At 45.1% G+C, this 130,929-nt stretch overlaps 2 protein-coding genes across 4 annotated transcripts; one reads left to right on the top strand and one right to left on the bottom strand.

Annotated features, from left to right (window-relative positions):
• Nucleotides 1-15,040: 15,040 nt before the first annotated feature.
• SYTL4 (synaptotagmin like 4) lies at nt 15,041-68,497 on the top strand. 3 transcript variants are annotated; one of them, XM_031944918.1, is made up of 19 exons: nt 15,041-15,230; nt 15,929-16,036; nt 18,819-18,960; nt 30,654-30,827; nt 31,151-31,366; nt 31,516-31,625; nt 34,835-34,937; nt 38,425-38,529; nt 39,089-39,209; nt 42,048-42,138; nt 42,319-42,422; nt 44,805-44,903; nt 51,107-51,285; nt 51,520-51,622; nt 52,167-52,328; nt 64,623-64,731; nt 65,104-65,203; nt 65,582-65,790; nt 66,513-68,497. In XM_031944918.1, the coding sequence occupies exons 4-19, from the start codon at nt 30,718-30,720 to the stop codon at nt 66,659-66,661; spliced, it is 2,070 nt and encodes a 689-aa protein (XP_031800778.1). In that variant the 5' UTR covers nt 15,041-15,230; nt 15,929-16,036; nt 18,819-18,960; nt 30,654-30,717; the 3' UTR covers nt 66,662-68,497. The 3 variants fall into 3 exon arrangements, with proteins under 3 accessions (XP_031800778.1, XP_031800779.1, XP_031800780.1); XM_031944919.1 differs by lacking the exon at nt 18,819-18,960; XM_031944920.1 differs by lacking the exon at nt 38,425-38,529.
• Nucleotides 68,498-71,105: 2,608 nt separating this feature from the next.
• Nucleotides 71,106-107,897, bottom strand: SRPX2 (sushi repeat containing protein X-linked 2). The gene is made up of 11 exons (XM_023507273.2): nt 107,699-107,897; nt 105,591-105,782; nt 94,426-94,506; nt 88,354-88,545; nt 83,709-83,885; nt 83,317-83,443; nt 83,053-83,174; nt 81,662-81,841; nt 80,761-80,894; nt 76,468-76,589; nt 71,106-71,828 (listed from the first exon to the last, which is right to left on the bottom strand). Exons 2-11 carry the CDS (start codon nt 105,670-105,672, stop codon nt 71,648-71,650), a joined length of 1,398 nt encoding a protein of 465 aa, XP_023363041.1. The 5' UTR covers nt 105,673-105,782; nt 107,699-107,897; the 3' UTR covers nt 71,106-71,647.
• Between the last annotated feature and the right edge of the window lie 23,032 nt (nt 107,898-130,929).

Raw genomic sequence — 130,929 nt, 5'->3', positions numbered from 1 at the left:
TGTTAGAAACTCATCTGCTTGTTGCTGTCTTCCCATTCGTGTCCTTAAATTTCCTCCAGGAAAATCAAGAAGCATTAGTTTACTCCAGTCTCAGAGGACTTTGCTTAGGTGGATGTCATGTCAAGCTTTCTCTTAGACTGGTTTTTCCCTCTAGTGTTTCTTGCTGCCCAGTCAGGCAGTATTCATCATAGTCTTCCATAGGATTCAGTTATACTTGTGTGTAAAGATCTATTTGAAATCTCCATCCATTTCCCACTTGGGGGCGTCAGTAACTTGGTTATATAGTTCAGATTAGAGCTGTTTTCACTGTGTAGCATATCTTTTTTTTTTTTTTTTTTTTTTAACCTTCTACCTTTGTGCTAATTTTGCTCTTGCTTCTGGCGAATCAGTGGTCTGCCTATGCGCAGACAGCAGATTTCAGGGATGACTCCCATTTCCCATCCCGTTGCTACTGATTGCTCTCGTTTTGTCGTGTGATTTGCTGCATGCTGCCTCAGAATCTTGCTGCTCGTGTCACTTTGTGGAAGGCACTCCAACTCCCCAGTTCTCCGGACCACTGGCATTAGTAGAAAAGGGGAGTCCCTTGGGCTACATATTGACTTAGAAAATCACAAATTCACATTATCTTTGTTGTATTCATTTAAAAAACAATTTCTCAAGGATGTTTTAATCTGGTTCAGTCTCTACATGGGAATTTTGCAGACTCCGAGATGCTTGTGACCCAGAGATTGGAAACTGGTGCTCTAGGCCAAGGCTTCTTAAACTTTTTCCACTTCCGACCCCAATTCACCCAAGACATTTTATAGATTCGTATCTAGGCATCCAAATCAAACAATTACCAGTAATAATTTCATGACTCTGGCATTCAGTTATGAGACTCTACACGAGGGCATGACCCACGGTTTAAGAAGCCGGGCTCTAGGATACTCTCTCAGACTTTGAGTTGCAGAGAAAGTATTTTGGTAGATGGAGTTTCCTCACTTGGGGGTTTTCTCTTATGGAACAAACACAGGCCAGTCTTTTCTCCCTATTCAGTCTATGCCATTTCCAGCCTCTTTCAAGACTTCTTTCCTCAAAGTATCTGTCATCTGTCTAGGTGGGCTTCTTCTGCGTCCTCCCTCAGCTTTTTGAATCCCCATTCCTGAATCACATTGCTCATCCCCCTTACCCTCACGTTTTGGCAGCCCTTGTCCTGGGCTGCCGTACCTTGGGAAAACCCCCCTGGTACGTTGTGCGTGTACACTCCGCTTTCTCCTATTCCTAGACAGCATCGTACCCCAAACATTTTCATAGGAATACAGAATGAGTTCGATTATAGGAATTGGTGGAGAAATAGGATTCAGTGTGTAGAGGATCACTGGGCAGCCAGTGTTGACTCTGCACACGGGCGCTCTAGGTCATCCCCAGGCTGCTGCACGCTAGCTCGGAGTCCAAAATGCCGTTTAGCGGGATTCGGATGAGAAGCTGACTTGGGAGTGCATTGAGCGCTGCCTCTGAATCTGTTCCTATCTTCTTCCTTTGCCTTATCTCCCTGCTTTTGAAGAAGAATTGGAATGGCCCACTAGGGTGTTTTCCCGTGCACTTTCTGGATTGTCCTGGATGGGGGGTGCTAGAGCCCACAGGGAAATGAGAAGCAATTCACTTCTCAGGATTATAGTACCACCTGAGAATCCACAGGGGCTCCAGTATATCCTAATCCTCCTCATCTGTCCCTGGAGTGTAACCAGGCCCCTGTGGTCATAGGGAGCACACATTTGGAGGAGGGAGTGAGTCAGCTGAGGTGGGGAGGAGGGAATTCTGTGTGGGGACTCTTGGCCCCTCCCCTTCTGCCCTTAAGCCCCCAGGTAGTTGCTGTCTTCCCTGGTTTTCATGCATGCTCAGGAAGTTCCAAGTCTTAAACCTGGGAAGATAAAGGCCCCCTGGCTAGCTGACCATCTTTCCCAGCACTCTTTGGAAATACACATATAAGGCCCTAGGGGGCCCCAGGGCCTGGGCTTCCCAAAGAGCTCATTAGCACCATGGTGCTACAGATGTGTTCTCTGATCATATCACCCGTAACAACGGCCATCTCAAGCTGGAGCTCATTTCCCAGATGCCAAGGTTGCTCTGTCTTCCCTTAGAATCTGAAGAGCCAGACGCACCTGCTATTTGACTCCTCTGTGTCCCTTTGAAAAAAACAGGCCCATTGTTTCTGCTGAGAACATCCTGTCCCTGTCCCCGTCCCTGTCTCTGTAGCCCCTCTGCCCTGCCCGGTGTTTTGCTAACCTGCAATAATTGACCCTTCTGGCGTCCAAAAGAGAGATTAGATTGGGAGAAAGCAGATCCTAATGGACCAGAGTCTCAAATGGAGCCATTACAGAGCTCAGCTGCTCCAGATTTCCACCATCGTCCATGGCCCCACCACTGCCTATCTGTACCTGGTTTCTTTTGCCTGCCTTTGGGGCAGTTAGCAGGGAAGGGGGTGGGGTTGGGGTGTCTTTTGGGAGCTTTCTTTATTCTCTTGAATCTTGAGGATAATAGTGACCAGCCTTTTCTAGAATCTCTTTTGTAGGAAGGACAATTTTGTGGATACCCCTCCCCTCCTGCCTCCAAAGAGAGTCATAGTCTATCTTTGTATACTTGAAGACAAAGATAGAGTCAGTTTCTTTAAAACACTATCGCGATGCTCTTAAATGGATTTTGTATTCTCTTCATTGCAGTGGCACCTAGGAACCTTTGAAAAAGAGGACTCTTATTTGTGCAAGATGTTATTTCTTCATTCTGTAGGAAGTGTGTTTGTTGATTATGCTGGAACCGTGTAGTGTGAGATGAACCCTTGCAATAACTCAGAGGAAAATCTGAAGTTTAGGAACTTCTAGCATGTGGGGAGAGCCAGGAGCCCCAGGTACAGAGCCTGTCCTGGAGCAGCGAGCCAGCTGGCTTTTCCCTATCTGTGACATGGGACCAGAATCATTACTGACTTCACAGCCCGTTGTAAAGAGCAGACATGAACAGAGGTCTTTGGAAACCTTCAAGTGCCCAGAGAAATGCAGCTACCTTGACCTCTAATGGGGCGATGCTGTGTGCGCTCTCTACCTCGCAGGGCGTGGGGAGGGCAGTGCTTTGTAGAAATGTGACTTGTCTTTACTGACTGTGTGTGCTTTACCTTGAAAATACTCTCTGTTTGGGGACTTGGGGACCACTAAGGAAAGCAATAGCCGAAGATTTCCGCACAGGCCGGACCTCCCGGATCCAGATCTTAGAGGAGGGAAGGCATGGTGGACTTCTTCATTTTTCCCCTGAGGCTCAGAGCTTGTCTTCCTTCCTAATCCACTCCCAGAAAGGCTCTCTGAAGCCTGCTCTGATTTCCGTGTGTGTGTGTGTGTGTACATGTACGTACACAGTGATCCAATCCCCATCTTTCTTTTTTCAGCATCTCCTTTGTCTTTTTGCTAGTCATGACCCCAGTTTGGACTTCTCCTCTGGATATCTCATCTCAGTCTCACCTCTCCCCAGAGGAGTGGTAGACTGGATCATGTGGGTTTATCACATGGTTCAAGGGGTGGGGGTGGGGGTGGCATGGGGTACTTATTGGGAAGCGACAGTAATGGGGGAGATTGTCATCTCAGTTCACGCTGAGACAGGACCGGCCCAGGTTTACTTAGTTTCAAATAGAAAGCCATATGGGCAGGGTGGACTCAATAAACCCGCTTGTTTATTTTAAATGAATGCCAAGGCTCAGTGAATTGGTTGCAGTTTATTAGCAACTGGTCTGCTCCGTTAGGGGCCAGTTGAATTTTGCAAAATCATAGGAATAAAGGCCCACAGGAGCCTCAGGAGGCAGCTATTCCAACCCCCTGTTTTCCAGAGGAGACATTGGGGGGGGGGGTCTTCATATGGGAAGGCCTTGAATCCAGGTTCCCGACTCCAAATCCAGCCCGTTTTCCACAATACATGTTTTCTATCAGTATTTTAATTGTGATTGAAAAGTCAAAATTGGCAAAAGTTGTCTGCACTCAGCTTCCTTTTGCCTACCCAGTGGGAGGCGAAGGGAATCTGCAGCAAGTACTCAACGGGTGTACGATCAGTGTGAACAAGTCCAGATGATCCGAGTGATCACCCTCTTCCCTCTGCCCTATGGCCCTGAGCACCTAGACTCTGAAGCATGCAAACGAGTCGAAAAGAAAATGCCAGTACTCCCTGGCTGAAATGGAACAAAAGCAAGGGACCTCAAATTAGCCAACGCTGCCAAGTCGAATTAACAGCTGTCCAAATAGCTCCCGCACCTAGTTAACTCTTTATCACCAAATGGACCAGATGGCTAGCCCAGCCAGACCCAGAGATGCAAGGCCGCTCGGGGCCTCTGTCTCTCTTGGTTCCTTGAGACTGCTGGAAGACTAATAGAATCTACCCAGGAGATAAAGTGTGCAGTAATTTCAATTGAATTACAGAGTAATGTATTTGACTAGTCTAAATAAAAGGAGAGAATATATACAGAGTGCTTAATGTAGTACCTGACATAGCAAGCACTCTCTGAATGCTGGCTGATTGGGATCATCAGGCTTTTTGACTCTTCTCGCAATCTGTCTCACTTCCCATTTCCCTGTTTTCTTCATAGGCCCATGGGAAGAGGCCTCAGAGCTCTAACCCTGTCATTTTATGGAGGAGGAAAGAGGTTCTCAGAGGGGAGGCGATTTACCCAATGTCCCATAGATAGGAAGCAGCACAGTTGGGATCCGAACCCAGGACCTCGTACTCTCCCCACAGAACCATACCTCCTCCCCTTCGACAATACCGCGTTCGGCTGTGTGCACTTGTATTTTTGTACCAACAAGGCCACAGAGCCTATCCATGGGGAATTCTCCAGTTTGTAGCTATTTTATGCTATTTTTTTTTCTTTAATAAGATAGCCAACATTTATATAGTTTCTGCTATGTGCCAGGAACTGTGTTAAGTGCTTTTTTACAATCGTTACCTCATTCGATCCTCACAACAACCCTGAGAGGGAGAGAGCTATAATTATCCCCATTTTACAGATGAGGAAATTAAGGCAAATGGGATAAAACCGACTTGTCCTGAATCACACAGCTAATACTTGTCAGTGGCTGGATTTGAACTCGGCTCTTCCTAGTGCACTGTGTATTGTGGGACCCCTAGCTGTCCCTTTAACTTTTTTCTTTGCTAATCCAATCTCTTTAAATTACCTGAAGCAAATGGGTAGAGAGTTACTTGTTGGCCAGGAAAGAGTTCGGAAACTGCAATTCCTGATTCCCCAGGCAAAGGTTGGAAAAAGTTGTACTAGGAAAAACAACCTAGATAGAGCCTGAGCCGGTTAACGGGTTTGGTTCCTAGGGCCGGCGGCAGCGCTGACCCTGGTGGTTGCTGAAAGGCTTCTCCATCTCCAGACTTGGGGTTGGAATAGAATGGAAGCCCTCTGAGGGCTGGAGCTGTTTGACTTTTGTGTTTAGACCTCTTCTGCCGGCTTGTAATAAATGCTTAATTGATGTTTGTGGAACAGAATTTGGAGTGTTTTTTTGGTGGGGGGGAAGTGACGGGCCAGGTTCCTTGTCGAAGCCCTTCTTGGGTAGCAGCTCTTCCCTCTCCCCACCCAGCGTGCCCCAGCACATCGCACTGGTACCTTGGGAGGATTGGAAGGAAGCCGATCTTTGGCCATTCTGAGCAGTCGGGTCTTCTACCCAAGTGAAGCAACAGCAAGCAGCCTTTTCTGCTTGTATACTAGAGGAATTCGTCCAGCAAGAGAGGGAGGGAGCAGTGAGCCTCAGAGGTTCTCAGGAGGATACTGGCTAAAGGCTCGAGGACCTTAAAGGCCCCCAAGTCCGAGAAGAGATTGGGGAAAGGGAGAAAGCGGCGCTGGATTGAGATAGTGGTCTGGTCTTCTCACATTCATCCTGGGCACCCTGGAGCCAGACTCTAGCACAATGGGGTGAGCAAGGAAGACAAAGATCATTCTAGAGTTAGAGAAAAGCAAGAAGTGAACCCCAAGGCAGTGGACTTCCTGGTCAGAAGTAGTGACAAAGTAGGGGAAAGCTTTGGACTGCTCATTTTGTACCCCGTGGACAGGGCTTCCAGGAACCTAGCTCTGCTTGGGAGTGGGTATGTTTGGGGGTGGAGCTCAAACTCCAGGGCCTTGATGGTGGAGGGATGGAGGGCCATGGATCCCTGGCATGAACTGCTCAGACGATGTATCCCAATATGAGAACACGTGGCATTTCCAATGAGAACGAGGGTGGGGGGTGGGGGAAGGACCTGCCCGCATCGTGTTCTGCTTCACATGGAGAAGGCTGTTTTTCTGAACCTTATGAATCTTCAATGTAATAAAATCGCGTAGCTCCTGCTTCCCAATAAATTCTTGAGCTTAAGGCTGTGTAAGTGTTTTCTTCTGGTCCCTTCCCACAAAATAATTACCCTATAAGCAAAGGCTCCTTTGCCTGATACACAAGGAGAGGGAGGATCGTCTGTTTGCCACTTCCTTACTTGTTCCCACTTTAGATGTCCTCCCTCACCATTATCTGCCCCAAACACACTGAAGTATCATTCATAAAAACATGCAAGATCTTAAGGAGGAAAGGGTTGGGGCACAACTGCTTTGTTCTCCTGCTGGGCCCAAAGCACCTCCTCATCCTGGTCCTCTGTCCAGAGGGGCCATAGGATGTTTGGTAATAAATTTGAATCTTCTACAAAAATTTAGCCATAGGGGTCACAAACATCGAAGTGGGCCATTTACTTATTGTAGGATAAAAAAGATTACTTGAATTGGACAGCTTGGCTGTTGAAAGTAGTTGACAGACTCCATTCAGTCCTTCCACCCTTCATATCACTTGTTAAAATGTATTTATGTACCTGTGGATGACCCTTTGCTCCAAACTGCGTGAATAAACTCAGATGGGAAGGCAGTGGCCGTTTCCATATAAGGTCACCAAATCATAGATTTTGGTTGAGAACATTACGGACGGCGCCAACAGAACTGTTTGCAGGGGTAGAAAAATCCTCCATGAAAGAGTCTTTTGCCAACGTTGCTAACGTTAGGTAGGTTTGGGGCTCATCTGTTATCCCTTGCCTTCAAGCCATGAGCATGGCTACTTCCTTTTCCCACCAGGTATATCCTGTTTGATCTCTTTTATGTGACTTTTGACAAAATATAACACCGATTTTCTTCTCTACCCCCTTCCAACTTCCCCACCCCCCTAGAAGAATGAATGAATGGGCCTTCCCATAATATGGCCAATACTTTCTAGCTAAAAAGAGCCAGCAGTAAATGTTAAGGGGGAGAGGGGAGGATAAACTAAGAAGCTTTTTCTGTAAGAACAGGAATAAAGCAAGGCTGTTGCTTATCATATTACTGCTCTTTGATGTAGTACTTGAATTGCTAGCAATAGCACTAAGAAAAGAAAAAGAAATTGAGGTAAAGAGGAAACAAAGTGATCGCTTTTTGTAGTTGATGCAATTTACCCCTAGAGAGTCATTTTTAGTTGAAAAAATAACTTCAGCAAAGTTTCAGGATATAAAAAGAACCTGCATAAATCGTTGGCACTTTTGTTCATTACTAGCAAAACCCAGCAGTGAGGGAAAGAGAAATTAGCTACAAACTCTTCCCAAGTTCAGACGTGGACCCCAAACAAGTCACTTAACCCTGTTTGCCTCAGCTACCTCTTGTGTCACGTGAGCTGGAGAAGGAAATGGCAAACCACTCCAGTGTCTTAGCCAAGAAAACCCCAAATGGAGCTCTGAAGGGTTGTTTTGGCTGAAAATGACTGAACAGCTACCATCAAACGAACATGGTACTAGTTAAAAGATAGTCTATCCACTCTGTGGAATAGATTAGTTGTACCACATGCAAGTGCATATTACCCAGTAGCCTAGCGTTTGAGACACCCAAAGGATTCAGCTACTCGAAGAAGACTTGGGTTTCAACAAAAACTGCTGGGAAAATTGGAAAGCTGTCTGGCAGAAATTAAATTTACACCAATTCCTCTCACCATATATCAGGATAAGTTTTAGATATCTTAGTTTTTAAAAGTCACATCATAAATCAGAGGAGCAAGGAAGAAATTCCCCTTTGGATATATGGATGGGGGAAGAGTTCACGAGCAAACAATGAATGAAGAAGATCACGGAAGATAAAATGGACCATTTCAATTATATAAAATTAAGTCTTTGAGCAAATGCAACCAAACACAGCTGAAGTTAGAAGGGAAATAACTAGGGGAAACGTCTTTGCAGGAAGTTTCTCTGATAAAAGTCTTTATAAGGATATAAGGAACTGATTCAGATTTATAAGAATAAAAGTCATTCTTTAATTGATAAATAGTTAAAGAATATGAATAGGCAGTTTTCAAAGGAAGACACCCAGTCTATCAAAAGCCATCTGAAAATCACTATAATTACTTCTAATTAGAAAAATGTAAATTAAAGCAATCCTGAGATTGAACAAGTTTGAAAAAAAGAAAAAGGAAAATATGAAATCTGGGACAGCTAGGTGGCGCAGTAGATACAGCACCAGCCCTGAAGTCAGGAGGACCTGAATTCAAAACTGATCTCAGACATTTAACACTTCCTAGCTGTGTGACCCTGGGCAAGTCACTTAATCCCAATTGCCTCAGCAAAAAAAAAAAAAGCGAACTGTGTGTGCCATGGGGAGACTAATACATTAGTTTTTTTTTTTTTTTTTTGGTTGTTGTCCTTCATTCTCTCTCTCTCTCTCTTTTTTTTTTTATTTTTATTTTTATTTAATAGCCTTTTATTTACAGGATATATGCATGGGTAACTTTACAGCATTAACAATTGCCAAACCTCTTGTTCCAATTTTTCACCTCTTACCCCCCCCACCCCCTCCCCTAGATGGCAGGATGACCAGTAGATGTTAAATATATTAAAATATAAATTAGATACACAATAAGTATACCTGACCAAAACGTTATTTTGCTGTAGAAAAAGAATCAGACTCTGAAATATTGTACAATTAGCTTGTGAAGGAAATCAAAAATGCAGGTGTGCATAAATATAGGGATTGGGAATTCAATGTAATGGTTTTTAGACTAATACATTAGTGCAAAAATGGTGACACTGAGTTGGCCCCGTCATTCTGGACTGCGATTTGGAGCTATGCCCCCCAAATTATTAAAACAATGTATAGTTTTTGACTCAGTGATAATGCTGTTAGGCCTATATCCCAAAGAAATCAGAGAAAAGAGAAAAAGATCCATCTGTACCAATATAACATCTCTTTATAGACACACACACAAAAAAACTGGAAATTAGGTCATGCCCATCAATTTGAGAATGACGGAATAAATTATGCTATATAATGAATTATCATTCAAAGAAGCCAAGGAAGATTTTATGGAATGATAGAGAGTGAATTGAGCAGAACCGACAGTATTGTTGTTTGTCCTTCTCTGAGAGGGACAATGACATCATCAGGGTGATAGCTTGACTTGCAAGTGAAATGAATTTAAGTGAGACAGAATTGCAAAAGATCATCAGCCTCACTCCTTCAGGGGCTTGGGATTCAGTGGCAAGACATAACTCAAGGCAACTGGTGATGGCCCCAGAAGGACAATATACAATAACAACAACATGTAAAATGAACTAACTTTGAAAGACGCAGAACTCTGACCAATTCAATGACCTACCATGATTCCAGAAGGCTGGTCATCAAGCATAGTATTCATCTCCTAAGAGAGAGATGGTAGGTCTGCATCAGATGCACAAAGCGAGAGATATTATATCAGGATGGGGATTTGTTTTGTGGGACAATGTATATCTGCTACAAGGATTCAGTTGTTTTTTTTTTTTTTTTTTTCCAGTTTTCCAGAGGAGGGGTTGGGAGGGAGAGAATAAATACTTGTTAAATGAAAAAAAATTAAATGCAAAAACCTTAAGTCTACGAATTCTACCATGTTAAATATATACTCTAATTTTGAAAGTGTAAAGGTACTGTTTTAAAATTTATTTCTACCTTGATTTATTCTCTAATACGTCAATTTTTTTTTAAAGTACATAACATGCCCCAGTCTATTTATGGCTCTCTCCATTGCCCTTTAAGCTATCCGCCATTTGCATTCTTCACTGAGAGAATATTGGTGGTTCAAATGGAACCTTTAAGGTTGCATTGTACTCTATTTAATCAAATGTTTTGTTATAATCAATACTAGAGATTTGATATTCTCCTTATGTTTCAAGCATTTGTCTGAATAGAGATGTGACCTGCTAGTCTAGGACAGCTTTTGTGAAAGTTTGTCTACTGTTTTTTTTTTTTTTTTTTTTTTTTGAGAAGATTCCCAGGATAGCTAGAGATTATTCTGTTGTTGTTTCTGACTCTCTGTGACCCCATTTGGGGTTTTCTTGGTGAAGATACTGGAGTGGTTTGCCATTTCCTTCTCTAGCTTATTTTACAGATGAGGAAACTGAGGCAAACAAGATTAAGTGATTTGCCCAAGGTCACACAACTAGGTAGCATCTGAGGCCAGATTTGAACTCAGATAAGTCTTCTGGCTCTATGCCCCACCCTCACAGCTTCAATGGCCCTATCTCTTTTGGGCTCAGAATCATTTGGGAAGTTGTGGGCAGAAGTGGACCAGCATCCTTGATTATGGCTATGTAAATTCGGCAACTAATTTTGCAGCAATTGTCATCGATGATTGTTGTACTTAACAAGAATATGAAGGAAAACGGACATTGGAAATCCATGTCGTGTTTCTGACCAAGAAGTAGATGCAATTCTTTTTTTAGATAATAAAGCCAAGGCACTTTTGTATATGGAAGTTAGTTCTGGAATAGCAACGATAAAAAAAAAAAAGTTCTATTATAACAAACAAACAAGTAAAACGAAACTCCACAGAACCCACTCTTGAAATTAAGCTAGGAAATCCAAAAAGTAACAATTTAGGTGAAATTTCAGAATGAGAAGATTTTGGAAGTTGTCTCCACTGGCTGACTCTATCGGTTTCTAGATCTTGGAACAAATCATTATAACTAATTGTAACTAGAGCACTGAAAGTGAAACGTGTTTCCTTCTCGGGAGAGATGGTATACTGTGTATGCACGGAATTCGACACAAATTATGTTTTACTTAATTATAATTCTTTGGTGCAGAGAATTTTTTCACTAAACAAATTCCGGGGCTGAGGAATGGAACTCAGACTCACTAGAAAGTGACAGAACAGGCAAGTATAAATTTTATTTTATTTATTTATTTGGGGTATTCTTTTTTTTAAACTTGCAGGTTCAAATTTTCTCCCCTCACCCATCGAGAAGGCAAGCAATATTATACATTGCACGTGTGAAGTCATGCAAGACGTTCTAATTGGAAAAAATTAATTCCCCATGAAATTTGAAAAGAAAGGGGGAAATGTTTGGAAGAAAATCAGTTTCTGCTCTCCATTTTAGTTCTTCACATGGGCCGGGCACCTTGCTCTTATTGCTGACTCTTCAGTCTCCTAAGGAATAACCATTTGGAATTAGGGAACATTTTTGGTTTCTGCTCACTCAGAAGTGGGCCCGGACGTTTGGGTGGGGGTGGGAGGGAAAGGGAATCTCTAAATCAGGGAACAGAAGCTCTAGGCTCCAATCTCAACTGGGTGAATAACTCATTGGGTGACCTTAGGCAGATGCCTGTAGACCTTTCAGTCTCTCCAACTCTTCAGTGGGTACATGGACACCACCCACTGAACAGGGTTTCTATGAGGCTGATGTTAACCTCTAGATGAGGGTGTACCCTTAAGAAAGGTAACAAGGGTGTAGTAACAGCGGAAGAAGGTGTCCTGTTTGTATCCGGTTCCCAGGTCTCCATCTAGGAGACAAAGCAGAATCTTTTGTATGGTTGTTGATGTTGGTAGGTGTGCAGACTCAGGGTCAGCATCCTAGTCTGCCACGAATGGGAGATACCTAACGCGGTTGGAAAACTCAATTTCCCCAAATATAACAGAAGACAGGAATGTTTGTATCAGTTTCTTTGATAGAGGAAAAGAAAGAGGATTTCTGGAGAGGGCAGGACTGGGCTGGGCACCCACAGTGTGGCATCTCTTTTTCTTTTTCTTTCTTTTTTTTTAATAGCCTTTTATTTACAGGTTATATGCATGGATAACTTTACAGCGTTAACAATTGCCAAACCTCTTGTTCCAATTTTTCACCTCTTACCCCCCACCCCCTCCCCTAGATGGCAGGATGAGCAGTAGATGTTAAATACATTAAAATATAAATTAGATACACAATAAGTATACATGACCAAAGCATTATTTTGCTGTATAAAAAGAATCAGACTCTGAAATATTGTACAATTAGCTTGTGAAGGAAATCCAAAATGCAGGTGGGCATAAATATAGGGATTGGGAATTCAATGTAATGGTTTTTAGTTATCTCCCAAAGTTCTTTCTCTGGGCATAGTTGGTTCAGTTCATTCCTGCTCCATTGGAAATGATTTGGTTGATCTCATTGCTGAGGATGGCCTGGTCCATCAGAACTGGTCATCATCTAGTATTGTTGTTGAAGTATATAATGATCTCCTGGTCCTGCTCATTTCACTTAGCATCAGTTCGTGTAAGTCTCTCCAGGCCTTTCTGAAATCATCCTGTTGGTCATTTCTTACAGAACAGTAATATTCCATAATATTCATATACCACAATTTATTCAGCCATTCTCCAACTGATGGACATCCACTCAGTTTCCAGCGCGAATTTAGGGTTAGAGTCGGGAGTCGGGAGTCGGGAGGCATTTAGGGTTAGAGTCGGGTTAGACTCATGTTTTCCCAGCCTGATTAATGGTTTTCTTACTTGTTAAGATGCATATGTGGAAACCTGCCCTTTTGTAGGTATAAGAAAGGGCCAGACAGAGTATTCATGGGGAGGGGGGGGCAGAGGAGGATCCCTTTTTTGTTTCTCTAAACCTGTGTTTGCTTCTGTGTAGGAAGCTCTCCGTCTCCATGCATCTCAGCCCTGTGTCTGTAACCAGGTCTTAATTAAGAGTTACCTGGGACACGGAGAGGCAGAGTAATGTGTTGCACCAGTGTGAGTCAGCCACTGAGCAGAACGTTCTTTTCTTAGGATTATTTCTTGTTCGGGTCTATTCAAAACCATGTTTTTCCTAGAGTGAGGGCTGATGGATACACAGATGTCCTTACCCGACATCCTGTTATCGTAATATGAGTATGAACACAGACGCATTATGAAGCCATTTGTAGGTAACTGTGAAACATTGGATTCTGAGGACTTTGTTTGGACAGATTTGATTGGCAAAGAAAGGGGGTTATCCATTTGCCTGATGGTTTTTGTTAGTGTGGGTGGGACGGCCCCGTTGGCCTTTTGCTCAGAGATACAACTCTCTGTAAATGAGTATCCCACCATATCTGGATTAACTTAAAAACGATTCTATATTGTGTGGACCTTAGCCAAAACAGGTCAATGAGTATATTCAAATCTTGCTTTGCCTACCTAGGGAGCCCAAAGTAGGGCCACAGGAACGCTCCATGGTTCCCCATTATCTTCACCGAGGCCCTCGTTTACTTCTCAGGAGAGAGTTACACAGGCTAACCCTATTTGAGGCTGGCAAATGAAACTTTGACGGAGGTAGAGCACTCAGTGTTACTGGTACAAATGGTTCCTCAATTCAGGAAAGGGCTAGTTTAGCAGGAAGTGCTTTGGGTACCACTGTGAGTTTCCATGTAGACTTTCAGGCCCTCTGTCCCTAGAACACCGAAAGCCATCTATGCTGCTCATGGTTGTAAATTCTAGCGGCAAAAAGTTCCATGGCCTCTCTAGCTCCCTTCCAAGCACCGAGGAGCCAGCACCCGGCATAGGCTGGCCAGAGAGGAAGCTCGGGGGAACGGATTGCCAAGGAGACGAGAGTTTCGGTTCCACCTTGTTTTGTGGCCCTGGGCAATCTATGTGACCACCTTTCCAAACCTTATTTCTTTGTTGTCAAGGGGAGATAGTAACCCTTCTGTAGTACCCTCCTCCCCAGATGGTGTTATGGGGATCTTGGGAGATAAGGGTAGCATAGAGCTTTGCTAACTCGAAAGAGCTAGGTCCGTACTTTGCTTGTTCCAGTGCATGGAGGCCTGCCTTTGTTTACCAGATATCCCAGTTCTGTTCCCAGAAAGAAGGCTGGCCCGCTGCCGCAGTTTGTCAAGGCTGAAGAACGAAGTGCTCCCGGCTCATTGGGAAGTTTTTAACCAGTGCTCTTACCCAGGCCTGCTACGGGATGCTCTCCCAGCATAGTCCGGTTGCTCCGAGGCCTCCGCTACTTTGCATTGAGGTATTCCACTTGGCTTTAGCCCCCGCCACCTGATGTGTTTGTGTAGGGGCCGAGGGGTGACATTCTGGTGAGCGGGCCTAGTCCTGGGCCTTTGGAGAACACAGCCAAGCCAAATCCTGCCCAGCAGGTGGTGTCGGAAATCCAGCCACATGGAAGTGAAGCAGGAAATAGGGTCCTGGAGGAGCAGGGCTGGACAGGCGTGTGTGGGGATGCTCTCTGGGTGCCAGGAGGAACAGAGCTAGGCGGGCATGTGTGAGGATGTTCTCGGGTGCCAGGAGGAGCGGGGCTGGGGGTGCATATATGGGGAGGCTCTCAGAGTACCAGGAGGAGCAGGGCTTGGAGAAAGGCTGAGGGCCGAGGGCCGGGATCCGGGGGAGCTGAGTGAGAGCCGGCACCCTAGCTTCGGTGTGAGTCTCGCACCTTGCGGGTAGGCAGGTGCTTGTTTTGGCAAACCCTGGGGGGGGAACTTCCCAAAAGGCTGTGTTGGATCCCCGTCGAAGCCCGGCAGAGCCTCCCACATCTATCCGAGCACCCACGGGCCACACTGGGGGGCGCGGGCACGCGCGCACACGGACAAGTGGGCATTTGAAATCCAGTGGGTCCCAGCCGTCGGGACGGGGCGGGGGTGGAGCCTGCCCGCAGCCGGGAGGGGGAGGAGGCCCGAGGCTCGTCCAATGGCGTGTGGGAGCGCGGTGAGGCGGGGGCGGGGCCTCTCCGCGCGTCAAGGGGCGGAGTCCCCGGGCTCTCCTTTAAAGGGGCCGCCCCGCCCCGCTCCTTGGAAAGTCGTGTCTCTTTCCGCCCGCCCGGTAGGAGCGAGAGGTTGGGACTCCAGCTACAGGCGGTCAGCCGCAGCCGGAGTTGGCCGAGAGACCCGACCCACCTGCCCGCGCCGGAGCCGAGAGAGGCAGAGAGGAGGCAGCCCTGCCCGCCGATCCCCGGCCCCTGGCGTCGTAGCCCCCGTGCCCCGCGTCCGCAGCCAGGTGATGCGGGCAGCCCCGATCTGGCGCCTCCTCCGCCCCGTCCCAGCCGCTCCATCCCCGCTTGGCCCCGGGCCGCTGCCCTGGCTGGCCCGCCCTCCCCTTCCGCTCCCGCTGCTCGGGCTCCGCTCTCCCTCCGCCCTTTTCCTCCGCTGCCCGTCGGACTTCTTCCCTCCCGCTCCCTCTTTCTCCGCTCTCCGTCCTTCCCTGTCCCCTCTTCCCGGAGCTTTGGAGTCCCGGGTTTCCCCACCCATGGCCGCCCCGAGCGTCGGGGTCAGTCGGAAGGAAGCCCGGCTGTGCCCCTGACCTGCTTCTGAAACTCGGGAGAAGTGGCTCCTCTGCCCAGGTCTCAGTTTCCTTTCCTGTACGAGGAGGGGCTTGGAGGAGGTTACCTCAAGGGGGCCCTTCCAGGTCTGGAGCTGGAGCCCTACTGTGCTGGGAGGGCGCACCCCCTCGCCCTTTTCCAGGTTCCGTTCCCAGCCTCCCCTGGCTCTTTTTCCTCTTTCTCTCCGTCCAGTCCCGTCCCTTGCAGGGCTCCCTGCTTTAGCTCATCTTTTCCCTCTTCCCCCTTCCGGGCTCTCCGGGCCGCTCCGGGCCCCACCCCTCAGCGCCGCCGTATGAATGTGCCCTTTGAGGGGAAGGGGAGCGTTGGCCGGCACCCACCTGGGCTGACTCGGCCGTTTCCTTCCCTTTCGGCACAGCTCGGCCCGGGGCCTGCCCGCGCCCGGCCCATCCCCTCCGGATCTCCGACCCTCGGGAGGACCTCAGCGGCTGACGGCATCTCCTCATCCTCCCCGCTCCCGGCCCAGGTAAAGTTGGGAGGCTTCCCGGGCAGCGGGATAGCGCGAGGCGCCTGCCTGCCTGCCTGCCTGCCTGAGCGCTGGTGCTGAGAAATAATACTTGGGGAGGGGCCGCAGGCTCTATCCCCTTTTGGCCCTCAGACCGACGGTCTTGGGGCGCGGAGCCTGCCAGCCGTGGCCGGGGGCCTTTTTAGCCCCGGGGCTGGCTTCCCGCCAGCTAGATCTCCGGGATTCCAGCCCCAGCCAGCCTGATCCGAGCACCCAGAGGTGCGGCGGGAGCTTCTTGGGGAAGAAGAAAATTTCCACTAGAAAAAGGCTCCTGCCTTTCTTGGCATCGAAGCCCTAGTTTAATAGATCTATGAGCTCTTTTTTGGGGGTATAAACCCCAGTGTAGTAGATGCGGATTTGGGATCCCGCAGATTTGGGGGAGAAGGACCAGAATATACCGAAGTCCTGGGGAGGGAACGCTGCCCAATGCAGATAGAGAACTGAAGGGTGGGAACCCTGAAGGGGGGAGAGGGAAAGAGAAGCTGAGCCAGGGAACCCAGGAAAGGAGGGGTAGGGGAGGAGAAAGGTGGGGGGAGCAAGTCTCCTGCTCTGCAAGTCACAATCGTGGAGAGCGGCTGCCCGGAGTCTCGGAGCTATTGTGTGTCCGAGGCAGAGTAGGGACCCCAGGCTGGACGTGGGGACCCCCCAGAGCCATCAGTCATGAAGAACAATTCGGGCTCCGCTTCCTCCCTGTCAGGAAAGAGGAGGGCACTGGGTCCCATGAACTGTTCTCCGCATCCATGTGTCCTTAATTTTGCTTTAACTGTTTTTATTTTGCGGCAAGTGAGTGCTCATGGGAGGTGGGAATGGAAGTGGGGCTTATATCCTGAAATGACTCCGTGGTGTACGCAGAGCATCCATCAGATGACAAAAGCAGAGACCAAAAACCCCAAGAAGGAGCCAAACCCGAATCAACCTAGTTCCTTTTTGAGGGTGTTGTTATGGTCCTAATGATACCTGTTAGACTAGTGGCAGCAGAATGTTTGCAGGACATTTGGAAGACTTGATGCTCTCTTGGTGAGTAAGACAGAAGAATAGGATTATTTAGCCCTCTGTTGATGGATGGATGGATAGGAAGCTACAGAGAAGTATAGTGGCGCGCGCCGTGGGGCTCTGCCCGCTGCTCATTTATATCCGAGTTTATTAAGGGCTTTGGGTGAAGAAGAAGAATCACCAAGTGCTTTGTATATGATCTTATTTGTTTCTCACAACAACCGGTGAAGGAAGGAAGGAAACAGAGATGTATTAAATGCCCGAGCTTTACAAATAGGATTTCGTTTCATCTTTACGATGACCTAGGGAATTAGGTGCTGTCATATTCCCAATTTACAGTTGAGGAAACCGAGGCAGACAGGGGAAGTGATTTGCCTAAGATCCCATAGCTAGGAAGAAGCTGAAGCTCAGGCTTCCTGACTCCAGTCTCCATTCACTTTTTCTCCTGTGCCACCTAGCTGTCTCTTCAAAAGTACTATTAGCATCCCCATTTTACAGATGAAGAGACGAGTGTTTAGAGACGTGAGGGGAACAGCTCAGAACCATGTTCTAATTGCCCTGGGTCCAGCCTTCCAACTGCTTCTTCTGAAAATAGGGAGTCTGGTGATAATAGTTTTTCATAAGCTCAAGTCTGCACCCGTCCACAAATGGAACGGGCTGCCTCCAGAGGTGGTTGTGAGTGCCCCTCCTTGAACACATCATGAAGAGCCCTTTTTGGGAGCCTCTGAAGGGCTGAGACTCTAGCATTTGGGATGGCGGGAGCCGAGTGCTCCGAGATGGTTCTGCCATTTGGCTTAGCCATCATTTCACGAGAGGGCCGTTGTGGAAGGAGCCTTGTCTCTGGGATCAGAAGCTCTGGACAGTCTCAGCTCTGCCACTTGCTGCCTGCATGGCCTTGAACACATTATTTCATGTCTGCAGGCCTTAGTTTCCTCATCTGCAAAGTGGGGAGGGAGGTAGTCTGAATGACCCCCAAAGTCCCTTGTAGTTCTACAATCCAAAGGTGGTTTTCCTCCCTGTCATCCGTAGAGGGGACAGGGCCGTCACCTCTTCTACTCTTTTAAGAGTCTCAGACCATAGTCTCAGGCACTGAGAGCTTGTGGCTTGTACAGAGCTGGTATGTGCCAGACAGAGGCCAGGCTAAAGCCATGGCTTCCTGACTCTGAGGCTTTTTCCAAGCAAGCTCTCAAACTGAAATTGAATTGGAATAGATCCTTGTCGTCATCTCATTGCTAGACTGAGAGCTGGGAAGAACCTTAGAGATCATCTCCTCCAAGCTCCCCATTCTACAAATGAGGAAACGGGCCTCAAAGAGTTGATAGAAAGCCCTGAACCCTTGGGTTCCAAGAAAAAAAACACCATAGGGTGACTTGTGCCTGAGCTTTAAAAGGAGATGTGGCCAGACCGGTTCTTGGGGAATGGCCCGGCATTTTAGCGCAAGGCCACATCACGATGTGGTCTTGAATTATATACATTGCGGGGCGTCCAGACAAAGGAAGGAAATGCTTTTTCTAGCCTCAGACCCAGTCGGAACATGTCCGGAGTGCTGGTTCAGTCCTGGATACCACACATTAGAACGGAACCAGAGAATCCAGGGTGGAGGGTTGGCTGAGGACCCCACATGTAAGCAGGAGAGGAGCATGGGAGAGAGAAAGGGAGGAGAAGACATTTCTGTCAGAATCAATGCCCTTTCAGCACCAGCGAGCCATTGTAGAGAAAAAACGTTACTTATGTTTGCTGTGATCCATAGGGCAGATCTGGCATCAGTGGGCATCGTTTCAAGGGAAGAGCATTTGGTTTCACTGGAGATCCCAAGACCTCCGATTTGGGGTCGGAAGACAGGATTTTCCAGGGTGTTTGGCCCACCCCCCTTCCTCACCCAAGACCCCCTAGTAAGTAAATGACTGCACCAGTACCCAAACCTATTGTTTCCGACCCCAAGTCCAGAGCCCTTCCCGCTGCCCCATGGGAGAAAGGCTTTCTTTTGGGCCACTTTTTGAAATGGCAGGTTTTCCATCATGGGATGTGTTCGGCCAGAGGCTAGATGATCACCTGTAACAATGGCCTAGAAGGGAATTGGGTAGAACTGGGGGCTTGGATTAGGTTCAGTCTGGCCTTGGAGTTCTCCTAGAACGTGGGGATCCAACACTTCTAAAGATCCCAGTTTTGTGAGTTTTTTAAAATTTGTTAAATTGTATTTTTTTCCCAATGAACAAGTCTTTTCTCCTTCCCCTTACAAACCCCTAGTAACAAATACTAGCTCGAATGAATAGAACAGCTTAGGTTTGCAAAATCCTTTACAGATAGCTCAGGATCCTCACACCCCTGGGATGTCGGTGCTGTTATCACCCCCATTTTCTAGGTGAGGAGCTCGGGTGACTCGGCCGGTGTCACACGGCACCCAAGGGTCTTGGGCTGGATTTGAGGTCAGGTCCTTCTGCGGGCTGCCTGTTCGTAGCCAAGCAAAGCAAATTCCCATATTCATCATGTCTCCAAACACATCTTGTTCCGAACACTGAGCTCAGCAGCGGGCAGGAGATGGGTAGCAGGTTTCATCACGTGAACCCAGATTCAAAAGGGCTCCTTTGGGTCGGGTGACCCCAGGCAAAATTATGGCCATGTCCTCCACTCCTTTTTCATTCTGGGTCCCTTCTTCGCCAACCTCCGCTTTCTCTTCCTGGACCCTCCCTTCAAGGAAGGCCAAAGAGATTCAATTCCTTTAGGTGAAGGTGTTAGTGATTTGAACGTTGGGAGGGAAGCGAATGCAGTGCCAGATATGGAATCAGGAAGAGCATGATTCAGATCTTGCCCCTGTCACCGATTATCCGTGCCTCAGTTTCCCCATTTGTAAAATAAAGGAGTTGGACTGGGAGGGTTCCTGCCAACTCGAACTCTTCCACTAGGAGGAGCTCCCCGGCTTGCCCCGCTCCCTTCTCTCTCCCCAGTTTTCTGAGAATAAAGAATAGAGATGGTGGGACAGACGCCAACTACAGAGCATCACGACTAGCAAGATTTGTGATGCTGTTAGGGAGGGGGAGATTGATAGTGCGCAGGCTTCCTCCCTGGGGTTATTAAGTGCATCTGGCAGCTCTTGGCAGGCGAGGTCCTGGGACAATTTTGCAGGCTTGGGAGTGGAGAGAACACGGTGAGGGACTGACAGTTACCACGGGCTATGGATGGGTATTCCTGGTCTAGTGGAAATTAATTAGATTGACTTTGGAGAGCTTTGAGATGGTAGATTAGAGCTGACAGGAAGGGACCCTGGGGGCCTTCCAGCCGGGCTGGCTCATTTTATGGAGGAGAAAAGTGAGTTCTGGGGAGACTGTGTTTCTCCTGGGTTGCTCAGGGTAGTGAGTGGCCAGGTCTAAATGTTTCTTGAATTATTCATGGCTGCTGGGGGTGGGGGATGCTCAGGGTTTTTTAGAACCAGAACCGGGGCAGTTCTGAAATGCATTGCTCATTCAGTCAACAAGCATTTAATTTGGCTAAGCACTGGCCAAAACACTTGCCCCTTGGCCTTGGCCAATCTGTCCTAGTTTTAAGCACTTATTAAGTGCTTATTGTGTGCCCTCACCGGGACTGTCAGACTGTCGTCGGCTCTTGAGCTGATATGTTGAGCCACACGCCTCAGGGTGGAGAGAAAAAAGTCAACAGCTTTCCCCTCCCAGGGCCATTGGTACTTTGCACCCAGTCTCTCTGGTTGTGACGTGTTGGCTGTGTCGCCTGTTCCAGGATTTGGAGGTGCTGTGACAGCCGAGAAGGTCTCTCTTGGGGGGGGGAACATCTCCAGCACTATAGGCAGGGACCTTGGGGCCCCTGAAACATCGCCCCCCTCCTGCCCAGTCTCCATTCTTTTGAGTCTCGGCTTGCCCCTGGGGACAATTCTGGGCTACGTGGGGCTGTCCTGCCCTCTCGGTAAGGTAGCATTAGCATTCTGGGTTTTCTCCACAAGCCCCCACTGGGCTGGTGCTGATTTAACGTCTGGGCACTCGTGTGATAACTCTGACCAGTGGGAAGCACACGCTTGTGTGGTGATGGTGTTTCTTTTTTCCTTAGAAAGTTAGTTTCTTCCTAGAAACTCTTCTGTGTAATTGAAGATTGGGCATTTTCCCAGAATACACCCAAGCCAGAACTTCTGTCCTCAGGGGCCTGGCAGTTGGCTTTAAAGGCTTTTCTCATGGGATAGAAACTCAAGATGATGTATGAGAAGGGACGGGAGCACCTTTGAGTGGTCTACAAACAGAGGGACACTGGAGAAAGGGCAGGATGTGGACTGAGGGCTTGATTTGGACTTCCTGATCTCCCATTTACTCCCCAGGGGGGAGCACAGTTCAACCTCTTTGAGACTTCCATTCCTCCCACATCTGCTAAATGAGGAAGGGGACTCGGACTAGATTTCTAAGGTTCTATTTGGCTGGAACTCGGAGCCTTTGGGAGCCTTCGATTCTTAGTGACAGGAAGGGTTTGAACTAGGAGATGTAGGGTCTCCCAAGGCTTGTTCTCTCTCTTCAGTGAGCATTTGGAAAATTAGGTAGAAGACTGGAAAAAGACACTGTTTCTGGTCTTTTCTTTCCAACCAGGTTTCTTGACCATTAAAAAAAGCAAGCAAACGACCAAAGAAACAAAATCAACAAAACCAAAAACCCAACAGAACTTTTGAACTGTCCACAAGCATTTTTTAATGCTTATTCTTCTGGGTGCCAGATACTGACTCTCTGAGCGACTCCAAAGGCAGCGAAAACCACAATGAATCAGTCTTCTGGCCACCCAAGCCACTTGCTTCTGATTATTTTGGCTTCGTGCAAGTATTTGGCTATGAGCTACATTTCCGAGCTGGGGGAAATAGTCTATTAAGAAAATGGCTTAATTACCAAAGGACCCATGATGAAAAAATACTATCCACTTCCAGAGAGAGAGAGAGAGAGAGAGAGAGAGAGAGAGAGAGAGAGAGTTTTGAGCTATGATGCTCAATACATTATTCACTTTTTGAATTTTTCTTGGATTTTTTTGTATGTGTTTTTTCTTGTGCAAAATGGCTAATATGGAAATATGTTTTGTGAGACTTCACATATATAGTCAATATCCTTTTGTTTGCCTTTTTAAAGGGCGGGAGAAGGTAAGGGAGAGAATTTGAAGCTTAAAATTTAAAAAAATGAATATTTTAAAAATTTAAATGTAATTGGGAAATATTTAATGAAATAAATAAAAATATGCTAAAATCCACTTCCCTCCCTCAAAACAAATCCAAAATAAAAATGGTGAGGGGAAAAAAAACTTAGGCTTTATTAGGTATCTGCTTAATGTGCTTGTTAGGACTGGTGATGTGTAGTCTCATTTAGTGCAAAGTTATTTGGACACAAGCTTGAACTTCCAAGGTGAGGAAAGATGAAAGGGGACTGAGTAACTTAGGAGGAGGATTGCAGGGACATTTCCCCCCACTTTTTAAAATAAGTTTTTCTTGATATCTTCTATTTCTTCCATCACCACTAGAATATCCCATGCCTCTTTCTTTCTCTCTCTCCCAGAGAGCCATCCCATTTGCCAAATAACAGTTTTTGGGAGAGAAAAGGAAAAAAAAAAAGGCACGTAACTGATTGAGACACTGAAAAGGTCCGAAAACATGGGACACCTTGTTCCTGATGAGAAAGAAATACCTGTGGCTGTAAATGGGCTCACAGAAAATGGTATTGTCTCATCTATTAGAGGTTTGAAGCTTCACTGATGCTAAGCTAGTAGGGAGATCCTCACTCTCCATCTAGGCCATCTCCCTCCCTCATTTTACAGATGGGGAAACTGAGTCTCAATGTGATGAAAGAAGTTGGCTAAGTCCACAGAGGTGCTAAGTGACAGAAGCAGATCTTCTGACTCTGAATCCAACTCCATTTTCCACTGTCTCCCAAGTCCTGAATGGACTTAAAAATCTTTTTTTTTTCAATAGAAATACTTTTCTGAAATGGTAGTTTGGTATATTGAAATAATATTAGTATTCTTGTTGAGCCATATTATGAGTTAGGTTTTTGTGGGTCAGCCTGGGACTTTTAAACGGCCTTTTATAATTTTGTTCTTATAGGAAAATGAGGTCCCAGTTCCAAGCAGTTGCCTTATAAAGTCCATTTTTGGAATATGATCTGGTAGTAAATTGGGAACTGCCTGTGCCATACAGACCAGTTACTCACAGACTTATCATGTTAAAGATGATTTAATGGCTTGATGAGGTACAGGAGTCTGCTTATTTTTCTTGTTCTGCATTGAAAATGTACAGTGACTTCAAGTCATATATTTGAGGAGGGGGGGAAATCTGTGGCAGCTCCACATTACTGTTTCTGCCCTGACACCCCGGGGCAGGAGTTGAGACTGCAGAGCTCCTCCAGAGTGGACAGATTCAAACTGGAAGCTTTTTGAGGGATTTCAGAGAGAGACAGAGACAGAGAAGAGAGACAGACACAGAGACAGAAAAAAAAAGAGAGAAGACAGACACAGACACAGACAGAGAGGGAGGGAAAAAATCCAAGCCATGGAATCAAGGCTTCCCTTTTCTTCCCTATCTGGAAAAGCTCCCCACCTCCTCACTCCTAGCCCCATCTTCTCCTTGTTTCATCTAAGATGAAGAGGTGGTCTTTTCTCTGTTTAGATTCTGCTTGGACCTTTGATCCATCCCACTTCCTCCCATTGTTTCCAGTATCTTGTGCCTTTGGATCTTTATTCTTCCTCTGACTTAGTTTCTCTTCTGTTCTCTCTCCTCCTCCTTCCCTTGCTCTCTCTGTTTTTCCCCTCTCCCTCTTTCCTTCCCCCCTGCCCCCTCAGTCTCTCTCTCTCTCTCTCTCCCTCGTCCCCCCTTTCCCCCCTGCATCCCTCCCTTCCTTCCTCCCCTTCCCCCCTCCCCCTCCATCCTTCCCTTCCTTCCCTCCCTGCCTTGTCTCTTATCTGCTGGCTTTTTCCCCACTGCCTATAAACATGGCCGCGTTTCTCCACCCCTTAAAAACAAAAGGGCTTTACTTGGCCCTGCCTTGTGCGTAGTAGGTGCTGAACCCAACAGTATTTGCAGACTTGTGTGCAAAAGCTGATGGAAGCAGAGGACAGAAAGTTAGTGAGCTAGGAATCAGACCTGCCATGTGTCAGCTTTGAAAGCAGGCAAATTTGGGAGCCCCTCTGAACCAAACGGCTCACTGTACAACAAAGGGCTTGGCCTACATGGCTTTCTGAGGCTCCTGCCAGCTTTCCTTGGGTGAGACCATGAGATAGTTGTGAGGATCCAATGAGATCTTGTATTTAAAGTACTTTCACACTCCAAGTAGCAGCTGTTATTTTCTAGGAGTCTCTGGCTGGCTGATTGTTTTGTTCATGTTGTTCTAAATTACTGATCTGTACTCTCTATTGTCCCCACTGCAAGAGCTCCCCCTTCATGGTTCTTGGGTACCATAAACGAATCTAAAAGGTGACAACTACCATAATTTTAACCAAATGGATGTTGTTGTCTTTTACTTTATGTCACTTATTTCCAGGTAGCACACTTCTCTCTCAGACCTTGCTTGTGTCAAAAGCATCCCATGTCTGTCAGTGTATACAATGGCCATATCCATACATTTCTTCTCCCCTTCTGCTGAAAGAGGGAGGTCCTTGTTTTTTTTTTTTTTTTTTTTTTTTTTGCAAAAATTTCATTTGAGTGCTCATTTTGTTTCCTTTACTATAATCTTGATTCTGCCTGTTTTTCTCTGCAATAGTTCATACAAATATTCCTATATTTCTTCAGGCTCTTCATATTGGTCATTTCTCATGGTTTCCATAAGCCACCCTTTTGTTCAGTCATTCTCCCATTGATGGGTACCACTTTATTACACACACACACACACACACACACACACACACATACTTTTGCCTTTTTTATTTTCTGCCTTTGACCTTTTTTAGGCAGGCTCAGTAGTGGGATCTTCTGGTCAAAAGGTAGAAACAATTTAGTGACTTTTCTCACATGATTCCAAATTAGTTTCCAGAATACTTGGAAGTCACTGAGTCACAGCCCCACCAATAATCATTTATTACTATACCTGTCTTTCCTCGATTCCTGCATAGGAGATAAAATTTTCATGAGATGAATTTTTAAGTAACCAAAAAAATTAAGGATCAAGCATGATTGTCCATCCAGCGCAGCAACTGTTTTGTCTGTGACTGCCGTATTCGAACCTCTGGATTCCATATTGGTCTTTGTATTTATTCTGATTTGAGAGTTGTTTTTGTGTTTCTGGCTTTGCTTACTTTGTAGCACTTTATACATGGTTTTTGGAATTCTTTCTAGTCGTTATTTTTTATGGCACATTAAAAATCAACTACATTCATTTACTGCAGTTTGTTCAGCCATTTCATAATGAATGGGCACTTGCTTTGTTTCCTTTTTTTTTAAACTACCATAAAAAGTGTGGCTATGAATAATTTGGTAGATATGGGGTCCTTTTATTTTTTTTTCTACCTTTGATGTCTTTGAGACATACCCAGGAATGAGACTTCTAGATCCCAGTATATAAATACTTCAGTCATTTTTCTTAAGTCATTAATTCCAATTTTTTTTTTTCAGAATGACTGGACTAGTTGGCTCCTCCAACAGTGTAGGGCCTGACTTCACAGCTTTTTTAAAGACCATTTGCATCTTTTGTCTTTGCTAACTCACTGGGTACAATGAGTAACCTCAGGATTGTTTTGACTTGTAGTTCTCTCGGTAAGGTTTTGGAGCATTTTTTCAGTGTGGTTGTTGATAGTTTGATTTTCTTCTTTTGAAAACTGTTTATGTCCTGACATATGCAGGATAGTTCATGCTCTTATATATTTGTGCTAATTCCCTGCATATTTTGGAATTAGACTTCCATCAGCTGGGTTTGATACCGAGATTCTTTTTTTCCTACTCTTCAGCTTCTCTTATTCTAACTTGATTTTATTCAGCCAAAACTGGTTTTGATTTGCAACTCTCTTATTAGTGATTTGGAGCAATCTTTCAAATAGCTCTCTTGATTGTCTGCGGTTCTTTGCTTGAGAACAATTTGTGGCCTTTAACCACTAAACTATTGGAGCAGGCCTCCTGGAGTGTCACATGTTTGTGTAAATATCCTTTAGGGCTCCTATGTCTGACTTTTGTGAAGAGATATTTTTTTCCCAATTGATGGTTTCCCCTCTTATCTCAATCATATTGATTTCGTTCCCGCAAAAACATTAAACTTCATATAGTTGAAATTGTCTATTTTCTCTTTTTTGATCTCCTCCGACCCTGTCTGAGGGGGACCCAGACAAAGGTTGTCCCTCCCATTCCCTAACACCACTGTGAGAAGTCCCTTCTTCCATTGCGCTCTCATTTGTTACTGTCACTTTTTTCTATTTCAGTTACGTAGCCATGATTTTCTGTCAAATCACTTTCCAATTTCCCCATTAGTTCTTGTTGCATATTGTGTCCTTCACCCCAGTGGTTATTGTTCTTGGATTTATCAGACCCTGAGTTCAGACGAACTGAGCGCGATTGTTTCTCATTCCTGCTTATGCGGAGAGTTCCACTCACTAGCATTTCTATTTTTGCCCCAGTAGCAAATCATTTTTATGATTTCTGCTTTATAACAAAGTCTGAAGGCCAAAACCATTATTTGTCCTCTGTTTGTCCTGATTTTCCTTGAGATTCTGGACCCTTGGTTCTTTTAGATGAATTTTCTTATTAGTTTTCCTAGTTCAATAAAGTAATTGCTTGGTCATTTGATTGGCATTGCACTAAGTCCATAAATTAATTTAGATTGTCTTGTTCTTTTATTGTTTGGGAGTGGCCCAACCCAGAGCTGTGAGTGCAGCCTTCCAGTTCTTCCTAGGCTTCCCTTGGATCCGTATGGAGTGTTTGGTAATTGCATTTCCTTAAGTCTTAAGTGTTGCCTGGTAGGCTGACTCCCAGATATTTCATTTGGTTTAGAGCTATTCTGAATTGGATTTCTCTCTAAAATCATTTCCTCCTGATTCTCGTCATGGCTCTGTGCAAATGCTGAGTTTTTTGGTGGATTTATTTTGCATTCTGATACTCAGATGAAGCTCTGCCTTCATCACTTTCTTTGTTGAGTGCCTAGGATTTTTTGAGCAAATCATCATCGGGCTATCTGCAAACAGGGAAGGGCTTCGTCTCCTCTCTGCTGAGGTGGATGCCTTTGCTTTCGTTCTCTGGTTTGATTTGCTAGGGTTAGCAAGTGACAGTGGGGAGATGGGCATCTGGGCTTCACCTCCATGTTGGGCCGGCCCCGTTGTAGGTCCACCGTACCCGTAACCTGTACTTATTCTCAGAATGCCTCTCTAAAGATCTCTTTCTCTCTTTGACGTGGAATAGTACCTGATTAGCTTTTTCAACAGCTGGTTTCTTTGAATGTGACCTAATGCCTAAAAGGAAATAAACAAGCTGCCTAGGGCTAGCCTTCCCCCAAGTCACCCCTCCAAGGTGGAGGTCTGTGTCACCCACTTGGACACAGCGACTGACCTCAGATTTTTCTGAGAACTCGGGAGTAACGAAATGCCAAAGCTCGAGGCAATGTGAATGGGCCAACAGTGACGGGAGGTAGGGTTGAGAGCAAAAAAAGAATCCCAACTCTATATACAGGAAGTTGGACTTCTAGCCAAGAGTTCTGGCTGATGCCAGGGGCTTGGAAGTCTCCTGAAGGTATCAGCGGGCTGTACTACCATTAACTAAGAAGCCCTTCCTCTACTTCACCCTTCCAAAAAAAATACTGGAACAGAGTTAGAGAAAGAGATCTAATCTAACAGGTATTTATGAAGCACCTACTATGTGTCAGGAACAGCTCTAGGTATTAGGGCTATAAAAACAAAAAGGAAAAAACCATTATTGCCCACCAGAAGTTTCCATTCTGTGGAAAAGGCATTGGAAATCAAATGGGGACTGCCATCACACCTGGTACAAAGGCATAGTGGGTGTCCTTGGGATACATTGTGTAGTTCTAGCTATTGTGCCTCCAAAAGCTCTATCGGAGCTAGAAAAGAGCCAAGGCAGACTCCAAACGAAACTGATGAAGGGAGGAGAGCAATGGTCTCTATCTTGGCCAGGCTGGATGTGCAGGGGCCATTGCTGGTCCCATCCCGTTGCTGATCAGCTTGGAAGCTTTAATCTGCTCCAATTCCAACCTGGGCCGGTTTGTCTTTCCTTAAGTCGACTGGTAACTTTCTGCTGCCAGGGACTCACCTATCAATGTTAAACTCAGTGAAGATGCTGGATCACCTTTAGCCTGATCACAGCTTAAAACTGCTGAGCCCAAGTGATGTACTGACCTCAGTTTCCCCATAGCAGGATTTGGAGGAGGGTGCCACTGGGCCCGGCCAAATGGAACCACGTATCTGACCGTGTCACTCTCTTGCTCAAAAATCTTTAGTATTCTCCTATTGTAATCCCAATATGTGACATTTAAAAGCCTTTCCAGTCTGATTCCCACCTATTTTTCTAGACAGATTTCACATTATTCCTCCTAATTCGCTCTGTGTTCCAGACAAACGGATTCCATGCTGTTCCTCATACATAACATTCATTACCCACCTCGGTGCCGAATACTCTGTGTAGGAGGCAGCACCTGAGCTGGCCTTGGGAGGAAAGGAGGGGGATTCTATGAGCTGGAAGTAAGAGGGGACAAATTTCAGATCTGGGAGACCGCGGGAATGAAGACATGGAGGTAGAGTATGGACTGTTATGGACCGGGAACAGTGAATAAGCCAATGTGACTGGAACTGAGAGTGTGAAATATAGAAACAGAAAATCCAGCTGGAAAGATAGCTGGGAGCCATGTCATGGAGGGCTTTCGGAACCAGCCTTAGGACTCTGCTGTCTTTTCTCTTAGAGGCCATCGAGTGACATTGTCAGATCTGTGTTTTAGGATCGGCGAGTTGGTGGCCACATGGAGGCTGAATTGGGAAGAGGAGAGACTGGAGGCCCAGAGACCAATTAGAAAGCTGATATCACAACAGGGTAGCCAAGAAGGGGTAAGGGCTGAACTGTGAGAGTGGATGGACTGGGTGGTTAGAAGGTGACATGTTGGAGAGATGATGTGAAGTGAACGAGGAAACTGGACAGGGGAACACATGTGTCAGGTGAGTTAGAGTAAGGGGACAAGGGTAACGCTTAGCTTTTGGGGTAAAAATAATGAGTTCTGTTTGGATATAGTACGTTTAAGATGCCCGCGGATCATCCAGTTCAAGGTGTCCAAAAGCCTTTGGTGGTGTGAATTTGGAACTCAGGAGAGAGACTGAGGGTGGATTTATAAACCTGGGAGCCATCTGTGTAGAGTTGATAGTCGAACAGGTCAGAGTGCTGGGGGGCACTCATGATTAGTAAGCGTGACATTAGTAAAGATCCAGCAGAGCGAGAGGGAGCAACCGGACTGGAAATGCGGATGTAGAATAGATAACTGATTGTATCTGGGCATTAAGGGAGAGGGAAGAGTCAAGGGTGACTCTGGGGCTCCAGAGCGAGTCGTGATTTGGGGTAGTGATGGTGCTATGAAGGAATAAGACAAATTCCATTTTGGACGTGTTCTGTTTGAGATGCCTCTGAGACAATCGGCGAAGATGTCCGGCAAACATTTGGTGATGTGGGACTGGAGTTTGGGAGAGAAATTGGGCCCGAATATAAACATTTGAGTGCCGAGATCAGCAAGGGAGAGAAGAGAGGGGATGTAGAAAAAAGAACAGAAAAGAGAAAGATTTGAGAAATTCTGGCACTTAGTGGATTAGAGGAGGATCACCCGATAAAGGAGATGGAGGAAGAATGGAGTCTTTGAAGCCTGGGGAGTAGCATATATTTATTTGTGTTCTTTAGGTATTTATTTAGATACGTATCAGTCTTTGCTGATTAATTAAAGTTTATTGATCGTTAGTTTAATAGCATTTTCTCTCTGGTAGAGGAAGACTCAGTGAGTAAAATTTATCGTTGAGTGTTCTTTGATTATTGTTTGTGCCTGGGAAAAGCCTACCCATTGGCCAACACGGCCACAGGCCAGACCTTTGGCTCACTGGTTGGCTCACCAGTTGTGTGAGTTATAGACCCAGGGCCTTTTTAGATGAAATCAACTCTTCCAAAATGGTAGTCTTATGAACCTAGTCCTGTTAAGGGGCAAGGCATAGCAGGGATCAAGCACAAGTCATATGGCTTAGTGGTTTGACTCTATAGCTAAGAGCTGAGCAAACGATTTTTGAAATGTTAGACTGCTGGCCACGTGTGAAGCCCTTCTTGTTTGGAGTGATCCAACTAGCCCCTGTTTTCTCTAAAGATACTGAGAGGCGGATTGCTCAAATCTCTAGGAGGGATGACTCTAGGAGAGCTTTGGGCTTGTCACTGTCACTTGAATCATAAGCTGGGTAGTGAGTAGTCTTAGAATGACTCCTCTCAAGGCTCTCAGGACAGAGTTCAGAAGGTGATGATTTGAGTGGCAAGCAGAAAGGACCCCTCTCTGTCAAGGAGGGAACTGGCCTCCCTGGCCTTCTTAGGGAGTCATCCACTCGACTGGGGAAAGCAACCTGGTGAAAGGGTCTGGTATTGTGGGCCTGATCTTTGATATGAGTCCTTGTCCTCCTTCAGGCAGCTCTGCTTGTTTGGACACTTTTTAAGCAAAAAAGAGCTGAGGATAAATTGAAGTTGAGTCATGTCGGAGGCGGTTGATCTCTCCTTTCTCTCTGAGACAGAGAGGGACTTGATCTTGAAAGTTCTCCAGCGAGACGAGGAGCTCCGAAAAGCCGAAGAGAAGCGGATCAGGTGAGCGTATCGGGAGAGGCCTCGGGGCGTCCTCAGGCCTGGCCTGGCGAGGTTTGGCGTTTTTGCTTGTGTTTCTTGCTTGAGAATTTAGAGAGATCTTGTCCTGGCTGCACGTGTGCTGTGTGCCTCCTGCATGTTTGCCACGTGGCGTCCTCGGGCCTTCACGTTGGCTCTGTGTCGTGGTGAACTTCGTAAAAAGCCAACGGCCTCACTCTCTTTTCACCTCACTACCCTGAAAAAACAAAAATCAGCACCAGCCAAAAATCCTGCTCAACCCACTGAGACCCTGACTCCAGGTGAACGACTCTCTCTGGTCTGAGCAGGAGACTAAAGAATGAGCTGCTGGAGATCCGGAGGAAAGGGGCCAAGCGGGGCAGCCAGCGGTATGGTGAGCGGACTTGTGCCCGGTGCCAGCAGAGCCTGGGGAGAGTATACCCCAAGAGCAGCACTTGCCGAGGCTGTAATCACCTGGTGTGTCGGGACTGCCGCACCCCTGGCGCCCATGGCACCTGGAGGTGCAAGGTGTGCGTCAAGGAAGCGTGAGTGTTGTTCCGGAACCAGGGGGAGGAGTGAGCAGAGAGGGAAGTGAGGCCTTGCATGTGGCAAAAGTGTCAACCTGCACGCCTGCCTGAAAAAAAAACCCAAAACTTCCTTTAGCCAAATGTTGCTTCCTCTGCTTCCATCCTAGAGAGCTGAAGAAGACAACCGGTGACTGGTTTTACGACCAGAAAGTGAATCGCTTTGCTAATCATCTGGCCAGTGACTTAGTGAGAATGTCACTGCGCAAGAAGCCAACAGGTACTGCATTTCTAGGGAGAGCGCATCCGGGGCAACCCCGTCCCGGCGTATCCAGGACCACTTGGGTTCTTGCCTGCTGTAGGAAATAGGGGGCTTTGTTCAACCACCAACTATTCGTTCATTCGGCAGATGTTTCTTGAGCGTTTATATCAGGGACTTCAACAAACACGTTGATACGCAGACACCTCAAAATCTCACAGTTCCTCAACTTATCGATTTCCCACGACCTACACGATCATACCCTTGATCTTGCCACAGCCCATCAATGTACCACCTCCATGTTCAAAAGCTCTGAAATCCCCTTATCTGAACCCAGCCTCTGCCCTGTTTTTCATCCCCACGATGACCTTCAGTCCCTCAACCTCTCAGAACCTTCCCAGGCAATGACCCTGACACTAACTATATTCTCTTCCCTTTCCTATCTTGACGTTCGAGTGAGCCAGCTCTGCTCTACATTTCTCTCTTCTCTTGAGCTCCTTGCCCTCTTAGAGTATCTCTACTCTTGCCCTGCCAAGCCTCTGCCTTGCATCCCTCCCACCATTTCTGCTTTCTCTTCTAAGCACACACTGCTTGAAAGAAGATTGAAAAAAAATCACTAAATAACACCAACGGGGACTGCTACGAATTGACGCTGCACATTCTCCACTGGGCTTCCCTGCTGGGATGAAGTCTTTTGGTAACTCTTTAATTAATGACACCACTCACCACAACTCTTCCAAATTTTTTCATTCTTCCTCCAGCTTCCCATGACTCCTCCTCCCTCTCCCCTCTCAGCTAAGAATCTCATGTCTTATTTTCCTGAAAGCATTGAGCCCCTCTTATCCCCTCCTCCTCATCCCATGTCACTCAGATGCCCTCTACCACTGTGTCCTCCCCCACCTCTGTGGGTCCTTCTCCTTGCTAAAGCAGACCTGGTCTGTATCTGTAGACTCATTCCATCCCATCTTCTCCACGAGACTGAATTTTTTCTGTCCCCACTCTCTCACCTTTCTTGAATCTTTCTTTGTGTACTGGCTGCTCCCTTATGGCCTACAAGCATACCCATACCTCTTCCACCCTAAAAATAACTACATTTGACCCATCTGTCCCTGTTGGCTGTCATCTCATATCTTAACTTCCTTTTGTGGCTAACCTCCAGGAGAAGGCTGTCTACAACTGCTACTCTACTACCTTTTATTTCACTCTTGTCTGGCCTCTGATCTCATTGTTCAACTTAAGCTGCTCTTTCCAATGTTATTGTTGCTATATATATATATATATATATATTTTTTACTGAGGCAGTTGGGGTTAAGTGACTTGCCCAGGGTCACACAGCTAGAAAGTGTTAAGTGTCTGAGACCAGATTTGAACTCAGGTCGTCCTGACTTCGGGGCTGGTGCTCTATCTACTGTGCCACCTAGTTGCCTCTATATCATTGGTCTTTTAATGGCCAAATCCAATGGCCTTCTTTTCAGTCTTCATCCTTCTTGGCCCCTCTGTAGCCTTTGACACTGCTGATCACCTTCTTCTCCTTAATACTCTCTTCGCTGTAGATTTTACACTACTATCTTCTGCTTCTCTTTCTACCTTATTTAACCGTTCCTTCTCCATCTCCTTTGCTAGATCTTCATCCAAGTCACCCTTTTAACCGTGACTGTCCCCCATGGCTCTGTTCCAGACTCTCTTCTCTTCTTCCTCCATACTGTTTCACTTGATAGTTTCATCAGCTCCCATGGATTCAATGACTGTCTCTATGCTGGTGATTCTCAAACCTCCTTGTCCAGCCCTGACTTCTCTGTTGACCTCCAGATTGGCATCTCCAACTATCTATTGAATATCTCAAACTAGATGTCCCGTAGACATCTTAAACTCCCCATGTCCCAAACTGAACTCCTCATCGTCTCCCACCCCCTCCGCTGCCCCCATCATCCCTCTTCCTAACTGGCGAGGGCGTGATCGTCATCCCAGTCACTCAGGCTCAAGACCCAGTCGTCATCCTCATCACCTCACTTCCTCTTACCACTTATATCCGATCTGTCACTGGCCTGTTGAACTGTCTTTTGCCTCTTTTTTTTTAAATATCACTTAGCATAGAGCCTAGCACATAGTAGGAACTTAATAAACATTTATTGACTAATTATTGATTTTGCCTTTATGATCTCTCTCACGTATATCCTCTTGCTTCCTCTAACATTACCATCGACCTGCTGCAAGTTCTCATCATTTCACGCCCAAACTATTGTAGTGGATTGCTAATGGATCCTTCTGCCTCAAGTCTTTTTCCAGGCCAGGCCATCCTCCGCTCAGCTATCAAAGTGATTTTCTTCAAATGCAATCGTGATCATATCACCCTCCTGCTCGATAAACCCTAATGACTTCCTATCACCTCCAAGATCAAAACCAAAATGCTCTATTTGGCAGGGCCCAGTCTCACACCTTTCCATTCTTTTTATACCTTACGTTCTACTCTGTCCCCTCCCTCCCATGTACTCTTCATTCCAGTAACACGGTGTCCTTGAACAAGACACTTTGACCCCTGACCCTGTGCCTTTTCAGTGGCCATCCCCCATAATTGAAATGTTTTCTCCTTTCATATATATCCTCTGGCTTCCTTCAAGTCTTTGTTAACCTGCCACCTTCTATAAAGAGCCCTTCCCAGTAGCCTACTGTCTTCCCTCTGTCGATTAGTTCCATTTTTCCCTGCTTATATCTTGTTTTCTCACCCATGAGACTATGAGTTCCTTAGAGCCGAGACCGGCTTTTGCATTTTTTTTTAATGTCTCCAGAACTTAAGACAGCATCTGGCACATAGGCACTCAGTAGATGTTTATTGACTGCCTGAGCACCTACTATGGGTCAGGCCTTGTGCTAAGTACTGGGGATACAGGACTAATTTCTACGAATGTAAAAGGTGGTCTCCAGGGAGACGTCATAAGAACAAGAAGATTGGTTGAAATGGAATGGTACCATCTGCATGTATCCTACATTTAGAACTAGAAAGGACTTGAAATGTCATCAAGTTCTAGAGGGGGAAACTGAGGCCCAGGGAGGTTGACTTTCCCAAATCCACTTTTCTAGTAAATGATGGGGCCAAGATTTGACCCATGATTCTCTGCCTTGGAATCAGTGTTTGTTCCATTCCACTGTATCATGCTGCCTCCTACTTCTTAGGATTAATTCTTCTTCTCTTCTCCCTTTTGGCCCTTCCCATTTGGGAATGACCCTTGAAGCTAGTAAAAGGGACACTGTGGGACAGTCTCTTCTCCAGCAGTCCCACCTAAGTGAGGCCCGGACTGGGATGAAGAGCACCCAGGAGCCACTAAAGGAGTTCAGGTAATACCCAGATCATTTCCAAGCTTTTGGTTTTTGAGGACAACTTCTTGTATATCACTCGAACCTCTCAGTGGCCTCGTGAAATAGACACATGTGACCTTGTGGCATTAGTCCACAAAAATGAGAGAAATTGAGTTCCTTGGCTAGGGTTTCATGGCTAACGAATAGAGAAACGAGCTTAGAACCCCAGGCCGTTGATTCTTTGGTTCGGGCCAAATGATTGATGATTGGTGAGTTTGTGTCCCATCCTTCCTTCCCGCCCCCGACCACTCACATCAATAAGAAACGTGGCCAGTCAAGTAATGAAAGCACCATTCAGGAGAAGGGATCTCACTCCCTCACAAAGAATTCTACAGAGAAAATAGCCCAAGATGCCACCCCAGGCCCTCAGCTCTGTGCCCAGCTTGTTACCTGAGCCTGCCAGGCCTGTGCTCCGAGCTCCACGCTGTGCTCCATCTGATTGGTGTGGCTGTTTGTAATTTCCTGGGCTCATAGTTTCAGAAACTGAAGAAGCTCTGAGAGGCCTTCAAGTCCAACCCCTGCGTTTTATAGTGGCAGAAATTGCCATCAAAGTCAACCCGTTCATTTTACAGAGAAGGAAACTTGAGGTCCAGAAGTGTCATATAGCTAGTGAGTGACTGAGATGGGATTAGAACTTGGGTCTTCCTGCCTCCAGGTCCAGTGCCTTGCCCACCGTGTCATGTTGTTTCCCTGGGCGGGACTTTAACTTCCTCTGCCCTGCTGATCTCCAGAGAGCGGGAAGCTGGAGGGAGAGGAAATGACCTCAAGAAAAGAAAACGTATTGATTCTGTGTTCAGTGTCATAGGTCAAAGCCTCCCAGAACCAGTTGTTTATGAGTGATTATTCAGAAGGCAGACATTGTGCTCCTTGGGAAAGAAATCCTCATACCCTTAGCATGTGTCCCCCACGAAATATTTTGGGAGTCCCATTTATAGGAATCTTGCACAAGGATCCCACGGTGATATACTGTGGCAAAACATAGTTATACAATCTGGTGGGGAATATAACAGCCACCTTCATCAGACAGTATCTGAAACCATTTAATCTGTTGGGTACACACTTGGATAATCATTTCCCTAAAACCCTTCATTCCCTCTGCGATCACTCCCATCGAGGGGTCTGGTGACCCCTCCTCCCTCGGATCAATATCTTAATACCCCCAGGAAGTGGGGAAAGAGAGGGGGACTCCTCTTGAATGAGCTTTGTTCTAACTTTCTGGGTCCTGGGAAAGAGGCCGCTATTCACCGAGTGGAGGTTCTTGGCCTGGGGTCTATGAACTTAGTTTTAAAATATTTTGATAACTCTATTGCAAAATAGTTGGTTTCCACCATAATCTTATATTTGTATTTTATGCATTTAAAACCACCTCTCTGGGCAAGAATCTATAGGTTTCCAGGGACTGCTGTCCCCAGGTGTCTGAGAAAGAACCCTTAGCTTAGGTGGAACCTTGGAAGACCCCTTGCCGTTGCCCAGCCATCGCTCTAATTACTTCAAGGGAGGAGTCCTTCCTGGACTGATTGGAGAGAGGGACTTTGGGGGGGGACAAAGAAATACTGAGAAGGTTTTTCTTTCAGATTAGTTCAGAGGCTGCAGACTAATCTCCAAAAGGTTTCTTAATATTTCTAAAAGAAGGGGTGTGTGTGTGTGTGTGTGTGTGTGTGTGTGTGTGTGTGTGTATGTGTGTGTAATGGTGGGAATGGGTAGAACTGGGACTTTGTCTACTCCCACAAAACACAGGAGGAGAATGGATGAGGCCTTCTAGCAGGATGCTTAGCTTTGATAGCTTTGACTAAGCTTGGCCCTCAGCTATCATTTGAAGGAGAGGAGATAGATCTAGTCCAGGGGCTCATAACATTTTTTTTCCCTGGGCCCCTGGGGTCATCATCTGGGGAAGCTAAGAGACCCCTTTGCAGAATTCTATTTTTAAATGCAAAAAAATAAAGTAGACTGAATTACAAAGGAAACCAGTTGGATTAAAGTAGTGATCAAAGTATAAAACCCCAAACTATAGAGATCCCAGGTTAGGAAGCTCTGGCCTGCACAATTTCTGATGCTCCTTCCAGGCCTAGCTCTGATGAGCCCGGTGACGAGTCTGGTTCCTTTATGGCTAGCATGCCCTGCTCCTTGCCGCCCTCCCTCATCTATCTTTCCCCACATGCCCCTTTGTGGCATGCGGAGAGCGATAAGAGGGGAGGTGAAGGGCTTCTCTCAGCTTTTCTCTGGCTTCGGGTGACCTGAGAATCAGAGGCCTAATGAACACGTCCAACATGAGCTGTTCTGAGTAGTTCCACTAATGTTCTGGCAAGTCTTCAAGCATACACAGATGGCCCTTTTCTTTTTAGCTGGGAAACAAAAGCAGATCATGGAGTTACAGCTGTTAAGGAACTAGGAAGTCATTGAACCCCTTCTCCATTTACTCCAGTCTCTTCATTTAACACATAAGGAGAGTATGGCCCAGAGAGGTAGCAGCTTAATTAGGGCCCCTGAGGACTAAGCAGCAGAACCACAACTGGAACCCAGGTCCATGTGATTGCAAGTCCATACTACTTCTCTGAGAATCCATAGAGTTATAGAATCACAGAATGTTAATTAGCCAAGAAGAAACTGATCTAGGGGCAGTTAGGGGCAGTCTGAGCGCTCAGTGGATAGAACGCTGAGCCTGGAGTCAGGAAGACCCGAATTCAGGCCCGTCCTTAGCCACTTACTAGCTGGGTGACTCTGGGCAAGTCACTTAAACAACTTAGCTTAATTCATCAGAGAAAGAAATGGCAAACTGCTCCAGTATCTTTGCCAAGAAAAAACCTCTTGGATGGTATTGGTGTGGTATGGTCTGTGGGATCATGAAGAGCCGGCCATGATTGAATGACAGGGCTGACTCCCTAATTGTGCAGAACAGGCTTCAGGCCTCATCAAGCTTATCTAACTAGCTCAGGGTAAAGCTGGCTCCGGTCTACAGGTCTCCAGATTTTCAGTTCGCTCCTCTCCACCGCACCACGCAGATAGTTGGACCTTTTTCTTTTTATAGGAGAGGGGAAGTTTGGGGGGACCACACTAGACCCAAGATGAAGGCCTTTGTCCTTTGTTGTCTACGAAGCAGATCACTGTCTCCCGGTGGCTACTGCTGCCCCCGGTGCCTGGGATTTCAGTTGCACCTTATCTGTGACTGGAGAATTTGCCCACACCTGAAACATGCCATTAAAAAGTCCTTGTTGAGTGATAGCTTTGAAACCACTTCCTCCCATGAGGGATTCTGAGATAATAGAAGAGTTTCTTTTCCGTCACCTGTCCCTTCACCCCGAGATGAGGGGCCCAAAGGAGCATAGGGAAGGATTCAAGAGAGATGCTAAGTGACTCGGCTTGTTGGCCAGTGAGCCCGTGCCCATCCTCGTCACGGAAGAGGAGACTTCGCCTGGGGTGGCCGGATTCCTGCCGAGCACTCATTTGTTTTGGGTTTTTCCCCCTGTAGCTTGTCATTTGCTGCTTCAGAGCCCAGAGATGGAAAGGATTCTCTGGAGCCCGAGAGCACGAGCCCGGACAATAGCCAAGTGGATGCCGTAGGCGACACTTGGAGGTGAGAGCGCTGCCTCCCTCCTGAGCATGCACGTATGCACTTGTGCATACCCACATGTATGTGTGTGCACGCACACACGCGCCCACTCCCCCCTCTGAATTCTCAGCAAGTTTCCTTTCTATCTCAGCATTAGGATGCAGGCTTCCTCTTCCTGTGGGGTGCCAGCCTCACTTACTAGATCTGTCCTGAAATCTCTGATTATTGGATCATTTGCTTTGACCCTTCTAATATCGCTTCTTTTCAGTAAGTGGCCCTGGAGCCCAGGGCAGCTGGAGTGTATTAGCTTTCTCAGGCTGGACTGCTCGAGGAGTGTGCTGCCCAGCCGCCCCTCGGCAAGGATGCTTACTTCTGGGTATTTGCGTGCTAGGGGCCCCAGCTTGTTTAGAAATTAGCTTTCTGCATTCCCTTACCTCAAATAGAGTTTGAAGCCTAGGGTCTGGGTTTGCTAACTAACTCTGACTCGAGGCCAGGGACTTTAGATTTTCCAGCACTGTGTTTCCTCTTGGGGTTGGCCAGGCTCTGCTTCTAACATGTGTATCTGTCTGTCTGTCTCCTGGAGAAACCCTCTGGAGAAAATTGGAACCTTGCGAGAAAGCAAGAAAAGCTCCGAGGGCCCAGAGTGCAGCACTTCTGTGGCCGTTGCCGGCAAGGCCGAAGCCGGCAAGGCCGAAGCGGATGATGTAAGTTGGGGTTTGACTCAGACAGACTAGGGTGGCCCACACAGTTCCAGTGAGGGATTTGGCTGAATGGAGTTTGGTTCGTGCCCTTGTGGGAAATCCAGTTGACAGTCTGGTCTAGTGAGTCTAGAAAACATGCAGGTTTCAAATTTTAGTTGAAAGTTCTACATATAATATGTGTTTCTGGGAATAAGTTCACACTTTGGTTCATGGTTCAGTCCAAAGCATTTTGGTGAAAATTATGATGCATCTATATTGTTGATCTTCACTTTTTTCCCCAAGGTATCTACATGTTATTTTGGTTTTTTTTTAATTGAAGCTTTTTATTTTCAAAACATATGCAAGGATAATTTCCCCACCATTGACTCTTGCAAAACCTTGGGTTCCAATTTTCCCCCCCCCTTTCCTCTACCCCCTCTCCTAGATGGCAAGTAGTCCAATATATGTTAAACATGGTAAAAATATAATATATAATAATAATATAAAATAAATCCAATTTATACATGTATATGTATACAATTATCTTGCTGCACAAGAATCCACAATCTTCTCTTCGAAAGGGCTGTATGTGATAACTGGTATCAGAACATCATTTAACTTCTATTTCTCTTTTTAAAAATTTAAATTTGTTTAGGATCTTATTTTTCCCCAGTTACATGGAAAAACAATTTTTAAAAAATTGTTTTTAAAAAATGTACATATATAACCAGAAAAAAATATTGTTTCTATGTGTAACTGTGGAAAATAAAAATTTTAAAATAAATAAACTTTGTTTTTAAAACTTGGAGTTCCAAATTCTCTCTCTTCTTCTTTTCCCACCTACACCTCCCCTTTGAGAAGGCATAACTATTTCTCTTAAGAAGGGTTTGAATCAGAGAACATTGTACACAACAATAAGATTTCAATATTGATGGATGTGGCTCTTTTCACCAGTGAGGTGACTCAGGTGGGTTCCATTGGTCTTGAGATGGAGAGAGCCATCTACCCAGAGAGAGGACTGTGAGGAGTGGGGATCACAACATAGCATTTTTGCTCCTTTTGTTGTTGTTTGCTTGCTTTTTTTCCCCTTTTTGATCTGATTTTCCTTGTGCTGCATGATAAATGTGCAAATATGTATAGAAGAATTACACATGCTTAACATATTTTGGATTACTTGTTGTCTAGTCAAGGAAGTGAGGGAAGGGAGGGAGAAAGATTTGGAACACAAGGTTTTAAAAGGATGAATGCTAAAAACTATGCATATATTTTGAAAATAAAAAAGCTAAAAAAAAAAAAAGAAAAGGAAAAAAGACTAAACCATATAAACAAATCTTGAAATAAAGGAAAATAAATTACTCATCAGAAACCTTTGATTTTGAGAGTGTGCATCTCAATTTGCTATTCCCTAAAGTGCCCTAACTCACTGTGCATTTAAGACGTTGTTTAATAAATTCATTGGGTTTGTATGTTAGGTAGGAAAAAAAAATCAATCCACAGGCACCATTTTATGAGAATCCAGTGGAAGAAATGTACTTGTTGTGGGTTTTCCTAATGGTCTCAGATATATTCTGGTCCAATGATTTTGATGGTTTCTTATTGTGATACTCATTTGATACTTATTTGACATAGAGATTGGTTTCTGAAGCAATAGGAAAAAAAAAGCAAAAACATTTCCTGTCATGTTTCAGCCCAGTAGTTGAGATAGGGTTTTTAGTGTACTTGGAAATGAACTAACTTCAGAGACTGTTTCCTAACTGCCTTGAGAGAAATCTGACACACCATGAAAAAAACCAAATCATTGTCCCATCCTCGGTCATCAAACTTAGGGATCCCAAATAAGCATTCCCCAAAATTTGGGATCTCTGCTCAGCAAAATTCTATTTAGAACAAATAGCCCCTCCAGAAAAGTTGTTAATATAGACTTCACCCATAGAACTGTGTAGACCTTAAGTCTTCCCCTAATGTTAGGTATTAAGATCAAGGCCAAAGTTTGCCAGAGATTCCACAATCAAGTTCTGAGGTCAAATGTGATCTAACCTTAAAAACCAAAATCGGTAAAATGGCTGCTGTAGTTTACTAAAATAAAAACTTAGAGCTACCACAAGTGATAACCTAAATCTAGTGCCACTTGACTCTTTAATCACATTTATTCTTGAGGAACTTTTTCTTTTAAAAACCTTATTCAGAACAACTTGTTTTGAGCACAACTTTAAACTTGTACATAAGTTCAGTATGCTAGTGTATGTACTTTGGTTTACTACTTTGTTACCTTTCAAAATTGAATGTTGATATGGAACTAATAGAGAAAGCGTGAAAATATATTTGCCTTATTTTGGAATAAATATGCAGGAAAAACAAAAAAATTTTTTAACATAGAATAAAATTAAATAACTGTTTAAAAAAGAAGGATTTGAATCAACTTGAATAAACGTATAGAATTTGTGTCTATATCATGGGGGTGAGCCGACAAAGAGAGTTCATTCAAATGGGGATTCATATACTGACTTTATACATTTCTCCTCCCTCCCAAGCTTCAATCTCCCTTTAAAATATATATATATATATATATATATATATATATATATGTATGTATGTATAGATGTATATATGTGTATATATATATACACATATATTACATTTATATTTGTTCATATTTACAATTAGATTTAAAAGATTTTTACATTAATTTTTTTAAAAATTTGAGTTCCAAATTCTCTTCCTCCCTCCCACCCTCCCCTACCCCTTGAGAACTTAAACAGGATACTTTTGATGATACATGTGAAACTGTGTGAAACATGTTTCCATATTGGCCATGTAGCTGTGTCCTTTCTTCATAAACTTTGTGCCTATTCCCCTCCTTAGGAAGTCCAGCCTTTGGGGCAGACTTTGGGGTTCGCAGAAGAGACTGAAATGATATTCAAGAAAAATCCCAGGAGAGCCCTGAGGCCTTCAGGTAGTCTCCTCCTCCTTCTCTTCTTCCTCCTCCTCCTTCTTCATCTCTTCCTCCTCCTCCTCTTCCTCTTTCTCCTCCTCCCCCCCCCCCCCCCCCCAAGGGTTGGGGGTGGGATGGGTCTGAGCAGCCTGGAGCACAGTAGGGCTTTTTAAAAATATGGATTTTTGATCTCTTCTTCAGAGTATACTAAGTCTGTCATGGATCTTCGCCCAGGAGAATTAAGCCCTGGTAATGGCTCCTTGGGAGATAGAAGCAGGTCCGTCCCGGGCCTCATCGCAGACATGGTAAGAGCCCTTCTGCACTAGGTCTGTCTGACAACTATGTGATGTTTTTCTTCTTGTTGTTGCTGTTCAGTCATTTCAGGCACCTTCGACTCTCTGTGACTCCATTTGGGGTTTTCTTGGTAGAGTTACTGGAGTGGTTGGTCATTTCTTTCTCTAGCTATTTTACAGATCAGGAAACTGAGGCAAACAGGGTGAAAGGACTTGCCTGGGAAATGTCTGAGGCCAGATTTGAACTCACAAAGCTGAGTCCTTCTGACTTCAGACTCAGTGCTCTGTGAATTGACTCTCCCTATCTGCCCATATATTAAAAAAAAAGTCGTCATTAGAACTCTTTGGTACTGTTTAAAAAATTGAATTAGTTCATGGAAAACAGCCTGGAAGCCATAGAACGTAGTGGCCCAGTATTCAAAAAACCCAAGAAGATTTTAATTAATTGTTGGAGAAACTAGGAAAACATTTAGCAGAAATGCCGTTTATCCCAGGGTCTCGCTTTGTACAGCGCAGTAAACATCAATCATATAAGCAGATGTGAATGGGATGGGGTAGAGTACATCTGAAAAAACTGGGGAGATGAGATAATATGAAGAGAAATCCCTACGTGGAGGGGGAAATCTGTATGCAACGTGATTGTTTAAGCTATCTGGGAAATTTATGAAAATATCTGACCTGAGGCAATTCTCCAATAATAATAATAGTCAGATTATGACGAAAGTCTCCAGAAGAATCGGAAACTCTCTCCAGCCTTGTAGAAATGATGGAAATCACCAATACAAATGCAAATTAAAAGAACTTTTAGGTTTCAACTCATACACAAAATCTTAGCCAAAATGACAGGGACAAAATTTTGATGGCTAAGCTGTGGGAAGGCAGGCACGCAGATACAATTCAACAAGCATTTATTAAGTGCCTCTGGCATACTAGGTGCCAAGCCTCATGGGAGGTGCTGGGGCTGTACAAAAACCCAACCCTGAGTTTTACTGCAGCCTCCGATCATCAACTCGGTCATTTCCAGATGTGTGCTCCTCAACCCACTAAGACTTTCACCACTGTGCTTCTCATCACATCTCACAACATGATGCTATTCCATTATATTAAGGTAGCACAGTGCATTCAGCCGTTCCCCAATCGATGGGCACCCGCTCGGTTTCCAGTTTTTTACTCCTGCTGGGTGACATTTGGGCTTTTGTTTTGTATGTGGAGTTGACCTTTAGCGATTAGTACTTTGTGAGCTCAGAGTTCTCAGATTTCCCAGACTTATTAATCCTCGATGAAAGACAAAACCCAGCTAGTTCTGTGTTCCTGCAAATCTCCTAAGTCCAGTTGCTGATTGGCATATGTGAGACAGCTTTGCATATGCTTGAGACAGCCCAGGGAAAGCTAGCTCCTAATTCCTATCGCTGCAGATGTACTAATCTCACAATGAATCATACATCATCTCAGATATTATTCTCATTTTGTATTCGAACATCTTGTCTCCTGCTTTTGTACCACCTGTTTTGGGGGCTTTGGAAACAACCACCTGTCCACCTACCTTCAGCTCCTGACCTTCCCAACTTCTTAGGCAACAGTAATCTTTGCCTCCTCTGGGCGTGTTTCTACATCAAGCCCCGTCTCTTCCATAAGACAGTGCACCTTTCTGAGCCTCAGTTTACTCATCTGTATAATAAGGAAAGGTGGACTAGTTGATCTCTCGATTTCATTTCAACTCTAAGTCTATGATTATGTGAACTACATTACAGTGTGTGTGTGTGTGTGTGTGTGTGTGTGTGAGAGAGAGAGAGAGAGATGTTGTCTTTCTAATACTTACCTCAGACAGATGTTGATTGATTGAAATTCCACCAATTGGGGAAAGAGATTTTCTTGTTCTATTGATGCCTTTTGATTTTTACAGTTATGGTCTTTTGGAGTATGGCATCCTTGCATAACAAAAATTAATTGTTTAATTACAATTGAATGTAATTCACTTAATATAGTTAATATAACTCTATTATACTAATTATTTATATATAAATAAATTTATAATATAACATATCTATAATTAGTTATATATTAAGTTAAATATAAACAATAAAATAAATCAAATAAAAAATAGAAATAGAAAACTAAAAATAAGTTTCCTGCATCTTCAAGGAAAGCAGAGAGGTGTACTTCAGAAGAAGGGATTTCTAGCTCATGGACACAGCTGGCCTATTGCCTTTTTGTTCTTTCCCTCAGAAGCCTGGAGAGGCGACCTCTTGGGTAACCTGCGATGTAGGTGAAGTGGCTACATGTGATCGTCACAGCTCTGTGATGACTGAGGTTTCTTTAGAGAAAAAACTTGACCCCTGGTATTTCAGAACCTTGCCATTGTCCCAGAGCATGATGGCCTTTTTATACTTCCAGGAGGAGGAAGAGGAGGAGGAGGAAGAAGACATCGATAGCCTGGTAGAGATCCACCGGCAGAAAACAGCAAGAAACAGTCTGCGTAGTGGCTCTTCCTTGGTGAGTCAGCTTGGTTTCATAACTGCACTTCAGGGAGAAAGAGATCTCCTTCCTAGGACTGAGGAGAGTTCCGGGGAACCCACCCTGTTCTGTGAAGGGAAGGCTGATGTATAAGCTCGCTGATACTTGGGGGTCACGTTTTATTGAAGGATGAGTTAAGAGAGCTTCCGAAGGAGGGTTGACCAGGTTGGTGAAGGGTCTCAGGCTCATGCAGGAAGAGAATTGGTTAGAGATAGTTGCCTGGAAAAGAGATGGCTTTGGGTCAGGGGAAGATAGGAAATGATAGCTGCGCTCAAGGATTAAAGGGCTGTCTTGCGGAAGAGGGATTAGCCATGTCTCTTGGGCCCCAAGGGACAGAGCTAGGAACAAAACATGAAGGCTACAGAGAGAGAAAGTCAGGCTTGAAACACAGCTGTTCAGCAATGACACGGTCTGCTTCAGACCATGGATTGTCTTTTTCCTCCTAGGAGGTCCTTAGGTAAAGGCTAAATGCCTACTTTTTAGGAGTCTGGTAGAGGGAATTTCCCGTTCAAGTACAGTTTGGATGATGTGGCTCCTGAAGCCATTGCCAACCCTGAGCTTGAGGGATTCTGGGATTTTAGCTTAGCTGCTTGGGATAGGCCTGGGCAGGTTCCTGAGCTTCTTTCTACTGTATCCCTGGGTGAGACTGGAAGGGAGCCTCTTATGTAATTGAGTCTGGTGCCATTTTGTATCATAGCCTAGAAAGCATTAACCAAATTCTCCATTCTGGTACAAATAAAAAAAAAAAAAACCAAAAACCCAAAACAAAACAAAACAAAACAAAAGACCCAAATATTTAGTCAGTGCTTGATCTCCCGTGTTTTCGGAAGGACTTGAGCTGTTCCCCAGAACTCTTCTTGAAGGTCAGTTGGCCTAGAAAAGACAGAAGAAAATGACATAAGCAAGGACTTGATTCCCAAGATCAGGAGAGTGATAATCAAACAAACCCTTAGCTTGCTCTTGGCAGATTGAAGCCCTCTAGTGCCGATGACTCCATCTTTGGGAATCTGAAGAACTGGCAGGTATTATTGCTGAGCCTCTGGCCATTGTTTTTAAAAGATCTGAGAGACAGTGGGAAAGGGCCCACGGGACTGGAGAAGGGGCCACTGCCTACCTGGAAACGCTCAACAAATGCTAGTCATTAATAATGATAATAGAAATAATAATAAATGTCCTGATTTTTAAAAAGGGAAGAGTCTGTAAACTATATAACCAAGGAGCCTGACTGAGATCGCTGATTAAAATTCTAGAGCAGCTTATGAAAGGGGTAGCTGGAGAACACCTAGAAGGAGAAGTTGTGACTGCCAAGAGCCAGCAAGACTTCATCAGAAACAGTTTACAGTTTGCCTCGATTTCAGCAAGGCATTTTAGTCAAATTTTCCATGTTGTTCTGTGGACAACTTGATGGTTCAGTGGTAAGGCTCTGGGCTCGGTGTCCAAACCCGAGTTCAAATTCTGTCTCAAGACACCTAATAGCACTTATTCTCTCTCAGCCTCAGTTTCTTTATAACATCTACCTCACAGAGAGCTATTGAAGCTATTACAAGATACAAATCTTAAAGCACTAGATAAAAGCTAGTTGTTATTAAGTATTATTAAACCTTTTTGACTGTGTGCTTTCTTAGGAAAACAATTCAAGGATGTCTCCCTAATGTGGGCCTAATTTACTTCTTTATCAATTACACGTACCCTCCTGTGCTGCTAATTATGTACATTATAGTTCATTTTCCCTCTGACTCTCTGCCAACCCCTCCCCTCCAATATCATCCTAATTTTCTCTCCTAAGATTAAATAGTAGAGTTTATGGAGAAGAGCAGAGGGCACCCCCAGGAGAAGGGAGACCGAAATCTGTATTGCCAGCCTGAGGGGCCTTCAGAATACTGACCCTTCCCTATCTGTCCCTTCTCTCAATTTTTTTCATATAATCTTGCTCATTTTTTATTTTCTAAATCATAACTAATATATGTGATGAATATATCAGTTCTCTCTCTCTCTCTCTCTCTCTCTCTCTCTCTCTCTCTCTCTCATACACACACACACACACAGCCTGTGGTGTGCTGCTGAGGTTATTGAGTATCTACCCTATATCAGGCTCTTGACTAACTCATTTTCTCTTTACCACTGATCCCACGCCATAGCCTCTATTTTATGTATTTTGTATCGGTGGTCCCCTCACTGTCCGGCAAAAGAAGGGAGGTGCATCTCTTTAGCTTTCCTCTAAGGCTAAACTTGGCTATCATTTCCATTTGTGGTATAAAGTCTTCTCTTGGTGTAAGTTATTTTCCTGGCTTTGCCACCTTTGCTCTGCTTCAGTTTAAGCACATCTTCTTGTGATTCTTTGACTTCCTTATAGCTGTTTTTTTAAAATAAGAAATCACATCTAAATTAAATTCACATATGTGGTTTGTTCAGTCATTCCCCAGTCAATAGACATTCACTGCCACGTTCGTTCTGTTTTGTTCGTACCCACACACAATGCTACTGTGAATATTTTGATGTATGTGGGCTCTTTTATTCTGTCTTTGATTTCCTTGGGAACGTATGGCCAGCACGGGATCTCTGGGTCAAAGGGCATAAATGATTTAGTGCCTTTTTTAAAAGCATGATGCCAGAACGTTTTCCTGAATAGTTAAATCAACCGATTCATAGCTCTCCCAACATTGTAGTAGTACGCTTGTCCTTCTGAATCCCCACCAACACTATTTCAATCTTTTGCGATGTTTGCCGTTTCTAGAGGTGTGCAATGAAACCTCAGAATTTTTAAATTTTACTTTTCTTATTAAGAAACTTACTTTTTCATTTATTCTTGTTATTTTCTTATTAGTGATTTGTAATGATCTTATGATTGTTGGTGTTTTGAAAGTCTTCTTTTGAAAAAGATACTTTTTTCCCCACTTGTCTGTTGGGGAATGTTTTATGGTATCTCTGTGAGTTTTCCCATCATATTGTTGGAAACAGATTTTTATCAGAAGTCTTTGACGAAAATATTTTCACCAAATGGGCAACTGCATTGATTTTATTTGTGCAAAAGATTTTTAGTTTTACAAAGTCATCTTTTTTCATTTTCTCTTTTGTGCTCATCTTCATTCCTAGGTTGATTTAGAATTCTCCCCCTAGCTGTCGTTGTGCAAGATGCCTCCTTCCATTATCTAACTTTATCATAATGTTGACCTTTTCTGTAAAGATCCATTGGGGGATTATTGTGGTATGTGGTATTCCATACTGGTTTAAAGCTAATTTCTGCCAAGGCACTTTCTGGTTTTCAACAATCACTTAATCAACAAGCGTACTTATTGTGTGCCTACTATACACCAGATAAGCATCGTGCTAGGCACTGAGACTACAAGTATAAAAAAAATGAAACAATTCCTACAGACGAGGACCTTAATGTTCTAATGAGAGGAATAAAAACTCAGCAAATTCAAATTTTTCTCTTTTTAAATTTAAATTAAATTTATTTTAATTTTTATATTTTATGGTGTTTTATATTTAATTTTAATTTTCAATGTTAATATTAAATTATTATTTAATATTAATTTCATTTTATTTATTTATTTAATATATTATTTAATAATAAAAATAATAAATCAATTTTACATTGTAACTTTAAAATTTACATATAAAGAAGAACAAGGGGAGAGCACATGCATTTCTATTAGATACAACTTGGATTAAAAACAAAAAGGACAGAATTCAACACCTTAGTTCCAAAGCTGCTCTGTTTGTTTGTCTGGCCTTCTGAACTTCCTTCTATATTCTCTTCCCTAAATGCTTTCTTTCAGTGATGTATTTTTCTAGTTTTTGGATGAGCCATTTTTCAATCATGTCTGACTCTCTGTGACCCCATTTGGGATTTTCTTGGCAATGATATTGGAGTATCATTTGCCTTTTCCTTCTCCGGCTCATTTTGCAGATGAAGAAACTGAGGCAAACAGAGTTAAGTTACAAGCCCAAGGTCACACAGCTAGGAAGTGTCTAAGACCAGATTTGAATTCATGAAGTTGAGTCTTTCTGACTTCAGGCTTAGCTCTCTATCCACTGCACCACCCAGCTGCCCTATTCTATTTTTTAACCTGAACCAAATGATTTTGGTACTTACTATTGTGTCATATATTTTCAAGTCTGGAAGGCTTATTCATCCCTTCCTTCCTACTTTTTTTTTCTCCTTTGCCAAATGAGTTCTATTATTTTATCTGGTTCTAAAATGTAAGCTTCTCATTAGTTTAGTGTAGCATTATCTCTGTCATATCATTTTTATTTTGGCAACCCTGAAAGAGTATTTTGTAATTTTATTTACCTAAGTCTTTCATGTATCTCTTAATTCTGAATGGGTTTATTAGCCCTTCCCCCCCCCCCCACTTAATAGTATTTTATTTTTTCCAATTACATGTAAAGATAATTTTTACCCTTCACTTTTATGAGATTTTGAGTTCCAAAATTTTTTTTTTTTTTGCCCATTTGCTTTTGAGAGGCAATGTGATATATAGTTGATAGAATGCCGGTCTTGGAGTTAGGTTGAAATTCATCATCTGCTAGTCATGTGATCCTGGGTGGCAAGTGCTTCAGTCATGGGATCAGCCGGCCTCCTTTTGGGGGCATACATCTTTTTAATCAAATCTCACGTGTTGCATTGGGAATATAGTTCTTTGCTCCCGATATGCTTAATTTTCTTTTTGCCTTTCGTGGGTCTTTCCCTTACTTTTTGGTGCCTTACAAGTTTGAGTCCTTGAAGAAAGTAGTGTTTTACGATTCCTAGTCATAGAGCCTTGCCAGAAGAACACTGAGGTTCAAAAGATGACCTTACAATTCCAATAGACGTGATGGAGAGTGCCAGCTGCACCCAGGGTGAGAACTTAGGGAGACTGAATGTGGATCAAAGCAGAGTTTTTTCACTTTTTTTGTTGTTTGTTTGCTTATTTTTTTTTATTTCTCATATTTTTTTTCACCTGATTTTTATTGCCAAGCATGATGAATATGGAAATTTGTTTAGAAGAATTGCATTTATTTAACGTATATTGGGTTTTTTGCTGCCTTGGGGAGAAGAGAGGGGAAAGAGAAGGAGACAAATTTGGAACTCAAGGTTTTACAAGGGTGAATGTTGAAAACTATCTTTGGGTGTATTTGGAAAAACAAAATGCCATAAAAAAACCCCAAAAGGATGGACTTAGGTTAAACAGAGTAGAAACTCCCAGAGCTCAGACCCCTGTGGCCTGGCCTTTGGGTTCTGTGAGTTCATATGGGATGTGCCAACAATGACCAACTCTTTCTACGAGGCGAGAATGTACAATCTAGATAGCGGGCTGTGTCTGCTCATGACTAGCTCATGCAAGCCCAGAGAGAGGCCCAGCAGCGGGAGGCTGCCACTTTGGCTGTGGTGACTCAGGAACGAGAGTCCAGCTCTTGGCATGTGGCACAAACAGGAGTTGGAACTTCTTTCCTTCTTTCTGCACCACCTCCCTCCCTTCTCCAGTCAAAGTGGAGGTAAGTAATGAAATGCGTAAAAGCCGACCAGGGAAAGGAAAGCCATGGATAGTGGCGTATGTCATGTGTTCCATAGTCTCTTCATAATGTCGAGATCTACAAAGACGTCTTCCGTATGTTGGATGGACCCCTCCTCAACCCCCCACTTTAGGAGGATCTCCCAGGAAGACAAGAGGTGCACAGGATGGCTAGATGTGGAGAATTCCTTGGTTCAAATTGGGATTTTGTCGTTTTCTCTCTGTGGACCCCACTTTCTTCATCTTTCAAAGGAGGGAACCGATACGGCCTCTGAGGTCTCTTTCATCTCAAAATCTGGGAATTCTCTAAAAAACAAAGTCCCTAAGTCATCTACAGAGTACATTGGCTTTTTCAAATGTTTTGAAGCAATCGAAAGAAATGCTTGGTTTTAGGGAGAATATAGTAAAACTCAAAATGTCGTTTTTTCCCCCATGCAAGTTTGACAACTTCCCCTCCTCCAATGGTTTTTTCCTGTGACTTTCAGGTCAAGAACCCATTTCAGAGAGAGCTGCCTGTAGCTTATGTACACCATTCCTTGTCTTGATTCAGAGGGCTAATGACGAGGTTGACTGCCAAGCTCTCTGGATAGTTCCTGTCGGCTTTGGTCTAGAAAGACCTGTAGGAGGGCATTGAGGCTCCCCCGACAGGAACTCCATGGCATATTTGGGCTTTATTCTCTCCAGAACACACTTGGCAGCATGATGAGCATCTACAGTGAGGCTGGTGAAGTCAGTAACATCTTGATAACGGGGGAGATTGCCGTCTCCTTGAAGTATGAGCAATCCTCCCAGACCCTGCTGGTCCGTGTGAAGGAGTGCCGCCAGCTGGCATTTGCCGATGACATCAAGAAGCGCTCAAACCCGTGAGTGCTGCCCAAACCTGACATTCTGAGAAGACAGACAGGGTACCTAGGCCTAGGGAGGGCTGAGGAGGGCCAGCTCAACAATGCTCAGGGGTAAAGGGTCAGCTGTGCCAGGAAGGGGACATTTCATGTTTGGAACATTTGTGCATTGGTGGGGGGGCAGAGTGGAAGACAGGATGTTATGGGGTTTGGAGGAGATCCTCTGAAGCAACTGGCATTTGCAATGTTCTCCAGGTATGTGAAGACTTACCTCTTGCCTGATAAATCCCGACAGGGGAAGCGTAAAACCAGTGTCAAACAAGGCACTATCAACCCAGTGTTTGATGAGGTTTTCCAAGTGAGTACCCTTTCCCCTTGGGCCAGATGGCAAGTCAGGCTCTTTTCTGTGGCAGCTCACTTGTAGCCGATGGGTCACCCCTGTACCTACACAGACACCGAGGGAGGCCACATACCTGCCCAGACCTTTGCCTGAGAGGGAGGAAAAAACACCTTCCAGATGCTTGGGGCTGTTGGGAAGTAATGACTTTCACTTGATCGGCCACTTGGGGGAATGGGCTCCTCACCATCCCTCTTGAAGGTCCAGAGACCTGCTTTCCAACTCGGAGAGAAAGAATCAATTCTGTTCTGGATCCTCTCTTGAGGATGTGGTAGCTTTGTGATGGCGGGGGGTGGGCCTTGGCATAAAGGAACTGAAAGGGTGGGCATGCACTTATAATTAGTGACCCAGGTCTGGGCGGAAAGGAGAGGCCGTTCATTGCCTTTTTTGGACTGTCCAGGACTGAGGCTCCCCGGGGTGACTGGTTCTAGAATCCTTGCCCTCTGGGCACAGGGCTCCATATTGTACCTCCCTTGATCCTTGACATCTATGCTGTTTTCCACAGTATGAGATCCCCAAATCCCTACTGTCTCAGAGGATTTTACAGTTTTCTGTGTGGCACCATGGCCGCTTGGGCCGCAACACTTTCCTGGGAGAGGCTGAAGTCAACATGAACTCCTGGAAACTTGACAAGCCTTTTGATCAGTGGCTCCCCTTGCACGGAAAGGTATGGCTTCTTCCCACTCTCAATAGCAGCTTTGCTTTTTGAGATGAAAATTTTCTTGAAACCTTTTCTTTCTATATCATGTTCATATACTCCTCCCACCTCCCATCCATCCCTCCATCCCTTGGAACCAAGAGAAATGTAAAACCAGCGGCCACAGCAGCCTTATGTAGAGCGGACACATCCCTTGCCCACAGCTTCTCTCCCCACCCATCCCACACCTCTCCACTCCAGGGTGCAAAGAGGAGCCCTTGCTCATGGCTTCTTCAGGGCCAGGCCTGAACATTCTAATTTCACGGTACAAAGATTCATCATCGTGTCCTTGTCATCTGCATTGCTGAAGGCACATGTGGAACCACTGTGCGGCCATCTTTCCGTTTCATGTTCCTTTTCCCACTGCCTTCCTTCTCTATCAGTTCATACTGGGCTTCTCTTTCCCTTCCTTCTGTATCAGTTCATAAGGGACTGTTCTTTCCTTTCCTTCTATATACATTTATATTGGGCTTCTCTTTTCCTTCCTTCTCTATCAGTTCATACGGGACTGTTCTTTCCCTTCCTTCTATATACATTTATATTGGGCTTCTCTTTCCCTCCCTTCTCTATCAGTTCCTACGGGCTTCTCTTTCCTTTCCTTCTTTATCAGTTCATACAGGACTGTTCTTTCCCTTCCTTCTATATACATTTATATTGGGCTCCTCTTTCCCTTCCTTCTGTATCAGTTCATACGGGACTTTTCTTTCCCTTCCTTCTATATATGTAAATACTGGGCTTCTCTTTCCCTTCCTTCTGTATCAGTTCATAAGGGACTGTTCTTTCCTTTCCTTCTATATACATTTATATTGGGCTCCTCTTTCCCTTCCTTCTGTATCAGTTCATACGGGACTGTTCTTTCCCTTCCTTCTATATACATTTATATTGGGCTCCTCTTTCCCTCCTTCTTATCAGTTCTACGGCTCTCTTTCCTTCCTTCTGTATCAGTTCATACAGGACTGTTCTTTCCCTTCCTTCTATATACATTTATATTGGGCTCCTCTTTCCCTTCCTTCTATATCAGTTCATACGGGACTGTTCTTTCCCTTCCTTCTATATACATTTATATTGGGCTCCTCTTTCCCTTCCTTCTGTATCAGTTCATATGGGACTGTTCTTTCCCTTCCTTCTATATACATTTATATTGGGCTCCTCTTTCCCTTCCTTCTGTATCAGTTCATACAGGACTGTTCTTTCCCTTCCTTCTATATACATTTATATTGGGCTCCTCTTTCCCTTCCTTCTCTATCAGTTCATACGGGACTGTTCTTTCCCTTCCTTCTATATACATTTATATTGGGCTCCTCTTTCCCTTCCTTCTGTATCAGTTCATACGGGACTGTTCTTTCCCTTCCTTCTATATACATTTATATTGGGCTCCTCTTTCCCTTCCTTCTGTATCAGTTCATACGGGCTGCTCTTTCCCTTCCTTCTGTATCAGTTCATACGGGACTGTTCTTTCCCTTCCTTCTATATACATTTATATTGGGCTCCTCTTTCCCTTCCTTCTTTATCAGTTCATACAGGACTGTTCTTTCCCTTCCTTCTATATACATTTATATTGGGCTCCTCTTTCCCTTCCTTCTATATCAGTTCATACGGGACTGCTCTTTCCCTTCCTTCTATATACATTTATATTGGGCTCCTCTTTCCCTTCCTTCTGTATCAGTTCATACGGGACTGTTCTTTCCCTTCCTTCTATATACATTTATATTGGGCTCCTCTTTCCCTTCCTTCTGTATCAGTTCATACGGGACTGTTCTTTCCCTTCCTTCTATATACATTTATATTGGGCTCCTCTTTCCCTTCCTTCTGTATCAGTTCATACGGGACTGTTCTTTCCCTTCCTTCTATATACATTTATATTGGGCTCCTCTTTCCCTTCCTTCTGTATCAGTTCATAAGGGACTGTTCTTTCCTTTCCTTCTATATACATTTATATTGGGCTCCTCTTTCCCTTCCTTCTGTATCAGTTCATACGGGCCTGTTCTTTCCCTTCCTTCTATATACATTTATATTGGGCTCCTCTTTCCCTTCCTTCTCTATCAGTTCATACGGGACTGTTCTTTCCCTTCCTTCTATATACATTTATATTGGGCTCCTCTTTCCCTTCCTTCTGTATCAGTTCATACGGGACTGTTCTTTCCCTTCCTTCTATATACATTTATATTGGGCTCCTCTTTCCCTTCTTCTGTATCAGTTCATACGGGACTTTTCTTTCCCTTCCTTCTGTATATGTAAATACTGGGCTTCTCTTTCCCTTCCTTCTGTATCAGTTCATAAGGGACTGTTCTTTCCTTTCCTTCTATATACATTTATATTGGGCTCCTCTTTCCCTCCCTTCTCTATCAGTTCCTATGGGCTTCTCTTTCCTTTCCTTCTTTATCAGTTCATACAGGACTGTTCTTTCCCTTCCTTCTATATACATTTATATTGGGCTCCTCTTTCCCTTCTTCTGTATCAGTTCATACGGGACTTTTCTTTCCCTTCCTTCTGTATACATTTATATTGGGCTCCTCTTTCCCTTCCTTCTGTATCAGTTCATACGGGACTGTTCTTTCCCTTCCTTCTATATACATTTATATTGGGCTCCTCTTTCCCTTCTTCTGTATCAGTTCATACGGGACTTTTCTTTCCCTTCCTTCTGTATATGTAAATACTGGGCTCCTCTTTCCCTTCCTTCTGAATCAATTCATAAGGGACTGTTCTTTCCCTTCCTTCTATATACATTTTTACTGGGCTCCTCTTTCCCTTCCTTTTGTATCAGTTCATACGGGGTTTCTCATTATTCTCTGATTTCCTTGGATTGGTCATTTCTTGCCACACATATTCCATGACATTCCGGGCCCACAATCCATTAGCTCTTTCCCAAGCAGTGGTTGCCCACTTGTTTTTCATCTGTGTGAAAATAAACTCAATAAACACTGCTTGTATCTCAAGTCACTTAGGTCTCCATTGGGAACTTCCGGGGGGGTGCCCACTTGTTGCTCATTATTTTGAATGCAGTTGGCAGGGTTCTACTGCCCCCTTCCGGTGTCTAGAAGTACTTGTGTTTGAGGTCCACTTACCTCTTAAGGCATGGAATTGGGCTTTGAAAAGCCTTAGAATTTGGCTTAAAATATTTGGTAGCAAAGACCTTGTTCTTAGTGACATTTTTTCTTGGGTTTATATTATACAAATTTGGTTTTCTGTTAGGCTATAATGGCAGACATTATTTAAGAAGGAAGAGAAGGAAGGAAAAAGCAAGGAATTAATTTTTTGGCTCAGATCCATGATGCCCTCTGCTTAGGCAGATTGGCTGTAATTTACAATCCTTTTTTTTTTTTTTTTTCAGTTTTTTTTAACATTTTAATTGAAAGTTTTAAGTTCTGAATTCTAAACCTCCCTCCTCCCCAAGGTAAGCAATCACATATAAGTTATACGTGTGAGAATATGTAAAACATTTCTAAATGAATCATTTTGTACAAAAAAAGACTTAAAAGAAAAATGAAAGAAAAAAGTGAAAAATGCTTCAGTCTGTATTCAAACAATATTAGTTCTTCTTCTGGAGGCAGATAGTATGCTTCCTCATTAGTCCTTTGGGATTATCTTGGATCATAATATTGCTGAGAATGGCCAAGTCACTCACAGTCCTCCATCAAACAATATTGCTGTTACAGTGTACGGTGTTCTCCCGATTCTGTTCACTTCCTTCTGCATCAGTTCGTATGATTCTTTCCAGGTTTTTCTGAAATCATCTTCTTTGTCATTTCTTATAGCACAGTAACATCCCATTACAATCAAATAGCTCATCTGTCCATTTCCTGATTGATAGACATCTCTTGGATTTATTTCTGTTTCTTAACCATTACAAAAAGAGCTGCTATAAATATTTTTGGTACAAATAGATCCTTTTTCCTTCTCTTGGATGGATTTGGGATATAGATCTCATAGTAGTGTTGCTGGGTATACACAGTTTGATTGCCCTTTGGGCATAGTTCCAGACTGCTCCGCAGAATGGTTGGATTAGTTCACAACTTTATCAACAATACATTAGTGCATAGATATGTATACATAGATTGGATTTAACATATAATTTCACATATTTAACGTGTATTGGACTACCTGCCAGCTAGGGGAGTGGATGGGGGGAACGAGGGGAAACTTTTCCCATGAAAAAGTACCCATGCAGATGGTTTTTAATTATTAAATTATTTATTATTATTATTATTAAATTAATTATTAAAGCTTTTTGTTTTTCTTTTTTATTATAGCTTTTTATTTACAAGTTATATGCATGGGTAATTTTACAGCATTGACAATTGTCAAATCTTTTGTTCCAACTTTTCCCCTCCTTCTCTTTACCCCCTCCCCTAGATGGCAGGATGACCAATACATGTTAAATATATTAAAGTATAAATTAAATACAAAATAAGTTTACATGTCCAAACCGTTATTTTTCTGTACAAAAAGAATCAGACTCTGAAATAGTGTACAATTAGCCTGTGAAGGAAATTAAAAAAAAATGCAGGCGGGCAAAAATAGAGGGATTGGGAATTCAATGTAATGGTTCTTAGTCATCTCCCAGAATTCTTTCTCTGGGCGTAGCTGGTTCAGTTCATTACTGCTCCATTGGAACTGATTTGGTTGATCTCGTTGCTGAGGATGGCCAGGTCCATCAGAATTGATCATCATATAGTATTGTTGCTAAGTATATAATGATCTCCTGGTCCTCATGCATATGTTTTGTAAATAAAAAGGTATATAAAAAAACCAATACACGAGTGTCCCAGTTTTCCCACATCTCCTCCAAAACTCAACATTTTCCTTTTTTTTGTCATCTTAGCCAATCTGATGGGTGTGAAGGAGTACCTCAGAGTTGTTTTAATTTGCATTTCTCTAATCAATAGTGATTTAGAATATTTTTTCTTATGACTATGGAGAGATTTGATTTCTTTGTCTAAAACTGCCCTTTCATATACTTTGCCCATTTGTCAGTTGGGGAATGACATATATAGAGAATTGAGCCAAATTTATAAAAATATATTTGAAAAATGAGGTCTTTACTGGAGATGCTTGCTGCAAAATTCCCCCCCCCCCCGCCAGTTTTCTGCTTTTTTGGTTGCATTGGTTTTCTTTGCATAAAACTTTTTTTATTTTATATGATCAAAATGATCTATTTTACATTTTATATTGCTCTCTATATTTTCTTTCATCTTAAAGTAACTTAGGGTCTTAAGAGAGCTATCTCAGGCTCAGAGAGCTTGTATGACTTGTTCAGAGACACACAGCCAGTATATTTCAAAGGTAGGACTTGAACTCAGGTTTTCCTTTCTCCAAGATTATAGTATATCATGATGCTTAATTTAATTATAAGAATATAAGTATCCGACTGATTGATGATGCTTTGGAAATCCAATTTTGGATTTATGACTATATTGATTTTTATCCAAAGAAGCTTTGCCAAGTTTACCTTGAATTGAGTTTTTCCTGATGGTGTAATTTACCTCTTTTTACAAAAAGCTTATTTTGGGTAGCTTTTTTGGGGAATCTTGATACGAGATTCCCATTTTCTTTTCCCCTTCATACCATCCCCATATTTCTACTATAAAATAATGAGGTTGGGATGAAGAGATGGGGAAGGGAATTGGCTGGTAGAGTTTTATCAGGCAGTGGGATCCAAGTCTGGGCAATTTTAAAAAACTTTCCACAGGTTAAAAATAATTTTCATTTCAGAATCATATCTCCATATATATATTTCCTTGTAATTTTTTTAAAGTATTTTTTTTTTTTTGCTGAGGCAATTGGGGTTAAGTAACTTGCCCAGGCTAATACAGCTAGGCAGTGTTAAGCGTCTGAGGCCAGATTTGAACTCAGGTCCTCCTGACTTAAGGGCTGATGCTCTATCCACCGTGCCACCGAGCTGCCCCTAAAGTACTATTTTTTAAAAATTTACAAACAGACCAAGTTTGCATTAATTGTAGGCAGCAATTCAGATTCCTCTGTAGATTATTAAAGATTCCAGGCATTTGAGTTTTCTCTTACTTTATTAGCTTTACTAAGTCTCTTGTCACAGTCTGTAATAGAACTCCAGAGCTGGCAGAAGCCTTCCATGTCATCTTGTTCCACCATTTTTTTTTTAACAAAGACAATCATTCTCCTGCTTCTATTCACTTCACTCTGCATTCTGTCATATAAATTTCCCCAGTTTTGCTCTGAAACTGTCCATATGGTCATTTCTTATTGCCCAGTAATATTCTATTATATTAATGAACCATAGTTTGCCTAGCCGTTTCCCAATAGGTGGGTACCTCTTTGTTTTCAGGGAGTTTTACCTCTTCAAAAAGGACCTCTGCATAAAAATATTTATAGATATGAGACATTTTCTTTTTTCTTTGATCATTTTGAGACATAAACCTAGTAGCAACATCATTGGGTCAAAGGGAATACACAGTTTAGTAATGATTTGGGGGACATGGCGCCAAATTGCTTTCTAGAATGATTAGAACAATTTGCAGCTCTACCCACAGTATCAGTGTACTTGTTTACCCACATCCCCTACAACATTTGTTGTTTTCTTTCTTTCTTTCTTTTTCTTCCTTCCTTCCTTCCTTCCTTCCTTCCTTTCTTTCTTTCTTGTCAGCTTTGTCAGTCTGATGGGTGTGTGCTGGAGCTTCAGAGTTGCTTTAATTTACATTTGACTAATTATTAGTGATTTGGAGTATTTTTCACATGGTTATAAAGAGCTTGGATTTTTTCCCTTGAGGTTTACCTGTTCAAATCCTTTGACCATTTATTGATTGGGGAACTTTATTCTTATAAAGTTTGAATCGATTTCTTATATTCTCCATGGAAATGAGACCTTTAAGAGAGAAACTTGATGGAATTCTCCCTGTGCTCCCTTCTCCCCCCCACCCCCCCAATCTGGGCCCAGGTAGCTGCTGTTTCCATTCCATTCTTAGCTGTACTGGATTTATTTATGGAAAACCTTTTTAATTTTATGTTATCAAAATTGTTGATTTTTTTCTTATGTGATCCTCTTTAACCCTTGATTAGTCGTGAACTCCTCCTCTCTCTATAAATTTTTTTGGGTAATTTTTTTCCCCTTGTCTCTCTATCTAGGCCTTTTGTTCATTTGGAGCTTATCTTGGTATATGGCATTAAATGTAGGTCTATCCCTCATTTCTGCCAAATTGCCTCTTAGTTTTTCCAGCAGTTTTTGTTAAACTGAATCTTTGTTCTAGTGGGTAGCATCTTTGCATTTAATCAAATTTGGCCGCTAGAGTTGTTTGCTTTTGTATCTTGTATAACTAATCTGCTCCATGGATTTAACTCTCTTCTATTTATTTATTTTTATTAAAGCTTTTTCTCTTTCAAAACATATGCATGGATAATTCTTCAACATTAGCCCTTGCAAAAACCTGTGTTCCAATTTCCACCTCCCTTCCCCCATGCTCTTCCCTAGATGGCAAGTAGTCCAATATATGTTAAACATGGTAGAAATATATATTAAATCCAATATATGTATACATATTTATAGAATTATCATACTGCACAAGAAAAAAAGAGAAGCAAAATAAAATGCAAGCAAACAACAACAAAAAGAGTGAGAATACTCTGTGGTGAACCACACTCATTTTCCATAATTTTCTCTCTGGGTGTAGCTGATTTTCTTCCTTACTGAATAATTGGGACTGATTTGAATCACCTCACTATTGAAAAGAGCCACGTCCATCAGAATTAATCATCATATAGTCTTGTTGTTGCCGTGTACAATGATCTCCTGGTTCTGCTCATTTTGCTTAGCATCAGTTCATTAAGTCCCCCCAGGCCTCTCTGAAATCATCCTGCCGGTCGTTTCTTACAGAACAATGATATTCCATCACGTTCATATACCATAACTTATTCAGCCATTCTCCAACTGATGGGCAGCCACTCAGTTTCCAGTTTCTAGCCACTATAAAGAGGGCTGCCACAAACATTTTGGCACATGTGGGTCCCTTTCCCTTCTTTAAAATCTCTTTGGGATATGAGCCCAATAGAAACACTGCTGGGTCAAAGGGTATTCACAGTTTGATAACTTTTTGAGCATAGTTCCAAATTGCTCTCCAGAATGCCTGGATCAGTTCACAACTCTGCCAATAATGTATTAGTGTCTCAATTTTCCCACATCCCCTCCAACATTCATCATTGTCTTTTCCTATCATCTTAGCCAATCTGACAGGTGTGTAGTGGTATCTCAGTGTTGTCTTAATTTGCATTTCTCTGATCAGAAGTGATTTGGAGCATCTTTTCATATGACTAGAAATAGTTTCAATTTCTTCATCTGAAAATTGTCTGTTCATATCCTTTGACCATTTATCAATTGGAGAATGGCTTGAATTTCTCCATATATTTTAGAAATGAGGCCTTTATCAGAAATTTTGAATGTAAAAATTTTCCAATTTATTGTTTCTCTTCTAATCTTGTCTGCATTGGTTTTGTTTGTACAAAAACTTTTTAACTTAATATAATCAAAATGATCTATTTTGTGATCAATAATGATCTCCAGTTTTTCTTTGATCGGAAATTCTTTCCGCCTCCACAGATCTGAACTCTCTCTTTTTCAACCAGTACCAAATTATTTTGATGATTATGGAATTTTTTAATGTACTGCTTTCATTAATTCCCTTGAGATTCTTAACTTTTAGTTCATCTAGATAAATTTCATGATTTTTTTCTAGTTCTATAAAAATCCTGTCTCTTCATTTTCCCCTTAAACCAAAAGTACTGTTATATCAGAATAGCCTATAAGCATAGATGGACAGTTGGTTAGAATACTAGGCTCAAATCAAGAAGACCTGAGTTTAAATCCAGCCTCAAATACTTACTAGCTGTGGGACCCTGAGCAAGTCACTTCACTCCATTCGTCTCCATTTCCTCATCTGTAAAATGATCTGGAGAAGGAAATGGCAAACCACTCCAGTATGTTTGCCAAAAAAAAAAATCCCCAAATGATTTCACAAAGAGTTGGACATGACTGAAAACACCACAGTAAAACAGTAAATATGTATTTACTATATCTGTTACATGTAATCCGCAAGTGCCACTTTAAATAAAACTCCTCCTATTTCCCCGTCCTCTTTCCGGTTTATTATAAACATAAGTATCAAAACAATCTTGAACATTTTTGGTACTATTAGCAGTTGGTGCCCGTATCTCTTCAAAACATAAACAAAGTTAGCAACAGTAAATATTGTAACTGTGTACTGCTCCGAATGAAACTGTAGCTCTTTCCCTAGGCATGATGGCTAGAGCGTGCCTTTTCCATCTTGGGAAATTGGATTTTCAAAATATATTTTCCTGGATAGTAACTGAATGCTTCTTGTCGTGTTTTGATTGTGTAAAGATCGAATCCTGCTCGGGATACTCCGGATAGTGCCTATAGTGCCTTGATAAGAGAAAGAAACTATTACGTTTAAAATAGTATGTTAATAAAACAAAGCAAATATATCCTTACCAATATCCACATCATGTATATCAGCTGGGAATCTTTTACTGTATCCATTTTGCATTGTGATATTTAATCAGCACATTAACCTTCGTACAAAGTTATTATTGATTTGAGGTGAGATTGAGCTCTCTTCAAAATGAATTGCTGTGCATTGTCTTCTGGAGGTTGGGAAAGCTTCTGCGGACATGATTTGATGTCTTAGGCCATGGAGTTCAGCTATAATGCTATCAGAATTTTGCCAGTTTGCTCCCTGCACAAGTCTTCAGTGTGCATCCATTGCTCAGTTGGGAGGAATCATATTATCTCCTTCATATTAATTGTTGTTTCGGATCTAGTTATTTGAAATGTTTTGGGGTATTTACATCCACGATATTTTCAGAGTCTGTTGTAGGCCTACTGATCACGCCTGTCTACTGTGCAAGGGTCATTTCACTGTCTTTAGGTCTCTAGCTAACCGTACCATTGACTACTCCTCTTTGGCTTTCTTCAGGGTCTTCTAATAATTAAAAATTATGCAGAACTTTAATTCCTAGAGAGACAATTAGATTCTCCCACTGCCTTGTATGATGTATCCCTAAGTGGTGTGCTGATAAGTGATTATCTAAAGGTCTTTCACTATTTTTCTTCCTCTTGGAGGCAGGGACTATTTGGCTTGTCTTTATATTCCTGACTTCTTACCCAGGATCTGGAATAGAGCTGCCACTTAACAAATAAAAGTTGGTTGCAATGAGTTGGCTACCGTTCCCTAGTAGATAAATGGTCAAAGGATACAAACGAGAAATGATCAAAGGAAGAAATATAAAGTCTGAACAACTATATTAAAACACATTCCAAATCACTAATCATTACAGAGATCAAGCTAAAGCAATTCTGAAATTCTAGCTCGTGCCCGCCACATGGGCAAAGATGAGGAAAATGACAAATGTTAGAGGGACTTCGGAAAGAAAGGTACGTGAATGTCGTGTTAGGAGAGATGCCGATTGGTCCAGTCAGTCTGAAAGTAGGCTATCCCATGTCCCTGAACTGTGCCTACCCTTTGACCCAGAGACACCTCTATTAAGCCTCTGCTCCAAAGAGATCCAAGAAAGAAGATTCATATATACAGAAATCTTTATAGCAGCTCACTTTGGTGCAGCAAAAACCTGAAAATTAAATAGACGTCATCCACCGGGGAATGGTGAATAAATTAGAAGTATATTGAATGTCTTGGACACCAGCTGTGTGATCTTGGCAAGTCGTTTAATCTCTTTCAGCCTCAGTTTCCTCATGAGTGGAATATAACACAAGACCGTTGTGAGGATCAGTACCTAAAACACTTTGCAAACCTTTAAACGCCTCATGATTCCTTGTAGTTACGATGATAATGCGAATGGATCATAAGAAATGATGGAAGGAAGGATGGTTTCAGAGAGACCATTGAGCAGAGTTGTATTTTGAAAGGTTTAATGAGGCAGTGAGCAACCTTGATTCCTGAGAATCCGTGACAGAGCAAGGTAGCCACCTCCCGACAGTGAGGTGATAGCGTCCAAATGCAGAATAAGCTTTATGTTTTTTGAACATCGCCAGTTGGAAATTTGTTCTGTGGGGCTATGGGGTGTGTGGCTCAAGGGTTTTGTTTTTCTTCTTTTTTTCCATAAGATGGGAGAAGTGGCGAGAGGGAGAAGGGAACAATAGATTGGCTGCCAAAAAGGGGAGGAAAGGTAGGAAACAAAAGAGAACCATTGAGTTACTTTGAAATACACAGAAAAGGACCCAAGGAATACCAGAAGAAATCACAGACAAATAGGATAGTTTTGAAAGTTGAATCGCGATTCGTAGTTTCATGTATGAGACTCTTTTTTTGTTCTCACATATAAGTGAAAATGACCATTTTCTTTGCTCTTAGTGATATTCAGAACACGAAACAAAAAGGAAACGAATTGGCAGCTAATCCTGTGCCATCCAAGAGATTCTGTCCCTTTGCCTCTTGAAGTCGCATTGGTGGGTGAATAGGAAGGAGAGCTGACAGAAAGCTCCTGCTGAAGTTTTCTCTCTAGCTCTGACCCTAGCCCCAAATTGAGTAGAAATGGGAAACAAATTTGGGTTTTTTTTTTTTTTTTTTTTTTTGGTGACTGTTGATGGCTGATGAGGTGGGGAGGGACACGGACCTCTAGCCAAGATGTAAATGACTGAAGGGTTTTTATTAAGTCTTTTCTGGTTTTTTAACAATCACCTTTCTTTTGGACTCCAAAGAGCTTCTTAAACAAGTAGCTTGTGCGGCAATCAACTCCTCGGGTGCCAACAGAAGCCTCAGCTTTTGGGGGCTTGGATATTGGCCCTCTCTGTTTGAGGATATTGGAGCACGGAGCAGGTGCCTTGGATCATATGGCCACAAATTCAGAGCTAAAAGCATTCTTAGAGGTCATCTAATCCACTTTTCTTTTTTCATAGATGAGTAAACTGAGGCCCGGAGGGGGAGGAAGGGACTTGGCCAAGAAGGTCACATGGGTAACAAGTAACAGAGCTGGTATACGATCTCCAGTTGTCCGATTTCCTTTCCACCATACTCCCTGAATGAATGTTGGTCGGATTAAACCAAATTGAACTGTTCAGAATCTGGCCCATGGCAGCATGGGTGGTGGGCAAAGTGGAAGGGCCCTTGCTTACTGTGACTGCTTTCTCTAAAGAACATTTGTGACCGCCGCCTAAAGCAGGTTGTTGAAGGATGTTCCCGTACAGCGATAAGTAGCTCCCGGCTGCACTGAAGCATCATCCGCTGAGTCCCGAGTGACTTGGGAGACTTCCTTGCATTTCAGATCAGTGCCGAGACCCTGGCTAGCATCCTGCCACAGAAGGGCGAGTTGGTGGTTTCACTCAAGTATATCCCGGCCTCCAAACTGCTTGTTGCTGGAGACCACAAAAAAGGTAAGTGTCCTCTGAAGCTGTTGTTCTCAGTCCGGGCCGGAACAACGAGTGCCTTGCTTGAGATTTGCCTGGCCTCTTGGAGGGGAGGTTCAGGGGAGGGATGATCCTGGTACAGGGGAGCTACTAGACCTCCCGGGAGAGACTAGGCTGGCAAGTGTTGGAGCATTTTGGTCATCTAAGCAGACTCCAGGCCTTATCTGCCTCGGTACCTTGGGCAGAGTTTCCTGGATCTTCTTCCTAGCAGGGAGTCCTTGTCCTGCCTATGAAAATGCCCGTTGCTCCAAACCGAATCTGATTTTGGTTCAGTTGTGGCCATCGTGGCCGCTGCTGGCTGCTAGAGAGCATGCTCACTGTGGCTAGTCTTCTTTCTAGGCAAAGGTGGAAATGGAGGAGAGCTCCACGTGTGGATCAAAGAAGCCAAGAACCTGACCGCTGCCAAATCTGGAGGCACCTCAGACAGCTTTGTCAAAGGGTGAGTCTTCAGGCAAATTTGCCCCGACTAGGGGCAGGTTGAGAAGGTTGAGAGAAGACGTTCCCTGGAATTCCACTTGCTCCTTGACCATGAGCCCCTGCTTGGTTTCCCCTGGCCTTTATCTGGGGAAATGGAGGAGGGGTTTCATTGCATTGAGCTCCTCTCTTGAGACTCTGTTCAGCTTGGATTTGGGCCACAGGATCCTCGCAGAGTGGAATCGGACGGTGGATAATCGACCTTGTCATCGTTATTTTGGGCTCCACCAGAAGGGGGCGCCACTTTTCAGGCTGGACCAGCGGGCAAGAGAACCTTGGCTTAGTATAGCCAGCTTGGAGATAGTGGCCGTTTCCCCCTCTCACTCCCCTTCTCGTTGTTCAGATACCTCCTTCCCATGAGGAACAAGGCCAGCAAACGCAAAACTCCGGTAGTGAAGAAGAGCTTGAACCCCCACTACAATCACACCTTTGTTTACTATGGAGTAAAGCCCGAGGACCTGCAGCACGTGTGCCTGGAGCTGACCGTGTGGGACCGGGAGCCCTTGGCCAGCAATGATTTCCTGGGAGGGATCAGGCTGGGTGTGGGTACTGGTAAGCTCACTGTGCCCCCCACCTCTGCCCCCCCCCAACCTTTTGCACTTTCCAAAGACCGATGTCCATATACGGGATGGCTTTAGAGACTTCCTTCCTCAGCTTGGGTTCCTGCTCTCTCTCTTTCCTATGATTTTTTTCCCCAGGGGTCAAAGGGTCAGGAGAGGCTTATGGGAAGGGTAAGCTGAATCTCTGCTATACTTGAGCAGTAATAACTGTGCCTCCAGCTTCTTCCCATCTGGCCCCAGAATCCTCAGCTTAGAGCAGGGGGGAATTCTTGCCCTTGAGCCAAGCTGGCCCTCGTAGGAGAGCTGTGCTTGGGGCGTAAAGTGTCTGTGGCTCATTTTGTTTGCTTTGGCTTAGTTTTTCTGCCGAGTTGCACTGGAATGGGGGATTCCCTGCCGTAAAAACTGTCCATTGAGGCAGGTTGGCAGTTGATCTATAGTCGTAGAGTCCGGCACACTCGGACACTGTGATTTGCCCGTGACCACGTGGCTGCTGTGTGGCCGAGGCGGGGCACGGCTAGCCTCCCGTTTTGCAGTGGGCCTCAGAGTCCTGATGTCAGTTTGGGAGTCCCTTTCTCCTGAGCTGAAAGCACAGACGCGCTCTCTTTGCCCACTCCAGGTAACCGTCCCTATTGGTGTCTAGTAAGAGGGCCTCTCTCTCTCCGGGCCCCCCAGGGGTGGGGTGGGGCCTCACACCGGGCCTGTCTCTCTTCTCAGGCATCAGCAATGGGGAGATGGTTGAGTGGATGGACTCTGCTGGCGAAGAAGTGAGTCTGTGGCAGAAGATGCGTCAGTACCCGGGCTCCTGGGCAGAAGGGACCCTGCCACTGCGTCCCACCATGGCCAGGCAGAAGCTGGGATCCTGAGCTGTGGCTGGCCCTGGAGCTGCAGGAGCACCAGGCGGGCCGAGCTATGGGAAGCGGGGCCGGTATTCGTACTGCCTCGCTCCCATGCAGACGCACACTCGTGCGTGTGTGTGTGTGTGTGTGTGTGTGTGTGTGTGTGTGTATGTGTGTGTGTTCCTGTGCACGTGTGTATACAGCTGTGTTCTCTGCGTAGCTCGCCGTCCTACAGCGAAGGGGGATCGTTGTCGCCTCTGAAAGCCAGCCCAGTGCTTTGGGCTTATTCTGGTCAGTGTTTGTGCTTGTGTTTAGTCTGACCTCGTCTGTTTTTCTCCCTGCAGATTCCATCCTGACCCATTTGTTTTGGCTAAGGGTTAAATGTAGTGTCCGAGAGCTTGAAACCAAGTTTTTCAGCCTCTCTACCTGCTCCTGGATTCATGGCCTCTTGGGCCTTAGCTTTGCCCCTGTTTCTGTGGGTTCTGTGGTGCTTGGACCTCTTTCTCAAGGATGATGGAGCAGGAAAAGGTGGAAGGAGTGAGCCCAAGGGCATCAAGCTCATCTCTTTGGGAGACAGGGGGGACGAAGGGACCCCCTCCCCAGTCCGCACTAAGGCTGCTGGGCCTCTCTGTGTGTTTTCAGCTCCTCTTCTAGTCCGACAGGAGGCTGTTTTTGAGGGGGGCACTCATTGCCTCTCTTCCCTTTAAAGCTGTTCCCTTGAATTTGATTCCCGCCCAGCCCTCCAAACTCTAGTCCAGTGTCCGGTTTCCTCTCTGGGTATCTCAGAAGCCTTTGTCAGTGGTGGTCCAATTCTCTCCTTAGCACATAAGGCCCTGCTGGGGACCTGGGATGTAAGTTTTCGTCGGAGACCCCGGGATCAAGAAGTTAGCCATCTTAAGCGGGGGGAGATGGCATGGGCTGAATGAGAGCTATCTGGGAGAACGGCTTAAAGGCGGAGCGGACCTCCAGCTCGGGGCTCAGGGAAGGCTTTGTGAATGAGTGAGCACCCAACTTGGGTCTCCAGGGAAAGTTGGGCCTTCCACCCACATGGGGGCGAGGCAGGAGCAGGGAGTCTCTTTGGGGCATGGAGGATGATAGAAGATAGGGAGATAGCCAGATACGGGACAAGCCGGGGGGCCTCGTGCCCTCGCCACCCCGAGTGGCTCTGGGTTTTGAAGCCGGCCTTTTAGGATCCAGAGCCTGTAAGCCGGTCGTCTTGAACACAGCCGGCATATTCTGTTCTCCTAAATAGAAGCTTAAACAGTGCCCCAGAATTCTGTGACTCGGGACCACGTCCCCCCTCCATGTATACACACACACTCACACACACGTGTACACACACGAGCACGCACGCATGCTCATTCTGAGCTTTCATGCAAACGGAGCAGGTAGAAGAGAGCCCCTAGTGCCCCCACTGCCCAGCAGTGGACGTGGTGATTCTTAAAGCGAGCCCGGGCCTTGTATTTCACCTAGAACCCTAACCCCAGAGTGTTCTGCAAGGGAGCCTGGGTATGGGTTCGGTGACTGGAAATGAATTCTCCAAGGCTTACTCAGCCTGCTTTGTGCTGACAAGATGTCATCCCTCCCACCCCCCAGCCCCCTGTCCATTACCAAAGCACTCGCTTATCTATCAAGTTGTGTGTAGAAGGAGCTACGCTGGAGAGGAAAGCCACTCTGGAGCAAGCTCCACCAGCCGCTCTCGCCTGTGCCCGTGCCTGCTGTGGGGAGGAATCGGATGAGGTCGCATCTGGCTTTGTGGGTTTGGTTTCCTAGAGTAAGGGGGAGAGCCCTGGCTAGAATGTGTTGTGTTACTGTTTGCTACTTTAAAATGTTCTCTTGTTTCAATAAAGCTTTCTTACTTGCCTGCTCTTTGTCTTTGTTGGTTCTCGCGGTCCCAACTGGGGGCTTTGACACCCCTGTCGTCTCCAGGAGCACGCGCCCCCCTGAGCCCTTTCTCTATGAAACAGCAGCCCCCTTACCGCCGCTCTGCTGTGTTTCAGTAAATCACAGAGTCTGGGGGCTGGAGGGATCTTGCAACTCTATGCTGACACGCCCACTGATCCCCATCATCATGATGCGAGTGTCTCTCCATCCTTCCCTAAAGGGAGCCACTGGCTCTCCTCTCCTGAGTGGCGTGCCGTGGCCGTCACTGTTCTCGGCAGGATGGCCAGGGCTTGAGGCAAGGGGAGGGTTAGTGAGGGTCCGCTAGATCTGAGGATCGTGCCGTTCTGTGGGTCATCCTACCCAGAGTTCTCTAGGAGATGTGGGCTGGTTCTTTCCCTTTCACCCTGCCGGTTCACGGGGGTTCTCTCCACTTGGAGAGGAACAGCACACACCCTCATGTGGCCCACACAACGAAGGACCCTTGTACCCAAACAAAGCCACCGTGGTCGGGGGACGGGGACGACACGATTCGATAATGAAGGGATGAGTCAACTTGAACATCTTAAAAGACTCTTTAATATACAAAGTCAAACAAGCCAAAGGTTTCCAATACGATCCAGTCAATTTCTTCACTTAGATGTCTGTGTATGACATAAATTGATATTGAGTGTGCATGAAGATAGGGCTAGGGTTATGACTTGGTTCTAGGCCTGGCTCCGGGTTGCCATCTCAGAGAGCCAGCCAGGAGGAGCAGAAAGCACTGAGGTCAGGAGACCTATGTTTAAATTCTAGCTCCCCAATTTGGTCATACTGTAGGTGTGGGCATATATCACTTAATGACTCGGTACCTCCTTTTCCACTAGGGTCAAATTGGGATCTGCGTTTCCCACTCGGTAAGTTTGTAGGACAAAAGCACTGAGAACCTTAAATCCAACGGTCCCATGTGAAGTAGCTGATGACAATAATGGTATCTTTGGAAAGAGAGCTGCTTTGGACCCCGTGGCTTCCCACCAGAGAAAACCGGGGATTGTTTAATGCATTTGGGTGGCGTTTCTTTCGAGAGAGAATCCGATGATCACCTCTCGGCCAAACTGAGGCGACCTTCTGGGGGTAATAACCACTGCCTGCGAGCGGGCCCTACGTTCTGTGACAAACACCTTTTCCTCCTCGGGGAAGAGTAAGGCTCGGGCCTGTAAATCACGATGAGGGAACCACCCCTGGAAAGTGGCTTTGATCAACGGGCTACTGGGTGGGACTTGGCCCTAAGTTTCTCAGTCCTGTTATGCTATCTAGCTTCTGGGACTTAAGACGTGCTGGCTGGCTCCGGTCTGCCAAGTGAAACAGAGCTCTGCCATAGGCAAAGGTGTTGCTCTTGCTCGCTGTTTGACCCTGACCTTCAAAACTGGAAGGTCCAGTCTTGCTGGAGGTTTTCCATGTGCAGCTCCCTCGCACTTTGCATCCTGAGGCAGAACCTGCCCGCTTCTCACTGAGCTGGTGCTTCTGCTCTGACCTTTTAAGCTTTCTCCCAAGCCTCTCCCCCTGTCCCAATCCACCCAGTAGCCACGTAACTTGGCTAAGATTTCTTTCTTTTTTTTTTTTTTTAAAGCTTTGCTGGGTCTTCAAATAAGGTTTCTCCTAAAACTCTTGTGGAAGTAAGTAGTACTTTCTGCTTTCTTGGCTTAGGGCAAGGAGCTGGGTGCTTCCCTGCCCCTTAGGCAAAGACCAGAATTTGACTTTTCCCCACCTCATCTGTATGCTTTTTGGGTCAGTCATACTCCAGGGCCCTGCTCTGAGTAATAAATATCCTAAGAGAAAAATCACGTTTAACTTCCCCCTGCTCCCTAAGGCCACCTCGGGACACGGATCTGCGTGGAAAGCCGGGCTTCCTCCGCTTTGTCTGACAAGCAGGGTCTCGGCTTGGCTGACGGATTCCCTTCGGGTGCCCCTTCGAGTCAAACAAGGGCACTGAAGGCGAAGGCTCCTGGTGGGTAATAATATTGGGCTTTGAGCCGGGAGAACGATTAGGTAAAGGGTCTGAGCGGCGATAGGGGAGGGACACCCCACCCAGCCTCGGTGACTAGAGCTGAAGTCGAAACGATGGCAGTATGTACCAGGGGCAGGGAGAAAGGTCTCGATTCCCCCAGCCCTCCCTCATTTCTGCTTCTCGCAGCCTGACTGTACGGTTCTGAGCCCCGACCCACACTGGATCTGATCTAACTTGAAAAAGTGACACGATATCTGAGTAGAACAGTTACAGGGGCCCTTGGTGGGAGCAGCTGGAAGAGAAGCTGAAGCTTGCTGTACATCAACTGTGGGGGGGTGGGAGGAGGAGAGGAGGGGGTGCTGCCAGAAGCCAGGGAGACTAGCTCCACCGCTGAGCAGCAAGCCGCCGGGAGAGACCAGGACAGTGAGATGAACTGAGAGGATACTGAGTTTTTAGGATAAGGCAAAGAGAGAAGCATTGGAAAGGAAAACTCAAGGACTGGCAAATCAGTGCTGTACACACCCTCCCTCCCTTGCCCTCCCCTCCCCTTCCCTCCCTTCCCCCCTCACCCTCCCCTCGCCCTCCCTCCCCTCCCCTCCCCTCCCCTGCTTTGCCCTCCCCTTCCCTCTCCTCCCCTCCCTTTCCCTCCCTCCCCTCCCCGAGACCATTTGAAGGGAAGATTTTGCTGATGGTGTTGCCTTCGGTTGTAGTATCTGGGAAAGGGAACCGTTTAAAACACATATTCTGTTGGCGAATGAACATAGGGATTGATGAACTTCTGAGAGCCTGGAGGTTGAGGGGAGGGGTGGCAGAGGAAAGAAGGCTGCCCCTAGCCATTGCCGAGGGATCCAATATTCTTTGGAATCCCCTAATTCCTTGCGCTCCGTCGCTGCCCCCCAAAGTTTGCCAGTGCCGGAACCTGACGGATCTAAGTGACTCCACCCACCCCACCCCAGATCCCCCACACACCTCCCCGGGGGTGCCGCATGGTTTTCCACGTGTCGGTGACTAGCCCCCTGCCCTGTTCTTAGGACATCTTTTAAGACGGCCCCTATCTCACCCCAATAGAACAAGCTTCCTATCTATTTTCGGGGGTCTAGAGTTCTCGAGCCAGGGTGCCTCACGCACATCCTGTCCCCTGGCATTTATTCACATACATCTCGCTGCTTGCGGCGATGCTCTAGCTCCTGGTTGCTCAGAAGGTAGTCATCGATAAAAGTGAAGATTTCCTCGGGGGTCACGGGTTCCACGTAACGCTCTCGGTCCAGACCCAGCTTGTCAATTAGCACCATGTTGAAGTAGGATCTGGTGAGGTGCTGAAATTGCCTGGAAGAAAAAAAAAAAAAAGAGCACAGAATGTGAGCAGACCTAGGCCTCTGCAGCCAGCCGCCCTCAGCATCCTGCGTCTCCATCCCACTATCTAAATCAGCGGGCCTTCCCCGGCTCAAGAACCCGGACGTTAACCCACTGGATCACATCTCTCTCTAGTCCAACAAGTGTTCATGAATCCCTTCCTCAGAGAGAAGGCAGGCTGCCAGATCTGTGCTCACAAGATAGAAAATCATTATATTTGGATGCAAAGTGTCACTGCCCCATTCAGACCAAGGGAGGCCTAAAGGAGCCCTCAGGTTAATAACCATACTCCTTCCCCCCATGTCCCAATTGCAAATACTTAGCCAGACACTAGTGCTGTCAAGAAACAAACCCAAAGCAAAAATCCTTTTTTTTTTTTTTTTTTTTTTTTTAAACCACAGAATCAGCCATTTGATTTCTCTGGTGCTACAAAATCCCACTGGGTCAACTCCCTCTTCCCTTACCCAGGTTTTGTCATTTCATTTTAATGGAGTGCCAGAGCTGCCTGGGAGGAGGGGGGCGGGGCTGCTTCAGAAGCCATGACCTCAATCTGAGCCATTAGCAAGATTCTATTTTCTAGAACTCCCTGGCCTCATTTTCCACCCGGGGAGACTGAGGCTCAAGGCAGAATTTGAACCCAGACCGGATTCCCAGTCTAGGGCCAAATGCCGTCTCCTCCGGCCCCTCCTGCCCCTAGGAGAAAGGAAAGGAAAAATGTTTGCAAGCATATTACCTGGCGCAGGCTGGCCCTTTCCAAGCAGATCCTTTTTTTACAAAAACCCATCCGTAAATAACCTTGTCGGCCTTTCTAGGGGAGTCGGCCCTCTCAGTGAAGACCCCGAGTTCGGGCAGATGGCAGGTAAGGCAGCTGGCTGGGACGCCCAAGCCAATGGGGTGGCTGGAAAAGTCTTTGGTAAACAATGCGGACACAATGCAACTTGAAGCGGGACTTGCTTGAAAACAGGAACTGTCCAGTAAGGAAGGGAGGATGGAAGATGGAGGATGGCAGGTGATAGAGGGCGCCCCGAGAGGCGGCGAGGAGGTGTGGGTCCCGGCAGCCAGCCAGGGCGGGGCCGGCTACGGCGGGGCGGGGCGCTAGCCGGCGGCCGGGGGCGGGGGCGATGGCGATGTCGGCGGGCGGCGGCGGCGGGCGGCGGGGGCGGAGGCGGGCGGGCGGCGGAGGCTGCGCCAGGCCCACGATGGCTGCCGGGGCCGGGGCCCGCCGGCCGCCCCGGGCCCCCCCTTCGCTCCCGAGGCGGCCTCAGGGCTGGGGCGGGCCCCCGGGCAGGGGGTCCTTGGCCATGCTCTCCCGAATGCGCCTCCGCAGGCAGGCGATCTCTTTCTCCAGCCGGATGATGCGCCTCTTGGCCTCGGCGGGGCTGCGGAAGGCGTAGCTGTGGTCCTGAAGGACCTGCTGCCAGCCCACGACGGGAGCGCCGTCCGCCGGAGGAGGCCGGGGAGGGGGGCGGGCCGGGGGAGGAGGGGGGGGGCCCGGCGGGCTCCGGGGACTCCGGCTCGGCCTCGATCTCGATCACGTCGTCGATCTCCAATTCGATGTGGGCCTCTTCTTCCTCTTCCTCCTCCTCCTCCTCCTCCTCGTCGTCGTCTTCCTCCTCCTCCTCCTCTTCCTCCTCCTCCTCCTCGCCATTCTCCTGGCCCCCGCCGTCTTCCTCTCCCCCCTCCCTCTCCCTCTCCCCCTCCTCCTCCTCCTCCTCGTTGGCTTCGTCCTCGTCTTCTTGGGCCCCGGCCGCTGCGGCGGCCTCCGGCTCTAGCTGGGGTTCGTCGTCGTCCACTTCGGCCTCGGGCTGCTGCTGGGGCCGCTCGGGCTCTTGCTGCTCGGGCCGCTCGGGCTCTTGCTGCTGGGGCCGCTCCGGCTCTTGCTGCTCGGCCGCCGTGCCGCGGCCTCTGCCCTCCGTCCGGGCCGGCCCCTTGAGACGCGCGCGGCCGAAATCGAAGAGGGTGGGCACGGCGTCGGCCCGGAGGCGGCGCGTCTGGCCTGTCAGGTCGAAGCAGGAGGCCTCGAAGTGGCGGGAGCACAGGAAGGCGTGCTTGCCCGGCACGAAGTTGTCCCGCCGCAGGAGGCGGACCCACTCGCGGCGCCGTTTGGGCTCCTGCGGGAAGCGGTGAAAGCTGATGTTGACGTGCTTGTTGTAGATGGCCGGGCAGCCGGCCGCGGCGCAGTTGGTAGGCATCCCCCCGCTCGCTCGCGGCCGGCGTCGCCGCCTCCCCTCCGGCTGTCAGTCAGGCGAGCCTCGAGCGCCCTGGGGCACGCGGGCGGCCGGGGGCGGGGCGAGGGCCGGGGCGGGCCCCCGGAGGGGGAAGGGGAGCCGGCGGCGCCGGGGGAAGCGGGGGCGCGCCGGCCGAACGCGCCGAGCCCGAGGGAAGGTGGGTCGGAGAGGAGGGAGCGAGCCGGGGCCGCCGAGGGGGCGGGGGGTGGGGAGGGGGGGGAGAGAGTTGAGAGAGAGAGAGAGAGAGACTGTGGCGGAGGGGGCGGGGCGGGACCGGGGCCGCGCTCGCCGGCTGTGACGTCACCCGTCTGCTATGTCGGCGAAGGCAGGCCTTGGCCCTAGCGCCAAGATGGTGGCCACCTCCGCACGCGCTCCCGGGCTGGTGGGAGGAGCCGCCCGCTCGGCTCCGGCCTCGGGCTTCCTCGGGGCCGCTCGGCAGGCGCGCGCCCGCGGGAAGCTCTCAAGGCTGCGGGGCCGTAGCTACGGGTCGAGAGGGGAGGGCGTCAGGGTCGTCCGTGAGGTGGCCAAAAGCCGGGGGCGGGGTGGGCCGCCGCCGCCGCCCCGGTCGCCGCCGCCGCCGCCGCCGCCACCGCCGCCACCGCCGCAACCGCCCGGGCCTTCCGGGAGCCCGCCGGGCCGGGGCCTTTCCGCGGCTCGCTGCCTGCTGCGCGGGCGGTTTCTGTGGGAGAGCGCCGGAGGCCGGCCCGCTCCTGCAGCCCCCTCCCGTCGCCTAAGCGTCCGCGGCGCTTCTGTGACGAGACACAGGGTAGGGGTGGGGGGGGGGCGAGAATCTGGCTACGTAGGCAGGGGCACTCTGTGGGGGACGCGGACGGGCAAGGAGGCCTTGGCCGTGTCTAGTGCCCCGGATGCTCCCCCCCCCCTCTGGCCCCCCCCCCCCCACGTGAAGTTATGCACGAATCACTCAATGAACTGGAGGCCCGGAGCAAAGGCGCCCTGGGCCAGGGCTGGGGCAGATAAGGCATCTGCTGCCAAGTCTTTGTTGTTAAGGAGCAGGGCTCGACCCGTGTCTTCTCCTTCCCTTATTACTCCTGCCTTCATTTTAGCGTGAACGTCCCCAAGGTGAAGTTACCCGGATAATAAGCTTCGAAGGCACTATTTGAACCCGAGTCTTCCTGATAGGGGGGTCCAAGCACTTTTCCCCCGTCTAAACCACGCCGGCCCCTCTAAAAGGGCCGAGGGAGGAGAGAGTTGTTTTCAAGCACCTAGGACAGCTCCAAGGCTTGGAGGCCAAAGGGAGGAGTTCAGGGAACCGCACTCTGGGGCAAGATCAGGCAGATAAGAGTAGGCTGGGTGTGAGGGAACTAGCCATGCTCGGTTAAGGAGATTCCATGTTGTTCTGGGGATCATGAGGAACTGCAGAACTCCTCAGAGAGGGGACTGATGTGGTCAGTTAGGGCCTCTACTGGGACAGTAGCCGTGTGAATGGAGAAGGGGACAGCTCTGAGACAATTGCCCAGACCTGTCAGTTGTTGGGATATGGAGGGGTGAGGGAAAAAGCCAAGTTGGGGAACTCTCTGAAGTGAAGCTGTGGGAAGCTGGAAAGCTAGGGGGTGCTCTCAAGAGAAACGGGGAAGTCCAAAGCCAGAGTTCTGTTTGGAGGCTGCCCTGCTGCTTCCAAGCTCTGCCCTCTCCCCCCTGGTTAGCCCCTGTTATCACTACCAAGCTATCCTCAGTCCTCTCAAGGCCCTCCTGTCCTAGGTCACTTCAATGATGGCAGCGCCATTGTCTGTGGAGCAGCTAGGAGACCCAGTGGATAGAACACTGGACCTGGAGTCAGTAGGACCTGAATTCAGATCCAACCTCAGATACTCTCTAGCAGCGTGACCCCCGGCCAGGCGCTTGGCCTTTGTCTGCCTCAGTTTCCTCATCTGTCAAAATGGAGGCAATATTAAGACCTACCTCTCAGAGTTGTTGTGGGGATGAAATGAGATAATTTGTAGAGTGCTTTGCAAAACTTAAAACACTATACAAATCCTAGCTATTATTATTATTTTTTTTATTTCCCACTTTCTACCTCAGTTGGTTTTTCTGCCCCATTAAGAATAGATCCTTGGGGACAAGCTCCTTAACCGAGAGATTTTTAGGGTAGCCGGTAATCTCCATGAAGTCAGTGTCATGATAAGGATGCTGTTAAGAGGAAAAGAGCCTATGTTCACCTCCTGCCTCTCTCAGAGGATTATGGGTGTCACTGAGCCTTCAGTGGATGATGACTCCTTTATAGATACAGCAAAACATCCGAGTCCCTGAGCCAGTAGGATTGAGGCTCGACCCCTGGTCTCACAAAGCACATAAAGGGAATCTCTCCCACAATCCCTATTCTCACCAGCCTCACCTGTGTCTTTCTCAGCCTCCCCAACCCGTACCTGAGCTCCTCTATGATGCCCGCCGACAACTGCTGCTCCCGGATGCGTCCCACCTCCTGAGGAGGCTGGCCCACGAGCTCGATGATGGTCACGTGTCGAAGATCCAGCCCGCAGGTGGATTGCTAGAAAGGAGACAGGTAGGATGAAAAGTGTCCGGGACTGCCCCCAAACAAGAAGCTCCTTTGGGGCTGGACTGCTGGGGAATATTCCTTTAGCTCCGCCTCTTTGCCCCCTCCACAACAGGGTGGTTCAGGTGAAGGAGGCCATCATTCTCTGCCAAAGACTACACCCTTGCGAATGGTAGCTGAGTCTTTTGGCCCTCCCTGCGCTATCCTTTCCCTACACAGCATACACACTGTTTGCTGACGCACAAAAACCAGCTGCCAAGTGGGAGAGTCTCAGGCTGTAACATAGGGAACAGGTAAAATAGTTACTGGTCTCCTTCGATTTAACGCCACTGTCTGGCTCTTAGACTGGGAGAGGCTGGATTTAGGTCTGGGAAGATCATGGTTTAAATCTGGCCTCAGTTATCTGCAGCCAGGTGGCTCAGGGGATAGAGCTTTGGCCCTGTAATCAGGAAAACCCGAGTTCCAGTCCCCGTCAATTTCTCGTCATGTGCACCGGGATGAATCACCTGTCTGCCTCAGTTTCCTAACATATAAAATGGGTATAAAAATAGCACATACCTCTCCGGGTTATAGTGAGGATAAAATGAAATGATATTTGAAAAGCTCTTTGCGATGTCATTGTGGTTCTTATTATTTTGTCACCCTGGTCAAGTGAAAAGCTCTTTGCAGTGTCGTTGTGGTTCTTATTATTTTGTCACCCTGGTCAAGTGAAAAGCTCTTTGCAGTGTCGCTGTGGTTCTTATTATTTTGTCACTCTGGTCAAGTCATTTAAACAGTCTGAACCTTCATTTCCCCATGTGTAAAATGGGCATCATGATAGCTCCCATCCTGCAAAGCCATTGTAAGGCTCAAATAAGATAATATATTGAAAGTATTTTGCAAACCCCCAAATTCTATATAACAATATTATCGTTACTATTGTTATGATGTCAGTGGAGCTGTGGTAACCTTCCAGCGATGCAGATTGCAAGCTCTCCATGCCTGCCTGTCCCGTGTCCCGGGGGGGGGGGTCACTCAATGTGCCGGGGGCCCTGCTTGGTCTCTCTTCATCCCATAAGGCTGCCAGCAGAGCAGGGGGGCTGTCCATCGGTTCTCTCTCACTCTTCCCCTGTTAGCGGCCCATCCATCTCTTTTGATCACACACTTAATAGACTCTGAGATGGAGACCTGGATGAGAAGCCATCCACCTCAAGCCTGTCTTGCAGAGGACTGACCTCGCTGATCTCCAAGTTCCTGTGTAACTATAAATTCCTGGATCTCACCCGCATTGTCATCCTCATTTCCTGGGCACAGCCCCTTTGGTTAACCCCTGAGTTGCTCTTGCTTTTAGCCATTTGTGGCTATACGCTAACCCTCTCTCCTCCCTTGCTCGGAAGTTTTCCTCGCTGGTTCCTGCCACTCTTTCCTACCTCTGATGGGTATCAGTATATGTTCTTTTCTACCCCTGCTGCACAACTTCCCTTGTATCTCCCATCTCTGCCCTCTGTCTCCTTTCTCCTCTTTTTTGGGGCTTCACGTATATTCTGTGTGCTCTGTCCACATCTGTGCCTTGCTGTCTGGATCACCACATGACCTGAATGGATCAGCCAGCTCTGCCTCAAGTTGGCCTCCATAGCCACTGTGGGCCAAAGGCTGAGCTTTTCCTCCAAAGGTTTTTCTTGGTATCCCTGACTTTCCTCCCTTTCACTGCGCTAGTGGGCATGAGGACAGGGTGTATTCATAGTAGTCGATAAGCCCATCATGGATGGGGATCTTGGGGTATGGTTGTCCCCCAATATTCTGTCCCGGGCCCTCTTCTCTTCTCTCTATACTCATCACCTTCTCTCCTCTCAGACAGCTATCACCCCGGTTCAGGCCCCTACCACTTCTAGCCTGGATCTTCCCAAAAGCTTCTCAGTTGCTCTTCTTTCCTCAACTTCCCCTGGGCCACTCAGTTGCCAAAGTGATTTTCTTACAGCACGGGTCTGACCGTGTAAGCCTTGTTTGAGGAACTCCAGTGGTTCCTCTGACCTCCGGGGGCAAATCCGAATGCCTTTGTTTGGTGCTTAAAGCTCTTCATAACATGGCCCTGCCTCCCTTTCTAACCTTCTTAGGTTCTGTTACCTTCTGGGCCCTCTCCAGCCCAGCTCAGCCATTGCTGAGACGAATCTCTCGATTCGTCTCCATCTCTGTGTCTTTGCTTTAGCATCCTCTCTCCCCCAGCCTTAAACTCTTGGGTTCCCTTAGGACTTTTCTCTGAGCTTCGGCTCAAGTGCCACATTCTCCTGGAGGCCTTTCCAGGCCTGTCCCCCAGTTGCTGGTGCCCCCCACTTCTGAGGTTACCTTCCATTTTCTCTGTATTTATCTTAGATGTTCTGATTCAGGGATTGACCTTTGATTTTCTTTCTGATTTTGCATAGCACAGTGCCTACACATAGTAGGTGCTTAATAAATGCTTAGTGATTGATTGAAGCTGCTCAGCATGACACAATTTTAGGGAAGTGGGCCATGATCTAGGCCCACTGCCTTTCCGGTCAGCAGGCTTCTCTTCTAAATCTTGCCAGTTCACCTGCCTTCCCTTGTTCAAGGCCGAGTTAACATGTGGGTTCTGGTCTCTCACCCCTGTGGCCATCTCTGGGGTTTCTTCATTCCCTCTCCAAAATAAGAAGGTTGGGCCTATGTGGTATCTGTTTTGGGGACTCCATGACCCATTTCTGTGTTCTTTTCTTAGATCCGTGGAAGAACAAAGTCCTTTGTCTTGACCTTAGGGTCTCAGCTTCAATTGCTGAACTGTTCTGATGGCTACCTGCACCATCACTGTCTACAAATCTACCCTGGTCAGTCTCACCTCTGCCCCCCCACCCTTCTCAACTGCCCTGAGGACCCTCAGAGCCTAGTCAGCAGGCCTGCCATCTCTCCAAAATCTCTCTTCTTCATGACCTCTGTTCCAAATCCCTTCGCCCCTTTAGCAGTCTTCTTGGGCAGCGTGAGTTTGACTTAGCCCAGTACGTACTGATGGTACATGTGAAAAAGTCTTTAGCCACTCCTTTCCCTGGGGTTGTGCCACCTTGTTCTTGCTTTCCTGGCCCATATTCACACAGTGGAAATGGTGGAAGTGAGTGCTTGATTTGAATGAAGTCAGAAGTCCGGGTTGAAATCTTGACTCTGAAATCTTGCTACTTACTTGCTACGGGACCTCAGCCAAGTTAACCACCACGTGCTTGGGTTTCCTCTGTGTGACCTTGGTGACCTGTGAGGTTTTTCCCAGATCTATGATGCTATTTCTGCCACTCTCGGACACTCTGGTTCTGATTCCCATTGCTTTGGAGGGGAAGATATTTTGCTTTATGACCCTTCAAAAGGGGGCACCAGCTGCCCAGTAGCCTTGTGATCTCACCAGAACAAGCACCATCTTCTTTTCTTGTTTTGGATCAGTGGTGATTTCAGCACCGTGGGGAAGCTCCAGGTTTGGAAACCTTTTCTAATGTAAATCAGTAGGTACTGGGCAACCATGAGTTGCCTAGACCAGACTAAAATTTCTTAAACTGTGTGTAGGAACCCCGTATGGGATCACCTTATTGAATGGGGGGTTTGCAAAATTATGATTTATTTTCAGCAAATGTTTGCTTTGCATATCTATTTGATATACCCATATGCCTAGAGGTCACATACCTAGAGGTTTCCGGTGTCATGAGTGAAAAAAGTTGAAGAACCCCTTCTCTGGACCCCAGAGAACTTAAATGATTTGTTCAGAGTGACACAGCTGGTCTGTATACAAGGCAGGACTTGATCCCAGGGCTTCCTGACGGTGTATCGGGCCCACACTAGCCACTAACATAGGTTTCCAGTACAAGAATTCTAAGAAGAACGACTAGCGTTTAGAATCTCTTTAAGCAGTGGCACGTTGCCAAAATTTAACAACTCACCAGGAGAAAAATGGACACGACGCCCTTTTGAATTTAATCTGCATTACCCAGATTTTCTTCTGCTGCAATTTGGTCTTTAGCCAAAGTGGTCACAGGTAAACTTGATTGGGAGCTGAGGGTTTTAGTTGCACAACAAAAATGAATGAAAACCTGAGTGAAGATAATCTGGATGGTTGGGAAGGCGGAGAGATGGGACATGAAGGAATGAGTGTCGCTTAGTAGGTAGCTTAGGAAAGGTGAAGAAAGGGGAAGGCGCTCACCTGTAACATGGAGATCTGCATTTTGTAGTATCGATTGGAAGGGTCTGGAGAGGAGACGATGAGGAGCCGCCGTTTCTCGTAGAACTGATCCATGAGGGCTGCGGCTGAGTTGACGTTGACGTTAATCTTCATGGCTAGAGTAGAAGGGATGGCCATTCAGACTACTGCTTCTTCCTTCTCTCCCAAATTAAAGGAATAAATTCTTGGGTTCTAGACTCCTTCCTTCAAACCCCATTGGAAGCTTCTTCTCCCCCCTCCCCAGAAAAGTATTTGAAGGTACCCCCTCCTTTTTTTTTTTTTTTTTTTTTTTTTTTGCAAGGCAGTTAGGGTTAAGGGCCTTGCCCAGGATCATGCAGCTAGTAAAGTGTTAAGTGTCTGAGGCCAGATTTGAACTCCGCTCCTTCTGACTCCAGGCCTGGTAATCTATCCATTGTGCCATCTAGCTGCCCCCACCCCCTCCTTTTGTAGGGTAGGAAGCAGCACATGTACCCAGGGTCCCTGCAACCGGACGTCAAATCTTTCTTTCCCTCCCACTACCCTCTCATTGCTGAATCTTAGATCAGGGCAGAGATGTTACTAGAGTGGGACCGATAGGGCTTTTTACCCAGAGGGCAGAGAACATTATAATTGAATCGGCACCAACAGTATGATCCTGACTGTGCTTCTGTGCTTGTCTTGCCCCTGCTGTGGCAGCAGAGGCCTTTTCCTGGGAGTCTTTCATCTCCTTTCAGCAGCTTAGACATATTTCTGTTCCCCCCCAATTACTATATCCTAGGTGATCCCACTCTTCTCCACCTCCGGGGTGTAGAAATTGCCAGTTACAGCTGTGTTCAGGGCTTGACCTTTGGAAGCGAGGTGGCCCGCTCCACATGACCACTCTCTTTTCCCTCTTCTCACTCACCGGTACAGATGGGCTGGGATCCTGACCACTGTCGGCTAGACTGGCAGACTCGAGAGGCGATCCCCTGGCGCTCATAGCCCCCATCACATTGATATTCGCATATGGCCCCGTAGTTGTCCCCTGCCGAGGTGCAGGTGAGGTAGCCGTGTTGAGGCGGTTTCAGAGTAGGGCAGCGTCTCACTGTGGAGGAAGAACTCAAGTGAGGCTTGATCTCCTCTAGCAAAGTAAGGCCCTGACAGTGTCCATGCTGGGTTTTCCAAGGTGAGAAACCTTGGGGTACCCAGGGTGGAATCAGCAAACGCAAAAACAAAACAGGGACAAATCAAAGACGGTATATAAATTGACGGCCGGGTGTAGGACTTCAGAGGAGAGGGCTGGAGGAGTTGGGGGAACTTCCTGCAAAAATATGGGACTTGAGCTGGCCTTGGTGGCAAGAAAGGAGAGAACTTCCCATTAAAATAAGTGACTGGATGGAGGCAGACTATGCGGCTTCTCCATAGCTATTCCAGCAAAATCCTGAAGTGCCAATCAGCTTTAATAATCACCAGGAAATACAGTGACAAACTATGGTGGCTTCTTCTACCTCTAAACAGTATAAAATGGCAGCCGGAAGCCCGAGAGCTACAGGAAAGGGCAGCAACCAGTGGCAAAGCCGCTTGCCATTTAGGATAACTTCTGAGTGTGACCAGAAATGGGCCGAGGGCACGTGTAGCCTTCGAGCTCTGTGTCTGAATTCCTTCAAGAAAGCCCCAGAGCTGGTGTCTTGAAAGCACCAGGGTGAAGCAGTGGGCAATACCCAGAATGGCCCCACATTGCTCAGCTTGGGATACCTCAGGTATGCACCCCGAATCTCTGAGAAGACTCTTGGACTTCTAAAATGTGTCTCTCCAGAGGCTCGGCTGGACAGACCTGGGCCTACCCCAGTGTGGCCTTTCTGAAGCCATCATGAAGGATCGGATCAGTAACTATGGGAGCTCATCCACATCCAGACAGTGGCCCGGGGCTTGTGGGGCCTAGACTTGGGTAGCTGAATTATGTGTGTACATGGGGGCCTTTTAATCTCTGAAGCAGGTTGATGTTGTTGGAGGGCATCTCCAGGGCAGGAGTTCTCTTCCACAGCACACATATGTGAGGGTATAAGATTGTATGATCACAGATCTAGAGTAGGGAGAGAATTCACACAAGGCAATTGAGGCCCAGAGAAGTAGTGAATAGCTCGACATCAGTCACAAGGTGGTGATTAACAACCAGGCTTCAAACCTGGTTCCTCTGACTCCAAATTTAGCTGCCCTTTCTACTGGTCTGTGTTGCCTCTCCCGGTACGTGTATGCCTGAGCTACAAAGCAGGAACAGAGTGGAAGCGATAGGGGATTTTGTGCATCCTTTCTGACCTTGCACCTTGACGATGAACTTGCAGCTAGCCCGATTGTAGGCCCGGTCGTAGGCAGTATACCGAATTACGTGTTCTCCTTCGGGAAAGCGAGAGCCTGGCTCAGGTCCCCGCAGAGTCACCCTGGATGGAGCAGAGCAGAATAATCATGAGGGGAAAGGAGCTGTGGGGATTAGGATCAGGGAACTCGGTCTCCTTCTTGCCATGGTCTGGGTATTCTTTGTGAAAGTGAGGCTGAGGGAGAAAGCTGCTATTCCATACCTACCTGGTGATAGTGCCATCTGCCGAGTCTTTCACCACAGGTGGGTCCCAGTAAACCCTGGCAGTCAGCTTCTCTGGTTCCGCCATCTTCTCACGGGAGTGGGGACAGCGGATCTTGGGGGGATCTATGTCTGTCAAGGTTAGAAAGCAGATGGCAACTCCTGAGTTCCTTCTCATTCCTGAGAGGCAAATCTTGGGTGGGTACAAGAGGCAGGGAGCCCAAAGACATCTTGGGAAGAAGTCTAACCCAGGGCGGGGCTGAGGGGAATGAGGAGAAGCAATAGCAGCCCCTGAATAGGCTGCCTGGTTGGCAGAGATTTCTACTGGGTTTTTGGATGAATGGATCAAGTCAAGGCGGCACTGGGGGGTGGGACAACTGTGGGGACCGGAGCCTACCTACACAGACAGGCTCGCCTCCGCTCCACCGCCCATCCTCCATGCAGATTCGGCTGCGATCGCCTTCCAAGTGGTAGCCACTGGCGCAGCTGTAGTCACAGCGGGAATCGAGCAGGATGCCATTTGTGCAGCTGTAGGTACCGCTAGTGATCAAGGGCAGTACGGAACATCTCACCTCTACAAGAGAGCCAAGGGACTTTCTGTAAGCGGTGGTGGTGCTCAGGGGCCCGGAGATAGTGAGGAAACCCAGGGTGCAGCATGAAACCTTCTCTTAGGCAGGCAACAAGTTTTCATGAAGTGCTCAGTATGTGTCAGGCACAGTGTTAAAGTCGGTGACTACAAAGCAAGGCAAAAATATGGGCTCTGCCTTTAAGGAATTAAGAGGAGATGACATGAGGACGACTCTGGACATTCAAACAGAGCATAAATGAAAGAAAGATACTTGGGAAAGAAGCCCGTGGAGTGGGAAGTGGGGGCAGGAACCAGGAAGGGCCTCAGGCAGAAGGAAGCAGACGTGGAGGGGAGGAGGGAAAGCATTCTGGCGGCAGCGGGGGAAACAACCAGGGAAGGCACAGATTTGGGAAAATGCAGGATCTTATTTGAGGCATCCCAAGGAGGCCGGATAGAGATTTTAGTTTTGGACGACATATCTACGGGCCATTCAATTTGAGAATGATGGGAGACTGAGACTTGGGAGAGAGGTGTGTCTGGATTTTTAGCCGGCTCTGAGAGGAGCCATCCGTGGAGAAATGGGAATCGAACCCATGGAAGCTGATGATTGACTAAGTGAATAGTGTGGAGCTGCCAAACTGAGGCCCGGGGACTAGCCCGCTCTGGCCTTCTGCCTGCCCTTGCACATCTCATAAAGAATGCTTTTTAGAATGATTGAAAACATCAAAAGAATCCAACTTTACGGCACCTGGAAAATTATATAAAATTAAATTTCAGTGTCATAGAGATTGATTAGAGCACAGATCATGATGGTCTGTTTGCATCCCGTCTGTGGCTGCTTTTGAGCCGGATTGTTGCAGACAGAGTCAGATTGTTGCAACAGAGATCCTGTGTGGTTGACTGGGGCTCTCACAGCTTCACTACAAATTAAAGAGGCACATTTCACGCTTGAGGTTTTGAGTGCCCTGTGAATTGTCGTACTGTGACACATACCCATCATTTCCAAATGAGAAAAAAAAAGAAAAGCAGTTTTATTATAATTTTTTGGAGCTCAAAGTCAAGGTTGAAATTGTTCTGATCAAGAAAAAGCACCCTCATCTTCTGTTATTGAATGCTGAATGGTTTGGGAAATGAGTTTTTGCTCTTGATGAGGTTTCTTAATGAATTCAACCTAAAATTGAGAGGTAAAATTGCACTTGTATGCAAAAGGGATACTAAAGTACATGTGATGACGACTAATATTGTTTGATCACAAATGTCAACAAGTAATGCTATATACGCTTCAAAAGGGAAAAAAGAAGCAGCCAGATCTCCATCCCTCCCCAAATTTGCTAGGGCTATGTTTTCAGAGCATAATTCCAGTAGCAGTTTGGGGATCGCGATTTCCACAGTTTAAAATCTATTTAACTGTGCAATTCAGGAGCTTCCATCTAATCTGCACCTGGAAGTGATTCATCTACAATGTAATGATGGGCTAAAAGGCGCATCTCAGGAAAAGAATCAAATAGAATTCTAGAAACGCCTTCCAAGTGATGAACATGTTCAATTAAAATCATACACTTGTAGACTGATATCAATACTTGGCAGTACCTATCTGTGTGAATAGACATTTCAAATGAAATACATAAAATTAGAACCACATTCGCAGATGAATATTTGCAAAACTGATGTTGATGATGGGGATTATTCACTTTGAACCTTGATTGAGCAAAGGCTTCCTGCCCGAGGGATAGCATACTATACGGGGGACTTTGCAGCCCACTCTGGTGATGGCTTTGTGACTCAAAGCAAGTCTCGAGGCCTAATTTTTTGGCTTACTACTAGGCCTATGTTACAAAAAATCATACTCAGTTATGATTATTATATTTTGAACTTGGTCAGTAAAAAAAAAAATTGTGGAAATCGGTTTTCTCTTTGTACCTACATGATATCCTTGATCTCGTCTCAATCCACAAATCTTAAACTATTTATCATCTGTCCCTTTATAAGGAAAAACTTTGCCAACCTCTACTACAGAGGAAAAAAAAAAAAGACCTCCCAGACCGGGGCCTTGGAGACACCCGTGGTTAGGCAATATGACCCGGAAGAAGATTCAGATAAGGAGATAAAGCAGGTTTAGTCAGATAGGAGGAACACTGGCAGAGGACCATTTCACAAACATCTAGAGAGGAAAAAAAAACATTTTCAGGTCATGGAGACTGAGGAGTGAGAAGAAGTCATTAGTTTTGGCTATTGAGGGATTGGCATTAATTCTGGAGTGTGGTTTCAGGTGAATGCTAAGGTTGGAAGGCAAATTGCAAAGGTTTTAGAAGTAAGAGTGAGCGGAGGGAGTGGAGGTACTTAATATATAGATGGTTTTCTTAAGGAGTTTACCTGAGAAGGGGAGGAAAGATGGAGGACTAAAGTGGCAGGGAGAGTTGGATCTTTTGAAACCTTGGAGGAGACATGGGCATGTTTCTGGGAAGCAGGAAAGCCATCAGGGCACAGGGAAATAGTAGATAGAGTGGGGTGACAGAGGACGCGATCTCCTGGAGAAGATGGGATGGAATGGAACCAAGGATGCATGTGGAGGGGATTGCCTGGGGAAAGAAGGGGTGAAGAAGGATGAAGACATCTGAAGGAAAAGCCACGAGGAGGAGGGAAAGGAGGGGGGAAAAGGCAGCTCTCATCAAATGGTCTCAATTTTTTTCAGTGAAGTGTAAGACGAGGTCCTCAACTGGGAGGGTATGGGGAGAGGGTTTCATGGCAGGAAGAGGGCACAAATATTTATCGTGTATTTTCTGGGTATCAGGCATTGTACCAAGCATTCGACAGATAATCTGATCCTCACAACAACCCTAGGAGGGAGGTGCTATTATGATCCCCATTTTATAGTTGAGGAAACTGAGACAGAGGATTAAATGACTCGCCTAGGGTTCCATAGCTAGTGTCCGAGATTGGATTTGAATTTTGGTTTTCCTGATTCCAGATCAAGCTTTCTAGCCCTTGCTCCAGTGAATGTGGAATGAGTGAAAATGTACCCAGGACTAAAAAGGGTGCCCAGTTAGGCAGGTCTCTGTGAAGCCAGTCAGTTACCTCTCTGGCTCAAACCCTTGTTTTTTTTTTTTTTGAGCACCTCTGGATGCAGTTTGTACTCTTTGGTTCAGGAGACCAGAACGCAGCCCAGTGCTTTACATTCGTGGAATTGAAGCCCCGACTAAGGCTTCCTGCCTGAGGGATGGCATACTATACTGGGGACTTCGCATGCCACGGTGGTGATGGCTTTGTGACTCAAAGCAAGTCCTGAAGTCCTCAGACTCATGGCGATGAAGCACGGGGCTGGAATCACGTGTGCTTCCACAGAGGGTGCTTTGCAGCCTGGCTGGCACACGGGGAGCTCCTTGAGAACCATTGGGGAGATTTGGATTCTCCTACCTTTACCAGTTGCCTCTTTGTCGCATGGAGGCAGCTCAGTTTCTCTGAGGGTGTGCCAACCGGGCAGAAGCTCTGGCAGCACTAACTAAGGCAGGCAGGGCCTGGAGGTGGACTGTCTGCCTGCTTGCCAAGGGCCAGCCTTGGAAAGTACAGGGACGGGCACTGGCCGTGGGCTTGTGGAATCTCTCAAAAACCATCTGCCCAAAGTCCAGGAGGCACAGGGAATGTGGCAACTAGCCTGGTACTTGGAAGTGCTGCAAACCTGAAGCAGTCCCTGCCCTCAGGAGGCTTCTAATAGTTCTGGCCTTCAGTAGATAGTGCTGACTGGCTGCTGGACAGGGATGGGGAGGAGAGCTGGACTGGAAGAAATGCCTTGAGTTTTGACTAAATACCTACTATGTGTCAGGCATTGTGCTTAGTGCTTTATAGGCTGTGTCTCATTTGATTCTCACAGCAACCCTGGGAGATAGGCCCAGTTATCCCCATTTTACAGATGAGGAGAATGAGGTAAACCGAGGTTGACTTGCACAGGGTCACAGAGCTATGAAGTAGCCGAGTCTGGATTTGAACTCAGATCTTTTTGTGCTCTGGCTGGAGCCAGAGATGGGACGGGCTGGAGGGAAGAAGCTGATTTCAAATGGGGGTGTCACCCTTTGTGTCTGCTAGGCGTGAAGCTTCCTTTCTCTGATGCCTCTTTCCACTCCCTCCAGTTTCTTCCTTGGGGAAGATGGCAAAAGCAGCTTGGGTAGTTGGGCAGCAATCAGTGGTGCTTATGTGGGGAGAGCCCCGGAGAGTCCCAGACTCCCATGCTCTCTGGTCTGCAAGCCAGGCTGCCTTTCCATAGGCTTCTGGCCCTGGGACTGCCACTTAGGGAGCCCTGGCAGTATCTGGTGCGAGAGCAAAGGGGTGGGCTGGTTTGCTTGGGGCTTCTAGGGCATCCATAGTCAGGTTCAGTGTCTCCCAGCCTGCATCTCTTTCACACTCAGGGTGAGGCGGGGGACTGGGCACACACACACACACACACACACACACACACACACACACACACACATTCACTTACGTCTGCAGTAGGCCGTTCCAGACCAGCGCCGGCTTGGCAGGCAGTGCACGGACCTCCGGCCGATAAGTCTATAGCCCCTGTCACAGGACAGCTCACACCGGGTGCCCAAGCTGCTGTGATAGTTGCCCCCTCTTGGGGAGTAGCAAGTGGCTTCTCCATCTTGGATGTTCAAAGTATAACACCACCGGGGCACTAGAGAGACAGAAATCCAGGTGAGGGAGGGCTGGGTTTTTGGGGAGGGTACTTTGGACTCAACTGTCTCAATCCCACCTGGTAACCACATGTGCGTGGATTGCATTTTATTTTATTGGTTGAGTTCCAAATTCTTTCCCTCCCACCTGCCCCTCTCCTATCCATTGAGAAATCAAGAAATGGATACTTATTATGCATATGAAGTCATGCGAAACTTATTTCTGCATCAGCTACGTTCCAGGGGAGAAAAAGCAAGAAAGCTCAAACTAGGAAAAAAATAGGCTTCACTTTCTACTCTGAGGTCGTCAGCTCTCTCTGGAAGCGGATGGCATTTTTCATCATAATTGCTTTGGAGTCATGGTGGCTCATTGTAGAATAAGCTGAGAATAGCTAAGTCATTCATCGTTGGTCATCGTGCGCTATTGCTCTTACGGTGTACGATGCTCTTCTGGTCCTACTCACTTCACTTTGGATCAGTTCATGTAAGTCTCTCTGGTTTTTTTTCCTTGAAAGTATCCTACCCATTATTTCTTAGAGCACAACAGTATTCCGCCACAATCTTATGCCCCGACTCGTTCAGCCGTTCCCCAATCGACGGGCACACCCTCAGTTTCTAATTCTTTGATACCACAGAAGAGAGCTGTTAGGAATATTTTTCCACATATGGGTCTTCTTCCCTTTGATTTCTTTGAGATACGATTCTATTAGCCGTGTTCTCCAAAACAGCTGAATCAATTCACAGTTCCAACAGTGCACGTCTGTCCCAATTTTCCCACATTCCCCTTCAACATTTGTCATTTTCCTTTTCTGTCATGTTAGCTGATCTGATGGCTAGGAGGTGATACCCCAAAGAAAATTTTATTTCCTTAATTACAAATGATTTAAAGCATTTTAAAATATGATTATTGGTAGCTTTGATTTCTTCCTCTGAAAACTCTCTGTTCATATGCTTTGAGCATTTATCAGTTGGAGAAGGGTTCTCATTTTGATATTTGACTCAGTTTCCTATACATTTGAGAAATGAGATTTGATCAGAAACTTGCTAAAAAAAGTTTCCTCAGTTTCCTGCTTATTGTGTAATGAATTTTAGAAATATTACTATCTAAAAGGGTTCAGTTTTTTAAAATTTCTAGTTCTCTGGCCAAACCTGCCTTTCAGAGACTTTTATTTGGTTCTTTCTCTAACAGTTTTGGATAGGCTAGGTTTTTACTCTCAGTAGAATTCTCCCAGATTATCTTACTGTCTTAAAAAATAGATGGCAGGGGAAGAGGGAGAGAACTTTGAGAAAAATTGGAGTGACTTTTAAAGCCGTGCACTAGATAAATCACCCAACCTGACTGCATGGCCAGTGTCTAGAAAGGCTACATAGTGGTTACATATCACTTTGTATGCACTTTGTGGCAATAATCTAATGAAGGCAGAGTGATTTGATTTTTAGAAATGGAAGAGAGACATGGCATCCATATTTTGACCATTTTTCAAACACTGTGCATGGAAACTACAAAAGAAAACATGGATACTGAGCTGGGTTTAGATGGATTTAAGTGGACAGTGCCCTTGCAAACAATGTTTTCTCTTCTTCATCTCCCTCTCATCCCTCCATTCTCTGCTTAACTCCTCTTGCATTCTTTGAAAAGAAAAGAAAGTTCTTGGTCCGAAGGCCCTGGCTCAATAATAGAAACGGAGAGGATTTCGTGAGAGGAAGTGACACTGACAAAGTCATTGCCACCGTCATGGCTGTTGAAGCCCAAGGCCTGTGGGACCTTCCAACTGGACTCGTAATTGAAACCTCCCCCATTAGAGTGGGAGCTCCTTCTTTGGGAGGTGACTTTTGTTTTGGGGATCCCCAGCACTCAGCATGGTGCTCTGCACGTAGTAGGTGCTTAATAAATGCTTCATTTATTCATTCAGGCAAACAAGGATTACATGAATATCAACATCTATTCAGCTCCAGCTGAGGAAACTAAATATTTGATGGGAAACTGAAAATAGCAAAGTACAGAAGAACCGTCTTCTGAGACTGGAGAAAAACAGCATTGTAGGGAGGGAAGCCAGATCTCTGAGAGCGAGGGCCTGCAGAATAATAATTACTGCCATTTCGGTAGCATATTAAGGGGTGCAAAGTGCTTCACTGCAGACATGATTGCATTTGAGCCTCATAATAACCCTGTGAGATATATACTCCAGACCTAATTATCCCCATTTGACAGATGAGGAATTGGAAGCGGGGAGAGATGAGATTACTGGTCCATTATCAGCCAGGTAGTATAGGGGAGGAGGCAAAGGGGACGCCATATTGCCCTAAGGCTAAGCAAGGCCTTCTATGTGATTAGCTGGCCCAGCCTAGCAGGGGAGTAGAAAGAGAAAAGCCAGCTGGCCCTGAGAGATAAGCAGCCCAGTCAGGAATCTTTGATGTTGATCTTCAGCTTGACTGAGCTTTTGACCAAGCATATTAAAAAGTACGGGAGATTGGACTGGATGTACACGGACTGACCCTCGGGGCATGTTCTGGAAATCATTTTTTCCTTTTATTAAATCTCTGCCCATAAAAAGTCAATTCTGAAAATTATATTCAGAATCGGGAGGGAGTGTGGAGCAATGAATAGAGACCTTGATGGAAAATCTGCTTCTGACACTTGCTGTGAGAGCCTGGGTAAGTCATTGTACTTTTTCTGAGTCTAGGACAATTGCAAGTTATAGAAGGTGCTTTGGAGAGATTACCTTTGTCCAGGGTTTCCCGTGTTGCAAAAAAAAAAAAAAAAAAAAAAAAAAAAAAAAAAATCACAGGATCTTTTGCAAATTCAAATATTTCCTATTTTGCTGAATATGAGAGGGTTAGACCATGAATAAGGTTCTGGAACCTCTCTGGGGCACTAAAAGCAGTGGTCCCACAGCTTTGAGCACGACATACTGACCCCATCTAGTGGCAGCATCCTTGTATTGCAAGAACGACTCCAGGTTTGGGGATTAAGAAATTACTAGGTTAAAATCAAGACCTGCTAAAACCAGGGCCTGTTAGGGCCCCGGGAAGGGATGGCCAGAAATCAAATCCCCTGTGACTTTGCAGTCAGACGGTATCGTCGTCAATTCTAATGAATGAAAATCTATTTTAAAATATTCCCCTTGCTCCAGAAGACAGTTTCACAAGCTCACGTGGAAACCCATTTGTTGATTCTAGGCCATAATTAGGGCCAAATATCAAAGGATGCTGGGTTTAAGTCCTGGGGAAGTCCTCCAGTCTCCGAGAGTCCCCGTTTTCCCATCAGCCACATGGGGATAGTAACAATATCATTTTATATAGTACTTGAAAGTTTACAAAGTAGTTTACAATAGTATCTCAATTTATCCTTATAACCCTGGGAGGTAGGGGCTATGATTACCTAATTTTACAAATCAGGAAACTGAGGCAGAAGGTGACTTGCTCAGGGTCCTCTGAACGCTTACAACATCTATGTCACCTTTGTCGTCTTCACTCATTCATAGGTCTGTCTGGATCTTTAGGTTGTACACTTTAGCTCACTTATGTAATGTATTTCCATCGAGGGGCATGCTGGAGCCCACTAGACCTGGCCAGAGCTGGTTGTCACATTTTCAGCATGACCATTTATACTCCTGAAACCAGCAAATGCTATGAGTCAGGACCCGAGTTGTTGTTTTTTCGATTGTCTTGACTTAAGAAAGTGGTAGAAAAACTTCTTTTTCTATCAAGAATAAAGATTAAATTTAAAAGCCTGTCAAGGTGACATGTCCCCCTCCATCCCAAGCAGCCATTGCTGAATATCTACCCGAATAACATCCTTGCATCCTTGCATCTACCCCAATTTGCCCGGGAGAAAGAGGCTAGACATGAGGTCCTCAGGCCTTAAGGAAGAGGTAGGCCTTACACGTTACATCATTAGATTCAGGCTAAGGTGAAGATGTTCTATGGACCACGTAGTCCTGTACAAGGTCAGCTGTTCATTTTGCATGAAAGGTCACTCCAGGGGGCCACTTAGATAGACCTAGGTCATCATTCCTCTGGCAAAGCTCCTTGGACATTGTTTGATGACTCCCATTCCCCAACTATTCGAATTGGTCAAGCCACAAACTCAAGGCCTTCTGGGAATACAGGGAAAGATAAGCCTCGGGCTCTGCTCTTATGGAAATATTGAGAATAAGTGACATGAAGGTGCGGCTTTCCAGTTCAGACCCGCATTGTCACATGCAAACCTCCCAATAGCCCAAGGAAGCAGATGCTGGAGCTGATGCGATTCTCATTGGACAGATGAAGAATTTAGAAGGCTCAGAGATAAAGGGACTTGGCCATGGTTTAAATGGTAAGTAAAAAAAGGTCACCGGTTTACATGGTTACTAATGGTCAGAGACAGGTGCTGGAGTACTAGTTTACCAGTAAGTAAACTTACTAGTTTACATGATTAGTAATGGTCAGAGGTGGGATCAATATCAAGTCGAGGACTAATAGTTTGAGGGAGCCTCCGAAGCCATCTAGGCTAACCTCCTCATTTGATAGAGGGAATGGAAGCCCTGAGAGGAAGTAGCTCACACAGGTGGCAAGCCTAAGATTTGAACCCAGATCTCCTAATTCCAAATCTAGGACTGTGGTTGTCCCACTGCCTTGTGAAACCATTATCATGTGTTGCTTAATAATATAGTTGAGGAGCAACGAGACACAAGAAGAAGCTGGCTGGCAAAAAAAAAAAAGGCAGGGGCTGCTGAATGCCTAGTGAGGGGCCTCGTCACCAAGTGCTGGAGGGGTCCAGAGGGAAGCCAAGGTGTCTTCACACATGATGTGGACCTTGAATCAGAGGATGGGGAGCTAAGTGGAGTGGAAAGGGGTGTGTAGGGCATTCCGAGCACGATGGGAAAGCTAGCCTGGCTCCTGCTGAGTGATGAGAGATAAGCTTGGGAAATTTTGAAGATGTATGACTAAATCAGAAGGGAGGTTGGCGGGGAGACCTGGGCAGCACATCCATCAAGGGAGATGACAATGGAAGCTGTGGGAACTGGAAGAGAGCTTTGGGGGAGAAAGAAGAGGAACTGGTCTATGGTTGAGCACTGCTGCTTGGGGAGTGCTTGGATTCTCAAGTAAGGAACAAGGTGCAAACAAGAAAAGGGGAGTAACCGAGCTAGAAACGCGAGGAAAATCAGGAAATGCTGTGTGCCAGGGACACAGTTCCTGGTACGCTGCTTCATAAATATTGGTTATCATCAGTGGAACAGCTCACATGGATAGAGATAGTCCTCAAAAGTTTGCAAAGCACTGGTAGACATTACCTCATCTGAGTCTCAAGGAGAAGGAGGAAGGCGTCTCCTGCTACCAGGAAGTCAAGGGGAATGATGATAAAGAACAGCCAAGTTGAGTTTGGCTCTAAGGAGGTCACAGAATTTGTTACTGTCTCACTGTTTCTCAGATTCACCCTAATTACTCTTCCCAATACCACCATGGCCACCAGATTATTCACTCTTTTTGCGTTAGTCATACTCAAGAACCTGGAATTGCCTGCTTACCATAGCAAGTCCAAACTCTTCTCCTGGGAGAGAAGCTTTAAGAGAATTTCGGAGTAATTCAGTCTTACCTTCTCCCCAGTGCAGATTTCCCCTCTAAAACCCTCTCAGGTCTGTTATGATCTGACTCCAGTCTTACTCTCCAGCCTTATCTCCCACTAGTCCCCCAGTCTAATCCTTCAACAACAGCTAGGCTGGTCTCCTCCCTCATACTCCTTGCTCAGTTTCCCTTTGGGCCTTTGATTCATTCATTGATGTAGCCAGTATCCAAAATGTTTACATCATGTGTCTGGCCGTTATCTTACTGGGGACCAGGAGGTGTGATCTATGGTCCTTGCCCTCATGGGTCCCAGGCTGGCTGGGAGCTGAAATTACCTCGGTAGTCCAGAGCAGGAACCTGGGGGGGCATCTCAACAGCCACTTCATTGTAGCTTTCATCGGGATAGTAACCCGAGCCTGGAAGGAAGAGAAAAAGCAGCCAGCAGTCAGAACTTCTCCGGCCTGCCCTCCCCACCCCAGCACCTTCCAAATGGTTTCTTTCACATCCTGGAAAGACACCCCACCCTGGTGAGGAGCTGGGCAAACCGGCTATTCCGTGTAGAGAGTTGTAAGACTGCCACCACTGGTACACACATTGCGACCCGCCTCCCTGTGGATAAAGCTGGCCCTGGGGTGGGTTTCTTCCTACAGCTGCAGAAAGTCATGTAAGATCTGCCCCAGCAGAGTGGCAGCTGTAGGCGGTAAGCACAGACATGAGGGCACGTGCAGAGGGAACTGGGCATTGCTACCATTTCCTGGTTGTTGCAAATTAGCACCGATAGCCAGCTGAGTAGCAGGGGTAATAGGGGCAAGGGAGGAGCTCACAAGGCGAGGAAGAGTGGGTAATGGGTTCCTGAACACTGCTGCTGGGTCTCCCAGAGAAAAGAAACCTGTTGTCATCTTGCATACGAAAGGGCCAGAAATAGAGACAAAGAAAATGAGGGAGTCCAGCCGGGTAGCAGACTCTAGAGTCCAGGTAGCCAGCTTTAGGAGTGCTTCTGGTAGAGTGGGGCAAATGGAGGGGAAGGGGTTTCCCTCTTCTCCCTGCACTCCCAGTACACACTAAGCATGTGGCTCTGTCCAAAGGCAGATGAGTCAGCAAGAAAAGCAGCTAGCTGGGAGCTTGGGATTTTGCTTGGGAAATGGCACGCCCTAGAGCCAGGATTTTTGTGGGTCCTGGGGTCTGGGTTCTAGTTAGCCTAGGACATCAACTAAATCTGAAACTAGAGATGATGTTGACTATAGACAAATGGTGAAATAGCGTCCATTCGAGTGAAGATAAATAGACAAGAATTTATTAAGTGCCAGGTATGTGCCAAGTGCTGGCCTAAGGTGTAGGGATACAAAAGGCAAAAAGCCCCCGCCCTCAAGGAGCTCCCAGTCTAGGATGAGATGTAAACATGGATAAATAGGACACATGGAGGAGAAATTGGAGTTAATCTCAGAAGGAAGGCATTAACATTCAGGGAAAGACGTTTTTTGGTAGAAAATGGGATTTTCTTTGAGACTTGAAGAAAGCCAGGGAAGCCAGCTGGTAGAAGTAAGGAGCGAGAGTATTCCCAGCATGAGGCACAATCAGTGAAAGGGCAGTGTTGGGAGATAAAGCAACAGCAAAGGGCTCAGTGTCACTGGATTCTAGAGAACATGGCGGGGTCAAAGATATAAGAAGACTGGAAAGGTCAGAAGGAGCCTAATTATTTTTTTTAAACTTTAAGCTATTTTTTTTATTAAGGCTTTTTATTTTCAAAACATGGATAATTTTTCAACATAGTCTTGCGTTCCAAATTTTCCCCTCCTTCCCCCCACCCCTTCCCTAGATGGCAAGCAATCCAATATATGTTAGACATGTTAAAATATATGTTAAATCCAATATGTGTAAACAGTATTTACACAGTGCTTTTGCTGCACAAGAAAAAGGGATCAAAAAGGAAAGAAAATGAATAAGAAAACAAAAACGCGAACAACAACAAAAAGAGTGAGAATGTTATGTTATGATCCACACTCAGTGCCCACACAGCCCTCTCTCTGGGTGTAGATGGCTGGCTTTATCACAAGAACATTACAACTGGTCTGAATCACCTCATTGTTGGTGCAAGTCATGTCCATCAGAATTGATCGTCATATAGGCTTCTTGTTGCTGTGTACGATGATCTCCTGGTCCTACCCATTTCACTGAGCATCAATTCGTGTAAATCTTTCCAGGCTTCTCTGAAATCATGCTGCTGATTGGTTCTTATAGAACAATAATATTCCATAACATTCATATACCATAACTTATTCAGCCATTCTCCAACTGATGGGCAGCCACTCAGCTTCCAGTTTCTTGCCACTCAAGGCTGCCACAAACATTTTTGCATATGTGGGTCCTTTTCCCAGAAGGAGCCTAATTATGAAGGGATTTAAAAACCACCAGGAGAATTTTATATTTCATCATGGAAGTAACAGGAAACCACTGGAGTTACTGACATGTTCAAACCAGTGCTTTAGGAGGATTTCTTGGACAGTTTAGTAGAGGATGGACTGGAGTGAGAAGAGATCTGAGACAGGGACTTCAGTCTTCAAGCTATTACAACAGTCTAGGTGAGGTGGACCCCAAAGTGGTACTTTGGAATAGAGCAACATCTGCAACAATCAGTATTCCGGTCGAGTACTACTGTATAGACGAGTGACATTCAGCAGAGAATTTGAGCCCAAGATTGGTAGGAACGGTATGAGTACATTCGCAATCCTGCAGCTCTAAAGGTGTGAGTTGCCCCCTCTTCATGTTTGCTTCTTACTGCGTGTTCAGTAAGTGCCTTTGCTTTGAGCTGAATGTATCCTCTGACAGACTATTCCAAGGTAAACATACTAGTAGGGGCTTATATATCATAATAATATACCATAATAATGATAGTTTAAGAGTATATGTATTACCTTGAATTTGGCATAGTTGTCTTCCAGGAGACAATGTGATAGGACCAATATCTCCCAGGGTGCCCCCAAATATATATTAGGCTAGTTTTCCCTAAAAGATCGCAAGGCTGTCCTGGACCATACTAGTCCCTGTGTCTTCCTCTTTTTTGCTTTTGTATTGGTATCAACTTGGCTTCCAAGTCACCAAAGGGTATGAAAAAGCCAACCCACAAGGAGTTTGGATCCCTGCTGACCATAAATAGTTCTAGAAGGAAGTAGAAGTAGCATCAAGTGCGTCTGTATCCTTGTTGAGTATCCTTTCTTTGCTATGGATAAGTAAGTTTTCTTTTGCTAACTTTTCAATGACCTATGGGTACCTCATATGGTCCAATATAAAATCTGAACTAATAAAGGCCTCCTTATAGGGCATGAAATAGTCCAGAGGAGTCCTATGCTAGGAGAATGCTTCTAGGAAAGATGTGGTCTTCCTTGAAAATATATCCACTGTATCCACTGAGGGTCACTTCCCTTTGTTTCTGGTCAGTCCAACGCTGTATATATCCACTATGTCACGCTACCATCTTAGCAGTCAATGGACCCACCCAACATGACTATAAAGTGCGTAAAAGTTGGGAGTCAAACTACCATGACCCTCAAGTACACTACAGCTAGGGGCAGTTAGGTAGTCAGGAAGACCAAAGTTCAAATCTGGCTTCAGCCACTTAGTAGCTGGGTGACTTTGGTCACATCTCAGTTTTCATATCTGGAAAACAGGGATAATAATAATGCCTACCTCCAGAGTTATTGTTATGATCAAATAATGTAATGGACTGAGGCTTGAGTTGATGCACTGAGGTCCCAAGCACATGAGGCTAAATAGTAATTGGACTATACCCTATTAATATACATGCTTGGATAAAGAATGGTCCCCGCCCACTCTCTGTGCAAGTCCTGATGTGTTGTATAGGAAATGACGATTTGGGTGGGTGGAGGCAGAGAGACAGGAAGAGAGGCTGGGAGAGATTGGGCCTGGGTTCTACTCTGGTGGTGCTGGTGGTGTGGCTTCTGGTCTAGCTAGCTTCTTGACTCAGCTGCACACATTGCTATCACCCATTCTCTTCCACCTCTGATCCTTCTTCACTGAGAATAAAGATTGATGATTTTCCCCTAACCTGAATTCCTGACTCCGGCTGATTTTAAAATACGCGGTCATCACAAAATAAGATAATACTTGTAAAGCTGCGCCTGCACATAGTAGGTGCCATATTGTTGAGGTTGGAAAGTAACGCTAAGGTCATGAGTTTGATCCCCGTATGAATCATCAAATGTTGAAGTTGGGAAGGGGATCCTAAAAGTTTGGGGTCACAGACCAGTGTTTCAGGGTGTCTCCAAAGAATTTGCAGGCTTGAACCCATTTCCTAGTCAAGGGGCCGAGTTTATTGTAATTATAACGCCAATTGAGGTAGGCTTAATTCCAAAAGAAATGAGCAAAGCCCTAAGAGAGATGAGATCCCTTTATCCAGCTTTCTCTCCTTGACGTGCTAATTCTAGGGCCCAGAGGGGTGTTCTCCAGAATTTGGGTATCACTGACCCACAGATTATCCAAAAGTTGGCAGTGACCCGAGGAGCGGTCTGTTCACTATTGTCTTAGACGTTTGATCTGTGGGACTGTCTTGAGGCCAGAAGCTATCTGACTGAAGAGTGGTCTGTTCAGAATTAGACAGATGGGGAGTGGGAGTTTCTTGAGGCAGACTCCGAAGCCAGAAGATTTAGGATCTACTGACTTATTGTTAAAACAGAAGCCCCCCTAAAATCAGGGGACTGCAAAATCATGTTATATCATTTTGAATGTTAGCTATTATTGGATTGAAGAGCAGCTAGGTGGTACAGTGGATATAGTCCTGGGTCTGGAGTCAAGGAGTATCATCCCGGGTTCACGTCTAGCCCCCAGTTTCCTCATCTGTCAAATGAGCTGGAGAAGGAAACGCAAATCACTCTGTTATCTTTGCCAAGGAAACCCCCCAATGGGATCGCGAAGAGTTAAATATGACTGAAAACAATCGAACAACAGTGTAGTTGTAGTTGTTACTATCATTGCATAATCCTCTTTATAGAAATCAATGGAGACTTGGATCCTTGGAAGGCTGTTGACTCAATAATTCTTAAGGTTTGATAGTAGCAGAGGCAAGAAGCTGAGATGACTTCAGACTGGGAAGAGCTGGGATGAGGGTCTGGAGACACAGGGCCTGTTTTCAAGCTTCAGCTCTGTGACTTTGGGCTTCATTTATCTCCTCTGTAGTTTAATGGGGATCCCCCATCTCCACGTTGGGCAGTACGTTCCACCTTGGACAGTTCTCACTGCAGGAATTTCTCTCATCTATAGCCCAAATCTGCCCCAGTTTCTCCCCCTTGCTCCTAGACCTGCCTTCAGGGCCAAGCAGAGAAGCCTCAGTCCTTCAGAAAATACAAACTCCTAGGAGACTGGGACGATCTTTTTATCTTCATTCCCTGACAGAGTTCCCGGGAACACAATAAGCACTTAATAAATGCTTGTTTTGAGTAAGCACCTAAGATATGGCAGGCACTGTGCTACAGGATGAAAATTCAAAGGTAAACCAGAGTCCTACCTCCAGAAACTTATGTTCCCTTTCAGGGATATGATATTGTAAACAGGTCCCCATATCTACGGTCATTTGAGGAGAGGAGCACATTGATAACCAGGAGAAGATCAGGATAGGTTTTCTGGAAGAGGTGGTACACAAACTAAATCCTGAAGGAAAGCAAGGATTCTGAGAAGTAAATGTGAGGAAGGAGAGCACACCAGACCTGGAAGACAACTTGGGCAGAGCTAAAGAGGTAGGAAATGGAACAGGAGTTTAGGGGAGAGCGAGGGAGCCAGTATACCAATCAGGGAAACCTTTAGTGAAGGGCGTTAAATGCCAAGCTGAGGAGAAAGTAGGAGCCATTGAAGGTTCTTGAGTAGGAATGACATGATCCAGATTTTTTGGTGCCTGGGGAAGGATGGATGGGAGAAGGGAAAGGCTATGGTCATAGGACAGGAAAGGGAGGACCCAGGGCCTGAACTAGTGCCTGTGAGAGCAGAGAGGAGGGGATGAGCATGAGGGATGCTGAGGAGAGCCAGTGGGGCGAGGAATGGCGTGGGCCAGCCTGGGTGGTACAGTCTGGATTTCAGCCCTGGCTTCAGACACCAGCTGCATGATCCGAGGCTGGTCGTTTCGCCTTTACTTGCTTTTCTCTCTCCATCTGTAAAGTTGGGGGAGTGATAGCAGCCCCCTTCCCGCACCCCCATAGGGTTATAAAACTCAAAGGTGATCCTGTTCGTAAGTGCGAGCTAGGCCAGGGGTGCCACCCGCCGTCCCTCTGGATGGCGCGGGCCACGATGGAAGCCAGCCCAGCAGCTTTCCAGCAGACTAAACAGTAGGTTTCTCCAGACTGCTCAGTTAGCTGCAGGAAATCGGTCTTGAATTAGTGTTAATTGGGAAACAACTTGGTTGTTTCCTGAGCAGAGTTCCAGGAAGCCTGCCTTCCAACCCCAGCTCTCCAGCCCCCACCCCTTCTGGCTTGGGAGCCGGGCAGCTGGCCAAGGAAGGGTCAGAAAAGAATTCCCAGCTTCCCGGAGAGGCCGTCTTTCCAGGCCGAGAGCTGGCCTCCAGGAGCGGATGGAGTCTTCTAGAAGGAGAGCCGCAGGCCTGGGTAAACAAGGCCTGCCTCACTCTGTCTTCCCGCTAGGGGATGGCCCGGGCCCCCCCTTTGCTGCAGGGTGGGGCCCAGGGTCCGGTCCTGAAGCCACTCCAGTTCCCCAAGTCCCAGGCAGGGGGCAAACCAGTTCAGCTTGGAAAGCGGGCGCAAGAATCCAACTGAAAGCCGGCATTGTGAAATCCCGACCTCACTGGGCTTCCTTCATTTCAGAATTTTCCTTGGTCTCTCTGCCTCTAGGTCTCCCCCAGCCCATCGGTTTTCCGCTCCTTCTCCCTCCCCTTTCCCCCTTCTCCCTCACTCTTCCCTTTCTTACAGCCTCGGCTCAGGGCCCAGCCCACACTTGGGTTTGGGGATTGGCCTGTAATGCTCCGAGCTCCTGGCAAACAAAAGGCCAGATGTTGGGGAGGCCCTAAGTCTTGCTTCGGCCATCCCATAGTGAAGGAATTCCCCTCAGGGGGGTAGAGCCCTTGTTCACCCTTTCTTCCCCCATCAAGGTGAGGCTGGACCCCCAGTCCAGGCTTCCCCCTGTGAAGGAGCAATAAAGGGAAGGAAAAGGAAGAAAGAGGGAGGGCTGGCGGCCTTGTGAACGTGGCCCAGCAGGGATGATCCCCAACTTCCTTGTTCTAGGTCCCATTGCTCGGTAACCTGGGATCAAAGACCACTGGGTACTTGACAGCATTCCATAGTTACAGGGGACCTCCCAATAAATGATTACAGGCTTCCCTGGCCTGGGTGGGGGGAGGCAAAGGACAGGAATGGGGTCCAGGCTGTTCTTCCCAGCCCACCCTCCAACAAGCCTAAAGTGGGCTAAGAAAACCTTCTACTTCATGGGGACAGATAAGAATTTGAAAGGAGACTAGGATGAGGCCAGAGATCTGGAAAGGGGGGTTCCCTTTCCAAGGCTGTTCTCTGGCCTGGGATTTGGCCTGAAGATAAGTAGCCTTTCCCTTCCCCCCATCCCTCCCCACCCAGGCAGCAAAGGCGCACGCTACAGAAGAGTGTGGCTACTAAGAACGACTTGTCCAACATCCCCAGGAGCTCCAAGCAGACACTGGGCTTGGGCCGGGAGCTGGACATCTGCAAGAGACCTTGGAGCACCTCGGTTTCCCCTACGTTTATAAAAAAAGAAAGTGGAAACCACCTAGAGAGGGCCATCACTTGTCAAAAGAACCACAGGTAGAGAGTGGACTAGCGTGAGCTGGGATTTGAACCCAGCTCGGGTGCCCCAGTGTCTCTGCCTATAAGGCTCACAAAGCACTGGACCTAGCTAATCTCTGGCATTCTCAGCAGTCCTGGTTCTATAGGCATTATTATTTTCATTCTATAGGGGAGGAAACTGAGCTAGACAGCGATTGACTTGCTCAGGGTCACACAGCCAATGTACATCGGAGTTAGAATTCCAACTCAGGGCTGACCTGACTGGTAGCACAAGTATATCAGACGACAACATGAGGCTGGAGAGGCCAGAGCAGGGGGATAGGGATTAGAATCTAAGGAATAGCCAGCCATTGTGGAGAGTCTACGTGGAGAGCCATTGAGATTCATTGAGAGCCACTGAGGAAAGTCACTGAGGAAAGTCATTGAGGAGAGCCACTGAGGAGAACCATTGAGGAGAGCCATTGAGGAGAGCCATTGAGGAGAGCCATTGAGGAGAGCCATCGTGCTTCCTGCCCCTTCTGCTGAATTTTGTAGGTATGTGCCCAAGGCTTTTTTTTCAGAGTCCTTGATTGAGTCCAGGACTGTGTACTCACCCCTGCATCAGTGCCCACCTAACTCCCCTTCTCCTCTGCCTCCCATTATGGGCCAAGTCCCTAGAGGGGAGGGAGTGAAGTCACCCCATTGAACTAAATTTGATGTTTGAGGGGGGAGAAATGAGTACTTCTCAGGAGGTTGTAGTGAAGGAGGCTCCAGGCCCAAGCAGGATGGGAGGTGGGCCAGCTAGCTGGGTGGAGGGGCAAGCATGGGCTTCTGGGCAGGAGCTTTGTCCCTGGTGATGGGGAGGCTCCTTGCAATGATGTCCCCTGGGGGGATTCAGGGATTGCAGTGTGGGGCAGCCCCCCAGCAGCCTGGAGGAGCACCCAGCTCTTTGGAAAGTTCTAAGCCCGAGGCCTAAAGGGAAAGGGAGAGGACCTGGCTGAGTCTGGGGGTCCTGCTGGGGCTTTCGCCTCCTAATTCTCTGCCTGTGCTCTTTAGGCCAGCAGGTGGACAGCCTGGCGCACTGCAGTGAGATCTCTGTGCGTAGACAAAGGTTGCTGGTTCTGATCCTGGTTTGGTCACAGATCTCCTGGGTGACCTTGGACAAACAACTTCACTTTCACTGGGCCTCAGTTTCCTTTTCTATAAAATGAGAGGATTAGATTGGTTGACTTTAAAGGCACCTCCTGGCCCTAAGTCTGTGACCCCAGAGCTCCTCTGGGTCAGGTCTGAGCGTGGCTAGAAGCTGTGCCTATGTCCTGCCCACCTCCCCCTGGCACCCCTAACCAGGTCCAGGGGGAGCCAGGGGAGGGAGGGGCAGCAGCTTGTGAACCCGTTGGAGCGCTGGATGCAGCTGTCCCAGACAAATAGAGGCTCCTGCCAAAGACCTCCACCAGAGGCTCGGGGTGTGTGGAAAAGTTTAGCCTGTGTGCAGCTGCCTGGGCAGTGGCGGGGCTGCTGGATCCCTCCACAGGGGAGCAGTTGTTGTTGCCTCTTCTCTGGCTTTTCTCTGGCGTTCATCACTCAGGTCTAGCTCCTTCTGCATCCCCCCCCCCGTCTGCTCCCTCCAACCCCAGCCCTCACAAGGGCAGGCATCGAAAGCCACAGAGTACTTTGAGAGTGTGGCCTGTGCTGGCTGGACCCCATCCAAAGCCTCAGTCTGCCCAACTCATTAGTTCTCTCCCCCCAGACCACTCCTTCCTTTCAACCTGTCTCCCTTCTGACAAGCAGCTTCTTCTTCAGCCTCCAAATAAGAAGTTTGGGGAGCCCAGGAAACCAGCCGCCACCATCCCCTTCTTACAGGATTCAGAGGTCATCCCTCACTATAGAGGTGGGGAAACTCCTGAGGAGAAAAAGAAGCTAGCCCCTCCCATCCTACTGTACCCTCTGGAGTGACGTGGTAGAATGGGACAGGAAAAATAAAGAAGTCTTTTAGAGGGATGAGTGGACAAACAGCAATAGGGAAAGAGTGATTCTGGTTTATGGTGGGAGACTCTATCCATCTTGACTCTTTTCACATGGCCACAGTGATACCATTGTTTACATTGGGTAGCATGCCCTTCATTTTGCTCCAAACCCACAGACATTTACTTAAGCACCTTTTGTAGGAGGGAAAGGAAGGCAGACAAAAATAGAAGAGTCCCTGCCCTCAAAACTTTCCAGTCTGTAGTTGGAGGATGTGAGTATAGTGTGAGGAGGCAGGTGCGAACGTTGCTAACGTAGGCCCTTCCTTCTCTGGGAGCGTGAGCCGAGTGCAGAAACAGACTAGAGGTGCTAAGAGGCAGAGATGAGGAGAGACTGTCTTCTCCCCCAGGTCCCCTCTCTCAAGGTAGCCTTCTCACCTTGGTGGATCCCTCTGAGGCTGCGGGTCCCTCCTCTTTTGAGGAAATGGCCAGGACAGTCATGCTTCCTCTACCATCCCCAGCTCTACCTCTTCAGGACCTTCTCTTCCTTCCCACCCTCCACTGTTCAGCTCTGTGTCTGTCTTATCTTCTCTCATCAGAATGTAAGCTCGCAGAGGCCAGAAACTATCTTCCTTTTTGCTTGGATTTATATTCTTATTGCTTAGCACAATGCCTAGCCCGTGCTAATTAAATGCTTGCTCTGTCTATATCTATCTATCTATGTACCCATCCATCTATTCATCTGTCTATCATCTATCTATCCACCCACCTCTATCCATCCATCTATCTAATCTATCCATCTGTTCTATCTATCCATCGATCTCATCTATCCATCTGTTTATATATCTATCCATCTATCTGTTCATCCACCTCTCTATCATCTATCTATCTATCTGCCTATCCAGCTAGCTAATCTGTCCATGAAACTATTCATCTATCTAATCCATCCTTCTGTTCTATCTATCTAATCTCTCCATCTGTTCTATCTATCCATCTATTACATCTGTCTATCTGTCTATCTATCTATCATCCATCTGTCCATGCATCCATTTATCTATCTAGTACATCCATCTCTCCATCTGTTTGTCTATTTATTCATGTATCTAATCCATCCATCCATCCAGCTGTCCATCAATTTATCCATCTATCTATCCCTCCAGCCAGCCAGCCAGCCATCTAACTAATCATCTAATTTCTCTACCTCTGGAGAGCATTTTAGCCTTGGGCACAGTCCAGGCACACGGTACAGGAGATGGAATGCTGAGATCAGAGCAATTTGGGTGGAATAGAGAGAGTTCAGATTAGAAAAGGCCTTTTTGGATTCTAAGCAGGTGGCGAGTTGAGAGACTGGGGAATTCTTAAGTTCCAAGGGTCTTGTAGGGTCATACACCAACCCTCACTCTCTACAAAGAATTGTTTTATTTTCAAAGATGCACGTTCTACCCTTTGCCTTAGTCTTCTGTTTCTCACTGTCAAGAATAGTCCAGGAACATCAGAGGAAGTCCAATGCCCTCGTTTTCCAGATGAGAGGATGGAGGCCAATGACACAAAGTGGCTCTCTCAGGACTATACAGCTAGTACGTGGCAAAAGTCAGATTTTTACCCCGAGTGTCTGGCTTCAAATCTAGCGCTCTCTCAAGTGCACCAAACCTGATGCATCCCTGCATTGTAGTGGCACTCCCCTTTTGGTTCCACCGACTTTCTCTTCTCTTTTTCTGTTCTCTGCCCTCCCTAACAGCACCAGCACCTCAACAAGAATAGCCCCAACAGTAAGCAGCTTCTACAACTCACCTCCATACCAGGTGGGGCTCACGACTTGGGTGAGGAATAGTAGGAGAAAGGGAGCTCCTGTTAGGGCCAGCTGCACGGTCATCCTTGCCTCGGACCCTTGAGACACAGGCTTATCGGCTTGTGACCCAGAGTGCTCGGTTCCCAGGGGTGACAAACTGCCAAGGGCCAGGGGAAGGAGCCTCAGAGGAAACTCTGTGAGGAAAACAAAGAGAGAGAGAGGGAGCCCTTTGTGCTCAGGGATGGTGTTTCACTTCACTTCCTCACTCTCGTCTGCAGTACCAAGGACAACAGAAGAGCGGGACTTAGCACGTGTCTTTTGTCTGCGTGGGTGACAGGTTTTCACCTGGCTGTAGTCATCACCCTTCCTCTCCATAACTCATTGATTTTCAGCACAAACTAGGGAGGGAAGGTGCAGATGTCACTGGGCACGTGCTTGAGATGGATAAACTGAGGCCCAGAGCTTGAAGTCAGAGCCAGAGACAGAAGGGGTCCTTCCCAGTCACAGGCTCTGGCTATGAGATCACTATTACCTAACAGGCATTTTGGGAAGGGACGTTGCTCCGTAGCTTCACCTTCCCCATCCTGGGAATGGCTTCCATCCTGTTCTACTCCAGCTTTGGGGCTTTGTGCCGGCAGGCGAGGCCATGGGGTAAGGCTACCCCTGGAAGAGCTTGGCAAATGTAGGAGCAGTGACTAGATGAGCAGGCCCCAGCTGCTGCTGCTTCCTTCTCCCTGTCTTCCTGCTGCTGGGATGTGCTTTGGGGACCCCAGGAGAAACAAAAAGGAATAGAGAAGTGTGGCCTTGACAGCGCTACCCAAGAGATCCCAGAAACCCTTGCGAGGTGACCAGAAAATCTTCAGGCCCTTTGAACCCCTCTGGGAAAGCCAACAGACCTGGGACTATAGAAACCACAAGGTTAGAGATGGAAGGGACCTCAGGGGCCATCTAGAACCCCTGCTCCATTTTACAGGTGAGAAAACCGAGTCCTAGAGAGCTTAGGCATCTCACCCCAGAGCACACAAGTAGGAAGTGGCAAAGGTGGGAATGGAACATGGTTCCTTTGACTCTGATCCCCTTGCTTCTTCCACTGGGTCCCACGTCTTGGTCTGAAAGCCATCATCTCTCAGAGCTTACTTTGGGAGCTGCTCCCGAAGCCTCTGGTTCTCCGGCCCTGTCTGTCTCTGTGGCTCTGGCTGTCTCCTTCCATTTTATACAGAGAGGGGAAGCAGAGCAGATGGAAAAGGGAGAGAAGAGAAGAAAGGGGGAGAGAAATGGGGAAGATGGAGGAGAAAGGAGAGAACAAGGAGAAGGGAAGGAAAGAAATAGAAAAATAGTAAGAAAGGAGGAGATTGAAGTGGAGAAAGACAGAGTCAGAGACACAGAGACACAGACAGACTCAAGGTAGAGATAAAGAGGCAGAGACACAGAGACAAAGACAGAGAGAGACCAAAAGACAGATCAAAGACAGAGACAGAGACAGAGACAGAAAGACAAACAACCTGATAGAGGCAGAGACAGTCAGGCAGCCAGAGACAGAAACAGAGACAAAGCCAGAGAGAGATAAAGAGAGAGAGCCAGCCAGCCAAATAGAAGCAAAGGCAGAGACAAAGACAAAGAACGCCAGAGAAAAGCCAGAGAGAGATAGAGACAGAGACAGAGAGAGACACAGACACAGACAGAGAGGCAGAAAGACAGAGAAAGAGAGACCAAGACCAAGACAGAGACAGAGAGACAGAGGCAAAGACAGAGATAGACAGCGAGATACAGAGACAAAGGGACAGAGAGAAACAGAGAGACACAGACAGCAAGACAGAGACAGAGATCCCGGGATGGCCCCAAGTTAGACTGGCTTGTGAGGTCAGGCTTTCTGATCCCTTTTCTTTTAAGGCAGTACTTTTGTCTTTCAAGGCTCCCCCCCCAGCTTGCAGATCCAGGCCCCCCTACCTTGTGTGTCCCCTGAGGAGAAGGGGGGGGGGAGTAGGGCACAGGCCCCTTGTCCCAGGAGTCTGAGCCTGTACTCTCCCCGCCCTGCTAACAAAGGCTCAGTCCCGGCTCTTCCCCCCCTGCCTCCAGCCGGGGCGGGGGGCACAGAGAAGACAGCCCTTACCTCTCTGGGATCTTTCTTGTCGCCTCGTCCTGCAGGGGAAACTTTTTGCTTTACTTTTAACATTCCTAAAAGCAGCAGCTCCCGCTCCCGGCCTGAACACTGTCCAGATGTTAGCCTGGCCGCATCTGCCAGAAGTTTCCTTAAAGCTATACTGTCCCCAGAGCTCTGCCTGTTCTCCCCCGCAGAGGAGAACAGAGGTGGAGACAAAGATGTGGAGGCTGAAGGCCAAGGGGAGGAGTGGTGGTCACTGGCCTCCAGCCGGCAGTGATAGTCATGAGTGTGGCTCATGGGGCCCCAGAGCCAAGCTGGGAGGTGTGAGGCTCTTCTGAGTCAGGAACTAAGCATAAGGGCAACGAAAAAAGGGGCCAGAAGGGCCAGCTTCTGCCATTCCCTGAGGAGCGGGCCCAGCCCGGAGTCCCAGGGCATGTGCTGCCCACTGCCCCGCCGAGCACTTAACTGTTCCAGCCTCTGGTCCCACATGAGATTTCCTTGGAGACACTTGTGCTCCTTGAATGAAGAGCAGTGACGTCTCCTTCAGCAGGAAGAAGGGACAGAAGGCATTTCTAAGACAGAGGGTTTGGTTATTTATTGAGCTGGACCATATATGTGAAGGTGCAACCCTCCTCCCCCCAACTGGTCCCCTAAAAGTATTCTCAAAGGCTCTGTGGGTCACCGTGGCTCACCAGCCCCAAGCCAGTGTTTTTCACCTCAATTCTGGTTGGCAGCTAGATGCTAACGATCTCATATAATTACTTATCGGTGTGACTATGGACAAGTCACTTAACATCTTGGTCTCTCAGATTTCCCAGCTGCAAAATGGGGAGAATGATAGCCTTCATCTCTCAGGGTTGTCATGAGGATCAGTTTTACTAATATGTAAAGTGAAAATGCTTTATAAGTTATTTAAAAAAAATTCAAAGCAGAGGCATTTAGCTAAATAAGATCAAGATAAAACAAAAGTAAAAAAAACAATTTGTAACACTCAGGAACACATAGTCCCAGAGTCCTTGCCGCTGGTGGGAGAGGGGACGCCAGAGGCTCACACAGCTCCCACTCCCAGTGTTGCCTCCTAGCTTTCCATGTCAGAGGAAAGATGCTTCTTCACAAAGCTGCCGGCAGCATCTGCTTGGTCACTTTCCCCACTGTGCTGCCACTGAACATCCCCTGCAACCTTCTGCTGCCGGGGTGCTTCTTCCCTGCCTGGGAGGGGAGGAGCCTTTTTTTGAGTCAGCCCATAACCTTTGGGGCTATTTCACTTCTTTTGTGAGTAAGACCCATGTCATACCCAGCCAGCAGCAGAGGCCCTCAGGTAATCTATTCCCTCCAACCCCCTCCCCCAACCTTTTTTCCCTAAACTACAGATAGTTCTTACTTTATATAAATTTGTGTTATGGGACTTTAGATAAAGAATTTTGAAAGAAATCTGCAGTCCAAAAAAAAAAAAAAAACAAAACCCACAAACCACCAGCTGTTAACTTTACTGTATATACTGGGTGCTCTCTGTCTTTGTTCTCCCCCTTTCATTCAGCACTTCCTTAGCCTCCCATCCAGCCACCAGGCCCCCCAAATCAAAACCAAAAAACCCAACCCTAGAAAAATCCACCAAAAACCCTCCTCCAAGTGAGAGCAGAAGAAGGACTCCCAGAGAGCCCACTGCTGTTACCACGCAGCTCTGCTAGATCCCAGAGGGGGCTTGGCTTGAGACTCCCAACCGGTCCCTATGTGTTCCTTTTCTTGCTCTCCCTTCTCTGTCCCCTGCCTCTCAGTATTCTTGAACCATGTACCATCTGCAGCACAGGACCAGTCCTACCTTCCTCCCTCCCTCCCTCCATCCCTTCCCCTCTGGCAAATTCCCATTTTGTAAAACTCATTTGACCCAGTGGTCTGTAGAATGGTCCCCTTGTGGAAAGCATGAATGGTCTGTAGTTGAGTTCCCCTGTGGGAACTTTTGTAGGCTCACTCCATATTTGAATTGGAGCGAGCTAATTCCTTTTGGCTCCTGTCATTTTGCTAGCTTCAGGGCCGGTGGACTACTAGGAGGCTTCCTTTAGCCACACTGGAGAGGTGGGGTAGAGCTGGTGACCTTTCTTTCTAGCAGTCTCCAAATCAGGCTAAAGATAAGCACAAAATCAAGGGCGGGGGCAGGGGGGTGCATCCAGGTTGGGGGAGGGGTTCAGGGAAGACTTCATGGAAGAGGTGGCATTTGAACTAAGGATGATTTCAGTCAGCAGAGACGGGAATGGCATAAAAAGAGATCCATGAACAAAACCAGGAAAAAAGTCTAGGATGTACGAGGGCACTATCAAGTGATTCTTGCATTCCCTTTGCCTAGAAGAGCATCTTGCTCAGATAATTGTATACATTTGTATGCATATAATGGATTTAACATATATTTCTACCATCTACTTGCCATCTAGGGGAAGGGACAGGGGAAGGGGAGAGGAATTTGGAACACAAGGTTTGGCAAGGGTTAATGTCGAAGAATTAGCCATGCGTGTGTTTGGAAAATAAAAAGCTTTAATTAAAAAAGTATCTTGCTCTTAGTAGATGTTGAACAAATGTTGAATTGAATTAAGTTGTAGGACAGGCCTATGAAAGGAAGCAAAGTGAGGCAGACGGTTGTGGCCTAGCAGGAAGTGTGTCTGACCTGGAATAATGGGGAAATAGCTTGAGATGGTTGTCAAAATCTAGATTTGCTAAAACCAAAAGAACATTTTGCCCCCCGTTCTTTCTTCCTGTCCAAAAGAGGAAGAAATTTAGCTTAGTTGGGCATGGCTTGTTTTAGATGAAGCCATGCTAGAGTTTAAAAAATTAAATGTTTCATTAGAAATAGAACATTGAGCATTGATTCAATCAAAGAAATATACCTAGTACCATTTATATTTACATTCATTTTATTGCATAGAGTATCCTATACATTTTTTAAAAATTACTCCCCATAGGTCCTGAAATCTTTTTCTCATTTACTTTCCTCTTCTATGATTATAATGATCACATCTCCCTGCTTTCTGTGTTCTCTATTTTTGCATTATCTTATAAAGATCTTCCAGATTTCTCTGTATTCTTCATACTTAGAGGTAGGGACTGGACCTACTATTTCGTTGGGTAGAAGAGGAAGGGAAAGGGAATAAGCATATTTATAGAATCTACTATTTGCAGACTCTAGGCTAGGTGCATCTAGTTTATTCTTCCCAACGACTCTGCCAGAGGTGGGTGCTGTTGTTATCCCCATTTTTCTAGTTGAGAAAACTGAGCCAGGGTCCTAACAATAGAAATTGTCTGAGTCTGAATTTGAACTCAAGAAGACTTGAGTCAAGAAGACTCCAGCCCTCTATCCATTGCATCATGTAGCTGGCTCACCTGGGAACTCATTTTTACCAAAGTAAGTCTGCACCTTCTGTGTAGTGTATAGTCTTAGGGGGTTGCTCAGAGCACTGAGAGCTTATCCGATAAATCTTCCTAAAGTTCCAGTTTTATCATGTCACTCCTTTACTGAGAACTTTCAAGAGCTCCCTATTTCTTCTGCTTCCCTATTTCTCAGAGGTAGGACTTGAACCCAGGACTTCCTGCCTCAAGGCCGGCCCTACCTTGAGATATATCCATTATGCCACACTGCCTGTTATCCCCTTTCTCCATCTTAATTTTGCCAGAAATCAATGTCTAGCTCCCCAGATCGTACGGTTATGGTTATGAAACAAGCTCACGGACGACTTGGAAGAGCTTCAGGCTGCAGTGTTCACTTGAGCTGAGCTAGTCAAGACCCCGCAACCTTTCTGCCTTTGAGCATCAGGGAATTAGGAAACTGAGTCACATGGACTCTGGCTGAGGGCTGGCTGGCTGCTTACCTACTAGCCCTTTCCTCCCCCACCACCCCAAACCCTCCAAAATGAGACCGCTAGACACGGTTCTCTGTGGCTGTCCATGGCTGCTTAGCCCCTCTGTTTCTAAATGGACGTACAGAGAAAAATTGCATGTCAGATAATGATGATATGGAGGTTATTTTTGCTGAATTGTTTTTTCCTCTTTCATTTTTTTCTTTCAAGAAATGACCCTGTGGGTGGGTGGAGAGAAAGGAGAGGTACATTCAGAAATAAAGATGATTTATTTTAAAAAAAATTAATATAATTATCCCCTTACCACAGATCTGAAAGATGCATCTTCCTATTTTCTTCTAATTTTTTATCATGTGACCTTTAATATTTAGGTTGTTCAATAAATATGTATGGAGTTCTTACTATGAAGAAGACTCTCTTCTTGGCCCCGTAGGGGAATTACAAAGTGGCTAAGACAAGGTTCCCACCCTCAAGAAACTTTTAGTTTAGTCGTAGAGACAAACCAGACCCCAGGAAATAATAACGATACTAGACATTCTACAATACTGAGCCAAATTGTGATTTGAAGCACTGGAGGAAATCAGAAGAGGGTGATAATGGAGGCAGATAATAATGTAGACAGGGAAGTTTCCATGGAGGAGGTGAGATTTGAGATAGAACTTGACTGCTCAATACAACGTGGACATTTGGAGCAGAGAAGGCACCACAGAGGCAAGAAAAAGTAGAAAGTATTTGATGATGGACCTGAATGAAATGGAGCATACACGTTGAGGATGAGAGGTACTGAGAGGCTGTGCCGAAGAAAAGTCTTGAAAACGGAACAAAGGAGTTGCGATTTTACACAGTAGGAAATGTGGCAGGGGGTTTCTGCTAATGATGGCGGATGATAGTAAGCCAGTAGAAAGGTGAATGGTGAGTGTGAGGGCCCCAACATGCAGAAAATGAGGAACTGCATAGTAGAATTGGAGAAATGGAGAAGATGGGCTGGTCATGTGGGCAGAGTGATAGTTGCTCAATCAAAAGTGCATGTGCTCCATTCTATGCATCTTTGTGATTTCAAGAGAAAGGAGGGAAGGTCTCCTGCATGTTGAATGGACCCCCTCTAGTGTGCTTAAGGGAGGATGTAGAGAAGAGTTGCACAGGATGGCTGTTACAATCCAGTTGTCATTTGCATCATTGGAAGAAATGCTTTCATTAGTGATATAGATCACTTTGAGTATTTCAGAAGAGAGAGGGAGCCATTGAAAGCTTTTGAGTAAAGGAGTGACATGATAACATTGGAGCTTTGGGAAGATTAATCTGAGAGAGTATTTATGAGGAGCAGAGTGAGGAGAGATTGGAGTCTGAGAGAGTAGTTAAGAAATGGTTGCAATAGAAACTGGAAACTGAGTGGCTGCCCATCAATTGGAGAATGGCTGAATAAGTTATGGGATATGAATGTTATGGAATATTATTGTTCTATAAGGAACGACCAGCATGATGATTTCAGAAAGGCCTGGAGAGACTTACACGAACTGATGCTGAGTGAAGTGAGGAGAACCAGGAGATCATTATACATGACAAGATTATACGATGATCAATTCTGATGGACGTGGCTCTTCAACAATGAGATGGTTCAGGTCAGTTCCAATAATCTTGTGATGAAGAGAGCCATCTGCATCCAGAGAGAGGACTGTGGGAACTGAGTGTGGTTCACAACATAGCATTTTCTCTCTTTTTGTTGTTTGCTCCCATTTTGTTTTCTTTCTCATTTTTCCCTTTTTGATCTGATTTTTCTTGTGCAGCAAGAGAATTGTATAAATATGTACGTCTATTTGGAATTTACATATATTTTAACATGTTTGTCATATTACTTGCTATCCTGGGGGGGGCGGTAAAGAGGGAAATTGGAACCCAAAGTTTTGCAAGAATCAATGGTGAAAAATTATCCTTGCATATGTTTTGAAATAAAAAGCTGCAATAAAAATAAATAAAAAAGAAATGGTTGTAATAATATAGGAATAATATAGGATTATGCAAGAAACGCTTCCAGTGAAAAATGAATGGGTCTTGGTGAATGACCGCTGGAGCTGGGGGCAAGGGAGATAGGGTAAAAGAGAGAGATGAGTTAAAGTTGGATTCGAGGTCTTGAGTCTATGTGATCGGTCCAGTGGTGGTACCATTATCAGAGACAAGGCCTTTAAAAAGGAGGACTGGTTTGTGTGAGAAAATGAGTTCACTGTTGGACATGTTAGAACCAGAAGAGTTTTCTTTTCACAATGCTGTTAAAACTTCCCATTTGGAGCCAATTTTTGTTTGTCTATTTTCTAAGTTAAGACATTTCCAGTCTAGCCATTTTCTCAGTCTAGCTTCTTGGAGACCGCTTTCCATTTTTTGAATGGCTTCGGACATTCCTTCAAACACCAACATCTTAGTCACCACAGAGAGGTTTCACGTCAAGGACCTTGAGGCTGAAAATGGCCCTGAGCTTTAAGGTGCTGAGAGAGCCAAGTGGTAGCAGACCCAGGCAGCCAAACCACGGCTTTCTCCAACGTTTTCTGCTACCTCCATTGCATTCGAATTAGAGTGCTAAGAGGAGAGATGTTCTCATCGATACAACATTCAAATGGAATGTCGATTTTTTGGGAATCATATGAATCATTCCATCCCCATTTAGTGCAGTCTGTGGTCTAGGAAATGAGGCTGCTCCAGACAGTGTGGTGCTGGGGCCTAAGCTAGCAGCATTTTTGGATGGAGAGAAAGCCACAGAAAAAGGAAAAATGAAAAGAATAAGCAGAGATGAGAAATGTGAGGGTGGGAAAGAAGAACAAAGTAGAGAGAGTGAGGCTATCACAGTGGTAGAGAAGAGTGGAAAATGAGACACAAAAAGAGGGAAGGAAACAAGCATTCCTTCAGTACCCACTATGTGTCGGGCACTAGGATGAATCCTTTACAGATCGGATCTTATTTGAGAGGGGATACAATGGAGTGGTAGAATAAGGAAGAAGCGGGAGAGATACCACAAGTGAATAGGACCAACGGACCCATGGGAAGAGAGAAACTGGACAGGCAAAGCATCTCTCTAGCTGTTATAGCTTTCCAGCCACCCTATACCAGGGTGGAGATGGTGTGAATGAAGAGGAAGGGACACTGAAGGAAGAACTGACAGGGTTTGGGGAGGGGAGGGTCGAAGGAGAGAAAATACAGAGCCAAGTTTTGGACATAGTATCATGGAAAGAAACTGGAATTTCCCTTGAGTCCTTTTTTCTCAAGTACTGCCGTGTTTACAGATGGAGATGTGACTGAACCAGTGCACACAATGCTGGGTGTGACATGGCCCTGAACACCCCACGTGTGAGCTGCACTTGATCCAAGAGCTTCTTGGGTGATAGAATGCTCAAGTTTGCAGAAAGAGACATCGACAACACGAAGGGGAATTGAGCTTCTCACCATGGCTCTGACCTCCAACTTGCCTGTCTGGAGTCTTGGGGGACTTTCCCCTTGAGTGAGATCAGAGCCTGTCTCTTGGTTTGAACCAAACTATAACTTTTCCAGCCGTAGAGTTCATTCACTCTCGTGTGTTTTTTCTGCTATATTTGAATCTGTAACTTCTCTGATTTCTGTTTGCTGCTTGCATGTACACATAGATTTACTTGGAAGTATCCTTTTCTAAAAAACAGCACTCTGTGTCAGCATGAAAACATGACATCCCCACTCCCCACCCAAAGTGAACTTTTCACAAAAATGCCTTAAGGGAGGATCTTGGGTTGGTGACAGCTCCAGCCAAGCTGGCGTGGAAAAGCCTCTTGGTTGTGCGTGCTGCCTTTCCTGTAGGCACTGGAGTCTTTCCTGCCCGTTGCTTGCGCTGCCTTGAGGTTGGCAGAGGGCGGTCACTCAGCAATGTGGTGATGAGGGAAACAGAGATCTTGGCACTTTGGCTCTGGCTGATCTGGTCAGGGGCATTGCCTTAAGTGATGCAATTGCTTCATCTTACTACATGCTGGAAGCTTTCGGTGTTAAAGTGTGGGAGATAATGTCCTAGAAAAACCAGAAGAGATGGAAGAGTTTGCTTGAGGAATGAATGAATGAATGAATGGTTGGCTGAAAAGCAGACCTACTTTGTGGCAAGCACTGAGCTACAAAAGCAAGGCAGTCCTTGCTTTTGAGGAGCTTATGTTCTCGTCGGACGAGACAACACACATCATGTCATGGTGGTCTGGGAAGCTTGTTCTGGTATGGGGAATCACAGGGATGGTGAGCAGAATCATAGGGCTGTCAATTGACAAATAGAGAGTTGATTTGATAGGGCCCAGTGCACGGCCAGATGAGATGGTGAGGGCAGGCCATATATGGTTGCCTATCAGTGTTGGTATTGCATGGTATGGTCCCAGGGTGATTGTTCCAAAGCTGAGTGAAAAGCGGGCTAAATTTCTTTTTTTTATTTTATTTTATTTTTTTCTTTTTATTTTTTAGTCTTTTTTTTTCTTTAATAGCCTTTTATTTACAGGTTATATGTATGGGTAACTTTACAGCATTAACAATTGCCAAACCTCTTGTTCCAATTTTTCACCTCTTACCCCCCACCCCCTCCCCCAGATGGCAGGATGACTAATAAATGTTAAATATATTAAAATATAACTTAGATACACAATAAGTATACATGACCAAACCGTTATTTTGCTGTACAAAAAGAATCAGACTCTGAAATATTGTACAATTAGCTTGTGAAGGAAATCAAAAATGCAGGTGGGCAAAAATATAGGGATTGGGAATTCAATGTAATGGTTTTTAGTCATCACCCAGAGTTCTTTCTCTGGGCATAGCTGGTTCAGTTCATTACTGCTCCATTGGAAATGAATTGGTTGATCTCATTGCTGAGGATGGCCAGGTCCATCAGAACTGGTCATCATATAGTATTGTTGTTGAAGTATATAATGATCTCCTTGTCCTGCTCATTTCCCTCAGCATCAGTTCGTGTAAATCTCTCCAGACCTTTCTGAAATCATCCTGTTGGTCATTTCTTAGAGAACAATAATATTCCATCATATTCATATACCACAATTTACCCAACCATTCTCCAATTGATGGGCATCCACTCAGTTTCCAGTTTCTGGCTACTACAAAGAGGGCTGCCACAAACATTCGTGCACATACAGGTCCCTCTCCCTTCTTTATAATCTCTTTGGGATATAAGCCCAGTAGTAACACTGCTGGATCAAAGGGTATGCACAGTTTGATAACTTTTTGAGCATAGTTCCAAACTACTCTTCAGAATGGTTGGATTCGTTCACAACTCCACCAACAATGCATCAATGTGCGGGCAAAGTTTCAGGAGATTCAGTGACCCAGAGGGAGAAGCAGAGTTGCTGATAAAAGGAGATATCTAGAACAAGTCATCAGATGGGAGAGAATTTGATGAAAACTGTCAAATTCATGTTCTATTATACCATTGCCTTTTACTGTTATAATTCCCAGTCAGAGAGTATTTTGATATCATAGCTAAACACTTATTCCCATTAATGTTCCATCGATCTAGGCAGTCTAGAGTCTAGGTACCCTAAGGGCCCTAACTAAGTTGGTTGTGGTACTAATGGGGAGACTAGAAGGATAGTGATACCCTCTAGAGAAATAGGGAAGTTAGGATGAAGGGCAGGTTTGGGTGGGGGAGATGACATGTTCTGGACATGTCAGATTTGAGGTACTCACAGCACATCTGAGTGGAGAAGTCTACGAGGCTTTGGTTACATCACACTTACGTTCCCTTTCCTATGGTTAAAGCCAACTACTTGGTCAGACTAGGAAGCCGGTGACTCATTCTAGTGGGAATATATTTTAAAGCTGTTTCTGTTCCATAGTGAGAAGGGGTCATCTTTAACCACCCACAGTTTCTGTCTCAGGTGACTTTTAAAATGTTTAATGGCATACACTATATTATCGTCAGTCAGAATCTCAGTGTCTGGGAGGAGGCTTCTCATTAATCTGGTCCATTCCCTACATGAAAAGAATCCATTACCCACCCACTCTCCCATAAGTGAGAAGTAGTCATCTAGTATGAAGACCTGCAATTTCCAGATTTAATTCATATTAATCACATGAATCACAAAATGTAATTCAATTTGCATATGTTTAACTCAACCCAACCATCCTTTCTTCTTTCTTTTGATAGTATTTCATTTTTCCAAATGCATGCAGATAGTTGTCAACATTCACCTTTGCAAAACCTCGTGTTCCAAATTTTTCTCCCTCTCTCCCTCCCTTCCTACCCAAGATTATCCGATATTAACATTTAAATAAAAATCACAGCTAGCATTTACATAGCATCCAATCCAATATAGATTCACTATAGCTAGCAATCCAATAGAGATTAAGCATGTGTAATCATTTCCATATTTGTCATGTTGCACACAAAAAATCAAATCAAAAGGGAAAAAAAACACAAGAAAAAAACAAGCAAACAAACAACAGCAACAACAAAAAGGTGCAAATCCTCTGCTCTGATCCACATTCAGTCTCCATAGTTCTCTCTCTGGAGGCAGATGGCTCTCTCCATTAAAAGTCTGTTGGAATTGTCTTGGTTCACGTCACCAATAAGCAGCTTTCCAGTGCCTACTGTGTGCCTGGCTCTGTCCTAGGCATGGGGGACACAAGTATAAAAAGGAAGAGTCCCCATCATCAAGGAGCTTTGTTACAACTGTGGATGAGGTCTCTTGTGTGTATGGGGGGGTACCTTGAAGAGAACTAAGGGCCTCTAAGAAGTTGAGACAGGAATGGAGATGATTCCGGGCACAGGTGGCAGCAGATGCAAATGTATGGACTTGGGACGGGGATGGAGATGCAGCAGGAGGCGAAACTTGATTGGTCCATTGGAGGCCATGCGAAATAAGTCTGAATGGATAAACTGGAGTCAACTTGTGTAAGGTTTTAAATGTGGAAGAGGAGAATTTTTTCTTAAAGTCAAGAGAGATACATTGAAGCTTCTTGAAGACAAAGAGACACAATTAGATCCGTGCTTTGTTTTTTTCTTTCTCTATAAATTCTTTTTATTAAAATGTATTATTTATTTAAACATTCTTCTCTTTCCAAATTCTTTCCTTCCCTCTCACTCCCTCCTCTGTCTACTGAGAAAGCAAGCAATAGGATATCAATTACACAGGCTCTCTTAACCACTCTACTGAATTCTAACTTCTGTGTAGTCCAATAGAAAAGGCAGTGAAATTAAAGTGAGAGAACCTGGTTTCATATCTTGGATCTTCCATTTACTACTATGTGATCTTGGGAAAGTCACTTCCATTGACTACTTCAGTCTCTTTATCTATAAAATAGGGGTTATATTTTAAGTGGCAAAATAAAATTAAAAAGATTAATAATTATACTTAACTCTCAGGGTAGTTGTGGATGTAAAGAGATAATATTTGTAAAGTGCTTTGCAAATCTTAAAATGCTATGTAAATGCTGTGACTGTTATTTAAATGTTAAACAAGAGACTATTTTGATCCTAGATATTAGAGGGAGAACCGAACCATTTTTTTTTTTTACCATTTGTTTTTAAAATCTTGAATTCTAGATTCTCCCCCTTCCTCCCTCCCCTCTATTGAGAAGGCCATGTGAAGTTGGGTAAAACATTTCTATAAAAGATATGGTCCAAAAGAAAAGGTAGATCTTCCCCCCCCCCAAAAAAAAAAACCCTCTGATACTGGCTAAGAAATAGAATGGTATTTCACTGGAATATATTCGGGTACATAATACACAGTAGGTAATAGCCATAGTAATCTAGTGTTTCATAAACACAAAGATCTCAGGTTTGGGGACAGGAACTCACTATTTGACAAAAACTACAAGGAAAACTACAAAGCAGTTCGGCCGAAACCCAGATATAGACTAACATCTCAAACTATATAGCAAGATTCCAGATTTAATTCATATTAATCACATGAGTCACAAAATGTAATTCAATTTGCATATGTTTAACTCAACCCAACCATCCTTTCTTCTTTCTTTTGATAGTATTTCATTTTTCCAAATGCATGCAGATAGTTGTCAACATTCACCTTTGCAAAACCTCGTGTTCCAAATTTTTCTCCCTCTCTCCCTCCCTTCCTACCCAAGATTATCCGATATTAACATTTAAATAAAAATCACAGCTAGCATTTACATAGCATCCAATGTATATACTGGTCACAATGTATATACACTGTTTACCCAGAAAAGGTGATACTATAAACAAATTAGGAGAGCATAAAATTGTTTATTCATCAGTTCTATGAATAAGAGAAGAAATTATAAGCAAAGAAGACATAGAAAGCATTATGGAATGTAAACTGCATAATTTTGATTACCTTAAATTTAAGCTTTTTTTTTTTTTTTTTTTTTTGTACAAGCAAAACCAATGTAGCCAAGATTGGAAGGAAAGTAGAAAACTGAGGGGAAGTTTTGATAGCAAGTTTTTCTGTTAAAGATCTCATTTCTCAAATATATAGACAATGAATCAAATTTATAAGTATATGATTTATTCCCCTTATGACAAATGCTCAAAGGATATAAACAGGAAGTTTTCAGAAAAAAATCACAGCTATCTATAGTCATGTGAAAAAATGCTCTGAATTTCTATTGATTAGAGAAATGCAAATTAAAACAACTCTGAGGTACCACTTCATACCTATCAGATTGGCTAAGATGACCAAAAAATATGCATCTCTTTCATTCTTTTCCAATTTTTTTTTCATCCTCTTACTTGGTTTTGAAAATCTTTTGTGAGCTATTTAGGAATTCTTTTGAGGTCTGTCATCTTTGATCTTTCCTGCCAACGTAGTAACTTTCTATGGTCAGAGCCTTTCCTCCCTTTTTCTTTGCTCATTTTCCAAGATTTCTTTACTTTTAATTTTTTGTTAAAATATTTTGTTAAAATTGTCTTGTTAAAGACAATTTGTCTTTGTTAATTGTCTTTGTTAAAATTGTTTCATCTTGTCCTTTTGTCATTTCTGTTGCTCCAGAATTCAGTTTGAGATGTTATTTTAAGGTTTTTTTGGAGAGGAAGTTGGGAGAGGTCAGATGTGTTCCTGGTTTTACTCTACCATTTTGACTCCACCTCCCCATTTGTCAGTTTTTATATCATGAACATTTCCCACCTACTCCCAGTTTTTGCTTTTTTTTTTTTTCATGTGAACATCTAGAGTCCATACTGTGATATCATTCTTACCTTTTTCCTATACAGTGATAGTTTTCTTACTTCCTCTCCTAGGGCAGTGATTTTTTTTAATATCAACGTCTAGGCTTTAGACTGTGAAATATTTCCAACCTATTTCTTGCTCCCCATGATTTCTGCCCCCATATCTCCTTCCAGAGACTCTGTTGTGATGCAGTTTCCATCTACAATCTTTTGGTGCTACAGTGATCATCTTTATACTTCCTTTCTGAGTGCTGTCATCTTTTTTCCACATCATTTTCCAGCCTTTTTATCCTTAAATGTTTCCAACCCATTTTCTATTCTTCTGATTCTCCCCCTCCTGTCCTTCTCCCCACTTTCTTCAGGAGATTGTACTGTGATATCATTCCTACCTACTTCCTGTAGTGCTCTAATCATAATCTTCCCGCTTCCTCTCCTTGTGCTTTCATTTTCCACACCAACTACAGACTTTATATCATGAAATATTTCGAAATTACTTCCTATTCCTGTGATTTTTTTTAACACCTCCTTCCAAAGTTTGTACTTTGATGTATTTCCCACTTTTTTCCCTCTAGTGGTATAGTGACAGTCTTCCCACTTCTTTTCTCAGTGCTGGGATTTCCAGCTCCTTTTCCCCCTATATCTCATTCTAGACACTGTACTATAGTTATTTCCACTCTTTCCTTTGACACTACAGATAGCTTCCCACTTATTGTCTCAGTGCTTTTTAAAAAACTTGCTTTTTTAAACTTCAATTTCTATGCTTTATACTATGAAATATTTCCAACCTACTTCCTTTTATTGTATTGTTTTTTATAATAACTTCCAGAGATTTTCCTGTTTTTTAGGAAAAATATTTTTCCTTACTTCCTCTTACTTTGTTTTTTCTTTATACAAGTTTCTAGGGATTTTATTATTATATAATTCTCAGCTACTTGTTATGTTTATTGATAACCTTACCCCTTTTTATGGTGTTACTGTGATTCTATTCACACCTATTTCTAGGCATTTTACTATGCTATATATTCCATTCACTTCCTGTTATAGTAATTTTAATAAAACCTGCTTCAAAGTAATTATTTCCTGTGACATGCTTCCCAACTACTTCTTTTGATGCTTGATTTCTGTCCTTCAACTGCAGGCACAATACACAGGCTTGGTTGTGGGGAACTTCCACCCAGAAGACCAGGGCTGGTATCAAGAGGAGTTTCCAACTCTCCCCTTCCCTTCTACTTTTAGACTCAGGTCTAGAATTATTTCCTTTCCCCCAGATTCCCTTAGTAATCTATTTAGAATTTATTGAAGGAAGAAGAGAGTCTCCCATTGTTTCTCCAGCCTCTCCATTCCAAGATGAGCTTCCTTTGCTATTCACAATTTTATTGTTGGTTTTGTTATCTCTTTTTAGAACTCTTCTAAATCGAAGAAAGAGTCATACTCTTTGAAGAAAGGACTGCTCATTAATGCTGTTAATGCCAATACCCTAAACCTCTGAAAGAAGATTAGGCATGTGGAAAGTAGAAGTAAGGGACCAGCTGTGATTACAGAGGAGAACATTTGGAAAGAGCCCTCTTGTCTTCTACAGCTCTTGTGTCTTGCCCAAGTATGTCATTAGGGAGGCTTCTGCCACCTCATTTAGGAAAGTGTAAGATCCTCCAGGGCATTTGAAAAGTAATAATTCTTAAGGTTACAGAAGGTTTTATTGAAAAGATTAAAAGATTTCTTTTTATTGAAAAGATTAAAAGATTTCTTTTTATTGAAAAGATTAAAAGATTAATTTAGTTTTGAAAAGATTAAAATGAAGCAGGAAAGTATAAATGAGTAGCCATTAGTCCCTAAGACTAATGCCTTCCTTTCCTTTGAATCAGGCTACCATGTTACTTCCTGATTATTTTCAAGCCATGTAGCCTACATATCTACTATTCTTACTCCCTTATCAGAAGCTACTATTTCTGGAATGGTGAGATCTGGGCTTATCTTGACCAGAATCAGAGTTCCATTTCACTTTCTGGCCTTTTGTAAACCATGCTGCCACCGGTACACTGCTCTGCATATAGTAGGTGCTTAATAAATGTTGGTTGATTGATTGAGTGGATGCACCCTTTCCCCCTTTGGGTTACTTTCTCAAATTGCTCTTGATGAAGGACTGTCTTGTTTGCTTTTTTTGTATCTTCCAAGCTTTCTGCAGTGCCTGGCATGTAGAAAATGCTTAATGAGTGCTCAGGTGTTCGTTCATTCACGTGCATCCCCATCACTGATAATCTGATATGGGAGAGCTTCTTGAGTGCAAGTTGCCCTATAAACTCTCGTGTTTGCTTGCTGTCTTCTTCTAGGGAAGAAAAGTTGGCCCTGTTCTCTACTATTTGTGGGCCCAGTTCTCCGAGTTCCTTCAGCTCCTCCAGATGCTAGTTGGTTATCAGGCTTAGTGGGTGAAACGTTATCTCTCTTTGAGGTTTTTGTATTCTGGCGGGTTCCTGGATTATCTGATGCCTCCCTTCAGAGAGATAGCTTTTTGACAATGGGAAGTTCCCAAAAGTTTAGATTTCTACTGCTTTGCTGAGCCTTTTTTCACATTTGTCGAATGGGGGTAATGAGTATATCAACCTCCCAGAGTTGTAAAAAGGATAAATGAAATCAGTGTATTTATGTAAATTACCTTGCAAGCCTCAAAGCTGACTCTAAGTGGGAGCTGTTTTTCATATGACTCATAGACAGAGCCCATATTTGAAGAAGTTTTGGGCTAGGCTTAGACCTTTCTTCATCGGTACCTCTTCCTGCCATGCTTTTAAAGTATCACAGTGCTGAGATTGATGAAGTCATCCAAAATCCACAAGGCTGTATTCATATGGTGAGAGTGAGAGGAAACAAGGTATACACACATTGTTAAAAGAATACCACCAAGCCACCCAGTTCACTCTTCTTAGATCTAAAAATCCCAGATCCCAGATCCCAGATCCCAATCTGGGATAGATTGATGGTTATACTTGAAGATCTTTTTGCTACCTGTCCTGATTTTAGCTTTGACTGGCTGGGGTGTTACATTGACACCTTTCCTTTGATGACTCTGGAGAGATCTTTTCAGGTTCTCTTCCCTAAACTTTCCATGAAGGTTAAAAGAGACAAAGTTGAAATACTTCATCTCCCAAGGCTTTTATCTCCCCTTCTTGTCATTCCTCCCCATTTTCCCCAAGAAAATCTGACTGCTGAGGAGAAGACAGATCTAGAAAATGTTGTTATACATGAAGTTTGGATAAATCTTTTTAGCTATCAAAAATTCTCTCTCTCTCTCTCTCTCTCTCTCTCTCTCTCTCTCTCTCTTTCTCCATATGTATAGATAGAATCAGAGACTTTGAGAGTCAAAAAGGCTCTTGGCCAGTGGTCATTTCATGTATCCCACACCTCAGAGGAATATCTGCTCTAGCATACCCCCCAAATGTTTGTCTAGCCTCGGCTTGGTGATCTCCAAGGAGAGGGAGCAGTCTATTTCCTGAGGTAGCCCATTTCCCCTTTTCATGTTTCAGAAAGTTTTCCTCACACATGCCTAAATCTGCCCCTCCGGCTCTAAGCAGAACGAGCTCAGCCCATCTTCTACTTGGAGCTTTTCCAGATTCTTGAAGGCAGTTGGATAAGCCTTCTCTTATGGGCTAACTACCCTCAGTTCTTTCAAGGACTTGGCTGAAAACATATTCAACCCAAGAGTTGAGCTGCACTTCTCAGAAGCCTGTGGAAGAAGTGGGGGATATTGAAGACATGTCATGTTATAAAGGCCTTCTGAGTAAGTTTTTGCTGTAGGCATTTCCGGATGGCCATCATGACACATTTCCAGTTTCCCAACACATGTATTGTGTACAAATGGATATCTCATCTTGTCAGTGGGGCCGTTCAAAGAGAGACAGAGATGATGGTAGCAAGAGTGGGAGTGGATCAGTGCTGTAATGCTAGGACAGAAAGGAAAGTTGAGTTTAAGACCCCAGATCTAAGGCATTTCAAAAGACCATCCTTCTCTCCCTAGATTTCTCCCAGCAGCTCTCTCTACTGCTAGAAAAGTTTACCACTGGACAGTCATCAGAGACATCGCTTCTTCGGGCTTCCCCACCTACCCCTCTTTTAAAATACAACAGTTCCAGGGAGAGGGGGCACATCTAAACTATTATCGCCTCAAATTGGATGATTTATAATCTGATTAGCTGCTACCTTGGAGCATGAGGTGCAGTTGTGGGTGTCAGAGACACATAGATTTAGAATTAGAAGGGACAACACAGGTCATCAAGTCCATCATCCTGATTTTACAAGGGAGGGAAACTGAGGTTCAGGAAAATTAAGTAGCTTGCCCAAAGTCAAGAGCTAGGATATGAAGTCAGGTCCTCTGTTTTCCAATCGGGCACTCTTTCCATTGTTTCAAAGAGCAGTGTTTGAACCCAGAGGGCCTTGCTTCCACCCCTCACAAGAGATTAACAAGAAAATGTTAATGATAAATTTGTTCTGCTTTATAATTTGGACTAATGCTGCTCTTTGGCTCTGAAAACAACTTCTCTTCAATCTTTTTAATTAGCAGCTTTTCTCTCCTTTGAAACTCAAAATGAACTTAAAGGAAGAAAAGGCAAGCTTTCTAAAGGACTCTTTGTTTCTCAAAATTAAAGCTATTTTCATGCAATTATAAACTGGCCATTACGTTTTTTCTTAAAGACATGTCAGAAATTTTCTGGCAGATTTGGAGACACACCGAGAGCACATAGTGATGTTCTATAGAGTTGTTTTCTTTTTAAGGCTTAGAAATAAATGCAGCTGTAATTAGGCCATTTACGATGGTTAGTTGTTTGCTACGCTCTGTCCTTTTTTGCCATCTCCTGCAAGCCAGCTTTTACAAAAGCTTTTATCCTGGAACCATCCGTGTCTGTTTTCTGTTTGTCTTCTTACCAAATCACTGTCATGACAACCTTTTCATTGCTTTGCTGGTTTCTAAAAGCCACTGCCTCCCTTTTAAGCAAGTCCCAATTACCTTTATGACATAGGTACATAAGCCTATACATGGCTAGGGTAATTGGCTCAAATTAATGGTCAGGAAGCAGCCCTTTTAATGCTTCTTCCCAGGAAGCATTGCCGAGGGCTGTTATTATTTTCTGAACGGTGCTTTATGTTCCAATTCTGAGAATCCAGGGAACATATTGAGCTTTGAATGCAGGGGTTCCTGACCTTTTTTTTTTTTTTTTTTGGTCATGCATGCATTTGCTGCCTCCCTCCTCTGGCAGTCTGGAGATAATTATGGACCCTTTCTTACATTTTTAATAATGCAGAATAATATTTTAATGCATAAAATGAAATATGAAGGATCAAAAAGGAAATAATTTGCCAAAATATCTTTTTCAAAACAAGTGGATAGACCCTAAGTTAAGACCCCCCTCTTCTGGATGGCAAACTCTAGGGTCTAAAGTCATTATTCTTTGTATTCCTCTCAGGATCAAGGACAAGAATCTCAGGCAGAGAAAGTGTTCCCTCACGTAAACAAGAAATAGAAGGGGGCTTGGGCCCCCAAAGACCATTCAGCCTCTGCTTGAAGATCTCCAGTGAGAGGGGACTCAGCATCTACTGAGGTAGAATAGTTTTTCAATCTCCCCCATTTCACTTTTTAAAAGAGAGCAGAGGTCTTTGACAGATTGGGACCTCAGCAACCAACGGGGATTTTGAGGTGTTTGTACTACATTGCTCAGTCATTTCAGTCTGACTCTTTGAGATTCCATTTGGAGTTTTCTTGGCAAAGATATTGGAGCGCTTTGCTTTTTTCTCTCCAGCTCATTTTACAAATAAGGAAACTAAGGCAACTAGGGCTAAATGGCTTAACCAGCATCACACAATTAAGAAATATCTAATCTAAAAGTCTTTACTACTAAGAAGGGAATGGAATATATCTACATGATTAAATACCAGTGTAAAGGAGGTATCTCATACCCCTATTTTAATAATTACAGACTCCAGACTTCTTGATTCGGTCATTCTGGCAAAAGTAAAGACTAGGTGTGAATGAGGTCCAAAGACCAGAATCAATCAATCAAAGGCTCCCTCCCATTTAATAGTATTTTATTTTATTTTTCAATCACATGTAAACATAATTTAAAACATTCACTTTTTTTCTGGCAAGGAAATCAGGGTTGAGTGACTTGCCCAGGGTCACACAGATAATAAGTGTCAAGTGTCCGAGGCCTGATTTGAACTCAGGTCTTCCTGAATCCAGGCAGCATTCACTTTTGTAAAATGTTGAGTTCCAAAATTTTCTCTTTCCCTCCTTCCTCTCCCTTTTCCCCAAGAGTTTTTCTCCTTCCTTCCTTCCTTTCCCCCCTCCATGTACAATCATAATAAAACATATTTCCACATTAGTCATGTTGAGAAAGAAGAATCAGAACAAAAGGGAAAGCTACAAGAAAGAAAAAATGACAACAACAAAAACAAAAACAAATAAAAAAGTGAAAAAAAAGTGAAAAAGTGAAAAATATGTTTTGATTTGCATTCAGGCTCCATAGTTCTTTCTCTGGGTGTGGATGGCATTTTCTATCATGAGTTTTTTGGAATTGCCTTGGATCATTGTATTGCTGAGAAGAGCTAGGTGTCTCATAGTTGATCACTGCACAGTATTTCTGTTACTGTGTACAGTGTTCTCCGGCTTCTGCTCACCTCACAGTATCAATTCGTGTATAAGTCCAGATTTTTTTTTTCAAATCCACCTGCTCATCATTTCTTATAGCACAGTAGGATTTTATTACATTCATATCCCACAGATTGTTCGGCCAATTCCCAATTGATGGGCATCGCCTTAATTTTCAGTTCTTTGCCATCACAAAAAGAGCTGCTGTACATATTTTTGTACATGTGGATACTTTCTGTTTTTTATGATGTCTTTGGGATACAGAGCTAGTAGTGACACTGGATCAAAGAGTCTTTGGGTTTATCAAACAGTAGATTTCTGTCTTGTCTATCTAATTTATTCCTCATTCACCACTTGATTTCTTAGCCAGTTCCAAATAGTTCTGATGATTGCTGTTTTACAATATAGTTTTAGACCTGGTCTGGCTAGGCCACCTTCTTTTGCATTTTTTCATTAGCTCCCTTGATATTTTTGACCTTTTGTTCTCCCAGATGAATTTTGTTATTATTTTTTCTAGTTCTATAAAATACATTTTTGGTAGTTTGAGTGATATGGCACTGAATAAGTAAATTAATTAAGGTAGAGATGTCATGTTTATTATATTAGCTTAGCGTACCCATGAGCAATTGATATTTTCCCACTTGTTTAGACTTTTACTTATGTGAAAAGTGTTTTGTAATTGTGTTTCTAGAGTTCCTGGGTTTGTTTTGACTCCCAGATAGTTCCCATGGTTTACAGTTATTTTAAATGGAATTTCTCCTTCTGTTTCTTGCTGCTGGGATTTGTTAAGGACACATAAAAATACTGATGATTTATGTGAATTTATTTTACATCCTACAACTTTGCTAAAGTTGTTAATTGTTTTAAGTAGTTTTTTAGTTCATTAGGATTCTCTAAGTATAACATTATATCGTCTTCAAAGAGTGATAGTTTCATTTCCTCATTGCCTATTCTAATTCCTTTAATTTCTTTTTCTTCTCTTATTGTTAAAACTTTTTCTTCATCTATTGAGATAATCATATGATTTATGTTAAGTTTTTGTTGATTTGGTCAATTATGCCCAACATTGAACTAGTTTTGCATTCCTGGGATAAAAATTACAGCTGGTCATAGTGTATTATCTTCATGATAAATTGCTGTAATTGCCTTGCTAATATTTCATTTAAAATTTTTGCATCAATATTCATTAGGGAAACTGAGCTATCATTTCTTTTCTCTGTTTTGGCTCTTCCTAGTTTAAGTATCAGTGCTATCTCTGTCATAAAAAGAATCTGGTAGGACTTTTTCTTTGGCTATTTTTCCAAATAGTTTATATAGGACTGGAATTAATTGTTCTTTAAAGATTTGGTAGAATTCACTTGTAAATCCATCTGGCCCTAAAGATTTTTTCTTAGGGAGTTCACTGATAGCTTGTTCAACTGCTTTTTCTAAAATAGGCTTATTTAATTATCTTATTTCATCTTCTGTTAATCTGGGCAATTTATATTTTTTGTAAATATTCCTTTATTTCACTTAGATTGTCATATTTATTGGCATAAAGCTGGGCAAAATAGGTCCTAAATAGTGCTTGAATTTACTCTTTATTGGTGGCGAATTCACTCTTCATTTTTTGATACTGGTAGTTTTCTTCTTTCTTTTAAAAATCAAAGTAAACAAAGGTTTACCTATTTTTTTCATAAAACAAGCTTTTAGTTTTATTTATTAGTTCAACAATTTTCTTATTTTTAATTTTATTAATCTCTCCCTTGAGTTTTAGAATTTCTAATTTGGCATTTAATTGGGGATTTTTAATTTGTTCTTTTTCTAGATTTTTTTAGTTACATGTCCAAGTCATTGATATGTTCTTTCTCTATTTTATTCATGTAAGCATTTAGAGTCATAAATTTTCCCATAAGTACTTCTTTGGCTGCATCCCATAAATTTTGGAATAGTGTCTCATTACTGTCATTCTCTTTGATGAAATTATTGATTGGTTCTGTGATTTGTTGTTTGACCACTTATTCTTTAGGATTAGATTATTTTGTTTCCAATTCATTTTTAATCTATCTTTTTGTGGCCTTCATACATGTAATTTTTATTGAGTTGTGATCTGAAAAAGATGCATTTCATATTTCTGACTCTCTACATTTGATTGTGAGGTGAGGTTTTTATGCTTTAATGAATGGTCAATTTTTGTATAGATGCATGTACTGCTGAGAAAAAAGGTATATTCCTTTCTATCCCCATTCAGTTTTTTCCAGAGGTCTGTCATATCTAACTTTTCTAAAATTCTATTCACTTCCTTAACTTCTTTCTTGTTTATTTTTTGTTTAGAATTATCTAGTTCTTAGAGGGGAAGGTTGAGGTTCCCCACTAGTATAATTTTGATGCGTTTTTCTTCCCATAATTCATTTAACATCTTCTCTAAGAATTTGAATACTGTGCAACTTTGGTGCATATATGTTTAGTATTGCTATTACTTCATTGTCTGTGGTACCTTTTAGCAAGATGTAGTTTCATACCTTATATCTTTAGTTAGATCTGTTTTTACTTTTTTTTTTTCTAAGATCAGGTTTACTACCCCTGCTTTTATTTTTTACTTTTACTTTTACCAGTACTCTGCTTGTATCTCACTGTTTCAAATATGTTTTCTTGTAAACAGTATATTGTAGAATTCTGGTTTTTAATCGAGTCTGCTACCTGCTTCTGTTTTATGGAAGATTTCATCACATTCAGACCCATAGTTATGATTACTGTCTATTTCCCTCCATCCTATCCCCCTACCCAACCCCATTTATACTTTTCCCTCTCCTTTTTCCCTGGCCCTCCTCAACAGTGTTTTGCTTCTGACCACCACTTCTCTCAGGCATTCGTCCCTTCTATCATCAGCAGCCCCCCTTTCTTTCCCCTATCCCCTCCTACTTTTCTATAGGATAAGATAAATTTCTATACCCAATTGGGTGTGTTTGCTATTCTCTTTTTGAACCAAATCTAATGAGATAAAAGTTCAAACAATGATCACTCCTCCCTTCTTTTCCTCTCTTATAATAGGCCTTTTACCCCTCTTCCTGTGATATAAATTATCCTGTTCTGTTGCCGCCCCCCCTTTCCTCTTCTCCAACTACAATCTTTTTCTTCACCTCTTATTTTTAAAAATCATTATATCAAAGTCAACTTGTACCCAGACTGTCTATATATACTCCTACCAAACTTCCCTAAAAGAAATTTGATTTTTAAGAGTTACAAGTATCATATTTCCATGTAGGGATGTAAACAGTTTAACCTTATTGAGTAACATGCTTTCTTTTTTCTTTCCTATTAACCTTTTTATGATTCTCTTGTGTTTTATATTTGAAAATTGAATTTTCTTTTCAGCTATGGTCTTTTCAAAAAGAAAGTTTGAAAGTCATTTCATTGAATATCCACCTTTCCCCCTAAAAGATTATACTCACTTTTATTGGATAATTGATTCTTGGTTATAATCCAAGCTCCTTTGTCTACCAGAATACCATATTCTAGGCCCTATGATCCTTTAATGTAGCAGCTGCTAAGTTCTGTGTAATCCTGACTGTGGCTCCTTGATATTTGAAGTGTTTCTTTCTGGCTGCTTGCAATATTTTCTCCTTGACCTGATCCAGAATTT

This window comes from Sarcophilus harrisii, chromosome X, assembly GCF_902635505.1.
Source record: "Sarcophilus harrisii chromosome X, mSarHar1.11, whole genome shotgun sequence".
NCBI lineage: Eukaryota > Metazoa > Chordata > Mammalia > Dasyuromorphia > Dasyuridae > Sarcophilus > Sarcophilus harrisii.
The sequence above is the reverse complement of the archived record's forward strand: the minus strand, read 5'-3'. Positions and strand labels throughout refer to the sequence as shown.

Bases quoted from the DNA above. Each gene is read 5' to 3' on its own strand.
- SYTL4 (XM_031944919.1), top strand. From the start codon at position 30,718: ATGTCGGAGGCGGTTGATCTCTCCTTTCTCTCTGAGACAGAGAGGGAC. The intron at 64,732-65,103 runs GTAAGTGTCCTC...TCTTCTTTCTAG, and splicing joins TGCTGGAGACCACAAAAAAG to GCAAAGGTGGAAATGGAGGA. The intron at 65,204-65,581 runs GTGAGTCTTCAG...CTCGTTGTTCAG, and splicing joins TCAGACAGCTTTGTCAAAGG to ATACCTCCTTCCCATGAGGA.
- SRPX2 (XM_023507273.2), bottom strand. From the start codon at position 105,672: ATGACCGTGCAGCTGGCCCTAACAGGAGCTCCCTTTCTCCTACTATTC. The intron at 83,444-83,708 runs GTAGGCTCCGGT...TAACCTTGACAG, and splicing joins AGGCGAGCCTGTCTGTGTAG to ACATAGATCCCCCCAAGATC. The intron at 83,175-83,316 runs GTAGGTATGGAA...TGCTCCATCCAG, and splicing joins GCAGATGGCACTATCACCAG to GGTGACTCTGCGGGGACCTG.